At 45.4% G+C, this 121,497-nt stretch overlaps 1 protein-coding gene across 1 annotated transcript; it reads right to left on the reverse strand.

The window, feature by feature from the left end:
- Positions 1-507: 507 nt before the first annotated feature.
- Positions 508-117,815, reverse strand: LOC145361790 (serine/threonine-protein phosphatase 6 regulatory subunit 3-like). Its single transcript, XM_080217768.1, has 23 exons — positions 117,366-117,815; positions 90,777-91,009; positions 73,664-73,850; positions 67,181-67,318; positions 65,183-65,248; positions 59,052-59,164; positions 56,058-56,171; positions 53,542-53,707; positions 47,316-47,468; positions 46,430-46,597; positions 44,974-45,038; positions 41,635-41,750; positions 40,464-40,549; positions 39,022-39,111; positions 37,700-37,797; positions 35,712-35,769; positions 33,409-33,542; positions 32,097-32,215; positions 27,228-27,393; positions 19,458-19,567; positions 15,644-15,809; positions 12,797-12,919; positions 508-744 (listed from the first exon to the last, which is right to left on the reverse strand). Exons 2-23 carry the CDS (start codon positions 91,001-91,003, stop codon positions 741-743), a joined length of 2,667 nt encoding a protein of 888 aa, XP_080073894.1. The 5' UTR covers positions 91,004-91,009; positions 117,366-117,815; the 3' UTR covers positions 508-740.
- Between the last annotated feature and the right edge of the window lie 3,682 nt (positions 117,816-121,497).

A 121,497-nucleotide genomic window follows, 5' to 3' on the forward strand; every position in this document is an offset into this window, starting at 1 on the left:
AGTTTGCAGAAGAAATGCCCGTTACTGCACTCACCCCCCCTCCCGCCATGAGTCTGGTTCCAACGTGGATCTGAAAGGAAGGTGCAGCGAGTGTCATTTGATTCTCAGCATAGTTCATTTAGCTAATTTGTGTGCGTGTGCTTGTGCGTGTGGGGGCGGGGGTGTGGAGAGAAGGAGCAGCAGGTGGGGCATGAATGTGTTGAGAACTTGAAAGATCTCTAGATCGAGAGCTCACCTCTGCTGTGCAAGATTAAATTCAGAAGAAAAAAATATTTAATTACACTGCCCACCCATCTCCCATACAAATCCATCAATACCCTCTTCTCGAACTCGTCTTTCCCACGATAGGTGTAGCACATTGCTTCCTTCTGCGCACACTTTTGTTATAAAGAAACATTTCCTTAGATTCCATGAGCTGAGATATACATATTGTATTGCTGGTTTATAATAACCCTCATCCCTCCCTCCCTCACCACGCCACACCACCCACCCACCCTCCCCCTCCCACCACCCCCTCCCCAAATCTCTGTACAATCAGTGCAGCCGAGAGGTTGCCTCTGGGAAGATGAAGTCTTGATGGCTTTCGCAGCAATGCTCCGCCGATTAGCAGAGAGCAAAAGAGATCAGCTCCCAAACCCGAGTGGGGACAGTCCGGGAGGTAGGGGGTGGCAGGAGGGGGAGGGGGAGGCTTCCATTCAGGGATGCACCGAGAAGCACCTTCCTCGTCGCTCTCCGCGATGTTACCTAGGCACAAGAAACAAAAGGTAACCAACTTGAACAGAGACGCACAAGCCCGAACGCAGCTGAATTTCCTGCTAGCCTCTTCTTGATGCACCGACTCTTGCTGGGTTAGGGATTCAGAATGACCCTCTGGTATCCTGACTAAAATTGGAGGGGATACAGAGAATCTGAAAATCATTTCAGTGCGGAAGAGGCCCTTCGGCCCATCTAGTCTGCATTGATATGCAAGAAACCCCTGACATCTCACAAGGATGTCGCCTGGGATGGAGCAGTTGAGCTATAAAGGAAAGACTGGTTAGGCATGGAACGTTTTCTTTGGAGCACAGAAGGCCAAGGGGGTATACAATTGCGAGGGAGTATGGACATGGTGAGTTGGGAGCATAGTTTGTGGGTGAGGGGCTTCAGAGGACATTTGTGAAAAAACTTTTTCAGAGGGTGGGAATCTGGAATGCACTGCCTGGGAAAGTAATGTGGGCCAAAATTATAAGAACATAGAACTAGGAGCAGGAGTAGGCCATGTGGCCCCTCGAGTCTGCTCTGCCATTCAATAAGATCATGGCTGACTCTTCGTGGACTCAGCTCCACTTACCCACCCACTGACCATAACCATAATTCCTTTACTGTTCAAAAATTTATCTATCCTTGCCTTAAAAACATTCAATGAGGTGGCCTCAACTGCTTCACTAAGCAGGGAATTCCACAGATTCACAACCCTTTGGTGAAGAAGTTCCTCCTCAACTCGGTCCTAAATCTGCTCCTCCTTATTTTGAGGCCATACCCCTATTTCTAGTTTCACCTGCCAATGGAAACAACTTCCCTGCTTCTATTTTATCCAATCCCTTCATAATTCATATGTTTCTATAAGGTCCTCCCTCACACCCCCCCGAATTCCAATGAGTATAGCCCCAGTCTACTCAGTCTCTCCTCATAAGCCAACCTTCTCAACTCTGGAATCAACCTATATAAATCTCTGGATGAGCACTTGAAATATAATATTCAAGCACATGTATAAGTGCAGGAAAATGGGATTAGCATGACTTTAGCAGTAGATATTGTTGGTGCAGACTCGATGGGATGAAAGGTCTTTCTTGTACGGTATGAGTCTATGCTTCAACATGGAATCTAGGCCAAGGCAGTCCACGCCAGCCAGGTTGCGCAGGGGCTAACGTTAGGTGACATTTCTTCACTCAGCGGGCAACAAAACCTTGAACTCTCTCTGAACCCAAGCTGCTCAGGCCGAAGGTCAACAGAAACTTTTGTAACCCAGTGTGGCAGATTTTTACAAAGTGAAATAGTGGGTGCAGGAAATCTAAGTTAAAAATGGAGACTGCTGGAAAGACCCTGTGGCGAGAGAAACAGAGCAAATGTTTTCTGGTCATTCGGACCCCCATTTTCTCACTGTACTGAGACTTTTTGCGCTATTTTTCTCTCTCCGGATGCTGCTGCATGTCGCTCACTCCAACCAGGAGATCTGCTGCCATGATCCATCACACTCATCTGCTCTCTGCTGTCCTCCCGCATCTAATGCAGCTCGTCTGCAACCACTTCAGATGCTGCCTGACCTCGATAGGTTGTCAGGCTAAGGTATTCGGGAAGGAAGGTGGATAAGATGGAATTAAGCTACGGATCAGCCAAGGCCTAAATGAATCGCAGGGCAGGTTCAAGGGGCTGAATGGCCTCCTTTTCCTATGACCGACAGTACCAACATGTCAGTCACAGCCTAGAAATATAGGAAACAGGAGTAGGCTGTTCAGCAGCTGATCATCAAATTCAATGTCCTGAGCTCCTCTTGCCCCCATATCCCTTGATCCCTTTAGCCCCAAGAGCTATACCTAATTTCTTCTTGAAATCACACAACATTTTGGCCTCAACTACTATCTGTGGGACTGAATTCCACAAATTCACCAACCTCTGGGTGAAGAAATTTCTTCTCCCCTCAGTTCTAAAACGTTTATCCCCTTATTCTCAAACTATGGACCCTAGCTCTGGACTCGCCCACCGTTGGGAACATTCTTTCTGAATCTACCCTGCCTAATCCTGTTAGAATTTTATACATTTCTATGATATCCCCTCTCTCTTGCAATGAATATAATCCTAACTGACTTGGTAGCTCCTTATGCCTCAGACCTGCCATCCCAGGAATCAGCCTGCACTCCCTCTATAACGAGGACATCCTCCCTCAGATAAGGGCATCAAAACTGCACACAATACACCAGGTGTGGCCTCACTAACACCCTATACAACTGCAGTAAAACAGCCCTATTCCGATACTCAAATCCTCTGATAAAAGGTCATCCAGACTTGAAACGTTGACTCTATTCTCTCTCCACAGATGTTGGCCTGCTGAAACTTTCCAGCATATTCCACAATATTTTGCTTTAATCACTTTCTCATAACTAAATTAATTGGCATGGTGGTATAGTGGTTAGCACTGCTGCCTCACAGCGGCAGGGAGCCGGGTTCAATTCTGGCCTCGGGTGACTGTGTGGAGTTTGCATACTTTCCCCCGTGTCTGCGTGGGTTTCATCCGAGTGCTCCGGTTTCCTCCCACAGCCCAAAGATGTGCAGATTAGGTTGCTTGGCCATGTTAAATTAACCCTAGTGTCAAGGGAATGAGCAAGGTAAATATGAGGGCTTATGGGAATAGGGCCTGGGTGGGATTGTGGTCGGCACAGACCTGATGGGCCGAATGGCTTCCTTCTGCACTGTAGGGATTCCATGATGTGCATTTTCCAGAATGAGGAACCGGGACTGGCTTCTTTCCCTGCCTTGGTACACAGGCAGCTCAGAGAACTGCAGCCTCTTTTCTATGCTCTTGGGTCAGAATGCAAACCATTCAAAAACAGAGGCTGTGATTCTGATCTGTGCAGCTCATTAAGGTGCAGTATTTATTAAATGAACCATTGGAGGGAGCTGTGAGGCCAACATTTTGTCAGATAATCCTTTTTTAAACCATCAACCCGCGAAGATAATTTCTTTGAGTTGCTAGAAACCAGCAGGAAGTGACGCAGAGGCATTCTCTCCTCACTCGCACCACTGCATCCTACACTGATTCATCAAGCCAATGAATTGAGCAGTTTTACAAAATGATTGTTGGATATGAAGGCTGTCTCATGAGGAAGGTTGAACAGGCTAGGCTTATTTCCGTTTTTTAAAATTCTTTCATGGGATATGTGCACCACTGGCTGGGCCAGCATTTGTTGCCCGTCCCCAATTAGTCAGAGGTTTACAACATGGAAACAGAGGCCCAACTTGTCCATGCCACCCTTTTTTTTTAAACCACGAAGCTAGTACCAATTGCCTGCGCTTGGCCCATATCCCTCAAGACTCACCTTACCCATGTAACTGTCTGAATGCTTTTTACATGTACCCGTCTCTACTACCACCTCTGGAAGTGCGTTCCAGTCACTCTCCACCCTGAGAGAGAAAAAATTGTCCCTCTGGACCTTTCTGTATCTCTCCCTTCTCACCTTACATCTATGCCCTCTAGCTTTAGACTCCCCTATCTTTGGGAAAAGATATTGACTATCTAGCTGATCTACGCCCCTCGTTATTTTAAAATGACCCATGAAGTCAGTGTCTCACTCGGCCATTTCAGAGGACGGTTAAGAGTCAACCACATTGCTGTGGCTCTGGAGTCACATGTAGGCCAGACCAGCAAAGATGGCAAATTTCCTTCCCTAAAGGGACGCTGATAAACCAGACGGGTTTTTCCGACAACTGACAATGGTTTCATGGTCATCAGTAGATCTTTACTCCCAGATTTTTATTCAGCTCACCACCTGTGGTGGTGGGATTCAAACCCAAATCCTCAGAGCATTGCTCTGTATCTCTGGATTACTAGTTCAGCGACAATACCACTATGCCAATGCCTCCCCTAGACTGTTGGGAGTCTAGAAGCTGGAAATCAAACCTGGCGCTGTGAGGCAGCAGTGCTAACCACTGTGCCGCCCCGCTGATGATATCTAAAGGAGCTCTCTGATTGGGGTGGAGTTCTCCCTTTGCAAAAGGTAATTCAGGGCCAGAGTAATCTTCTGGACTTGTTCCAATTGCTGAATTGGGTCAGAGATGAATTTCCCTAGTGTTTTCCAAACCCCCTAAATTGGCTTGGATTAACTAGCCTTCCACTAAACGCAGGATATCTGAGAATTGCGCAAAGATGAAGAGCGTATATATAGAGACACCATTTATTACTGTTGCTTGCGAGAGACAGGGTGTACCAGAGGATTTTTATCTGTCTTTCATTGTTACAATGTCCCATTAGAGAAAGATGCAGTCAAGAGATTAGCAGGCTGAGATATTCTGAGTGAGAACAGACTGATATCTATGGTCAATACTGCTCCTTTGTCAAAGCAACAGAAGGTCTATAATCACAACCAACATCTTGCTCAAGGGGCCACTTCCCAGAAATGCTGAAACATACAGCACAAGACCATGCTTGACTGGCTGGCTGATTGATGTTAAAGATGAAGTGGATCTGTTTATGGTTACCCACACAGCTCTTGACACTGACCCTGACCATGGGCTCAGTGCAAACCCTGACAAAATACAGCCATGTTCAATTCTTCTACTTCAAGGGAATCCATCAATTGGCACATGGAATTGAACGCTTGCTGAGGGCTGGCAGAGGGTATGTAGAGGTGAGCGAAGCAGCCAAAGAGAGTCTGGGACGGGGCTAGATCGTAACAACTTACGGGAGCTTACAGGAAACTAAGTTCTGTTAACACAGATTAAAACCAGAGCACCCGGCAATATGATTCCAGTGTCTAAAATACAAGGGGACTCTCAACACCTGCAACAGGATTTCAGCACATGGGCTGGTCAGAGTTCTGCTTTACAGAAAGGTCACCTCCCTCCACAGACTGGGAGAGGTACCGGCAGCTTTGTTGTACTGGAGGGGTTTGCAGTGTCCCCCTGCTCTGCAGCAGAGGTGGGGGGGCAGGGGGTCGCAGAACTCCTTGCCCTGCAGCAGAGGGGTGGGGTTGCAGAACCCCTCACCCTGCAGTGGATGGGGTATACAATACCACCAGACACTGTTTCAGTTACAGCTGTCTCATGCAGGATTCAAGGTTGAACTAACTAACTTACATTGAGCCTTTCAAAAATTTAGAATTCATATTAAAAGGGTCTTGCAACGAACTGGTGTGTTGTACAGTAGGAAACACAGCAATCAACTTGCAGACAGCAAGTTCATAACTGTGAAAATACCAGATAATTTATTTGAAGAAATGTTGCTTTTGAGATAAGTTTGCCAGGGAAAGAACTTACCCATGCTGCTCTGAAATAGAGGAATGGCGGCTTTTACAACTCAGTTTAATATCCTATCTGAGGGCGATACCTCCACCAGTGCAGTGCTCCCTCAGTGCTGCAGCGAAGTGTCAGCTTGGATATTGTGCTCAAGTGCTCTGAAGAGTGACTTGAACCCATCGAGACAGGAATGCTACCAGCGAGACAAAGCTGACGAGCGAGGGAAAGGCATCTATTCCGGCTCACGGAGGAAAAGTCGCTCTTTCTCCTCCACTATAGGAAAGATGTAGAAGCTATTGAAAGGGTGCAGAGGAGATTTACAAGGATGTTGCCTGGACTGGGAGGCATGCCTTATGAAGTTAGGTTGAGGGAGCTGGGACTCTTTTCCCTGGAGAGACGAAGGTTGAGAGGCGACCTGATAGAAGTTTACAAAATGTTGAGAGGAATAGATAGGGTGGACTCTCAGAGGCTATTTCCCCGGTTTGAAATGGTCGCTACGAGAGGACACAGATTTAAGGTGCGGGGAGGGAGGTTCAGAAGTGATGTTAGGGGTAAGTTTTTCACTCAGAGGGTGGTGAGTGAATGGAATCGGCTGCCGTCAGTGGTGGTGGAGGCGAACTCGCTGGGGTCTTTTAAAAGACTTCTGGATGAGTATATGGGGTTTAATGAGATTGAGGGTTATAGATAGGTCTGTAGGTTGGTAGGTGATGTGGTCGGCGCAACTTGTGGGCCGAAGGGCCTGTTTGTGCTGTAGTGTTCTATGTTCTATGTTTACAGTCAGCAACCAGAAACTGGCAGCCGCTCTTGTCCCATGAGGGAAACAGGGCTATGAAAGGGTGGGCTGGGGAGCAGATGGATAGAACGCTTACTGCACAACATTAATCTAGTGGCGAAATAGCTCATTCTTTCACACACACTCAGCCTCGTTGAAGTGTGAAGGGCAGTGATACACCACAAGGAAAAAGGATGAGGCTAACTGATAAAGACTGCACAGGCAGAAACCTCTGACAACTAAGTGAAAACGTGGAGATGCCGGCGTTGGACTGGGGTAAACACAGTAAGAAGTCTCACAACACCAGTTAAAGTCCAACAAGTTTATTTGTAGCAAACACCACTAACTTTCCGAATTGACTGTTCCTTCGTCAGGTGGGTGGGAGTTCTGATCACAAACAGGGCATACAAAGGCGTAAACTCAATTTACATGAATAATGATTGGAATGTGAGTCTCTACAGCTAATCAAGTCTTAAAAGGTAGTGACAACGTGAGTGAAGAGAGCATTAAAAGATGTGTATTGTTTCCAGACAGAAAAGTTAGTGAGATTTTACAAGTCCAGACAAGTTGTGGGAATTACAGATAGTGTGACATGAACCCAAGATCCCGGTTGAGGCTGTCCTCATGTGTGCGGAACTCGCCTATCAATCTCTGCTCAGTGACTCTGCACTGTTGCGTGTCGTGAAGGCCGCCCTGAAGAACGCTTACCCGAAGATCAGAGGCCGAATGCCCGTGACCGCTGAAGTGTTCCCCAACAAGAAGAGAACAGTCTTGGCTGGTGATTGTCAAGCGGTGTTCATTCATCTGTTGTCATTCCAATCATTATTCATGTAAATTGAGTTTGCCTTTGTATGCCCTGTTTATGATCAGAACTCCCACCCACCTGACGAAGGAACAGCCAGTTCCGAAAGCTAGTGGTGTTTGCTACAAATAAACCTGTTGGACTTTAATCTGGTGTTGTGAGACAGCTAAGTGAAGGAGCGGACAACTTCGTGGAGACAGAACGACGAGTCGGGCAGACAAAGCAGGCCAGGGAAGGGGGTTCACTCACCCGAAAGGTGGTCACATGATTCATGTTTCTAATCATCCTCCCCCCTGCCCTCGACAGTTTTATAAAATTGGAACTATATTCCTCAGAAGAATGAGGAGCGATCTGCTTGAAATATCAATGTTTCGGGAGGGACTTGGCAAAGCAGAGGTTGCTTTCCCTGACTGGGGAATCTAGAACATAGGGAACAGTCTCAGGATAGGAAGACAATCATTTAAAGTTTATTCATTAGTTACAAGTTGGCTTATATTAACACTGCAATGAAGTTATTGTGAAATTCCCTGAGTTGCCACATTCCGGTGCCTGTTCAGGGACACTGAGGGAGAATTTATCCTGGCCAATGCACCTAACCAGCACGTTTTTCAGACTGGGAGGAAACCAGAGCATCGAAGGAAACCCACACAGAATGTTCAAGCTTCACACAGTGACCCAAGCCGGAAGTCGAACCCAGGTCCCCTGGCGCTGTGAGGTAGCAGTGTTAACCACCATGCCGTCCCATTCTTTCCCTTACAAAGGAGGTTTTGGCCTCAGTTCCATTAACAGCCCTCCCCTCCCCAGTTTGAAGCAGCTCAGACTGGAAGTCCTCAGCATCAATCTGGGCAGATATCCCAGCAACACCGTGGGTTGGTGTGGCAATGCACTGTGTCTCATTCTGAATCAATCATTTCCCCTCTCAGTCCACCAGCAGCAAACAGCCCCCGTAGTTAGCACAGGAAAAACCAGCTAGACGTTAGCAGAAACATGAAAAATTAACATCCAGAAGGTTCAACCTGGTAGGTAATTCCAAGCAGAGAAAACTCAACCAATTAAAATCAGGTTTGGTTGTAATGTGGTCTGGAATATTTTATAAGATTTATAATGGAGGTCAAACATCTAACTGCCCAACTTGGTCTTTAGTAATCATAGGATCCCTTCAATTCAGGAGGCCACCATTTGGCCCATTGAGTCTGCAAAGACCTTCTGAAGAGCATCAGATCCAGACACCCCCCTGCAACCGAACACATGCAAAATCGCTAATCCACCCAAACTGCACAGTAGGGCCAAGCCACCTACCCCATCTTGCCCCACTACCTAGCTCGTGCTCACTGACACCTGCTCACTGATCAAATGACCATGCAGAGGGAGGGAACCTTACAACATCATAACCTTAATCACAGGGTCCCTGTAGTGCAGAAGGAAGCCATTTGGCCCATCGAGTCTGCACTGCCTCCCCTGATCTGCCAGGTAGGGTAGGAAACAGGTGCAGGACTGTTCTGGTGAGATACCATCTCCTTTCTTAGTGGTGAAAGGGAGTTACAATGTGGAGATGCCAGCATTAGACTGCGGTGACACAGGTCAAAATCCAACAGTTTTATAGGAATGATAGATTTTGGAGTGTTCCTCCTTCATCAGGCAAGAGGGCGTTACAGTGTGGACTGGGGTGGGCACAGTGAGACATCTTATAATACCAGGTTAAAGTCCAACAGGTTTACTTGGAATGATAGATTTTGGAGTGTTGCTCCTTCATCAGACAAGAGGGAGTTACGATGTAGAGATGCCGGTGTTGGGCTGGGGTGGGCACAGTGAGAAGTCTCAACGCCAGGTTGAAGTCCAACAAGTTTATTTGGAATCACAAGCTTTTGGAGCACTGCTCCTTCATCAGGCGAGAGGGAAACCCACACAGACATGGGGAGAATGTTCAAGCTTCACGCAGACTGACCCAAGCCGGGAATCGAATCCAGGTCCCCCTGGCGCTGTGAGGTAGCAGTGTTAACCACCATGCCGTCCCATTCTTTCCCTTACAAAGAAGGCCCTGACGTCTCGAACTGGCTTCGACATAAGCTGGAATCTCAGGAATGCGATTCCCTCCCAGATCAAAGCACAAAAAAAATCCCATAATCCAGGTTTATGAAAGCAGAATGCCACTTATCCAGCTGCCAATGAACCAGTGCTTGCATTATCAATGGGCGCAATGCAATCCTTAAAACCCAGGTAAAGAGCCTCAAATCCCATGTAATAAAAAGGGAATTTAGCTTATTCAGTCACAGTAAGCCACAAGCTCCACTCCTGCGTCTTGGTGGTGCTTTGAAGATCGATGAATCATCACCAGCACGTGTTCATTCTGCGCAGAATAGCTTTGCTTAGGATCCATGACATCTCTCAGTGGGGGCAATCTTCACGGCCTGCCTCTCTCTGCACTAAGATGAATCAAGCTCCCAGAGTTCAAACAACAAAATTTTAACCTAAATAAATATCTGAAGTGAAGATAAGGGACAAAGTTCATAACTTAAATGGGGGCAAACATTATATAAACATGTTGGGAATAGTAGAGGTAATACAGGAAGCCACAGGAAAAAAAAAGTGGCAGCAATAACGTTTATGGAGCTGACATAACACTGTACAGAGCAAACCGTATGGGGAAAGAAACATCGGAAATAAGAGGCCATTCAGCCCCTCTAATTTACTCTGCCATTCAATTAGATCATAGCCCATTGTCTAACTTAACACCATTCTCCCCAACCTATCCCTTGACGATTTCACAATCTAGAAATCTATCAACCGCTGTCTTGAACAGACTTAATGGCTGAGTTACCACAGCTCCCTGAGGTAGATAATTCCAAAGATTTACCACCACGAGTGAAATGAATTCCTCCTCATCTCCACTGGACAGCACAGTGGTGAGCACTGCTGCCTCAGTGCCAGGCACCTGGGTTCGATTCCTGGCTTGGGTCACTGTCTGTGCAGGGTATGCATGTTCTCCCCACTTCTCTGTGGGTTTGCTCCTGTTTCCTCCCACAGACAGAAAAACATGCAGGTTAGGTTGGATCGGCCATGCTAAATTCTCCGTCAGTGTACCCAAACAGGCGCCAGAGTGTGGTGACGAGGAGAGTTTCACATTAACTTCATTCCAGTGTTAATGTAAGCCTACATGTGATACTAATAAATAAACTTTAAAGATGGAGGGGAACCTATAGATGTAGTGTATTTAGATTTCCAAAAAGTATTTGACAAGATGGCACATTCCACGCTGGTGCACAATGTAAAAGCCCATGGAACTGGTGTTAGCATGGATTGATACTGGCAGCCTGAGGTAACAATGGCATGAATGATGGTTTTAGCAGTAGATAAGCTCAGACAGAGGTGAAGTCTGACAATGTTATGGAGGTGGAAATAGGCAGTGTTAGGGATGGCACACACGAGGCAACGGAAACTTGGCAGCACAACAGCCCAGATTCCCCTTTTTTTGTGGTCTTTGTCTATTCGGTGCAGGGTATTTACAATACGGTCATGTACAAAAATTACACATTCACTCCCTCCAATTCTGGCAAATAATTTATATTTCCTCCCCTTCTCAAAATGCTGAGTAGCAAAGGTGGAGTAAGACCCCCGAGCGCCCCAGACAATGGCCCGCTCCCCGAGCGCCCCAGACAATGGCCATTCCTCAAGCATTGACAACGATCATTCCTAAGAACATACACAGGAGTACGGTCACATGGCTCCTACAAGCCTGGTGTACTATTCAATCATGGCTGCTCAGTGCTTTAACTTCAACATTCTGCCTCACCCTCAGGTCTCCATGTTTCAGGCCAGTTAAATATTCACAGCCTATTTAACTGTGAATGGAACCATAGGTAGCTTCACCCTACCTACATCAGTGGTGGCAAACAAAATTTTTATTAAGGTTCTTGTGCAAATTTAAACTTCAATAAACGTGGGGGTACACTTAATAGAAACAAACTACAAATGCCATTCGATAGCACGATTCAAAAAGTCTTTGAAATGTTAATGCCACTGTTAATGTTCATTGCTCTGAAGCCTCCAGCAGCAACTGGAGAACGTTTGCAATGGGTTGGAAAATCAGATTCAATGACGCATCACCAGACATGATTATGTTGAAGCTCAGAAGTGTGAATTTCATTGCCATAAAGCTTCATGAATCATGCTTCAAGTGGAAAGTATTAAAATTTCATGTCGCACACGGACTTTTACAAACTCCTCACACTGACCCCGATAACATTTATTCCCAAGCCTTCTCCTGTGCAAGGGGAGGTGATGGCCTAGTGGTATTAGCACTAGACTATTAACCCAGAAACTCAACTAATGTTCTGGATTCAAATCTCTCCAAGGCAGATGGTGAAATTTGAATTTTTTTAAAAATCTGCAATTGAGAACCTAATGATACCATTGTCGATTGGGTGGCAAAGCAGTTAGCACTGCTGCCTCTCAACCTTTAGGGAAGGAAATCTGCCATCTTTAACTGATCTGGTCTACATGCGATTCCAGATCCAGAGCAACGTGGTTGACCCTCAAGTACCTTTGAACAAGGGTAACTTGGTATGGGCAATAAACGCTGGCCAGTCAGCGATGTATTTATTTGATAATACATTCACTAGCTTTTGGGGTTAGTCCCTTCGTCAGGTGAATGTATTCAAGAGGTGGGTGGATATAGCACTTGGGGCAAATGGGATCGAAGGTTATGGAGAGAAAGCAGGATTAAGCTATTGAGTTGGATCAGCCATGATTGCCATTCACCTGATGAAGGGACTAACCCCGAAAGCTAGTGAGTGTACTATCAAATAAATCGGTTGGACTTAAACCTGGTGTTTACCCCAGTCCAACGCCGGCATATCCACAACAGTCAGCGATGCCCATGTCCCACAAATGAATTAAAAAAGGAAACATTTCTGTTAATTGTTTTCTTCTCATCAACCAATTTTCTAGCTGCGCTGATAGCAATTCTTTTCAGCGATGTGTTTGAAATTTTCTAGCAAGAGAGATCTTATCAAACACCATCTTCAAATCTATATGTATACACTTACTACAATGTCCTCATCTATCAATCACTTCCTCAGAAAAGCTAGTACATCAGATTAACGTGACTGGCCTTTAACACATGTGGCAACTGTCCTTGGTTAACCAATGCATTTCGAAACATATCTTAACTATACCTGGAATTGTGGAATCAAACAGCCTACCCACAACTTTTCCCTTACTCAGCAAGGCCGTACCTCTGTTCTTGCCGTACAGATTCTGAAGTTTGGGGAACCGGGCTGGCTTTCGATGCCTCAGAACCGTCCTGTACATTTCCTGTTGTAGGTCCAACTTCGGAGGTAGTTAAGGGTTCTTCCTCGCTGTCCAAGAAAGTTAAGACAGTGCAGCTTCATTAGCAAGAGTATGTGCCCCTCCTTGAGCCTTTGTAGAAACTATTTGCTTAATAAAACTCATTAAAAGTTAACCATATCAATATTTTTAAAAATATATTAGGATAGCACAGCAGGCTGTTCAGAACAAAGTGCAAAAAAATCTACTGTTCCAAAAGCTAATGTTCCACAGCCACTCATCTCGCCTGTTTGGATAGATGTAAAGGATCCCATGGTGCTATTTCGAAGAGGAGGGGTGTCATCTGCTGTGTCCTGGCCAATATCCATTCCTCAATCAGCACCCCAAAAGCAGACATCTGGCCACAGTCACATTACAGTTTGATAGAGTTTGCTGTGTGCAGATTAGCTGCCGCGTTTCTTAAGATTACAATAGTGGCTACAGTTGAAAGAAGTATTTCATCGGGTGTAAAGTGCTTTGAGAGGTATGGTGGGCCGTGAAAAGTGCAATATAGAACATAGAAGTTAGGAGCAACAGGAGGCCATTTGGCCCTTCTAGCCTGCTCTGCCATTCATTACAGTCATGGCTGATCCAACTCAATAGCTTAATCCTGCTTTCTCTCCATAACCTTTGATCCCATTTGCCCCAAGTGCTACATCCACCCACCTCTTGAATACATTCAATGTTCTGGCATCAACTACTTCCTGTGGTAATGAATTCCACAGGCTCACCACTCTTTGGGTAAAGAAATGTATCCTCACCTCTGACTTAAATGTATATAAATCCAAGTCTTGCTCTCTGTTATTTTCCCCATTGGGGTTAAAGACCTTTCCTCAGCTAGAGTATTTCCCTTTCAAACACTGTCAGAACTGCTGCAGCTGTTTTATTTCTGCTTTTGATTATCAGCTTTTGCAAATCCTTTTACATTCACTGAAGCAGCTTAGTGAATTCCGACTGCATGGTCAGAGGCTGGTTTGAACCAACTTTTGAGTGGCTTTTGAATGAGGGTGAGTGTTCTCACAGCAATTTCTTTGTTTTAATTACTCGGATCCCTGTACCCGGTCCCACTCCTGGCTAGGGGCCGCACCACTGGTCTCTGAACCTTTATGCTACAGTGAGGCTCATGGATCATATAGTCATCCGGCCAATTCCCAATTACGTGACCACGGCCACAATGGATAATTCACGTCTTTGTGCCAGCTATCCAAAGACAAAATAGGACCAAAACAAGCTGTGTGAATCTGCTGCAGATGTGAAACAAATTTAAGAACATTCCAGGTTTTCATTATGAAGTCTTTTTCACTTGTTGGTTTTCTGGAAGTCTGAATTAAAAAGGAACAGACTTCACAATGACATTAAAGAGCAACAAAAAAACATTTCAGCACAGGAACAGGCCCTTTGGCCCACCAATCATGTTGTCCCATCCAGACAAACTGCCTTTATCCCTCTATATCCCGCCTGTTCATGTGCCTATCCAGATTAAGTCAGATGCTTCTACAGCTACCTGAAGAGCAAAAATTAGCCAACAGCATAATTAAAGACTCCACGCACCTCTTCCACCTTCTTCCGTTGGGAAAAAGATACAAAAGTCTGAGGTCACATATCAACTCAAGAACAGCTTCTTCCCTGCTGCCAAACTTTTGAATGGACCTACCTTGCATTAAGTTGATCTTTCTCGACACCCTAGCTATGACTGTAACACTTATTCTGCACTCTCGTTTCTTTCTCTATGAACAGTATGCTTTGTCTGTATATCGCGCAACGATTCTTTTCACTGTATACTAATACATGTGACAATAATAAATCAAATATCAAATCAAAAGAATGACTCTGCTAAGATTTGGGACATGTTGTACAGAACCTTAGTTAGGCCTCATTTAGAATATTGTGTACAATTCTGGTCACCACACTACCAGAAGGAAGTGGATGTTTTGGAAAGGGTACAGAAGAGGTTTACAGGATGTTGCCTGGTGTGGAGAGTATTAGCTATGAAGACAGGTTGGAGAAACTTAGTTTGTTCTCACTGGAATGGTAGAGATTGAGGGGTGGCCTGATACAAGATTATGAGTGGCATGGACAGAGTGGATAGTCAGATGTTCTTTCCTAGGGTAGATACGTCAAATACGTAGGTTTAAGGTGCATGGGGAAAAGTTTAAAGATGTGCAAGGCAAGTTTTTTTTATACAGAGGGTGCTGAATGTCGAACGCGCTGCCAGGGAGGTGATAGGAGCAGGTACGATAGCATCATTTAAGGGGCAAATAGCTGAATACATGAACAGGATAGGAGGATACAGGCTCCGTAAGTGCGTTCAGTTTTAGTTCAGGCAGCCATCATGATTGGTACAGACCTGGGGGGGGGCCGAAGGGCCTGTTCCTGTGCTGTACCTCTCTTTGTAACCTTTCCCTCCTAGCACAGGCTCTGAGATCCCCACAGTATCCCTGTGACTTTGGGTAGCTGAACTTACACTCCATCACTCTGGAGTTCAGCATATTGCACACCCAAACTCCTCTTGGCCTCCTCAAATTACAGCTTCCATTTATAACTCCACTCATCGCCTACGTCCCAAAGAGTTTCAACATAACTTCTGCAACAGCTCAGAGATGCAAATCCATCTTGCTCTGAATAGTTTCAGTTCACCATTCTACTTTTCAGCTTTGCTTAACTGCAAACAAAGACCACCTGGTGACCTGTGGATAACAATCAAGCCCGATTTCTTGCGACACAACCATTCAAGACACAATGATTAAAATACGTACCTTGTGCGCGTTTTAGCTTCTGGACTTTTCACCTCAGAAGGACAGAGGGCTTCTGGCACGGAACCATTGAGAACCGTCACATTTTCCACCTGGGGTGGCGTACCCGTCTTCGTGTTGGCTTCTGATATCTTTTCACGCTCTTCACTGCTGGGTGCGACTGAAGCCTCTGCACAGCCATTGGAGAAATGTTTTTTTTAAACTAATGCTGGACATACTTCAGGCAATTATCTTTTCCCTTCACCTCAAGTAGTAATGACATGCCAGGCTCATGTCCTGGAAGCAATGGCTGCTCCCCCAGTAACATTCCCATTCAGCCATCTTTATCCGAGAGTATAAACAGCACATACTGACAGTGCTATTTGACCACAGAGTGCGTTACAGCTGAACCCAGTCTCATCTCCACTGGATCCAAAGACACACATGCACAAAGACACAGTTAGCAGATACTGATCAAGAACAGGGATTTTTCTTTTAATTCATTCGTGGGACATGAGCATCGCTGGCTGGGCCAGTATTTATTGCCCATCCCGAGTCACCCTTGAACTGAGTGGCTTGCTCGGCCATTTTTAAAGTTTATTTATTAGTGTCACAAGTAGGCTTACGTTAACACTGCAATGAAGTTACTGTGAAAATTCTCTAGTCGCCACACTCCGGTGTCGGGTACACTAAGGGAGAATTTAGCATGGCCAACGCACCCTAACCAGCACGCCTTTCGGACTGTGGGAGGAAACTGGAGCACCCGGAGAAAACCCACGCAGACAGGGGGAAAACATGCAGACTCCTCACAGACACTGACCAAGCCGGGAATCAAACCTGGGCGCCTGAAGCTGTGAGACAGCAGCGCTAACCATTGTGCCACCTAGCTCCATAATAAGAACAAGAACATGAACGGCATAGCAGCACAGAGGCTAGCAATGCTGTCGAACAGCACAAAGGACCCGGGTTCAATTCCGGCTTCAAATCACTGTCTGCGTGGAGTCTGCATGTTCTCCGTGTCTGTGTGGGTTTCCTCCAGTTTCCTCCCATACTCCAAAGACGTGAGGGTTAGGTGGATCGGCCAAGCTAAATTGCTCCTTAGTGTCAGAGAGATTAACAGGGGAGATACCATAGAGTTACAGGTAGCAACTGGGTGGGACTGATGTCGGTGCAGGCTTAAATGGGCCAAATGGCCTATTTCTGACCTGTAGGGATTCTATGATGTAAACAATAGGAGGTGGTCCGAGTGTGGCTCCACTCTTCAAACCCATTTCCACTCCCCCACAAACAGATGCCAAAGGTTTGAGAGACCGTGAAGGAAGGAAGGAACTGACAATAACTTGACTTTCAAAGCCTGAAAGTTCTGCAAAGAGTGAAATTCAGGGCGAAATAAAACCCATTCAAGGCACAAGGAGCAAAATAAATTGACCAGGTGGCAGTCTTTTGCTCTCAGTTTGAACCAATACCCAGAGGCTAATGGTCTGCAAACTGGTCCCATCCTTTAGAAATTCATTTTCTCTTTAGTTCCAAAAGCAGCAGAAGAAAAATTACCGCGAGTGCTAAACGGTTTGCAAAGCCGCCACCACCTCAGCTTGCTTCGCCCACAAGCACAGCTTTCCTCAACTGAAATGGCTGTGGGGAGGCAGGCTTGGCCAGTGCTGAGAGTTGCAAGGTAAATCAGTTCAGTGTTTTGAATGGATTTCCACAGTGAACTAATTAAACTACTGTGGAAGAAGCCAGGCGTGTGATAAGCTCAAATCACAATTGTTACATTACTTTTGTGTCTTAATTTTACCACCTCGAGAGCCTAGAAAATTGCACCGCAACTTGCTGTCTTGCAGTAACATATTACTGCAAATAGCTGCGTAGCTGGTGCCCAAATATCACTGTAGGATTTGGGTGCTTTATTATCCCTGGCTGTGTCATTTATTTATATACATATATTTATATCCCAGTGCTGTGCGCAAGATTTGGATTCAGGTCCAAGAAGATTTCTCACGAACAGGGCGGCACCGTGTTAGCCAAGTCCACGGTAAAGTTTATTTATTTGTGTCACAAGCAGGCTTACATTAACACTGAAACAAAGTCATTGTGAAAATTGCCACATTCCGGCACCTGTTTGGGTACGCAATGGGCAATTTAGCATATCCAGTCCACCTAACTTGCACATCTTTGGACACTGAGGAGCAATTGAGCAAGGCCAATCTATCTGGAGACACGGGGAGAATGTGCAAACTCCACACAGTCACCCAAAGTTGGGATTGAACTTGGTCCCTGATGTTGTGAGGCATCAGTGCTAACTACCGTGCCAACCCAATGATGAGATTATTTATAGTGGTACCTTATGCAAAACAATCAATGGCACATTGTTACAGCTTTTGCCTTTAGGTTTAAAAAAATTAAGACACCATCAAAGTTTAAAGTTAATTGCATTTTTGCCACACTGACTCTCTGCAGTGCTGCTGACAACTTACAGCACTCATTAAAATGGACATTAAATCTCATTCCTGACTTGAGGCACAGGAATACACTGACTTGCAGCCAAGGACAATTAATAGCTCAGAGGAGTGAACGTTTGGCAACAGACTTGGTCGCACAAACATGTTTGCATAAGACAAAAGAAAACTCCACAAACTGGGCTGAGGGGGTTAAATTAGGGCAGGTTGCGTAAGCCAACTCCATCTCAAGGGCAATTAGGGATGGGCAACAAACGCAGGCCTTACTGCTGACATCCACATCCTAAAGAGGAAAACAAAATTATTCCATTAAGTGCTAGAAAAAAAGTAGGGTGCGATCTTACCAGTCGTTGGCGCCATGGGCCCAGCCAAATCTCCATTCACTGTGACGGGATAGGAAAATCCCACCGGTGTGAACAGTGATAACATTCCTGCCTTAATTTATTTGCAATGTACAAAATTATTCTAGGAATTGATGGGAATCGACGGAGGGAAACTATTTCCTTTGGTGGGAAATGCCATTACAAGGGCTAGGGATAACCTAGAGCTAAGCTTTCCAGGACAACGTTCAGAAGTGCTTCTGCGCACAAAAGCGAGAGGAACTCTCGGCTTCACAACTATCTGGCCGCGCTGAGGGATCAATCAAAAATTTCTGAAATGATTTTTTATTCAAGGGATGTGGGTAGTTCCAGCATTTATTGCCCATCCCTAATTGTCCCTGAACTGAGTAGCTTGCTAGGCCACCAGAGGACATTTGAATCAACCACATTGCTGTGGTTCTGGAGTCACATCGGTCACACTGGCTAAGGACGGCAGATCTCCTTCCCTAAAAGATGTTAGTGAACCAGATAAGTTTTTTTTTACAACAATTGACAATGGTTTCATGGTCATCATTAGACTCTTAACTCCAGATTTTTTAAAAATTGAATTCAAATTTCATCATCTGCCATGGTGGGATTCAAACCTGGGTCCCCAGGGTTACCCACGGTCTTTGGAATATGAGCCAATACCACTATGCCATGACCTGCCCCGAAATTTAGACTGTTAGGCAAGAGAATTAAATGTGTGGAACCAAGACAGATAAATAAAGATTACGGATCACCCATAATCTAAATTAATAGAGGAAGGCTTGAAGGGGCTGAATGGCCTCTTCATGTTCCAATGCAACTTTTTACATGTTCCAAAGGAAGAACTTGCACCCTCCTCCATCCCATATGGAGGACAGCCAGACAGGAATATGTGCAATCCACTGGAATCCTGCACACAATCGACTGGAACTGTATTCTGAAGATGAGGAAAAGATCCAATCTGGTTTACTGGAATTCCAGGTTAGTCTGCCATCTTGAACCACGCAATATTGAAGGTAGCCGCATAACACTCACTTGTTTCTATTGTTTTGCTGTGTCCATCGCCACTACTCTGGAGCTCATCCACAGGAGCAGAATTTGTTTCCATAGATACAGGAGAGTTTGTTCGCAAGCGTCCAGAGGGGCTGAAAGAAATTATATCCCAATTAACTGAAGCTTGGCTGGACACAGCTGCTGGCATTTCTCCTCAAAATCCATTTTGGGGTTCCCATTGCTATTTACTTGACTGCTGCTCCTCCTTCAGGATGTGGGGATGGCACAGATATTCTGGTTGACCCTGGGCTATCGCAGTAATGCCACAATTAGCTCAAATTCGGCACAAACTCAGGCCCAGATTAAACGTCCACGCGGACATACTTACTTAGTTTGATCATCATACCAATGCCCCATTTATTTTCTTCCCTTCATCACCAACTCCTCCACTCCTAACCCAATGCCAAGCTTGTACTGGGCAACAGGTAACCTCATCATACCACGTATGCAAATCCAAGACCCTAGGAACGGCATCCAACTGCTGACAGCATTACAGCAGACCCAATCCCACTCTCAACCATCAGCACAGAAGCAGACCCTCCAAGTGAGGCTAGTGACCAGTAATCATGATTGAACAAGCTGGTGGATTATTCTCTTTCCTACTCTGGAGTAGAGATGTTTGCAACTTTACCACTGACCTTTCTCCTCCAGACAGTTGTAGATTCTTATCAGGTGTAGAATTCCATGGGCTATTCACCACTGACCCACTTCCAAAATCCACCTTCTCCAATTACATATAACATCTGCTGATTATTCATTTTATTTGTGTATGCAGCTGTACAGACGCCAATGAAGCTGTTTTTAGGTTGTGTTGTTTTGCCAATAGCACTTGGATTGCTTGCAAGGTGCATAAGTGAGTCAGGATTGATCTACCCTAAGTGCTTGATGTAGACTCAGTGAAAGTTTTATTAACAATGTTAACATAACGTCAGTACCTCTCCAGTTTCCCCTCTACCTCAACAACAGTCTGTTCAAGGCTGAATACATGCCCCATTAAAAACATGCACTTATAAAACACGCTGAATATTGAGAGATGACACTCAATGCTTCAATGGAGTTTAATCAAACAAAAAAGCTGACACTTAAAAGCTTATTTATTAGTGTCACAGTAGGCTTACATTAATACTGCATGAAGTTACTGCAAAAATCCCTTAGTTACCACACTTTGGTGCCTGTTTGGGTGCACTGAGGGAGAATTTAGCACGGCCAACGTACCTAACCAGCATGTCTTTTGGACTATGGGAGGAAACTGGAGCAGCCAGAGGAAAGCCACGCAGACACGGGGAGAATGTGCAGACTCCACACAAACAGTGACCCAAATCTGGAATTGAACCCTAGTCCCTGGCACCATGAGGCAGCAGTGCTGACCATTGTGCACTGAACCAGTGGAGGAGATATTAGGGCCAAACGCTTGTCAAAAGAGGGAGGTTTTAATCAGTCTTGAAAGAGGAGGGAAAGGTGGAAGAGGGAAGAAAAGTTTAGAGTTGGGAATCCAGAGTTTAAAATCCAGGCGGTCCATAAGGTGTGGCAGCCAGTGATGTAGCAGCAAAAGAAGGAATGCGCAAGGAGCCAGGGCTGGGAGAATGTTGAGTTCTCAGTGGGATGTGGTGCTTCAGGGGGTAGCACAGTCAGGAGAGGCAAGGTGATGGAAGGATTTAAATAGGAGGAGAATTTTTAAAATAGAAATGTTGGTGAACCAGGAACCAAGGAGGGTCAGTAAACACAGGAGTGGTGAGTATTTGGACATGGGGAGCAATGTTTTGGGCGAGCTGAGGTTTATGGAGGGTGAAAGATAGGTGGTCATCCTGGAAAAAGTTGCAGTATTTGGATTTGGAGGCAGTAAAGCACGAGCGAGGGGTTTACTCGGATGGAAATGGGTGATGTTATAGCTCGAAGTCGGCACTCTTGGCGGTGGAGAAGATCAAAAATTTCAGCTCGGCTACCCTGCAATGCACTGTGCGCCACTTCACCGTTCATTAAGAACATGTTGCTTCTTAGAAGCTCAAGCAAAGGCCACAACCTGGAGTATAGTGTGCAGTTTTGGTGTCCCTGAGGAAAGTTGTCCTTGCTACAGAGGGGGCGGATCAAAGGTTTACTAGGCTGATTCCTGACATGGCAGGTTTATCGTATGAGGAGAGACCAAGTCAGTTAAGATTATATTGACTGGAGTTTAGAAAAGAGGGGATCTCATCAAAACTTATAAAATTCTAACAGGATTAGACAGGGTAGATTCGGAAAGAATGTTCCTGGTGGTCAGGAATAAGGAGTAAACTTTTTAGAACCGAAGTGAGGAGAAATTTTTTCACCCAGAAGGTGGTGAATGTGTGGAATTCACTACCACAGAAAGTAGTTGAGGCCAAAACTGTTTAAAGCATTTACTTATTGTATTTACTGCTTTAAGAATTGTGAGGGAGTGATTATCAGGCAGTTGTGGCCCATCAGCTTTAATTATCAAGTGTCCACACGGTGAAGCCTTACATTGTTTGCTGGAGCAGACGAGGAAGGAGCATCAGAGAGAAAGCTAAGACTTTACCTGTTAAAAACCTGTTTAAAATAAGTTTAAAGCACTTTGTTCTTTGTAGAACTGTTTAAAGCATTTACTTATTGTATTTACTGCTTTAAGAATTGTGAGGGAGTGATTATCAGGCAGTTGTGGCCCATCAGCTTTAATTATCAAGTGTCCACACGGTGAAGCCTTACATTGTTTGCTGGAGCAGACGAGGAAGGAGCATCAGAGAGAAAGCTAAGACTTTACCTGTTAAAAACCTGTTTAAAATAAGTTTAAAGCACTTTGTTCTTTGTAGAACTGTTTAAAGCATTTACTTATTGTATTTACTGCTTTAAGAATTGTGAGGGAGTGATTATCAGGCAGTTGTGGCCCATCAGCTTTAAATCAGCGCCAAGTTTAAAAGGAGGCCTGGTGTAGATAGCGGGCAGCGTCGGAGCGGGCAGCGGAGTGAGAGGGAAGCAGAGTGAGCTATTAGGGCTTAATATCAAAAAGGGCTGGAAGGTAAAAAGGCCAGGTGGAAAGAACAAGGAAAAAAAAAATTTTTTTTTCAAAACTACTACAGCAAAAAACAAGGAAAATATTTTTTTCCCACAACAAATTATATTGAATAATGGAGGGGCATGTGATGTGCGGTTTCTGTATGATGTGGGAACTGGTGGACCCCAGGGTCCTTCCCAGTGACCATGTCTGCAGTAAGTGCAGGTTGCTGGAGGAGCTCCAGCTCAAGGTGGATGAGCTGGCCTCTGAGCTACAGACACTGAGGCTCATCAGGGGGAGAGAGGGTGTCATTGTCAATGGGGTGCAAGTGACATCCACCCCCCCTAGACTGTCTAAATCTAAGGGTCAGGAACAAAAGGGGGCTGCTGGGAGGAGGAAGGGGGGTGAGGAGCGGAGGCCTCAGCCTCTTAATCTGCATAACAGGCTTGAGGTTCTTGCTTCCAGTCTGGAAGAGGACGAGGCAGGTGAGGTTGGTGAGCAAACTGCACACGGTACAGTGATGCAGCAGGACATAGGCAAAGAGAAGGGGAAAAGGAACGTAGTAGTGATTGGAGATAGTGGGGTGAAGGGTATTGACACTGTCCTTTGTCACAATGACAAAGTGCACAGAAGGGTGTGTTGTCTGCCTGGTGCTCGGGTACAGGATGTCGCAGCTGGGCTGCAGAGGAATCTGGAGTGGGAGGGTGAGAACCCAGTTGTGGTGGTACATGTGGGTGCCAGCGACGTAGGCAAAGTGCGGACTGAGGATCTGGGGAGGGAGTATGAGAAGCTGGGAATGGAATTAAAAAGTAGAACCGACAAGGTGGTCTTCTCTGGGCTACTGCCTGAACCGAGTGCAGACGGGCGTAGGGTTGACAGGATAAAGGAAGTGAATGGGTGGCTCAGAGATTGGTGTGGGAGGAATGGGATCGAATTTATGGGGCATTGGCACCAGTATTGGGGTAGGTGGGACTTGTTCGGGCGGGATGGGGTTGGTCTGAATCGTGCTGGGACCAGAGTGCTGGCGAATCGAGTAAAGAGAACTGTAGACAGGGCTTTAAACTAATTAGGGGGGGGGGAGGGTGCGAGGGTAGGTGATGTTAGGAGGTCGACAGTTAAGGATAGGGTACAGGTAAGGGAAGAGGCTGAGGATGTCCCAAGTGGTGGCGTTACGGCAAATAGGGTCCAGAAGAAGGCTGGGATGAAAGCGCTTTATCTGAATGCACGAAGCATTCGGAATAAAGTGGATGAGCTGGTGGCGCAGATCGACACAAATGGATACGATCTGGTGGCCATTACAGAGACGTGGCTGCAAGGTGACAGGGACTGGGAGATGAATGTACAGGGCTATCAAGTGTTTAGGAAGGATAGGCAGGAGGAAAGAGGGGGTGGCGTAGCTCTGCTGATTAAGGACAGCATCAAGGTGGTAGCAAGGGATGATATCGGAGCCAAAGAGCAGAAAGTGGAATCGTTGTGGGTGGAGATTAGGAACAGCAAAGGGAGGAAGACGCTGGTGGGTGTCGTCTATAGGCCCCCGAATAATGATCTGGAGGTGGGGCGGGCTGTTAACGCGCAAATAAGTGCGGCGTGCAGGAATGGGACGGCAGTAGTTATGGGGGATTTCAATCTGCATATTGATTGGTCGACCCATGTTGGACGAGGTGGGCTCGAGGAGGAGTTCTTGGAATGCTGCCGGGATAGTTTCCTGGAACAGTGTGTGTTGGAGCCGACGAGGGAGCGAGCTATCTTGGATCTGGTGCTATGTAATGAGGCGGGTAGAATTAGGGACCTTGAGGTGAAGGATCCTCTTGGAGAGAGTGATCATTGTATGGTGGAGTTTCTGTTGCAGATGGAGGAGGAGAAAGTGGGTTCCCGGACACGTGTCCTTTGTTTGAATAGAGGGGAGTATGGTAGGATGAGAGAAGAATTGGCGAATGTGGACTGGGGGAGCGCGTTGGAAGGTAGGTCTGCTGAGGAGCAGTGGAGGATCTTTAAGGAGATCTTTCTTGGTGCTCAGCAGAAATTTATTCCGATGGTTAAAAAGGACAGTAGGAAGAGAGGTAATAAGCCGTGGATAACGAAGGAGGTGAAGGAAAGTGTTAAATTAAAAGCGGAGGAATTTAGAGTAGCTAAGAGCAGTGGGCGAGAAGAGGATTGGGAAAGGTTTAAATGTCAACAAAGATTGACAAAAAAGTTGATAAAGGAGGGTAGAAGAAGCTATGAAGCTGGGCTAGCACTTAATATAAAAAAGGATAGCAAGAGTTTTTATAAATATATAAAAAGGAAGAGGCTGGCTAGGGTGAACGTTGGTCCCTTAGCGGATGAGAAAGGGGACCTAGTGGTAGGGGATGGGGATATGGCTAAGGTCTTGAATAACTTTTTTGTTTCTGTCTTCACGGAGGAGGACGTGAATAATTTGCCGGGTGTTAGCGATGGAAAGGTGGTAGGACTGGAGGGTCTTAATGACATTACTGTTACTAGAGAGGTGGTGCGCGACAGACTGGAGGGGCTGATTGTGGACAAGTCCCCAGGACCGGATGGAATGCATCCGAGGGTTCTGAAAGAAATGGCGGAGGTGATAGTGGATGCCTTGGTGGTTATTTTCCAGACGTCGCTGGATTCCGGGGAAGTGCCGGAGGATTGGAAAACGGCTAATGTTACGCCGTTGTTTAAGAAGGGTGCCAGGCAAAAGGCGGGGAATTACAGGCCGGTTAGTTTAACGTCTGTGGTAGGTAAAATGTTAGAATCCGTCATTAAGGAGGAAATTGCGAGGCATCTTGAAGGGAATTGCTTGATAGGGCAGACGCAACACGGTTTCATTAAAGGGAAGTCGTGTCTGACCAATTTACTGGAGTTCTATGAGGATGTGTCTAGGGCGGTGGATAGAGGAGAGCCGGTGGATGTGGTCTTTCTGGATTTTCAGAAGGCGTTTGATAAGGTACCTCACAAGAGGTTACTGCAGAAGGTCAGAGGACATGGAGTTGGGGGTAGGGTGTTAGCGTGGATAGAGGATTGGTTGTCAAATAGGAGGCAGAGAGTGGGGGTCAATGGGTGCTATTCGGATTGGCGGTTGGTGACTAGTGGGGTGCCCCAGGGGTCGGTGCTGGGGCCTCAGCTATTTACCATTTATATAGATGATCTGGAGGAGGGAACCGAGTGTAGGGTGTCGAAATTTGCTGATGACACCAAGATTGGGGGAAAGGCAAATTGTGCGGAGGGTGTGGAGAGTCTGCAGAAGGATCTAGATAGGCTGGGCGAATGGGCCAGGAAATGGCAAATGGAATTTAATGTTGGCAAGTGTGAGGTGGTCCACTTTGGTAGGAAGAATGGTAGGAAGGACTATTACTTACGTGGCGAAAAACTGCAGCAGGCGACGGTGCAGAGGGACCTCGGGGTCCTTGTGCATGAGTCGCAAAAACCCAGCCTGCAGGTGCAGCAGGTGGTCAGGAAGGCGAATGGGATGCTGGCCTTCATAGCGAGGGGGATTGAATATAAAAGTAGGGAGGTCTTGCTGCAGCTGTATAGGGCATTGGTGAGGCCGCAGCTGGAGTACTGTGTGCAGTTTTGGGCGCCGCACCTGCGCAAGGATATTTTGGCCTTGGAGGGAGTGCAGAGGAGGTTTACTAGGCTGATACCGGAGTTGAGGGGGTTGAGCTATGAGGAGAGGCTGAATAAACTAGGCTTGTACTCGTTAGAGTTTAGAAGAATGAGGGGAGATCTCATTGAGACGTATAAGATGATGAATGGGATGGATAGGATAGAGGTGGAAAGACTCTTCCCGCTCAAAAAAGACAGTAGGACTAGGGGGCACAGCCTCAAGATAAAGGGGGGGCAGTTCAGAACGGAGTTGAGGAGGAACTTCTTCACTCAAAGGGTGGTGAATCTCTGGAATTCTCTGCCCGTTGAAGTGGTGGAGGCTGCCTCGCTAAGTATTTTTAAGAAGCGGGTTGATGGGTTTTTGATAAGAGAGGGGATTAAGGGTTATGGGGAGAGGGCGGGAAAGTGGAACTGAGCCACGACAGATCAGCCATGATCTTATTGAATGGCGGGGCAGGCTCGAAGGGCCAGATGGCCTACTCCTGCTCCTATTTCTTATGTTCTTATGTTCTTAAAACGTTGTGTGATTTCAAGGAGGAATTAGGTACAGTTCTTGGGGCGAAAGGGATGGGGTGGAGATCAGGATATTGAATTTGATGATCAGCCATAATCAAAATGAATGGCAGAGCAGACTCGAAGGGCCAAATGACCTACCCCTGCTTTTAGTTTTGATGTAAAGCATAAGGACATTGACTGGGTTTAGCTCTTAGCTCTGGGTTAGACTGCCAATCCATGTCGAGTGTGCTGAGCTTTACAGTTGTGGGTTGAAAGGAAAAAGCTAACTGATACTTTCAAGTCTTTACCCAGTTAGAAAATGCATGACTAGACATTTAGGTGGTCAGAATCTGGTACTGCTCTAATGTCCACCGCAGTCAGTCAACTATATGACCTAGGTTCATGCTTAAAGAATTACTGAAACATAGAAAGTAAAAGCAGCAGTAGACCTTTCAGCCCATTGAGTCTGCCCTATTATAGCTAATCCTCTATCACAACGGCAGTTTCACATACCCTCTTGATGCCTTTAGTGTCCAGAAAGCAATCTATTTCTCTACAAAAATGGGCACTGAAAGGTTGTCAGTACAAGGGTTACTGTACCGTAGCATGACTGAGTCCCCTGGAGAAGGGGAAACAATTGAAACACAAAGTGCTTCTTGTAGTTAGTTACTTACCCGGCCTGGGAGGCAAAGGTGGCAAATACTGCCCACCCCTCTATGGGGGGTGGTGACGTAGTGGGCTCTGTGTTGTCCCATGCGCTAAATCCAGCATCTGCAATATTCTGGCTGGCACTCGCATTTGTTGTAGGCATGGCATCAAAGTTCGCCGTCCAACCCGCTTCTGAAAACCAAATTAAAACTTCGATAAGGAAGAGTTACATCTCTGTAGTGCTTTTCATGGCCACTGTATGTTTCAGCAGGCAACAAAGTACTTCTGAAGTATTGTCAATGCCACAGTGGAGCAAACTGGAACAATCCACAGACACAAATTAAAAGCAGAGTCTAACAAAGCACAATTTCTCTTGTTCAATTCTTCATCCTGTGGGTAGATCCGAGCACAACGGCCTATAAATTATATATCTGTCTGTATAAAGCTTCACGAAATACATTAACAATTGCACCTTAAGGCATTCATTCTTTCCCAAGATATTAAAGTACATGTTTGCACGCATGTGTACACACATGTAAAAAAAATCTCACATCAGAGATATAATCCACCCTTATTACATGTGGCCAGATAGGAAAATGATATTTGTTCAGCACATACACCATTCTCAAGGACCCCACGTACCCCGGACATTCTCTCTTCCATCAGCTTCCGTTCGGAAAAAGGATACAAAAGTCTGTACTAACCAACTCAAGAACAGCTTCTTCTCTCTTGCCATCAGACTTTTGACTGGACCTACGTTACATTAAACTGATTTTTCTCTACGCCCTGGCTATGACTGTAACACTACACTCGGCACCCTCTCCTTTCCTTCTCTATGAACGGGATGCTGTGCCTGTATAGTGTGCAACAAACAACACTTTTCACTACATCCCAACACATGAGACAATAATAAATCAAACATGCCGCATTCAGTATGCTGTCTTTTCAGATACATCTGGGTGCTCTGGTTGCCTCCAATGGTCCGAAAGACGAGCTGGTTAGGTGCATTGGCCATGCTAAATTCTCCCTCAGTGTACCCGAACAGGCGTCAGAGAGTGGCGATTGGGGGCAACTTCACTGCAGTGTTAACGTAAGCTTACTTGTGACGCTAATAAATAAACTTTAGGAATGCTAGAGGATTGGTAGTTGTATGAAGTTGAAAAGTTATGCTCGCAGTAGATTGAAGCTTGGATGGATCATACTTGACACACTGTCTTTAAAGATGATTTTTGAACATAAGAACATAAGAAAATAGGAGCAGGCGTAGGCCAACTAGCCCTTCGAGCCTGCCCCGCCATTCAATAAGATCATGGCTGATCTGTCGTGGCTCAGTTCCACATTCCCGCCCTCTCCCCATAACCCTTAATCCCCTCTCTTATCAAAAACCCATCAACCCGCGTCTTAAAAATATTTAGCGAGGTAGCCTCCACCACTTCAACGGGCAGAGAATTCCAGAGATTCACCACCCTTTGAGTGAAGAAGTTCCTCCTCAACTCTGTTCTAAACCGCCCCCCCTTTATCTTGAGGCTGTGCCCCCTACTCCTGCTATCCTTTCTGAGCGGGAAGAGTCTCTCCACCTCTATCCTATCCATCCCATTCATCATCTTATACGTCTCAATGAGATCTCCCCTCATTCTTCTAAACTCTAACGAGTACAAGCCTAATTTATTCAGGGCCAAAATATCCTTGCGTAAGTACGGTGCCCAAAACTGCACACAGTACTCCAGCTGCGGCCTCACCAATGCCCTATACAGCCGCAGCAAGACCTCCCTACTTTTATATTCAATCCCCCTCGCGATGAAGGCCAGCATCCCATTCGCCTTCCTGACCACCTGCTGCACCTGCAAGCTGGGTATTTGCGACTCATGCACAAGGACCCCGAGGTCCCTCTGCACCGTCGCCTGCTGCAGTTTTTCTCCACGTAAGTAATAATCCTTCCTACCATTATTCCTACCAAAGTGGACCACCTCGCACTTGCCAACATTAAATTCCATTTGCCATTTCCTGGCCCATTCGCCCAGCCTATCTAGATCCTTCTGTAGACTCTCCACACCCTCCGCACAATTTGCCTTTCCACCAATTTTGGTGTCATCAGCAAATTTCGACACCCTACACTCGGTTCCCTCCTCCAGATCATCTATATAAATGGTAAATAGCTGAGGCCCCAGCACCGACCCCTGGGGCACTCCACTAGTCACTATCCGCCAATCTGAATAGCACCCATTGACCCCCACTCTCTGCCTCCTATTTGACAACCAGTCCTCTATCCACGCTAACACCCTACCCCCAACTCCATGCCCCCTGGCCTTCTGCAATAACCTCGTGAGGTACCTTGTCAAACGCCTTCTGAAAATCAAGAAAGACCATATCCACCGGCTCTCCTCTATCCACCGCCCTAGACACATCCTCATAGAACTCCAGTAAATTTGTCAGACACGACTTCTCTTTAACGAAACCGTGCTGCGTCTGCTCTATCAAGCAGTTCCCCTCAAGATGCCTCGCTATTTCCTCCTTGATGACGGATTCTAACATTTTACCTACAACAGACGTTAAACTAACAGGCCTATAATTCCCTGCCTTTTGCCTGGCACCCTTCTTAAACAACGGCGTAACATTAGCCGTTTTCCAATCTTCCGGCACTTCCCCGGAATCCAGCGACGTCTGGAAAATAACCACCAAGACATCCACTATCACCTCCGCCATTTCTTTCAGGACCCTCGGATGCATTCCATCCGGTCCTGGGGACTTGTCCACAATCAGCCCCTCCAGTCTGTCGAGCACCACCTCTAGTAACAGTAATGTCATCGAGACCCTCCAGTCCTACCACCTTTCCATCTCTAACATCCGGCAAATTATTCACGTCCTCCTCCGTGAAGACCGAAACAAAAACGTTATTCAAGACCTCAGCCATATCCCCATCCCCTACCACTAAATCCCCCTTCTCATCCGCTAAGGGACCAACGTTCACCCTAGCCAGCCTCTTCCTTTTTATATATTTATAAAAACTCTTGCTATCCTTTTTTATATTAAGCGCTAGCCCAGCTTCATAGTTTCTCCTACCCTTCTTTATCAACTTCTTTGTCAATCTTTGTTGACATTTAAACCTCTCCCAATCCTCTTCTCGCCCACTACTCTTAGCTACTCTAAATGCCTCCACTTTTAATTTAACACTTTCCTTCACCTCCTTCGTTATCCACAACTTATTACCTCTCCTCCTACGGTCCTTTTTGACCATCGGAATAAATTTCTGCTGAGCACCAAGAAAGATCTCCTTAAAGATCCTCCACTGCTCCTCAGCAGACCTACCTTCCAACGCGCTCCCCCAGTCCACATTCGCCAATTCTTCTCTCATCCTACTGTACTCCCCTCTGTTCAAACAAAGGACGCGCATCCGGGAACCCACTTTCTCCTCCTCCATCTGCACCAGAAACTCCACCATACAATGATTCTACCAAGACATTTTTTTGAAGAAATAAATAGCAATGAGTCCATAACGGGCAGCACAGTGGTTAGCGCTGCTGCTTCACAGTACCAGGGGCCCAGGTTTGATTCCCGGTTCGGGTCACTGTGCTGAGTTTGCACGTTCTCCCCATGTCTGCATGGGATTCCTCCGGGTGCTCCAGTTTCCCGTCTCAGTCTGAAAGACGTAATGGTTAGATGCATTGGCCACGCTAAATTCTCCTCAGTGCATCCGAACAGGCACCAGGGTGTGGCAACTAGGGGATTTTCACCATAATTTCATTGCAATAGTAAGTGTAAATTATTTTGTTCTAATTCTACAAGCTGCCCGATTAAAATGTTTTCACATCCTAACCGGCCCTCACTATTTTTCCAGTTAATACCATTGGCTTAGACAATATACTTGAAATTAGTGTCTGACCCTTGGTGTGCCACTGACTGAGCCAAGCCAGTACAGCAGAGGATCTTTCATTCTGTATCTCGATATTTTAAAGTTTTTTTATTAGTCACAAGTAAGGCTTACATTAATAATGCAATGAAGTTACTGTGAAATTCCCCGAGTTGCCACACTCCGATACCTGCTTGGGTCAATGCTCCTAACCAGCATGTCTTTTTGGACTGTGGCTGGGAACAGGAGTGCACGAGGAAACCCACACAGACAGTGACCCAAGCCAGGAATCGAACCTGGGTCCCCGGCACTGAGAGGCAGCAGCGCTAACCACTCTGCCAACGTGCTACCCCAGCTACCCAGCTCGGAACTTTCTGACACAGACGCCAGACCCCTTGAAATGAAAGCATACCCTTTACTCGCACAAACAGTCCTCATCTTGATGGGTGCAAAGGCATAAAACAAAATTATGAACTTTCTTGCAGACCGAGGACACATAGTGTTTAGTGAGGATGAGTTCAAATTAAAGTTTATTTATAGGTGTCACAAGTAGGCTTACATTAACATTGCAATGAATTTACTGTGAAATTCCTCTAGTCGCCACACTGGCACTTTGTTTATCTACACTGAGGGCGAATTTAGCATGGCCAATGCACCCAATCAGCACGGCTTTTGGACTGTGGGAGGACACCCGGGCAGGCACAGGGAGAATGTGCAGACTCCACACAGTGACCCAAGCCAGGAATCGAATCCAGGTCCCTGGTGCTGTGAGACTGCAGTGCTAACCACTGCGTGACCATGCCACCATCCTTCTGTAGGACTTTCCCAACTGAAATCGAATTGCGGTTTCTCTCACTCACTTCTTTACATAACTAGTCAGAAGAGAAGGTTCACCACAATGAGTACTGATTAACAATTGTCAGTGGGTTCCTCGCACTGGCTGTACCTGCAACAAAGGCTCCAGTCAAAAGGGGCAGATGAGGAGTTGCCACCAGTTTGGTCACCTCTAATTTAAAGGGAGCGAAAATCTCACTGTTTATTCGCTCACCTTTGTGTGGATCTAACTCCGCTTTCTCATCCGTGGGCTTTATGGTGCTCGGTCCCCCTTCATCATCATCGTCTTCTTCAGAGTCCCTGCTTCCTTCGCTGTCTGTGCTGCCAGAGCTTCTACAAGACGCACACAGGAAATTAAAATATTGTGTTAGTGTATGAGAGTTTCAGGCTGTATTAACGGAGTATTAACAAATGATAACTTGGTCATTTCTGCTCTTCAGGAGATTTAAACAGACGATAAATGTGTAGAATGGAGTAAATAACCTGGAAAATCCCGAAGGTGAATGCACCAGTATTGAGTTGGGTGATCTCAGCTCAGCCATGCTGGGGGGGTGGGGAATTAACTCCCTATCACTTATCAATGCCCAGTGATTGTGCTAGGAAGGGACTTGGTGAGGACAGGGTTGGGTTTGGCCAACACTCATAGTCACTGCAATACAACTTTTTTTTTAATAATCCCTTCATGGGATGGGGGCATCACTGCCAAGATCACCAGTCATTCCCCATCCTAATTGGCCCTGAACTGAGGACTTGTCAAGCCATTCCAAGGTGGCACAGTGGTTGGGCAGCATGGTGGCATAGTGGTTAGCACTACTGCCTCAGTGCCAGGGATCTGGGTTCAATTCTGACCTCAGATTATTGTCTGTGTAGAGTTTGCACGTTCTCCCTGTGCTTGTGTGGCTTTCCTTCAGGTGCTCCGATTTCCTCCTACTGTCCAAAGATGTGCGGGTTAGGTGGATTGGGCCATGCTAAATTGCCTGAGCGTCAAAGGGGTCAGTAGGGTAAACGCATGGAGTAGTGGGAATAGAGTCTGAGTGGGTTTGTGGTCGGTACAGACTCGATGGGCTGAATAGATTCCTGCTGTAATGTAGGAATTCTATAAGCAGTTAAGAATCAACCACTTGTACGAGCAGTTAAGAATCTCTGGAGTCATATGTCAGCCAGACCAGATAAGGACGGCTGATTACCTTCCCTTAAGGACATTAGGGAACTGGATTGATTTTTACAATCAAGAGATTCACGGCACTGACATTTAAATCCAGAGATATTTTTATTAATCCATTGAATTTCTCAATTAATTGAATGCAAATTGGGATGGTGGGATTCAAGCCTGTGCTATTAGCCGGGGCCTCTGGATGTCTAGTCCGGTGACATTAGCACTACACTACTATTTCTCTGCTTGCGACCTCAGTTCATAACGGGCGCTCCATGAGCTGATGGAACCCAGCTTGTAGAACTGTACCACTCTGTGCTCAGCAGTGAGGGTCCGGAATCTGTTTCTGACAAAGCCCAGCCCGTACTCATACCTTGGCGCGCGCGGTGCATCAGTTGCGAAATGCACATCCTTTTCTTGCCACACGTCATCTTCATCCGAGCCTTCGTCATCATTGAACTGTCGTATTCGCTCCTTCCAACACTCCTCAAACAGGTTGGTGTTTGGCTGAGAAACAAAAAGGGTAAAAAAAAATCAAGCTTGCACCCGAGTTCTGAAATCAGCCCTGCCGCATAAATATTTAAACTAAGAGACAAGCAGCTGGCTTCGATCTCAAAGTTTAAAAATAGAAATCAGTTCACCCACCAGCTTTCCTCTCAAACCTTTCTTTAGAATAGGGGGGTTCACTGTTAATTGAAATAGTGCAATGCTTTGTAAGAGTCACAACTTCAGTGCTGGCCAGAGATCAAAGTTTCTGACTTGCTCCACTGATGAATCCATACGTAAAGACACACACCCATGACTAGCTGCACAGACCAAGGCGGCTCCCCTATTCTAACCCATGCCAGAACTTGTCTGAAGGCTACTCAGATGATGAGGGCAGGACAGACGTCACCTCAGGTTCGGGCTCTGGATTGCCACCCCGCTACTGTTGGAGGGAAAAGACACAATCTGAATATTTGGCTTGGTATGATGCTTTTGTGGTTGAATGGCCGCAATGACACCCAGGACTTGTATGCAATCAGTGCTCGTTCACCTCAGTTGCACAAGGGTTACTCGCACCTTTGGAACTGTATCCCAGCAGGTCCGTGAGAGATGTTAGAAAAGGTGGGAAAAAACTGGAGAGGTTTGCCATGTTAAAACTATGGGAAGTATAAACATTAGACGAGTAAAGTTAAGGGCCAGGAGCCAATCAATGTACAATCAGGGTTCATTAAAGCCAAATCGCATCACAAATTCTCTCATCACAAACACTCGCCTTTATCAATCAGGGTATAGATTACAAAAACAGAGAGGTCATGAGGGAGTTGTATCGAATTTTGATGAGGGCACAGCTGGAGTAGTGTGTGCAGTTCTGGTCACCACATTATAGGAAGGACATGATCGCATTGGAAGGGGTGCAGAGGCGATTCACCAGGGTGCTGCCTGGAATAGAACATTTAAGGGTGGATAGGGAGCAGCTGTTCCCCTTAGTTGAAGGGTTGGTTACGAGGGACATAAGTTAAAAGTGAGACTTGGGAGGTTTAGGGGGGATTTGAGGAAAAGCTTCTTTTACCCAGAGGGTGGTGGGGGTCTGGAATGCGCTGCCTGGGAGGGTGGTGGAAGCGGGATGCCTCACATCCTTTAAAAAGTATCTGGATGAGTACTTGGCACGTCATGCAGGCGACGGTGCAGAGGGACTCGGGGTCCTTGTGCATGAGTCGCAAAAACCCAGCTTGCAGGTGCAGCAGGTGGTCAGGAAAGCGAATGGGATGCTGGCCTTCATTGCGAGGGGGATTGAATATAAAAGTAGGGAGGTCTTGCTGCAGCTGTATAGGGCATTGGTGAGGCCGCAGCTGGAGTACTGTGTGCAGTTTTGGGCGCCGCACCTGCGCAAAGATATTTTGGCCTTGGAGGGAGTGCAGAGGAGGTTTACTAGGCTGATACTGGAGTTGAGGGGGTTGAGCTATGAGGAGAGGCTGAATAAACTAGGCTTGTACTCGTTAGAGTTTAGAAGAACGAGGGGAGATCTCATTGAGACGTATAAGATGATGAATGGGATGGATAGGATAGAAGTGGAGAGACTCTTCCCGCTCAAAAAAGACAGTAGGACTAGGGGGCACAGCCTCAAGATAAAGGGGGGGCGGTTTAGAACGGAGTTGAGGAGGAACTTCTTCACTCAAAGGGTGGTGAATCTCTGGAATTCTCTGCCCGTTGAAGTGGTGGAGGCTGCCTCGCTAAATATTTTTAAGACGCGGGTTGATGGGTTTTTGATAAGAGAGGGGATTAAGGGTTATGGGGAGAGGGCGGGAAAGTGGAACTGAGCCACGACAGATCAGCCATGATCTTATTGAATGGCGGGGCAGGCTCAAAGGGCTAGATGGCCTACTCCTGCTCCTATTTCTTATGTTCTTATAACATTCAAAGCTATGGGCCAAGTGCTGGTAAGTGGAATTAGGTGGGCAGATCAGGGCCTTTCAGGTGTCGGTGCAGACTCGATGGGCCATCGGGTCTCTTCTGCACTGTAGCATTCTGTAAGTCTCTCAATTTCCCATGTCAGCAGAGTGATTAAAAAGCCCGATTTTCTCTCTCGAAATCCAAATTCACCGGGGTCTGAATGCAAATCTGCGCCAAAGAAATGTGCACATTATGTTAGCAGTGCCATCGTTAATGCATTGAGACAGGAACTATACTCACACTATCACTGTTGGCATCGAACACAAAGCTGATGTTTGCTGCTCTCTCAAATGGAGAACTGTAAACGAAACAGGAAACAAATTATAAATATTCACCTTTTCAAAAGGGGGAAGTGGACTTTGCCAGCACTGCACAAGAGAAATTACTTCAGGTAAAAAAAAACTTCTTAAACCTTTCAATTCAAGATTTCTATAAAAAACCTTGCAATTGCTGGCAATTCCTATATGGTGACTTCACATTTAAATATGCACCATTGGAAAGTCACACAACTTCCAAAATCTTACAGTAGAGGAGGAGACCATGTGTCCGTGAGGTCAGAGGTTATGGGTTTATCGCCCTGCCTTTTCTTACATTTTTCTTTTTCAGAATATTTACCCGCTTCTGGCTGATTGTTAAATATCTGAAAGGAGTTGGACGTGGCCACAGGGGCCTTATTCTTAGACTGTGACCCCTAGTTATGGACGCATGATGGCACAGTGGTTAGCGCTGCTGCCTTACAGCGCCAGGGACCCGAGTTCAATTCTGGCCTTAGGTCACTACCTGTGTGGAATCTGCACGGTTCTCCCCGCATCCGCGTGGGTTTCCTCTGGACGCTCCGGTTTCCTCCCACAGTCCAAAAGACATGCGAGTTAGGTAGATTAGCCATGCTAAATTCTCTCTCAGTGTATCCAAACAGGCGCCAGAGTGTGGCAACTAGAGAATTTTCACAGTAACTTCATTACAGTGTTAACTAATAAATAAACTTTAAAACCTTTTCATGAACATTCTTCCAGCATCTCGCCTGTCCAATCCCAACAGGATTTTATGTTTTTATGAGATCACCTCTCATTCTTCTAAATTCCAGTGACAGCAAGCCCATTCAATCCGGTCTCTCTTTATACATCAGTCCAGGAATCAGTCTGTTATTTAACCTCACACTTCCAGGTAGAAGTAACCTCTAAACGACCTCTGCAATTGGCTGTTGGATATCACCTTACTTGCCTTCCTTTGTTACCTGGCCATTCGAAAATCTAGCTTTCCAATCTGCTTAGTTGAATAATTTGCTGCATGCGAGTGCCTGCATTAAATCTTTCCCTGCTGTAATTAGGTGAGAAACCAACTGGAGCCGTTTCGGCTGTTGGTTTCACAGTGTGACGTGTGTGGCCACACTTGGCTCACGGACTCTGCACTCACTGAGAACATTAGAGCCCCAAGAAACCCTTTGCAATTCGTGTAATCCTTACATATCTGTGTACATCTGCAAGTGGCATAGTGGTTAGCACTGCATTATGCAGGGACCTGGGTTCAATTCCCGGCTTGATCCGCAGGATGTGCAGAGTCTGAATGGGCAGGTGAGGGTGGATTGGCCATGCTAAATTGCCCCTTCATGTCCCGAGATGTGTAGGTTAGGGGGATTAGCTATGCTAAATTGCCCTTAATATCCAAAGATGAGTAGGTTAGGGGGATTGGCCACGCTAAATTGCCCTTTGGCATCCCAAGGTATGCAAGTTAGGTGGATTGCCCATGCTAAATTGTCCCTTAGTATCAGGGGAACTAGCTAGGGTAAATACATGGATTATGGGAATAGGTCCTGGTTGCTGCAGATTCGATGGGCTGAATGGCCTCCTTCTGCATTGCAGGTTTCTTTGGATTCTATGATTATAGGTGGGATGAAGGGGTAGAATATTATAGTTAAATTTTAAGTTTAAGTTTATTTATCAGTGTCACAAGTAGGCTTACATTAACACTGCAATGACGTTACTGTGAAAATCCCCTGGTTGCCACACTCCAGCGCCTGTTCGGGTACACTGAGGGAGAATTTAGCACGGCCAATGCACCCTAACCAAAATGTCTTTTGGACTGCAAGAGGAAACCCAAGCAGACATGGTAACAACGTGCAGACGGTGACCCAAGGCAGGAATCGAACCCGGTTCTCTGGCGCTGTGAGGCAGCAGTGCTAACCGCTGTGCTGCCACAAGATGGTTACGTCACCAGTGAACAGAACTCACTTCACACTTTCCTCCTGCTCAGCAAACTCCTCATCGTTAAAGCCAAACTGGTCAATGAAGGTGGAGGTCATCTGTTGAATCTGATAGTCGGAGAAAGCCTGAACGGGAAAAAGTAAAGCAACAGTGATACAACCATCAGTCAGAACAATGAGCAAGAGGCAGGTCATAGGCAACAATCAGAGCTCAAAAATGTAGACACGCCAAAGTAAACAACAGCAGCGACAAGCAATGGTAATCCTGTGGTTTAAGTCATTTCATATGGAAATTGAGGGACCAACTCCTAATTCAGTTAAGGCAGCAGGTGCTGGAAAAACTCAGCAAGTCCGGCAGCAATTTTCCAGCATCCTGTTCTTGCTTCAGATTCCAGCGTCTGCATTATTTTGCTTATCCTAGTTGTGGCATTGGTCCCACCGCCTGCCCCGTCTCCACAGAGTGTAAAGCTCAGTAGTGACACTGCCCAGTCCCATCATTAGTGGAACAACCATGGAGACTGAAGAGAACGTGAGAGCACAGGTTTGAGGTGCGAGGGGCAAGGTTTAAAGGAGATGTACGAGGCACAGAGGGTGGTGGGTGCCTGGAACTCATTGCCAGAGTAGGTAGTGGAAGCATGAGTTTTAAGGGGTGTCTTGACAAGTACATGAGTAGGATGAGAATAGAGGGATACGGACCCCAGAAGGGTAGGTGGTTTTAGTTCAGTCAAGCAGTATGGTTGGTGCAGGCTTGGAGGGCCAAAGGGCCTGTTCCTGTGCTGTAATCTTCTTTGTTCTTTGAAATCTGTTCAGCCAACAGCTGATGATAATTTGCCCAGCACCCTATCATTTCCTTCTCTCCTTTTTTTTATTCACTTGTGGGACATGGGCGTGGCTGGCTAGGCCAGCATTCATTGCCCGTGGCTGGCTAGGCCAGCATTCATTGCCCATCCCTAGTCACCTTTGAGAAGGCAGTGGTGAGCTGCCTTCTTGAATCGCCATGTGCTGTGGGTTGGCCAGCATAGACTCTATGAACGGTATGCTTTGTCTGTATAGTGCGTAAGAAACAACACTTTTCACTGTATCCCAATAAGATAATAAATCCAATCAAAATGCTATTCATACGACAATTTCTACCCCCCTTTGTTTAGGCTGCTGACCTGTTAACCCCTTCCGTGCCCTAGAAGAAAGATTTAAGAATGAGTGGGCAAGAAGGAGTAAAACGCCATGGGGAGAGAGAGGGGGAGGGAGGGAGAGAGAGAGAGAGAGAGAGAGAGAGAGAGAGAGAGAGAGAGAGAGAGAGAGAGAGAGAATGCAAGCTTTTCAGTGTTTTGTGCTGCGCCCAGTTCATACCTGCTGTAGGACAGCCTCCTGTGGGAAGCTGAACTCTTTCAGGTCGTTCTCATCGTCATCACTTGAGGAGTGCAGGTTCCGCATGTTTACCTGAGCCACAAACGTCAAACATGACTTATTGCAAAACAAATACAGCGAAGCTTTCAGTGCAGTATCAAAATATCTCCCAAAAATATTAGCTTATTAGACAGCCAATCGTTCTAAAAACACAAGACTGTCATGACTCACAGTAGTAGGTTTCCAAAAGGCAGCGAATGCCTGAGCAACTGCCAATGTCAGAAAAAAGGACACTTTAACCATGGGAAACAAGAATCATAGAATCCTACAGTGCAGGAAGCCATTCGGCCCATCGAGTCTACACCGACCACGATTTCATCCAGGCCCTTTCCCCATAGCCCTATACATTTACTCTGCTAGTCCTCCTGACACTAAGGAGCAATTTAGCACGGTCAATCAACCTAGCTCGCAGATCTTTGGACTGTGGGAGGAAACCAGAGCACCTGGAGGAAACCCATGCAGACACGGGGAGAACATGCAAACTCCATACACTGACCGAAGCCGTGGATCGAGCCCGGGTCCCTGGCGCTGTGAGGCAGCAGTGCTAACCACTGGGCCACCGTGTCGAATTAGAAGGAAATGCTAACAATCTTGGAAGGGAAGTTACCACCTCCTAACCAGGCGATCAAAGGCGGACTGAAAAAAAAATATAGGCACGGAAACCTGTTGACGCATTGCCAATGTCAGAGGGAAAGATACTTTTAACCACGGGAAGCAAGAATCATAGCATCCCGACAGTGCAGAAGGAGGCCATTTAGTGGCTAGCGCACACACCTCCACCGGCTAAGATTTCACTGTCAGTTCCCTCACTCTTCCCACTTCCAGAACTTTCCTCAGGCCTGCTAGCCCACCTTCCTCCTCATGAAACCAGTGAGCAGGCTCTAAACACCTACTTGGCACCTGCAGCTAACTGGCTAGATGGTGCCCGAGCTCTAATTTCAGCTGAGCGTCAGCTGTATGTTTGCTGTTTCAGCCCCAGAAACAGGTCAAAACTAATTCCATCCGTTTATTACGGGTGCACAATTTATTTTTGGCCAGTGAGAACTCTAAAATTGGAACTAGGCAGAATTCCTGCTCCTGGATACAATCCAGTCAGTGATCTGGCTGGAAGGTGCACATCTGTGCACACAACTGGGGCCGGTCTGCAACTCTCTCCCGCCGTGGGAGAGACTTGGTCTGGCTTCACACATTAATGTGGGTATGGGGTAGTAGAGGAATGCCAAGCACCTGTGGCATTGCATCCTAGCAAGGTGGGCAGAGAGCTGACAACTCCTGTGGGATATTGAGGTGTTTCGAGTGAAGCTGAAACTGGAGACGATCTTCAGCCAAAAGTGGCTGCAATGCTTGGACACTGGTCAGTGGCCCCGCTCGCAATGCTAACTTACCAAGTCAACTGTGTTTTTCTTGTTCATTTCAGACAGTGATCCCAACACAAACTTGTCCCATCGCTCCCTCTCTTCATCTGGTAGTTCTGAAACAAGGCAAAGTCAATTATGCAAATTCTGACACAAGAATCTTCAGGGTCAGGGCAACACACCAAGTTCCATTCCCCTTAGACGCCTCTCTTTTTAGAAAATCATCAACATTTCGTAGGTACTTTGTGCTCGCGATCATAATTAATGGGTTAAATCTGCATGTTGGTCACCCTAGGACGGCACAGTGGCACACTGGTTAGCACTGCTGCCTTACAGTACCAGGGACCCAGGTACGATTCTGGCCTCAGGTGACTGGCTGTGGAGTTTGCAGGTTCTCCCCTTTGGGATCGGTTCTAGGGGAGGCAAGATCTGTACAAACTAGATAGATTACACCTGGGCAGGGCTGGGACTGATGTTCTAGAGGGAACCGCTTGCTACACTGGTTGGGGAGGGTTTAAACTAATACGCCAGGGGATGGGAATCTATGATAGCCCAAAGATGTGCAGTTAGGTTGACTGGCCATGCTGAATTGCCCCTTGGTGTCTGAAGATGTGCAGGTTAGGGGGATTAATACACAGGGATGGAGCCTGGGTGGGTTGCTCTGTCAGACAGTCAGTGCAGATTTGGTGTGCCAAATGGCCTCCTTCTGCACTGTAGGGATGCTACTTTATGCTCTATGAATGAAGGAAATTTATCCCAAAATGCTCTTCTTATTCCAGACATCATTGTTGCATAACCTGATATTTAACCTCTCGATCACCGCAAGCAATTTGCGATTTGTGTGTGCTTCCAAGATTGCAGCTATTCACAATGCCAGCACCAGTCAGGTGGGCACTCAATGCTCAGACATGCAGTTAATTCTAGTCACTGCCAGTTACTGGTCTTGCCATGCACTACCTGACAGCAAAATATCCATCCAGTGAAACTGACACTTTCCCAGGAGGTGTAAGTTAATGGGATGGACAACAGGAATGGTTTTCAATCCTAACTGATCCCAATTTTAGAAAGAAAACAGCCAGTTCCATGCTAATCCATCAGCACAACTGATACAAGAAATGGAGCACAGAGCAGCTCTGAATTCACTGTGGTGAATCGCAGTTGAATATTAATGGCGAGTTCTTCTGGCTGACTGACAAATTACCTTTGATCATCTGTGCTATCGAAGTATGGTTTGGACCATTTTCTGAATTTTGTGCCATGGCGTTTGCTATCCTTGTTAAATGACCCATGTAGCCTTTCCGCTTGCCACCTTCCGACCTAAGAGGAAACAGAACAACATCGAAATAAGCCACACTCTCAGGAGTTACAAACACTTACAGCTTTATAGCAGTTTACAGATGACCATTCAGCACTAACCCCATTTCCCAGCGCTTGTTCCACAGCCCTGGAGGCTACAACAGCGCAATTGAATATTTAAATGTTAGGAGTGTTTCTGACTCAATCACCCATTCAGGCATTGAGTTCCAGACTCCCAACACCCTCAGTGAAAAAGCTTCTTCTCAACTCCCCTCTTAGCCTTCTCTATGACCTTAAATCTATGCTCCCTGATTATTGACCCCTCTGCTAATGGAAAAAATGTCTTCCTGTCCAGTCTTGTATTAAGCAACTCAGTTGATCCCATGGCATAAGAGCAAGGCAATTGGTGTAGCATCAAACCATACAGAGTAGAAACTCCCAGATTCCAATCTGTGCCAGGTAGTTGACCTCAGCATGGCCATACCTGGGAGTGCTCTAATTGCTCTCACCACCCCTGGACTACAGAAGAGTAAGACCAAGACTTCATTCCTGATCTCTACCTGGTGACGTTCGTCACTGGTGTCCTAAAAGACAGGGTGATCTGAAGTGCCCTGCCTGCAAGGGCAGTAGTAGGCCTCCTCTGATGTTGTACGATTGCATAGAGAATTTGTGGACAGCACGGTGGCTTGTGACAAGCTGCTGCCTCACTGCTCCAGGGATCCGGGTTCAATTCCAGCCTAAAATCACTGTGTGGAATTCACACGTTCTCCCAGTGTCTGCGTGGGTTTCCTCTCTCAGTCCAAAGACGTACAGGTAAGATCAATTGGCCATAGTAAATTGCCCCTTAGTATTGCAAGATATGTAGATTAGGTTAGTCAAGGGACATGTATCGGAGGGGGAGGGTTCTGGGTAAGATAATAATGTCACAATCTGTACAGACTAGATGGCCTCTTCTGCACTGTAGGGATTCCATGGAATCATAGAATCCTACAATGCAGAAGGAGGTCATTCAGCCCATCGAGCCTGCACCGACCACAATCCCACCCATAACCACACGCATTTTACCCTAACTAGCCCCCCTTCCCCTGAAACTATGGGGCAATTTAGCATGGCCAATCCACCTAACCCACAAATCTTTGGAGTGTGGGAGGAAACCAGAGCACCATAAGGAAATTCATACAGACACAGGGAAAACATGCAGACTCTGGACAGAAAGTGACCCAATCCGGGAATCAAACTTGGGTCCCTGGCACTGCGAGGCAGCAGTGCTAACCACTATGCCGCCCTAATTAAAGAATCCTGAATGGACAGACAGATTGTGGAAATTCAGATTCGAGCTGCTTATCCATCTGTTGCAGGGCTCAAAATAACAGTTACTGCTTTGCGATCCACCCAATGAAATAGAGCCACATGGTCTGTTCTAGACCTACATCGTTTAAGTATGCTTCCATCTGCACATTAAGGTGGGACTGACTGCAATGGGTGATGTTTCTGAGGCTTTATATTTAGCTTTCCTCACAAAACAGGTGCAAAAGCAATTAATTATTCCTTTGGAGAATTTGCATCTTCGCTCATGGTTTTACTGGATTTAACATATTTCGATAATAAGTCATTAATCTGATAGCTTTTCCACTCTTTTGATCTCCCCTCTAGCACCCTAAGGCTGAGGGGATGGCGATGCACCCATCTTGCCCTATAACCGGAAGCTTGGGAACAAGTCGGAGCAATTTCTCTTCCTGGCAGATGAACAGGCACACGGGGTATACCAAATCATGAGTTGTAGACTCGAGTATTATAGTAATATTACAAGGGACATTGGAGAGAACTTAAAGGACAGGAGTGAGGTGCTTGGTCAATGAGCTAGATGGTAAGGACACTGGATTGATTCTGGGATGAAAGGGTTGAAGTATGAGGAGAGATTAAACAGCTTGGGCTTCTACTCACTGGAGTTTAGAAGGACAAAAGGGGATCTGATCGAAGTCTATAAAACTTTAAAAGGGTTTGATAAACTAACTGTAGACCAGATGTTTCTCCTTGTGGGATAATCTGGAACAAGAGGTCACAGGTGCTGGTTGAGAGACGGTAGATTTAAAACTGAGATGAGGAGGAACTACTTCTGGCAGAGGACGGTGAACTTGTGGAACTCGCTGCCCCATAGCACGGTGGAGTCTGAATCATTGAATGGTTAAGGAGATAAGATATATTTCTAGTAAAAAAAGGGATAAGGGGATATGGGGAACAGGTGGGGAGGTGGACTTGGGATCAGGGAGAGATCAGCCCTGACCTCATTGAAGGGTGGAGCAGGCTCAAAGGGCTGAATTTGCCTCCTTCTGCTCCCAATTCCTATGGTCCTACAACATCGCCTCATATAGCATTGGAAAATGAAAGCACAGGCTTCTGGGGAGGCAATGGCCTAGTGGTATTGGTGCTAGACTATTAATCCAGAAACTCATCTAATGTTCTGGGGATGGTGAAATTTGAATTCAATAAATTAAGAATCTACTGATGACCATGAAAGCATTGTTGGAAAAACCCATCTGGTTCACTAACGTCCATTAGGGAAGGAAATCTGCCATCCTTGCCTGGTCTGGCTTACATGTGACTCCAGAGCCACAGCAATGTGGTTGACTCTCAACTGCCTTCAGGCAACAAATGCTGGCCCAGCCAGCGACACCCATGTCCCATGAATGAATAAAAAAACGATTCAATCCACAGTCTATACCAAGTTAATTGACTGCAGCCAAGTCTTTCACTATCAAACCACATACACAGGGTGAAACAGTGACAAGGTGGAAAGTGCAAAAACTTGTTCTGTTCAGGATAGAGGATATATCCTCCTTTATAAACAAAGGAATCACTCCCTGGGCTTGCCACAGGGAGGCAATCAAGAGGATGCGAGTAGGATTGAGAGTCCAGTAACAGATGACTTTTCTGGACAAGGCTTCTCAAAGTACCTGAGCTAAGGAGGGATGCGGAGAGCTGGTTAGTTCAGTTAGCTAGACAGCGCACACGTGGCTCAAGGTAACACCAAAAATGTTACCAATAATCCCTATTCCGGCTGCAGCACAGCAGTGTTCTGAAAAGTAAATGTTTAGCTGAGGAATCAGGGAGTGTGGCAAGCTTGGCTTTGAGTCAAGGGTTCCTCCTCCAACTGCTGGTGCTGATCCTCTCATCTCAATTGACATATTTGCTGTTTCCTTCTCTGGCTATTGCCTGCACACCCCTCCATTTCCTGAATACTTACTGCACTTTTTCATTCTCTTCCCAGGCCGACACGACTCTGTGCAGCAACCGGCATTTCTGGAACAGCTGATAGGAAAAAGAACACAAGAACATTTTGGGTTCCACACGTAAGCCAGCTGTTCCAACTATTCCATCCCTCTCCCTGGTCACTGACTTATCGCAATCTCTGTGTTCTACTGGACCCACAGGTGGTCTAGTGACCCATATTCTCACTGTCACAACTTCACTTTCACCTTCAAGACACCAGCTGTCTCAGTCCCTCACTTGGTTCACCTGCAACTGAAACATCCATTTATGCACTTACCACATCCAGGCTCTCTCAATGACCTTCTGGCTAGTCCCCCATTCTCTGACACCCCACTCCAATCTCCTCCCCTCCCCCAACCACCCTCTTCCCTTTCCCTCCACTTCATCCTCCCCCCCCACCCCCCTATTCTCCACCCACCTCCCGTTCCCCAGGCTTTCCTGGTCCAGTAACATTTCAATATTAAAATTCTCCCCATATATTCAAATTCCTCACCATACCCCATATCTACCACCAGCTCCAAATCCTACAACACACCACATTCCTGACTCTAGCCTCATGCCTTCAGGACGTGGAGCACGGCAGTTCAAGGCAGTGGCTCACTGCCACTTCCTCAGGGCAATTTGGAATAGGCAATAAACACTAGCCTTGCCACCAATGACCACATCCATACAAATGAATCAAAAGGAGAATGGTGCAAAATGCTGATTAATTTGCACATTGCTGTTTTGCGTTCTATTTATAAGCCTCATTAGGTTCAACTGATAACTCAAACATTTCACATTAGGATGCAGGATGAAAAGAAAGCTTTCAAACCAGTCTGAGCTGGATTTGAATACAAGGCTAAGCGGTAAAATAACTTGGATATTAATGGTTTTGGTGCATGTGAAAGAACTTTGGCCTGCTCCAAATGTCACCTAACCTGTGAAGAATCTGTCTACAAGCAATTGGATAGCATTACTGAGGAAGAAATGGATATGTTGGACTTGGCCTACGATCTCACAGACATCTTGTTTGGGTTGCCAGATCCGCCTTAAGAAATAGATGGATGGGATGACTGTGGAAGTACCAAATAGTGTTGCTGATGCTAGAAAAACCAAGGACTTTGACTCAGGCTCCTGAAGGAATCAATCTAAATTACAAAATCTACATGGCTTTAAAAAAAGGTTCAATTTGCTTTAAAGTATGACTTACTGTTTTAAAAAATAAAATCTTCAGTATAACTGGGTTACTTAATATTGAACGTATCAATAAGCTCTCGTTGTTTTAATTTCTTGGTGGAGATAAGCCATCAACATCACTAATTCAGAAAAGTACACTGATAAACTGCTTAACTATTGTATGCAATATACATAATATAAAGAAAAAGGGGTAGAACGTGAGTGTCTAACCCACTGGACCGCGATCCCTGAAAGAACCAGGTTTTACATACGTGTTTGATGAGTGGATTTTCTCGGGTGGTCTCTGTGCTGTTTTCACTGTGATTTTCTACATTGGCTTCAGTGCAATCTTCTGCTGGAGGGTTCCCCAGAGCCGTGCTAATACACAGCTCCACTTGTAAGTGGAGGAAGTTATTCCACACGTACTTGAAGTAGAGATCCTGGTGAAGCAGATCCATGAAGAGCGAGCATTAGTGTGGAACACACCCTTGGCAGGATTGAGACAACAGAACAATCTGTGGACAAAATCTCAACCATGATCAGCTGCTATTATGCAAGGGTCAAAATGGGCAGCATGGTGGCACAATGGTTAGCACTGCTGCCTCACAGTGCCAGGGATCCAGGTTCAATTCCAGCCTCGGGTGACTGCCTGTGTGAAGTCCGCATGTTCGCCCCGTGTCTGTGTGGGTTTTTCACCCAGATGTTCCAGTTTCTTCCCACACTCAAGGATGTGTAGGTTGGGTGGATTGGCCATGCTAAATTACCCTCAAGTGTCCCAAGATGTCTAGGCTAGATGGATTAGTCATGGTAAGTCTGTGGAGTTACGGGGATAGAGTCTGGGCAAGTTATTTTTATCAGAGAGCGGGTGCAGACTTGATGGGTGGAATGGCCACCTTCTGCACTGTAAGGATTCTACGAAAAAGGTTTACAACAAAGCATATGCACAGCATGCACTCCTCGGACATTTCCTGTTAGTTCAGATATGATTACGGTTCCTTTTCTCATTCTTGGGAAGACAATGTCTTTAATGGGACGTGGTTCCACTTTCACTGGTGGCCATCCTTCTCAAACCAGTCTAGGCAAACTATTCAGATACGATACTGTTTTTCACCTTCCCTGGTCGGTACAGGACAGCCCTCTCCCAAACCCAACACTCACCAGAAGAACGTCCAGTGTGTTCAACTCCATCAACTCCTGATTCACGTCGCTATTGTTCACTTGTAAGACGCTAGTGATGAGTTTGACCACATGAACCCGAGTGTTCCCCAGTGGCGGGTCCAGGATGCCCCAGGTAGTCACCATTTTACTTTTCTACAGAAAGAGAAAGAAGAAAACTGGAGGGGTAAGAGGCAAAGTCTCAAAATACAATGCGCATTATCTTGAACTGTAGCTAATTTGTAGAGCGATTGAAATGCTTGTTAGTGAAACCCTCTGATTGGGATGCAAGCATGAGAAGCAGTAGGTGGCATTCTGGCCCCTCAAACCTGCTCGCTATTCAACAGTTCATAGCTTTGTTTCTAAATTAACTCCACTTCCCCTCCCCTATTCCCCCCATGCCGACAACATAGTTAAGAAAGATCACCAACGCCTCTACTTTCTCAAGAGCTGAAGGAAATTCAGCATGTCTGTACTGACTCTCCAACTCACACAGATGCACCATAGAAAGCATCCTTTCCCGATGTATCACAGCTTGGTATGGTTCCTGCTCTGCCCAAGACTGCAAGAAACTACAAGGGTTGTGAACGTAGCCCACTCCATTACATAAACCAGCCTCCTGTCCACTGAGCTGCCTACACTTCCCGCTTCCTTGGAAAAATAGCCAGCATAATTGAGGACCCATCCAGGAATAGATCATAAAACATAGGAGCAGAATTAGGCCACTCGGCCCATCGAGTCTGCTCTGTCATTCAATCTTGACTGATTTTTTTTTCTCACTCCCATTTGCCTGCCTTTTCCCCATAACCCCTGACACCCTCATTAATCAAAAACCTATCTAACTCTGTCTTAAAGACACTCAATGACCTGGCCTCCACAGCCTTCTGCGGCAAAGAAAATCACAGATTCACCACCCTCTGGCAGAAGAAATTCCTCCTCATCTGTTTTAAAGGATCATCCCTTTAGCTTGAGGTTATGCGCTCTGGTTCTAGTTTTTCCTCCTAGTGGAAACATCCTCTCCATGTCCACTCTATCCAAGCCTTGCAGTATCCTGTAAGTTTCAATAAGATCCCCCCCCCATCCTTCTAAACTCCGATGAGTATAGATCCAGAGTACTCAACTATTCCTCATACGACAGGCTCTTCATTCCAGGGATCATTCTTGTGAACCTCCTCTGGACCCTTTCCAAGGCCAGCACATCCTTCATTAAATACGGACATAATTGAGAACACAATCACACCAATAGTCACACACAATAAGATGTAACCTAAAGCAGAACATTAAAACTAGATTAGAAGCAGCTGGCACCAGCCTATAGTCAACACTATCACATCTACAGGTGATAACAAGTGAGAGGAAGTACTAGGAGGCAGTCACACCAGAATAGGGGTCTTCTGATTTTTTTCAGTGGTCAGGGACAGGAGGGTGTGACAGCAAGCAAGGCAGGTATGGGGACCCAGAGGGTAGGGGGAGAGAAGCCTCAGACTTTGCAATTGTCCAACAGGTTTGAAGTTTTTGCAGTCTATAAGGATGAAAGTGGCTGAGTAAACTGAACATGGAACACAAAGCCATTCAAGCAGGGGGAGTTAAAGGCATGCAGTGGTAGTTGGGACCAGTGTAGTCAGTGAGATAGACACAGTTCTCTGCAGCCAAGCACGGGAATCTAGACAGCCATGTTGCCTGTTCAGTGCCAGTGTTCACGACACCTGCTCTGGATTGGAGAGGAACTAGCAATGGGTCAAGAAGAAGATCCAACGGATCCAGTCCACATCAGTACCAACAACATACACAGAACTAGGAAAGAGTTTCTTGTTGACCGACTATGAACATCTAAATGAAAAGCGGAACTTCAAAGGTGATAATCTTGATTTCTACCTCAGCCATGAACAAATTTATTTATTGTTGTCACAAGTAGGCTTACAGTGCAATGAAGTTAGTGTGAAAATCCCCAAGGTCGCCACACTCCAGCGCCTGTTCAGGTACATTGAGGGAGAATTTAGCACGGCCAATGCACCCAACCAGCAGATCTTTGGAGTGTGGGAAGAAATCTGAGGAAACTCATGCAGACACGGGGAGAACATGCAGACTTTGCACTAGACAGTGACCCGAGCCTGGAACTGAACCCGGATCCCTGGCACTGTTGAGAGGTAGCAGTGCCAACCACTGTGCAGGCATGGGGTAAATCAGATTAGACACTTAAATGCATGGATTAAAGATTGGCGTGGGAGAAATGCGTTGTGATTCGTGAGGCACTAGCCCCAGTACTTGGCTAAGTGGAAAGTATACTGTTAGGATGGCCTTCAATTGAACCTTGCTGGGAAGGTGTTCTAGCAAATTGTATAAATAGGATGGTAGACAGAGGGCTTTAAACTAAATAGTGGTGGTGTGGGGTTAAGCTTGGGAAGATGTAATAAACTGAAGAGAGGAATCAGAAGACAATAAAGGCAAGAATAAGGGAAATGGTGATCCAAGTGCAGCAGGAAGGGACAGAGTGTACAAAACTATTACTGCATCAGAGGTTATAAAAATAACAGAGGCAGAACAAAGGGCTCTGAATCTGAATGCATGCAGCATTCATAATAAAACAGATGGACAGACAGCATACAAATAAATAAATATGAGCTGACCGCGATTACAGTCATAGCTGCCGGATGACAAGGGTTTGGATCTGAATAGTTAAGGATCCATGACATTTGAGAAACACAGGCAGTTAGGAGAAGGACATTTGGGAAAGACAGGGAGCTGAGAAAAGATGGAGGACTAGCTCTGTTAGATAAGGTTGGCATTGGTATAATAGAGATCTGGAGATCCAACTGTTTAGGTGGAAATGAGAAACAGCAGAGGCTAAGAATTCACTTGTGGCAGTGGTTTGCAGTCCCCCCGAACAGTCATCACACTGGAGGGTAGGACATACAGGAACAAATAATGTGGACTTGTGAGAAGGTACTGGGAAAATCATGGGTGATTTTCATCCACACATGCATTGGGCAAATTAAATTGGCAAAGGTAGCCCGATGATGAGTTCCTGGAGTGTTTTCAGGACATTTTCTCTGAACAGCATGTTCTAATACCAGAGGGTGGACTATACTCGATCTGATCATGTGCGATGAGACAGAATGAATTAATAACTCAGTGAAGGTGCCCAGAGGTAGCAATGATCATATTATGCTGGAATTTCATATACAGTTTGAGGGGGGAATGGACCCAAGACTAGTATTTTAAAGTTTATTTATTACTCACAAATAGGCTTACATTAACACTGCAATGAAGTTACTGTGAAAATTCCCTAGTCACCACACTCCAACGCCTGTTCGGGTACACTGAGGAAGAATGTAGCATGGCCAATGCACCTTAATCAGCACATCTTTCGGACTGTGGGAAGAAACCCATGCAGATATGGGGAAAACATGAGACTCCGCACAGTGACACAAGCTGGAAATCAAACCTGGTGATGTGAGGTGTCAGTCTAAGCATCATGGGTACACTTAGGGAGAATGTAGCACGGCCTATGCACCTAACCAGCACATCTTTTGGACGGTGGGGGAAATGGGAGGAAACCACACAAACAGGGGGAAAGCATACGATTAAATAGGGGCAATTATGAGGGCAGGAAAACAGAGATGGCCAAGTGAATTGGGAAATTAGGTTAAGGGATAGATTAGTAGAGATGTAAAGGCATTTAAAAGGAGATATTTTCATAATGTTCACAAAAGTTACATTCCAGTAAGAGACTCTGAGGGTAGAATACATCATTTGTGGCTAACTAAGGAAGTTAAGGATAGTATCAAAGAAAGTGTATAATGCCACAAATGAGTGCGACAGGTGAGGAGATAGAACAGAATGTTAAAAACAAAGAATGATTAACAAAGAGGGAGAAATTAGAATATGAGGAATAACTAGCTAAAATATAAACAGGTATTTAAAAAGGAAACAAGTAAGGTGAGCGTTGGTCCTTGAGAGGATGTGAATGAGGAGAATGGAAAATAGGGAAACGGTGGATGAACTGAAGATATTTTGCATTCATCTTCTTGCCGAGGATACAAATAACACCTCAGAAGTGAAAGGGGGGTTGAAAGGAAGGGAGGAACTTAAAGCATTCTAGCTAAAAGCTGGCCAAGACGCCAGGTCCTGGTGAATTTCGTCCCAGAGTCTTAAGGGAAGTGGCTGCAGACAGTAAATGAATACAGTTTTTAAATTTTCTAAAACGTTCCATCAGATTGAAAAACAGCGAATGTGCCTCTTCTTTTCAAGAGAGGAGGGAGACAGAAAGCAGGAAGCTCCAGGCCAGTTAGCTTTGCATATGTCGCAAAGAAATTGCTGGAATCCATTATTGAAATGGCTATGGTTCAGCATTTAGAAAATCTCATTGCAATTAGGCAGTCAATATGGTTTTGTGAAAGGGAAACCATGACTAATTTATTGGAGTTCTTTGAGAATATTACAAGCAACACGGATAATGGGGACATACTGGATGCAAAGTACATGGATTTCCGGAAGGCATTTGACAAGGTGCCATATCAAAGGTTACTATGCAAAATAAGAGCTCATACTATAATGAGTAATGACCACATAACAGGAAACAAAAGTTGCATAAATGAGTCATTTTCAGGCTGGCAAAATGTGACGAGTGCAGCGGCCTCAACTATTCACAGTTTACATCAATGACTTGGATGAAGGGCCCAAACGTATGGTTGCTAAATTTGCTGCTGACACTAAGGTAGGTAGGAAAGTAGGTTATGAAGAGAACGTAGTGGCACAGTGGATCAGTGGTTAGCACTACTACTTCACAGCGCCAGGGACCAGGGTTTGATTCCCGGCTTTGGTCACTGTCTCTGTGGAGACTGCCCCTTCTCCCCTTGTCTGCGTGGGTTTCCTCTGGGTGCTCCAGTTTCCTCCCACAGTCCAAAAGATGAGCTGGTTAGGGTGCATTGGCCGTGCTAAATTCTCTCTCAGTGTACCCAAACAAGCGGTTGACTGTGGCAACTAGGGGATTTTCACAGTAACTTCATTGCAGTGTTAATGCAAGGCTAATAAATAGACCTAAAATTTAAAACATAAGGAGCCTGAAAATGCTTCTTATTTGTACGAGCAACATTTTGGGCAGATAGAATATAATGCAGGCAAACGCAAACTTCTCCATTTTGGCAGAAAGAATAAAGCAGCAGCTTAATATTCAAATAAAGAGACATTGCAGAAAGGTACAGAGGGAACTGGGCGTCATGGTACATGAACCACGAAATGTTAATATGCAGGTGCAGCAAGTGATTAGGGGTACAAATGAAATTTTTTTTTAAACAAGGGGAATGGAATATAAAAGTCGGGATATTTCATTACAGTTGTACTGGATGTTGTGGAGCCCAGATTATTTTGAATACTATGTACAGTTTTCACCTCCGTATTTAAGAAAGGATATAAATGTATTAGAGGCCATTCCAAACGGGGGGTGTGCGTGCACGTGAGTGAGAGAATCTTTGGTACTCTTTTCCTCAGAAAGCAGTGGAGGAAGGGTGATTGAATTTAAAAATAAATTCATTCATTTTTGGGACACGGGCGTCACTGGCTGCGCCAGCATTTATTGCCCATCCCTAGTTGCTCTTGTTCAGACGGTAGTTGAGAGTCAACCATATTGCTGTGGTTCTGGAGTCACATGTAGTCCAGACTGGGTAAGGACGCCAGATTTTGCAGCATAGTGGCACTGCTGCCTCACAACGCCACGGACCCAGGTTCAATTCTGGCCTCGGTTCACTGTGTGTGTGGAGCTTTCACGTTCTCCCCGTGTCTGTGTGGGTTTCCTCCAGGTGCTCCGGTTTCCTCCCACAGTCCAAAGATCTGTGGGTTAGGCTGAACGGCCATGCTAAATTGACCCAAGTATTGGGGAATTGCAGGGTAAAGATGTGGTTACGGGAATGGGGCCTGGGTGGGATTGTGACTGGCGTTGACTCGACGGGTCGAATGGCCTCTTTCTGCAGTGGAGGATTCTATGATTTCCTTGCCTAAAGGACATCAGGGAACCAGATGTTCAATGGAAGTACGGTCACCATCAATAGCCTTTAGTTCCAGATTTCATTTTAATGGAATTTAAATTCCAACAGATTTTATGGTGGGGCTGGAATGTCGTTCCCCGTGGTATTTAAGCCTGAGCTTCTGGGTTATAAGTGATTTTATTATTGTGCCTCAGGCCTTCCCCAATCTCTGCAGGTAATAAAAGTAACTTCACGTCAATACTTACCTTTGGTGGGTCGAGGAGGAGCTGGTGGAAATCCCGCAGTCTTAATTTGATGCCGAGTAGCGTCCCTGCACTGACCTGGCTGCCAGCGTGATCCATTCCTGGCGGGCATAGGTCCAGCTGCCCATCGATGTTACAGAAAAGTCCACCCATGCCACCCAGGTCAGACCTGTGCAGAAAGAAAACAGGAGGAGAAATCCCAGTAAACAGAGCAGCATACATGATCTGTAACAATCTGCCGAGCAGGATTATGGGTCGGGTCTTCAAAAGCTGAGAATGCTAATGAAATCCTGTGAGGATTTAACTTCAGACAATTGTTAACAGACACAAGTGAAATCTGTGTGGACACGATGACAATTGGGGCAGCACTTACCCGGTTTTGAACCGAACCCAGTGATTATGATGACCAGACATAATAATTTTGAAACACCACAGACATCAGTTAGTTTTCAACAGCGAATAAATCGAAAAATCAATAGATTTTTACTCGGTAAGAGCTTTAAGGGATACGGTATCAAGGCACGTCAATAGGCTGCAGATCAGAATGGCAGGATAGACTAGAGGGGCTTAGTAGTCCCTAATGGCAGCATTACTGGGAAAGCCCATGCTGCTTCAAGTTCACATTGGGCAAGTGAGACACTATGGTGGCACAGTGGTTAGCACTGCTGTCTCAGCGCCAGTGACTCGGGTTTGATCCCTGGCTTGGAGGTGTGGAGTCTGCACATTCTGGGTCTGTGTGGGTTTCCACCCAGAGTCCGAAAGATGCGCTGGTTAGATGCACTGGCCACATAAATACTCCCCCAGCGTAACTGAATAGGTGCTGGAGTTTGGCAAGTAGGAGATTTTCATGGTAACTTCATTGCAGTGTTAATGTAAGCCTACTTGTGAACAAAATAAACTGACTTGAGCCTTACACTTCCCTGAGCCAACCTGTTCCCAATTCTTCTCCCACTATTCCATTAGTAAGTGGGACAGCCCTCCTCATCCAGATTTCCTAGGGAATACCCAATATTCCTACAGTAGCAACACAAGACCCATTATGTGGCACAAAGAAACCTACAGAAGCTAACTCTTTGCACTGGTACTTCTGTGATGTGTCAATCAAAACCTTTACAGCAGGATGACTGAAGCCAACTAAACTTGCACGTCAACTTGCCTTTAAGTTTATTTATTCATGTCACAAGTAAGCATACATTAACACCACAATAAAGTTATTCTGAAAATCCAGCATTTGCTTGGGTACATTGAAGGAGAATTTAGCATGGCCAATGCACCTAATCAGCACGTCTTTCAGATTGCGGGAGGAAACCCACGCAGACATGGGGGGGAACATGCAAATTCTGCACAGACAGTCATCCAAGCCAGGAATCGAACCCAGGTCCCTGGCGCTGTGAGGCGACAGTGCCAACCACTGTGTCGCCGTGCTGCCCCTTAAGATGTGGATTCTGGTAAATTGCTAGAGCAAGAGTAATTTCAATGTCTCACTACAGGTCATTACCTTCCTTATTGGGATAGATAAGCAGAAACTCATTCAAATTCTATTTCTTTTGGACATAATTACATGGCACTAATGGAGAAACAGACATTTGGTTTATTGACATAACAATTGTCACTTCACTTTGACAAGTAGCTCACTGAATGTGAAATCCTTGGAGATTTTTTTAAAATCACAAAACAGGGTTCTCTACATGCAAGTATTGCAAACTTGAGCAAAACCTTTTGAACTCATTGTAAGATAAGACGGGGGCGGCGCGGTAGCACAGTGGTTAGCACTGATGCCTCACAACACCAGGGTACAAATTTGGCACTAGGGAACTGCGTGGTGTTTGCACATTCTCCATGTCTGCATTGTTGTCCTCCAGGAGCTCTGGTTTCCTCCTGCGCTCTAATGGTGTGCAGGTTAGGTTAACTGGCCATGCTGAATTGCTTGTTAGTGTCAGGGGATTAGTAGGATAAATATGTAGGGTTACGGGGCTGAGGCTTGGGTTGGATTTTTGTCAATGCAAACTTGATGGGCTGAATGGCCTCTTTCTGCCCTGTAAGAATTTTACGATTCTAGAAAGTCCTGCAAAAAAATCAAAGACTGCCTGTAAATCTATAGCCATACAAACCAAGTGGACCTACATCTGATTTAGAATCTCTGCCTAGTTAATCAGTTACCAGAATATTGAACTTGATGATCAGCCTTGGCTTGAAGGGCTGAACGGCCTACTCTTGCTCCCTTTTCTAAGGCAACGTAGGAGTGTAAACAGTTTCTATTCTCCATCCAGTTTAGGCAGAGAAGAATTCAACCAGAACTCTTTCGCCTGACTGCATATAAGCGTAGAAAAAATAAACAAAACATAAATCTGCTGCGGTCAAATCCTATAACTTTGCGCTTAAGGGTATCTTTAGGTCAATGATTTAGTGCGCGGCAGCATTCCACACATTTTTGCATGCAACACAATTTGCTGTCCACCAAAAACCCTGGAGGCAGTGAAAATACTGGTTTCAGAGCAACAGGTTTTCCACACACTTACCGGGGCCTGCGTGTTTCCAACAGTGTCAGCAGTACCTGGATCCCGTTAACAATCACCGACTCATCCTTCTCGACCTCAAACATGTTATTAAGAAGCTGCTCGATGGTTTCCTGTCTGGAAGTGAATCAAATGGAGATTGTGATCATAAAACAAAAATCCTTGGCCATAAACAAGTTGCATTCCGAAAAGAACCGCTTTGAATTGTCGGTACGTCCTCAAGCACCCAGTTCTCAATCTCAATGGGTGCCAAGGGTGGCAAAATTTTGGGACTCATTCCATGAACAGCAACTGATGCTAGATTGACTGCTCATTTTTAAAATGGAGACTGATAGATTACTAGCTAAAGTATCAAAGGAAACTTCAGTTAGGCTACATTTGGAGCACTGCCTGCAGTTCTGGTCGTCAAACTACCAGGAGGATGTGGATGCTCTGGAGGGGGTACAAAGAAGGCTTACCAGGATATGGCCTGGACTGAAGAGCTTTAGGTATGAGGAGAGGTTGGATAAAATCGGATTAGAAAGATGGAGGCTGAGGAAGTGACCTGATAGAAGCCACAAAATTACGAGGTTCATAGATAGGACGGATAGTAGAGGCTTTTTCCCAGGGTGGAAGGGTTGTATACAAGAGGGCACAGGTTTAACGTGAGAGGTGGTAAGTTTAGGGGAGATATGCAGGTAAAGGTTTTTACACAGAGGCTGGTGGGCACTGCCAGTGGATGTAGTGGAAGCAGGACATTAGCAACGCTCAAGGTATAGCTTGATACACACACGAACGGGAGGAGAGCAGGGGGACAGAAACTGCATTTCGGTGCAGGTTTGGTGGGCTGAAGGGCCTGTTCCTGTGCTGTAATGGGGCGAGGGCATGCAAATGCTCCTTTCCCTGCCCCCTTTCTTTCATGAGATGTGGGTGTCGCTGGCAAAGGCCAGCATTTGTTGCTCATCTCTAGGTGGTTTTGAATTGAGTGGCTTGCCAGGCCATTTCAGAGGGGCAGCTGAGAGTCAACCACATTGTTGTGGGTCTGGAGTCACATGTAGGCCAGACTGGGTAAGGACAGCAGATTTTCCTCCCTGAAGGACATTAGTGAACCAGGTGGGTATGCACGACAACCGCTAATCAAACTAGGTGCTATGATGGGATTTGAACCTGTCTCTCCTGGATTACTTGTCTAGTGAAATTACCACTATGCCACCAGCTCCCCCTGAAATTATATGGAGTTAAGTCACAAAGCAACAATCTCATTGAATGCCGGAAAAGTGTTCAAGAGGCTAAACAGCCACATCAAGTTCCTCTGGAAATTCCATTTCCACTCTAACTTGCCTGCATGTTTCAACCGCATTATCTCATGAGAACTAAATCTCCTCTGAACCAACTGTTCCATGATAGAGATGCCAGACAGAAGCAGTTAAAGAAATACATGGGTCAAAACATTCATGTGCCTCCAAAATGGCGAGCTGGCTTCAATGCTAAAGTAGCTTTTTCTTGTAAAATAAAATACAGCATCACACTAGGATGAAGTAAAATTACTAACTCTCAGGTGGTGCAAAATCAAAATTCTTTAACTCAAAAACAGCACAATGGCCTCATGGAAGAGGAGGATGCAGAGAGAGAGACGAACATTGAATAAGAGGAGAATTAACAAGGACAGGCAGCAGAGGAAACAAGACTTAAGTTTAGAAAGCTCAACATCCTGCCTCTCCACTGGAACTATCCTTTCACAGACTACTGTTTCCCACATCTAGAGTTTGGCTCATATACTACAGCTACTGAGGAAAAATCAAAAACACTGCTGGAAGTGGTCAGTGCATGTAATCCAAGCAACATTCCTGAGTTACGTAAATAAAAGCAAATTATTGCAGATGCTGGAATCTGAAACCAAAAGAGAAAATTTCAGCAGGTCTGGCAGCATCTGTAAGGAGAGAAAAGAGCCGACATTTCAAGTCCAGACGACCCAGGGTCAAAGTTGAGTCATAAGACAGTTGTGTAATTTATTATAAAATTCAATACATTTTTCAATGGGCCTACATACAGAACTGTGGTGCAACAATTATGTGCCAAGATTTGGGGCAATATGGTGGCTAGCATTGATGCCGCACAGCACTAGGGACACGGGTTCAATTCCAGCCTTGGGTGACTGCCTGTGTGGGGTCTGCACAGTCTCCCCATATCTTCCTGGGTTTCCTCTGGGTGTTCTTGTTTCTTCCCAGTCCAAAGACATGCAGGCTAGGTGGATTGGCCATGCTAAATTGCTCCTTAACATCCAGAGATGTGCAGGTTAGGTGGGTTGGCCATGCTAAATTGCCCCTTCGTGTCCAAAGATGTGCAGGTTAGCTGGACTAACCGTGGGAAATGCATGAGGTTATGGGGATAGGGCAAGGGAGAGAGCCTGGTAAGATACTTTGTCAGAGTCAATGCAGATTTGATGGGCTGAATGGCCTCTCCTACACTTTAGGGAGTCTATGATTTTCCAACAAAGAAGTCGGAGCTCTAGCATCAGGGTGTAGGGCAGGTGGAAGTCAGGTATTAGTCCTGTTGGTGGGGAGGCTAAAGAGAAAATTGCAGACAAGGGAATGCAATGTGATTAGAAGCTTGGGGGCAGGCTGCTCTCTCAGGTATAGATAGCGATTAAAACACCTAGCGAGGAAGTGGAAGGGGAAGAGGGAGATACCTTGATGGCTCGAGGGGTTAAAACGTGTCACCAGGTGCGAGCAGAGCAGGAACATCACAGATTGGATCTTTAGTATTTGCAAGCTGATGGCTCGAACATTAAAAATGACCACTTATGCTAGGCAGTAGAGCAGCTGCAGACATGCATTGAACTGCAGCTTGGCACTGCATCAGCACATTCAGGGAGGTGCAGCAACAGGCACTGCTAATTAATCAATCTCTGAAATTCAGCCACCCACACTCTGGAATTCTGTCAAGGGACAGAAATTCCCGAGAAGAAAAATCAAATATCCCATCCACACATTCAAAGTCAGAAATGCCGAAACTTACTTCTCGAGCGTGGCCAGCAGCTGGTCTGGTTCGGGACTGTCCTGGATCTGAATCATCTGTTCTCTGCTTAGCCGAATAATATCACAGAGAGACTGAGACGCATTAGAGTGTTGCTGAGAGTGAGGAAAGTGAAGGAAAGAAAAACACTATTAGGACCTTAAATTTTATGGCACTGCTGAGTATGGTTATCAAGGTCACAGTTATGCACCGCCCTCAGGGCTTCTCAAATAACTTCACAACCAGCGGGATAATTCAAAGTGAAGTCATTATTGTAGTTAAGCGCAGCCACCAATTTTCAGACAAGGTGAATGGCTCAAATAATTTTTTTTTAAAAATTGCCTGATAAGGGAGTAATTCTGGGCCAAGACAATGGGAGAAGTGTCTGCTCTTCTTGATTCCACTCCCAGAAGCGTAATGGGATTGTTCACAGGGCGACACAGTGGTTAGCACTGCTACCTCACAGCACCAGGGACCCAGATTCGATTCCCGGCTTGGGTTCACTGTCTGTGCACGGTCTGCACATTCTCCCTGTGTCTGCATGGGTTTCCTCCCACAGTCCGAAAGACATGCTGGTTAGGTGCATTGGCCGTGCTAAATTCTCCCTCAGGGTACCCGAACAGGCCCCAGAGTGTGGTGACTGGAGGATTTTCACAGTAACTTCACTGCATCATTAATGTAAGCCTACTTGTGGCACTAAAATAAATAAAATCTGAACAGTGCAGGAGGCGCCTATTCGATCCATCGAGCTTACACTGACAACAATCCCACCCATCCTCTTCCCCGTAACCACATGTATTTACCCTGCTAATCCCCCTGACTCTAAAGGGCAATTTAGCACAGCCAATCCACCTAACTCATGCAATTTTGGAGTATGGGAGGAAACAGGAGAACCCGGAGGAAACCCACGTAGACGCGGGGAGAACGTGCAAGCTCCACACAGGCAGTGACCCGAGGACAGAATTGAACCGGGTCCCTGGTATTGAGAGGCAGCAGTGCTAACAACTGTGCCACCATCTTTTAGCACTCACCAGAAAAGGCAGATCAGACTTTGGGGCTTCAGTTGAATATCTAATCCGACAGATGGCACACCTCTGACGGTGCAACATTCTCGCAGCACTGCACTGAAGCGTCAGACTTGATTATGTAGTTGGCCTTGAGCCTGTGACCATCTGACTCAGTGTTAGGAGCGTTCCCAATTCAGACATTTAATCCTATATCGCTCAAGGGACTGCTCCAGTGGGCACTGGACTCTGGGCATTACAAGCTCAAAGTTTTCTCCAGTCAGCCCCAGGCTGACTTCCCCCCACAGCTGAATGTTGAAAATATTAACATTATTATACTTGAAGGAAATCAAGTTAAAACTAATCTGGAGGCACTAGTTATAGTAATGCGATGTCATTTTCCCAAAACCAAAATGGGCAAATTTTAGAATACAGATGCAAGCTTCTGTCAAGATGAAGCCAAAAGGTCATAAGACATAGGAGCAGAATTAGGCCACTCGGCCTGAGTCTGCTCCGCCATTCAATCATGGCTAATATTTTTCTCATCCCCATAACCCCTGATCCCCTTATCAAGAACCTATCTATTTCTGTCTTAAAGACACTCAATGACCTGAGCTTCATAGCCTTCTGCAGCAAAGAGTTCCACAAATTCACCACTCTGGCTGAAGAAATTCCTCCTCATCTCTGCTTTAAAGGATCGTCCCTTTAGCCTGAGGTTGTGCTCTCCGGTTCTAGCTTTTCTTACAAGTAGAAACATCCTTTCTACATCCATTCCATCCAGGTCTCGCAGTATCCTGTAAGTTTCAATAAGTCCTCCCCTTCGTCCTTCTAAACACCAACCAGTACAGACCCAGAGTCCTTAACCGTTCCTCATACAACAAGCTCTTCATTCCAGGGATCATTCTTGGGACCCTTTCCAAGGCCAGCACATAATATCACACAAAGCGTCTGGATCAATCCTTTTGAGTCCCAGATAGCAGGCCTCTGATTTCAGAACAAAACACCCATATCCCATAATCATTTTCACCCAGGCAGCTCCCCAGGTGGACTTCACTGATCTGTAACTCTGAGGCAGTGGCGAGAAACAAGCGGTAGATCTGCAGTGAACCGTGATATGTCTGACCGAGGCATTTAGAGGCTGAGATTACGATATCCCACACCAACTCTCAAGCTGTATTACTAGGCGATGGCTGGGTGGTATTATTGCTAGACTATTAATCCAAAAACTCAGCTAATGTTCTGGGAACCCTGTTCAAATCCCATGGTAGATGGTGGAGTTTGAATTCAATAACATTTGGAATTAAAAAGCTACTGACAATTATGAAACCATTGTCAGAAAAACACATCTCGTTCACCAATGTCCTTTAGGGAAGGAAATCTGCTGTCCTTACCCACTCTGGCCTACAGGTGACTCCAAGGCCACAGCAATATGATTGACACTCAACTGCCCTTCAAGGGCAACTGGGGATGGTCAATAAATGCTGGCCCAGCCAGCGAAGCCTATATCTCACAAATGAATAAAAAAAAACTGTTACCACAAAGGAAATGATAATTCCAGACAGATGACTGAACACAGATCACCAAAACCTGTGTAAAAAGTTTCTTTGTTCACATATTTTACAACAAATGTGTCTCCAGATAAATAAAGCCCATACTTGATTCCTGGTCTGACTTATCTGATTTCAGGTGAAAGGACATCATTTGCGTTTAAAAAGTGTCTTTCACACCAGAATGTCTGAAAGCGCCACATAAATGGTTAATCACTGTTGTAATGTAGGAAACATGGGAACAAATTCTCACAAAGCAAAATTCCACAAACTGCAATGTGATAATTGCCAGATAATCTGCTTCGAGTGATGCTGATCGAGGGATATACACTGGCCATGATTCAGCTGACACTCCAGCACAGTACGGACTACTCTCAGAGGCATCACCTTTCAGACAAGATATAATTCAATGCCCAGTCCATCCCCTCAGGTGGGCATAACAGATCCCATGGAAAATGACCATAAATTACATAGGGTTTGGAAAAAATTCATTAGAGGTTCATGGTTAACAGTTAGTGAATCTTGTAAGAGGCCAGAAGGCCAGCTTACAGAGTGGCTCGGATGCTGAGGCAGGGCTGCCGCAGTGCTAACTTTTTCAGTTACAACAGACTTGGGAGTTTAAATTCCTGCTCCCATTAACCTGCATGCATCTCAGGTTGCTGATGACAACAGGTCTCAATGTTTAATGAAGAACTACCATTTTCCAGGCTGGCCAAACTAGCAGATACGAAACAGTGCACAGGGTCTCATGTGGTCCTAGTACTACAAATTGGACAACCCTTACTCTGGGGGAACGATGGCCTAATGGTATTATCACTAGACTATTAATCTAAAATCTCAGCTAATGTTCTGGGGACCTGGGTTTGAGTCCCACCATGGCAAATAGTGGAATTTGAATTCAATAAAAAAAATCTGAAACTAAGAATCTACTGATGACCATGAAACCACTGTCGATTGTCAGAAAAACCCATCTGGTTCACTGATGTCCTTTTGGGAAGGAAATCTGCTGACCTTACCTGGTCTGACCTACATGTGACTTCAGAACAATGTGCTTGACTCTCAACTGCCCTGGGGCAACTAGGGATGAGCAATAAATTCTGGCTCAGCCAGTGACACCTATGTTCCATGAATAAATCATAGGATCCCTTCACACAGAAAGCAGCCATCTGGCCCATCAAGTCTGCACTGATCACAATCCAAACAAGGCCGTATCTCCATACCCCCACTCATGCACCCTGCTAACATTAAGGGGCAATTTAGCACGGCCAATCAACCTAAACCACACATCTCTGAACTGTGGGAGGAAACTGGAGCACCTAGAGGAAACCCACGCAGACACGGGGAGAACGTGAAAACTCCACACAGACAGTGACCCAAGCCGGGAATCAAACCCTGGCTCCTGGCACTGTGAGGCAGCAGTACTAACCACTATGCCACCCATGTGAATGAAGAAAAAAAAACAGCCTTGCATTTGTCAGAGCTTCAGAGTGCCTTTGAGGGACTGAAGAAGGGTAGCATTTTAAGTGGCAGGTTCATCATTCTAAATGAATGGCTATTGTTACCATAATAGAACTTCCCACACAATTAAGGTTACGGTAAATAAACTCACCCGATGAAGGGGCAGGGCTCCAAAACCTCATGCTACCGAATAAACCTCTTGGGCTTTAAGCTGCTGCTGTGAGACTTCTTATTACAAATAAATTAATGGGAGAGTGCCATGGTGCTGCTTTGAGTAACACCAAACAGAATTGGGGTTCAGCAACAAATCTGTTCTGACTTGGCAACCTCAGATAAGCACAGGAAATAATGCACCTGCCTACTGTTCAGGGGGAAAAGAGGCAGCTCGAATTCCTGATCAGAGAGTCTGGGCCCAGAATGAAGGGTAGCCTCCTCATAAAGGAAGGCTAGTAGTGCTTGTCTGAACTACACACGGACAAAAATCATGCCTTGGGAAGAGGAGGGTGGCTGAGAAAGAGAGAACCTGAAACTGAGCGAAACTGATCACCACTCCCAAGAATGGACACCTGCTCCTTTGCCCTTCCTGTGACCCCTGACAGCATTCAATTCCTGCTGGGCCTCAAATCAAATGGCAATTTGTCATCAGAGAGCCTTGATATCATTCAATCCTTGGGGGCATCATAGTGAAATTCACCCATGTCCTAATTTGGCAGCAATACATATGCATACTTGTAAGATGAACAGTAAACCTGACAGAACAGCTAACTCGAAACAGACCAGGAATCTAACATGGGCTTTCTTGCTGTTTATCGGCTGAGCAGTGAGAACAGCTCGAGCTGTAGAAAATTCCGCAGAAACTTTTAAAATTAAACAGGATCCTTATTTTTAAGTAACGGTTCTTAACGCAGCTGGAAACCACCCAGAACTACTACTGGTAAATGGGATGGATAAGTTTTTGAATTTATTCTTTTCGTTAAAAAGGCTTTGACATCTTTATGGGAGATTTTGTGTTGGTATCATTCGCAGTGTTTTAAAATTTATTTATTAGTCACAAGTAGGCTTACATTAACATGGCAATGAAGTTGCTGTGAAAACCCCCAGTCGGCACATTCCGGCACCTGTTCGGGTATGCAGCAGGAGAATACAGCAAGGCCAATGCACCAAACCAGCACATCTTTCGGACTTCGAAGGAAACCCACACAGACACGGGGAGAATGTGCAAACTCCACATAGAGTGACCCAGGCCGGGAATTGAACCCTAGTCCCTGGCATTGTGAGGGAGCAGTGCCAATCACTGTGACATCGCGGCGCCCAAGTTCAAAGTGGAGAATGAATCTATTCCTTTGAATAAATAGGCTTTGCCGTTTTTGAGGTAGATTTCCTGTTGGCATCATCAGCACCTTTTGGGGGATTCCGAGTAATATTTTTACCTTTGATTTGTCTGATTAGTGTGGTCAGTTTATTATTGGACTTGTAAAAGAAAACAGGGCAGCACAGCGCCAGGGTCCCAGGTTTGATTCCCAGCTTGGGTCACTGTCTGTGCGGAGTCTGCACATCCTCCCTGTGCCTGCGTGGGTTTCCTCCGGGTGCTCCGGTTTCTTCCCACATTCTGTAAGACATGCTGGTTAGGGTGCATCGACCCTAGTTGCCACACTCAGGTGCAGGCACCTGAGTGAGGCGACTAGGGGAATTTCACAGTAACTTCACTGCAATGTGAATGTAAGCCTTACTTGTGACATTAATAAACTCTAAAAAAAAATGAATGGAGACGTTTAGCTTTCGTTCAGTGTTAGGCAGCCGGGTTACAAATAGGAAGTCACATCTGCAGAATTTCCTGAGACAGAGCCAAGTGCAACTTCCTTCAAACTCAGTGGATGGGCAATCTTCTGAGACAGGCAGCACTCTAACGATCAACTCCCGGTCAGACAGGGAAGTATCATTTCTAAAATGTGGGGCATTCCACCACAGGCAATGCACTTCACAAATATTAACAACATAATGGGTTTAGCAGTAAAGTGACTGTGTGCAAATTAGCAGTAAGCCAAATGCGAGCCAAATCAATCGATGAATTAGCTGGTCAGCCTTTTCCACCTTTCCCTGCCCTTTACGGGATGCTTGCACTTACATCCTCATCTTTGGAACGATGGATCATCTCGATGAGTCTCTGGATGATTTTCTCCTCGTTCAGCCACTGTTGGAACACAGAAGGAGGTTAGCGAGGAATAGTGAGCCCGGCCCTCTGTGCAGGACGAGCAAAAAATTCACCCCGACAGGCGTCCCAGGGAGGAATAAGAACAGAAAACTCTGGAAAAGCTCAGCAGGTCTGGCAGCACCCATGGTGAGAGAAACAGAGTTAACATTTCGGAGCAACACGAGGAAGATGAATGAAGTTGATGCTGTTAAGAGGGGGTGGCATTGGTGGAACCAAAAGGTGAAGTTAAGGACAGGTGGGAACTAGGAGAGGGTTGAGTACGATCTGAGCACACTTGCGTCCATCCTATCGTCATATCTCTCCTTGTTCCCACCTGCCCCTGACCTTCTATTTTGTTCCACCTACTCTTCTTCTTCTTCTCTTTAGCTCTGAAGAATCATGCCAACCTGGAACATTTACTATGTGTTTTTCTCTCTCCACAAACACTGCCAGACCTGCTGAGCATCTGTAGTATTTTGCAAGGAGAAATATGCCACAGAACGCCGGATTCACACCCACACATTCTTCACACAAGCACAGAATCAGACATTGCAATTCGGCCCATTGTGCTAGCTTTTTAGAGAAACCAAACAAATCCCGGTGTCGAAGTTCTTTCCCAGTGTCAGTGCACTCTCCCCAATTTTGTCTTTTAAAAAGCATTCAGACAATTACATGGTTAAGATGGGTACAGCAGGATATGCGCCAAATGTGGACAATTGGGTTTAGCTTAGTGGTTTGAAAAATAGGAAGGCATGAACATGTTGTGCCAAAGGGCCTGTATCCATGATGTAAACCACTATGACGCCGACTCTTTCCTCAACAACTTTGTGAATCTGATTCCACCACTTTTTTTCCCAGATTGCAAACTAGATCTTCTCTCATGAAAGTGTGAGTAATCCTGGGCTGATGTATGCTTATTTAACTTCTTTATTTCTCAATTAGAATACATAATCCGGATGCTCATTTATCCGAATTGCCACACTGCAGTAAATCAGCAGAAAAATGACAAGTACGTGCAGTCAAATTAGTACATATATTCAATTCCATAACCTGGCTCACCAATGTCATTGCACCCCTTCCTGTCCTGTCCCCTACTTTCCATTACTCTCCTCCATCGTGCTTAATCTGAAAGTGCGCTTAATGAAATTATGATGAAATTCAACAGGTTATCAAATATGACATCAATATGAATATGAAATTAATACGAAAGCAAACTTTTTACAAATGCACCATCGAAAGCATTCTTTCTGGTTGTATCATAGCTTGGGATGGTTCCTGCTCTGTCCAAGACCGCAAGAAACTAGAAAAGTCATGAATAGAGCCCAATACATCATGCAAACCAGCCTCCCAGCCACTGACTCTGTCTACACTTGCCACTCAGAAAAGCAGCCAGCATAATTAAGGAACCTATGCACCCCAAACATTCTCTCTTCCACCTTCTTCCTTCAGGAAAAAGATACAAAAGTCTGAAGTCACATACCAACCGACTCAAGAACAGCTTCTTCCCCGCTGCTGTCAGACATCTGAATGGACTTACCTTGCATTAAGTTAATCTTTCTCTACACCATAGCTATGACTGTAACACTACATTCTGCACTCTCTCGTTTCCTTCTCTACGAACGGTATGTTTTGTCTGTATAGTGCGCAAGAACAATACTTTTCACTGTATGTTAATACATGTGACAATAATAAATCAAAAATATGAAGTGCCTCATTATCTCCCTACAATTTTTTCAGCCCCTCTCTCAAAAATATATTTTCATATTACAGATATCTCAGTCCTATCTTTCTATGAAGTGTCTGTGCATTAATTCTGATCTCTCAGTCCCTCCCTCAGGGAGATCATTTGGACTCCGCTCTCTCCTTTGTACAATGGTACTTAAAAATTACTCTACATTCCAAAAACTGAACAGGAATACCCAAGGCACTTACGTTCAGCACGTCCTGCCTCAGTTGGGGCTGCTCCACGCATGTAAGAAGTCGGAGAAGGAGATCCATAATGGCCGAGGTTCCTATATGTTTCAGCAATAAGCTTACAAAATCATCCTTCTTTCGTAGAAAATCCACTATCTGCAAACAAAAAAGAGAAAACTTTGTGAGAAATAGTATTTTAATGCCATCTAGCAAGTATAGTATCATTTTAGTTAGGGCTGTAACTTAGTTTCTGCAATCTTATCACAATTCAAATCCAGTTTCTATTTCCCTCCCATTTTCAATATTTGGGTCAAATTTGGAGCTTTTTTCTTTATACTGCAGTTGGAAAATTTACACTTCTTTTACATCAATGCTGGTGGTAGCCCTGACGTCTCAATGGATTGTGCTGTGGTGGACATCACCGGCCCCAGTCACAAGCCCAGTGATGGGCATCAGTTCGATGTCTTGAAGTAATTGTTAACTGATTATGACAGCCTCTCCTTATCATGGTGTGGTTTGAGAACCCTACTCTGGCATGACAGCCTCTCACACAATTGTGGCAGAGGAGGATGCACAATTCATTGGCCTTTCTTTTTTTTTTTACATGCCTCCTTCTCGACCAGCCAAACTTTTCATTGCTGCTCACCTCTTCCAGTCAGCCTGCAGAGGCCACAACCATCAGCAACAATGTCTGCCATCTTCACATCTCGCGTGGTGCACTTGAAGTGGAGGAAAAATGTGCAAGAGAGATTATAACCCAGTGGCTAGTTCACTGTACAGAAGGTCTTCAGGCATACAGCTGTCATCTATTCGATGAACATGGCTCAGCCAGCTCAGATGTTGGCTTGGGAATGAGTGCATGCTGACAGAATTAACATGTTCCAGGGCCTCCAAGTTGGTGATCTTGTTCCACCAAGAGATGCTGAAGACAGTAAAAGGTGGAAACTGCTCAGTCTTCTCTCCTATCCAGCATATGTTGTCCAGGTTACACCAATGAAGCAGAGTTCACAGAGAACAAAGGCTTTCAGTTTGGTATCGTTATGGTTCAGGTCAGAAACTACGGTGTTTTATGAAGCCCACCTGGATCCTAAGTTTTGCACTTTGAATTTGGCTAGGATAAACATGACATGGCTCATCTCAGGTATGATTCAAATGACCCACAAGGGAGCTTTTATCAAACAAAGTTGATTTAATAATATAGTTACATGTATAGAAAGAAAATTAGCGATAACTTGTCAATTACAGTTAAAAAAACTATAATACCTAACCCTTAACAAATATATCCAAGATGTTTTAATCAAAAACTTCCCATAAACAAAACTCCTCCACAGGTTTAACAGAGCAAAAACTAATGCTCACCTGATACTGGAACTGAGTCCTTTGGATGAATAATGCAGTTCTCTTGGTACACTCAGAACAGCTTCCCAGAACACCCAGGAGAACTCTAGTCAAGGCACCAACAGCAGATTTTGCAGTGTATGCAGACAAGAAGCCTTGCTTTCAGCTAACCAGCAGAACTTCCAAAACCCCGGGGTGGAAAAAGAGAGAGAGAGAGAGAGAGACTGCTTTCAGTCTGATGCCCACTCCCTCCTAAACTAAAACACTGATGACAGCCAAAAACAGAAGATGAAACCCTGAATTCCCTGGGAAGGAAAAATAAACTGACCAGAACCCATGATCCTCCTCCTAACAATGCAGGGCCATAAAACAACCCAGAGTAAAAATAAACAAACCCCCATTTAAACCACTGAAGGAGCAATAAAACAACTCCTATAGGCAACTCGGCAGCAATGAGAACGAAGCACTACGAAAAGGTACACTAACGTCACAGTGTCCTAAGTCGAGTTGCTGTTTTCACACACTCGCTTACTCAGCTTGGACGGCACAGTGACAGCTTTTGCGATATGCGTTGATTTCAGCATAAAATGACAGATTGCTGGTGACTGTACAGCCAAGGCAAGTGAAGCTATCGGCAAGCTCCAGGGTCAGCGTCAATACGAGATGGCGGCATAGCATGGCAAGGCAACGTCATGGATCCAACATTTGTCTTCCTGATGCTCACTGTCAAACCAAACTCTTTACAGGTGTGAGAGTATGTCCATTTACTGGTTTTCCTCAGTTTAGAAACTGATTGCGGTTTTGTCAGCACAGCATCTCTCTAAAGAGTTGGCACACCTTTGCCTTGGATCTCAGACGAGCAAGCTTGAACAGCTTTCCACTGGTTCTGCTATGCAAGTAGACAAGCTCTGTAGATGTAGAAGGCCAATGACAACAGTAAAGAGAAGAATATGCCCTGTTTGACTCTATCGTGGATCTCAAAGGATTTCAGTGTTGCCCTGTCATCACTGACCTTACTCACCATGCTGCCATTGAAAGAGATCACCCAGTTTTCTCCAGCAGCTTAAATAGATTACCTCTGCTCACATGGTCGATTACCTTGGTGAGATTGAAGGTGGCAATGTATAGCGGTCTCCTTTCTTCTTGGTGTTTCTCTTGTCACTGCTGAACTGAGAGGATCAAGTCAATTATAGACCGTCCAGTTCTAAAACCACACTGGGATTTGAGATAGATGCATTCAAGCCGGGATCTGCAGTCCGACGAGGGCAGCATGAGCAGATACGTCCCCCATGGTGCTTATTTGGAGATACCTGGATATGTTGCAATCCCTGTGTCTTGCGTCACATGGAAACAAAGAAGATAGGAGGCCAGTTGGCCCTTTGAGCCTGCTCCGCCATTCATTATGATCATGGCTGATCATCCAACTCACATTTCTCTTGGGGCTTTGCCTCCTGCCTCCAGCAGAGCCAGAGAATTTTGTGTAGATGCTGCAGGAATGCCGTTTTCCTGTGTATGATGAGTTCAGGCAGCACAGCAGCTGCACCTGGAGCCTACCCGCATGGCAAGCAGATCAAGTTCCTCCATCATGGTTTCAATGTTCAGCTCTGCCATGGGTGGCAGCAGTTAGCACTGCTGCCTCACAGTGTCAGGGACCCGTGTTCAATTCTGTGTCACTGTGGTGCGAAGTGTGCACATTCTCCCAGCGTCTGTGTGGGCTTCCTCTGGTTTCGTCCCAAAGATATGTGGGTTAGGTTGATTGACCATGCTAAATTGCCCCGTGGGGAGTTACAGGGATAGCTGAGATTGTGGTCAGTACAGGCTTGATGTGCCGAATGGCCTCCTTCTGCACTATATGGATTCTACGATGACAGGTAGGCTCTCCATGGTTCCAGAGCTTCCTCAATTGCAATGTTCTCCCCAGAATACAACTCAAATCAGTATTCCACCCATTTCTCCAACTATGCAGTTGATGACGATCTCCCCGCCTTTGCTTTCAATGTTGTGGCTTTCTTTGCTAACAGACCTGTTGTCTTTTTTGATCCCTTTATACGTTTCCTTACATCATCTTCAGCAGTCAATTCTGAAAATATTGGTACTGACAGGGTTCAAGAGTTACAATGGCCTAAAACAATAAAATTATGCTGATATGGACTCGTTCTGTAGCCACATTTATTCAAATATTCAGATGTGTAACAATTTACAAATAATTCTCAGTCACCGAAAAATGGTAAAATCTGCAGCAAGCTAGAAAAATCTCTCAAAATGAGAAAGGAATTTTAATTGCATTTAATTGTGGTCAGTACAGTCCCTACATTTTATACATGCCTTCTGATGTTTATTTCATTCAAGCCAGAGTGCCCAATTGGAAGCATTATATCGCCCTGATGCAGTATTATGACAACACGCATCTTGTGGGCACAAGGCACTCTTCAGGAAACACAGAAGTAAACAGAAGGTAGCAATTTTCCTTCATGTCTGGACACTCGCTGCACTGGTATCATCCTGTCAGTTCAGGTTAAAGACACGTTCACCCCGATTGGAGAAGAAATGAGAATACTGTCCACATTGACGCCTTTAATGGCAGATTTACATTCACCACAGCTGTTGCCAGGGAAAAACTCTGCAGAAACCAGAAAGCAAACACGAAGCAGCACAACTGAAATGCTGCTTTCACAGACCCTCAATTTGGATGAACTAGCAGACAAGATTTGTGGTGCAATTAGTATTTGTGCTGCAACAGTATTTCTTCCAACCTCCACCCTGTCATTCCATCTCTCCCGTGCCACATGAATCTCATTCCTTTCTTCCCTCTCATATCATCCCTTGCTCATCCTTCCAGGGCTGTTACATATATCCAATGCATTTCATCTCCCACCTCTTCCATCAGGAGCCCACCCCACCCATGCCTTTCCTCTTGTGGAATGCTTTTTATCTGGTGATGTTGTTCTGCACATATGGGATGATGGTTGGTTAATTCCATGTTGTAAAATGGTATTCCAGTATTTGAGTATGAAGGTATACCCAGGACACCACCCCGCCGCCGCCACCGCCACCAAATACACCTACTAGAAACACTCACTGTCTAAATCATGGCACAGTGGTTAGCACTGCTGCCTCACAGCGCCAGGGACCCAGGGTCGATTCTCAGTTTGGGTTACTTTCTGTGGAGTCTGCACATTCTTGCCGTGTCTGCATGGGTTTCCTCCGGGTGCTCCGGTTTCTTCCCACAGTCCAAAAGACGTGCTGGTTAGGGTGCACCGACCATGCTAAATTCTCCCTCAGTGTACCCAACAGGAGTGTGGCAATTAGGGGATTTTCGGAGCAACTTCATTACTTGTGACATTAAGAAATAAACTTTAAATTTAAACTTTACTCTTTTGGATGCTCCTCTGCCATAATCTGCCAGCTGCAATCCTGATTTCCTTCAGCTCACAGATTACTAAAAATCCTCAGCTGAGATGTTGTGTTACCACCACACTGCACAGCAAAATGAATGGGCTGGGCTTTGTGCACACTGTTTCTGATTTTAATTGGGCATTGCGAGTGGGATACAGAATTGTAAATGCAGCTGTTGGACAACAAAAGAAACAGACTTAGCGCTAACATCTTGGTTGGTTAATAGTTGGGGAACTGCACTTCAGCATTAATAATAATCTTTAGGAGAAAGGGAGCAAGACGACGAGCAGAAGAAATGTTAACGGGCTTTCGGCTTGAGCCTTTTACATTTGCTTTGGCAGCTTAGTGAATGATGCACCATCTCCAGCCAAGACTGTGGGTAGACAACCTACTCCATACATCCACCGATCAATCTGGGAATGCAAACTACACAGCTTTCCCTCACCATAGACAACATCAGCAACCGAACACGTGGGGGCACCTCTCTTTTTGATAATAGTTGTTCTAACCAAGAGCATGGAATGGATTTCATTTCAGGCACTCAGTATCAGCAATTGCGGGTCAGGGATTATAGATTTGGATATATTTATTTTCTACTCAATATCTCTCACTCACAACTTCAGATGAGATAATGGGGCATGACCATTTTTCAATTTCTTATATCTCCCATCCTTTGTGCCTGTCAACTTGGCTAAACGTGGCACCATTTGGTTTTATGGGCTTCTGTCTGTTTGGAACTTTGGTCGAGACCAAACACATTTCGCACAGTGCCTTTGGTCAGCAGGCTTGCATTTCATCAATCCAACTGGAGCTTAATCCAGGTCCCAGTAGTGTCTGCCTGCTTCATGCTCCTTCCCCCAGAAATTCCCTCCTCTACAGGGAGACTTTAGAAGGAAACAGTCCATACAACACACTTCAAATGGCTTAAATTTACACTGCTCTTTCCAATCTTCTGTTGCTGACCTTCTACTCTCCATTTGCTTGCTGCCTGTATTTGAAAGGCAGCACAGTGATTAGAATGGCTGCCTCAGTGCCAGGGATCCAGGTTCAATTTCTACTTGGGCCATGGTCTGTGTGAAGTCTGCACGCTCTCCCCGTGTCTACGTGGGTTTCCTCCGACAGTCTGAAAGACATACTGGTTAGGTGCACTGACCACACCAAATTCTCCTTCGGTGTACCTGAACAAGCGTGGGAGCGGTGGCAACTAGGGGACTTTCACAGTAACTTCATTGAGGTGTTAATGTAAGCCTACTAGTGACACTAGTAAGTAAACTTTAAACTTAAATTAAACTGTCCATTTCCTCAATGCCCACACTTTGAAATCTAACAAGACTTCAAGGTTACAATACTTTCAGTTTAAAATTCTCATCCGGTGTTCAAATTCCCAATCATTGCAACTTATTCATGGTACAACACGCTGAAAACTCTGCTTCCCTCCAGCTCTGAATTCCTGTGCATTGTCTTTGTTATATAATTACCTCCAGCGCAAACTCTAGAATTTCACCCCCACCCTGCCCAACCTCAGCTTGCTGTTTAACTCCACCTGTCTAACCAAACCTTTGAGCACTTGTTTTCCTCAATGTTCATTCACATTCAGTTGCATTCCTAGGAAACAGCATGCCATGTTTTCCAAATGCTATACGAATGCAAATATTTGTTGTTGGTCTGGGCACAATGTAACCAAGCATTCTCAAACCCCGCAGCTCCCAGTAAAACAAACAGGTGGAACGCAGAGCTCAAGCTGAATGAGCAAATCCAGTGACGTACCTGTTCGCTCTTCCTGTTGATGAGGATGCCCATTACTTTGCTGAAGAAGCTTGCCAACAAAGGGTTAAGTACATTGTCGTTTTGCAGGAAGGCGTAGAGGCGGCTCAGCAGCGATTCGTCCTCACCCAGTGCATCGTTAACCTGTGTCACGTCAGCTGTCAGGATCTCACAGGATATATTAGGGTACCTGCAACAAGACACTTTAACTTGTAGGTGAAACATTTCCAGTGGAAGCCATTTGCTGCATTGTAAAGAGGCCTTTGCAGGGAAATGAGTCAATTTGCATTACTGGGATTTCAGTCCATGACAGGGTGTAGGAAATTTTCATATCGAACACACCCAGCAGCTCAATTACATGTTACATCCTTTCAAATTAGGGTTATGTCTGCAGGGAACATTTTGAGCTATGTAACATTTGGGCAAAATTCTGGTGATTATAACTGTGTAAGTGGTCATGGCAGTTAGTCAGAATCCAACACAGCAAAGGGTCAGACAAGGGCGTTACAAAAAAAAAACCAAAGTGTACCAGTTAAGTGTCATTTTCCCCAATCACCCGCCCAAGCAAATATTGGTAATAATATGATGGATAAGCTGGCAACAACACTAATGGGTTCCAATAAATCCAACGTTTCACAAAGGGTCTCAATACCCTACCTGCTAATATCACAGAAATGATAGACCAGAAAGAGGCTATTCGGCCCACTTATCCATGCCAACCCAGAGACAACCAGGTGCAGTTTAAGGTCTCCACATTGACCATTAACTCAGGCAGTGAATTTCAGACACCCATTACCATGTGTAAAAGCCTTTTCTCACATCTCCTCCAATTCTACTGCTGCTGATCTATGACCCTTGGGTTTTTGAACAATCTGCCAAAGAAAACAATTTCCTCCTGTCTATTCTCTCTCTACCCCTCTCAATTTTGCATACCTCAATCGTGTCACCCCTCAGTCTTTTCTATTCCAAGGAAAACCACCCCAACCTCTCCTTGTAGCTACAATTCTCCAGCGCTGGCAACATTCTAGTACATATTCTCTGCACTCTCTCCACAGCGACTATACCATCCCTGTAACATGTACACAATACTCCAATTGTAGCTTCACCAGTGTCTTATACAGTTCCATTATTATATCCCTACTCTTGCAAAGGACAAAGAACACAGCACGGGAAACAGACCCTTTGGCCCAACGAGCCCATGCCGCCATTTCAACATTGAGAGTCCCCTCTCCACCCATGACCCTTGTCTACGCTTATGACACTCCACATTGGAAACCAGATTGAGGGGAGCCTAATTTAGGGACAATCTGTTACACCAATCAGCCTAAGAGCACATCTTTGGGATACCTCTGCCACTGAAGGACAGCAACCCATTTGCCTTCTTTACAACTTTATCTACCTGTTCTGCTACCTTTAGGGACCTTGGCATCTGCACAGCTATCCTCTACACTATCCACCACACAGCCAATTTTTGTGTTGTTTGCAAATTTCCCAATCATGTTCCCCACATTCAAATCCAAACCATTTATAAAACAAACAGCAGGAATCTCAACACCAAGCCCTGCGAAATGACACCTGAAAACAGCTTTCCATTCGCAAGGGTAGCCATCGACCATCACTCTTAACTGCCTGTTGCTAAGCCAACTTTGGGTCCAATTCACAACACTATCCTGTATTCCATGGTCTTTTACTTTTTTGACCAATGTGCCACGTGGGACCTTCTCAAATGCCTTGCTAAATTCCTGATGTAGAGATGCCAATGTTGGACTGGGGTGGGCACAGCAAGAAGTGTCACAACACCAGATTAAAGTCCAACAGGTTTATTTGGAATCACGAGCTTTCGGAGCACTGCTCCTTCATCTGATGGTCTTACGACACTTGTTACTGTTGTTAAATTCCATGTAGACAACATCCACTGCACTACCCTCATCGATCCTCCTTGTCACTTCCTCAAAGAATTCAATTTGTAAGACATGACCTTCCCTTAACAAGGCTATGCTGACCATCACTGATTAGTCCATGCCTTTCTAAGTGACAGTTCATCCGATCTCTCAGAATTGATTCTAACAATTTTCCCACCACCTAGCCGGCCTATAATAGGCTGGCATTTTCTTCATTTTCTTTTTAAACAATGGAACCACATTTGCATTCTTCCAGTCCTTCGGCACCTCACCTGTGTCTAGTGAAGACTGGATCATTAGAGTACATGCTGTTACCTCCCTGACCTCCTTTAACATCCTGGGGGACAATCCATTGGCCCTGGCAACTTATCCACTTTCAAAGATTTCAACTCCTCTCACTTCCTCTCATTATGATTATTTTATATTTACATATTTAATTAACACTGCTCCACTTGGTTACTATATCCAAATCATCCTTTTTCTTTGTGAATACAGAGACAAAAAAATGCATTTAAAGCTCGTCACATATCACCTGCTATCCAGATCCCATCCTATCCTTAACTATTCTTTTGCTCTTTATATACCGGTAAAACATCTTTGGGTATTTCTTAACCTTGCTTGCTAATATTTGTTCATGGCCTCTCCTTGATTGCCTTTTTATTTGATCCCTATACTTTCCACACTCTGTGCTATCTGCAGTGTTGAGTTTTTTGAGACTATCATGAACTGTCTTTTGCTGTTTAATCCTCCCCTGCATTTTTCTAGACAACCATGGGGCTCTAGATTTGGCAGTATCATTTTTGGAGGGGGCAGGTGTGCTTTGTGCCCTAAGGATCTCGGTCATTAGTACTTCAAACTGGTTTACCACTAATTTATCCTTTAGCAGTTCTGTCCAGTCCATCTCAGCCAAATCACCTCAGTTTTGTAAAATCTGCCTTCCCCCAATTAGAACTTCTACTCCTGATTTATCTCTGTCCTTTTCCGTAATATTAAATCTAGTTGAAATGCAGTCACTATCCCCGATATGGTCGCTCACTGTCACTTCACCCATTTGCCCACCTTCGTTTCCCAAAACTAAATCCAGTTTTGTCTCTCATTTCGTTGGGCTTGTCACATTGTTTTTTTTAAGTAATTCCTGGATACAGTACATTAATTTTTCACCCTCATATTATTGTTATATTGTCACACCCTTCTATTGTTTGAAACCTAGTTGATTTAGGGATAAAGTCTCCTATTACTGCCTTCTTTTTCTATAGGCAGAAATTTGTTCACATATATGTTCCTCTGTCACCCTCTCACTATTCAGGGGTCTGTAGTATACTACTGCCCCCTTTTTTATTCCTAAGCTCAATCAACAAAGCCTCATTTGTTAACCTGTTCAGTACATCATCCCTTCACATAACTGCAATTGATTCTTTAACCAATAAAGCTATGCCCCCTCCCTTTTTGTCACCCACTCTATCCTGCCTGAAAACTCTATAACCAGGAATATTGAGATGCCAATTTTGTCCCTCCTTTAGCCATGTTTCCACTGTAGCAGCGACATAGTGCTGCCATGTGTCTGTGTCCTTGGTTCATCTGCCTTGTTTGTAATACTCCTTGCACTGAAGTATAAGAGCTCAACCACGTCAATTTCTTCTGCTGGACACTTTTTAACCCTAGTTTCTTGTGTCTTTCTGAATTGCTGACTACATCACTAATGTTCTACCTCATTTCCTGATCTAAGCCTAGTCTTTGGTTCCCATCCCCCTGCCATTCTAGTTTGTCCACCGCTGAAGTCAGATGAATACTTAGGACTCCAAACGCAATCAATGTAACAGTTGAGCGGAAGAACATGTTTTTTCTCTTAAGCAGTGCTAGCAAGACAGAAAGAAAGTGAGGCAGCTAGACTGTAAGAGCCTGTCTTTTAAAAATCACTAATAATTAAATTATTGTGCTTCTGAGCAATGCTTCCCACTTGAAGTGCCTACATCAAATTGAGAAAGTGATATTACATGGAACCCAAAGCGCTCTTTGTACTGCTTCAGTGAGCACTCCCAGATCAACGACAATGAACGCAGAGTAAACTGCGCTCTCTTTCTCCATGGATGTCCGGTGTATGCAAAAGCTTCCTCACTATTCTAGTAGCTTGTTTCACCCACAGCAGTGCCTGTTGCAGCAATGCCAGACTGCAGCCTGGCTGAAACAAGTGTTTTTTCCACCCTTTTTGATTTTAGCTGGTTTCAAAAAAAAAGCAGAAATTTTTTTTCATGAGATCAGATTAAACTGAACTTCGAAGTCAGAGCGAAATTTCCTCCCACAAGCTCCCTGATGGTTTAGTGGTAAAAGTTTCACTCAGAACAGGAAGATCCAGGGTTCAATTGTTCCTCTCTGCTGATTACTTGCACATCAGAGAAAGATCCTAATGATGAGAGAAACGGTGGACAATGAATTTATAAAGGCTGAGGGCGAACAATTCAGCCTGTAGTTGCCCCTTTCCCTTGTCATAAGAACACAGGGATAGTGGCAGGAAGTAGATCATATGGTCTGCTCCACCACTCAATATGATCATGGCTGATCTTGGGCTCCATTTGCCACCCATTACCTGGATCCCTCAATTCTGAGGCACCAAAAGTCTGTCTATCCCACTTTAACCATGGTGAGGAGATGCTGGCATTGGACTAGGGTGGGCATAATAAGAAGTCTCACAACACCAAGCACTGCTCCTTCATCCTTCACTCACCTGATGAAGGAGCAGCGCTCCGAGAGTTCGTGATTCCAAATAAACCTGTTGGACTTTAACCTGGTGTTGCAAAATTTCTTACTGCGCTCACCTTACCTATATTCAACGAGGAAGCATCTACAGTCTTCTGGAGGAGAGAGCTCCAAAGATTTACAACCCTGACAGAATTTCTCCCCATCGCAGGGACCAATCTCGTGAACCTTTGCTAGACTGCCTCCAATGCAAGCATATCCTTCCTAAAATCTGGAGACTAAAACAGCACAAACACTCCAGACATGTTCTCACCAAAGCCCCACATAACTGGAGCAAGACTTCTTTATCCCTGTACTCAAATCCCCTTGCAAATAATGCCAACATGCCCCCATTTGCCTTCCCAACTTTCAGCATTCCTTATATGAGCACAAAATAATATCTCTGATCATCAACATTTACATGTTTACACCTTTAAAAAGAGGTATGCTCTTCTATTCTGATAACTAAAGCGGATAATTTTGCTCAGTGGTCTCTTCTACACTGGCAAGACTAAATGCAGGCTGGTGACCTTTAGTTGAATACATGACCCAGACCTCCTGATGGTTTGCCGTTTCAATTTACCATCTTGCTCTCATGCTCACCTTTCCGTCTCCAGCCTGCTACAATGTTCCCGTGAAGGCCAAGACAAGCCAGAGGAACAGCACCCTATCTTCCGAGGAAGTATTTCACAGCCTCTGGGCTCTACATTGTGATCAACAACTTCAGACCATGTACCACGTCCTCCATTTAACTTTATTTCACTACGCCAGTCTGTACCTTGTTCTCATGTTTTTGCTTTCAGACAGCACCGACCTTTACTTTGCTATTCACAGCTACTCTGGACCAATCCTTTGTTTCTCTAATGCCATCGTTGCCACTCGCTTTGGTTCCATGACACCTTTGTCATTTAATCTACCCTGCCCTCCAACCTATTTTTGACCTCTTTTGCTCCAGCTGCCCCTCCCCTCCGTTTCAACAGCTTGAAGCCAATCATTGTTACCTCACTTCGGTTCCGAAGAGAAGTCGTATTGGATTTGAAACATTAACTATTGCTCTTTGCACAGAAGTTGCCAAAACGCTAAGTTTTTCAGGCACCTTTTTTCTTAAGATTTCCAGCGTCACCTGATGAAAGAGCAGCGCTCCAAAAGCTTGTGCTACCAAATAAATCTGTTGGACTTTAACTTGGTGTTATGAGACTTCTTACAATTAAGCATTAGTTTGGATCCTTATCGAATGCAATTTGGAAATCCATACATCTACCGGTTCCCTTTTATCTACCCTATGCTTACATCCTCAAAAAGCCCTAAACAAGCAAGATTTTCCTTTTGTAAATCCATGTTGAGTGGTTTCATACCATACTTTTCTAAGTGCATTAAGACTTCTTTATACCAACATTTCCCAGCAAATGATGTTAAGCTAACAGACCTGCCCCTTGCTGTTTTCTCTCTTCCGCATTTATTGAAAAGCGATGTAACATTTGCCAAATTCCAATCTGACAGGATTGTTCCTGAATCTAGGGAATTTTGAAAAATTATAGCTAAAACGCCCACTATCTCGGCAGTTAGCTCTTTTGGAATAGTAGGATGTGGGCCATCTGGTCCTGGGAATAAGTCGATTTTAGTCCCTTATGTTCCTCCAATTTTTTTCTCTACTGACATTAATTATCTTTATTTCCTTATTCTTTCTGGCCCCTGGGTAACCATCTATTTCTGGTATAAAACTTGTATCTCCCATAGCGAATACAGACATGATTCATAAAAACCCTGCCAGAAAATCTAGTCAAGCGAATGCCAACCTGTACTAATATTGTCCCATTGCGCTTGTGCCAACTCTGAAAGACCATTCAATTAGTCCCACTCCCCCACCTCTTTGCCCAAAGCCCTTCATTTTCATATCTCAATCCAAATTTCTTTTGGCAGTTTTCCACTTTCCTTTCGGCCAGTATATTCTTGATCTATCATGACTCACACGAGGACTGACGACCTTGGGGCAAGAAGCAAAAGGCAGAAACTGAACAAGTAGTGTTCCTTTCTCCAGTCACATGCACCAGCTATCTACTTGTTCTCCTTGCCATGCAGAAACTAATATCTACCACGATAGCAAACACGAAAACAGAAAATGCTGCCATTGTTCAGAAAATCTTTTCTCAGAAACCTGGAAGAGGTTAAGAAAGCTGTGGGAATTAGCTCAAATGGTAGAACGTTGCTTTGATTTATTATTGTCGCAGGTATTAAGATACAGTGAAAAGTATTGTTTCTTGCATGCTATACAGAGAAAGCATACCATTCATAGGGAGAAGGAAAGGACAGAGGGCAGGATGTAGCGTTACCGTCATAGCTAGGGTGTAGAGAAAGATCAACTCAGTGCGAGGTAGGTTCATTCAAAAGTCTGATGGCAGCAGAGAAGAAGCTGTTCTCAAATTAGCTGGCACTTGATCTCAAACTTTTATACCTTTTTCCCCAATGGGAGGTGGAAGAGAGAATGTCAGGGGTGTTTGGGGGTCCTTCATTATGCTGGCTGCTTTTCCACGTTGCACGTGAGAGGTCATGGGATCAATGGCCACATTCACCACTTTAGGCGGCAGTGGTTAGCACTGCTGCCTCAGTGCCAGGAATCTGGGTCCAATTCTGGCCTTGGTTGGAATGTGCACAGGTGGAGTTTACATGTTCTCCTCACGTCTGCATGGGTTTCCACAGGATGCTCCGGTTTCCACCCACACTCCAAAGATAGATTAATTGGACGTGCTAAATCGCCACAATGTCAGGGGAAATTAACAAGGTCAATAATATGGGGTTACAGGGATAGGGCCTGGGTGGGAGAAGAAATTGTTGTCAATGCCGGCTTGATGGGCCGCAGTCTGTTCACCATTCAAAGAGATCACGACTGATCCGATATGATAATCTTCAACTTCATTTTCCTGCTTTATTCCCATAACCCTTGATTTCCTTACTGATTAAAAATCTGTCTAGCTTGAACCATACTGAGTGACCCGGCCTCTACAGCCTTCTGTGATGAAGAATTCCACAGATTCACTATTCTCAGAGAAGAAATTCCTCCTCAGCTCAGTATTAAATGGGTGACCCTTTACTCTGAGATTATGTCCTCTGGTCCTACACACTCTCCTACAAGGGGAAACACCACTCAGCATCTACCCAGCCCAGCCCTCTGCGAATTCTATGTTCCGATAAGGTCATCTCTCATTCTTCTAAACTTCAATGAGTACAGGCCCAACCCATTCAACCTCTCCTCATAAGAAAATCCCTCCATGCCCGGGATCAGCCTAGTGAACATTCACTAGACTGACTTCGATGCCAGGATATCTGTTTCCTGCCACATTCTCAAAAACATGCTGGTTAGGTGCACTGACCCGAACAGGTGCTGGGACTGTGGCGACGAGGGGAATTTCACAGTAACTTCATTGCAGCATTAACTTAAGCCTTACTTGTGACTAATAAATAAATTTTATTTTGGATAAGGGGAGCAAAACTGTTCACAGTATCTCAGGTGTGGTGTAACTAGTGCCTTGTATAGTTTTAGCAGGACTTCCCTATTTTTATAGGCCATTCACTTTAAAATAAAGGCCAACTTTCCATTTGCTTGTTATTTAATATCCCCTGCTTTTCTGCCTATCTCAGTCTTCTTTCCTCTCCCTGCCTTCAGGCTTGCTTAAAACTTATATCACATCTAATTTTTCAGTTCTGGCAAAAGCTCAACAACCTAGGTTAACTTTCACTCTCTCCATAAACACTGCCTGATCTGCTGAGTGCTTCCAGCAGTGGTTGCTTCAGATTTGCAGCTTCTGCAGCATTTTGCTTCTGCCTCAATACAGCTGCCAAACTTTCATTACATCAGGTGGCAGCTATGAACAATTCCTTTGCAACCACTGGAACATTTTGTGACCTGTGAGCCACTCAGTAATGAGTGGACCGACCTCCCGCTGCCCCTTTTAATCCGGCGCTGCCTTTCATTGATGCGCCGCCACGTTTCCAGCAGTGATGTAACAAATAGAGAGGGTCAATTGTTGTGCGATTGAGTTGAGTTGGTTAGGATTGTATTAGCTGGAGTTCATAAGTGTGTGTGTGTGTGTGTGTGTGTGGTGGGGGGGGGGGGGGGGGGGGGGGTGTGTGTGTGTGTGTGTGTGAAATCACATTGAAACCTATAAAATTCGAACAGCACTAGGCAGAGTGGATGCCAGAAGGATGTTTTCGATGGTGGAGGGTGTCCAGAACCAGGGGTCACAGCCTGCAGATACAAGGCAGACTGTTTAGGACTGAGATGAGGAGAAAATGTCTTCATCCAGAAAGTGGTCAATCTGTGGAATTTGCTACCACAGAAACCAGCTGAGGCCAAAGCAGCGAATGTTTTCAAGAAGCAGTTAGATACAGTACTTGGGAGTGGCTACGATCATGTTGAATAGCAAAGCAGGCTCAAAGGGCTGAATGGCCTTCTTCTGCTCCTATTTTCTACGTTTCTTGTGCTGGAAATACTCAGCCGATTGGCAGAGACTGCGGAGAGAGCAGTGTTAACATTTAAAAGTCCAATATTGCTTTCATTTTTATGTCATTGTGAAACAGTTCTTTGCACAATATCATTAGTCATGCAGCATTTCATTGTGCCACTGTTGCAAGGGTCTCTGAATTTTGTAGAATACAACCAGGATCTGGGGATCAGATCAGAAGGGTTTATCAGCCTAAGGATACAACAGTTGGGTATGTTTTTGGAGGATATGAAACTTCTCCATTTTTTACCCAAGTTAATACATTCTTCCTTTCTGCACGCCTGCCTCCCTCCCCCCCCGTGTCACATTTAAGGGAAGCAAGTGACTTTCTCAATATCCTCACAGCGAGGTACGGAAGGCAACTTTTCTTAATCACCTTGTTCTCATTTATTCTTTCATGAGATGTGGGCATCACTGGCAAGGCCAGAACTTGTTGCCTGTCCCTGATTGCCTTTGAACTGAGGCAGTTAAGAGTCAACCACATTGTTGTGGATCTAGAGTCACATGTAGGCCAGACGAGGCAAGGACAGCAGATTTCCTTCCCTCAAGGCGGATTAGTGAACCAGACAGGATTTTAAAACAATCAATGATTGTTGTCACCTCATTGAGGCTAGTTTTATGTTCTAGCTCCACCAGACACTAAGATGTTCTGTTGCAGAGTTGGTACAGACTCCATGGGCCAATTGGCCTTCTTCTGCACTGTAGGGATTCTAAGGACACAGGACCTCCATCCGCACAGTGCTGTCATATGCAATAACCTCTTCTTGATTCAGGGGAGGAGACACACACACCCTTCAGGTTTTACGTTTCATCTGATGTAATTATTAAACAATCCGGCTTCTCCCTCAGCACAGTTTTAGAATATCTATCTAAATTAGCAGCTGAGGAAAGCTCTTGCGCTGCACAAATTCATAATCTTCTGACCCAGTTGCAATTTTCTGCCCATTGACACACATTACAAATTTCATCAGAAGTAACATTCTTATATAACTTCAATTGATGCATACATAAACCAAAACTTGCTGTGTGCATATGTGGGGGATTGGGGATTGGGGGGGGTGGGGGGTAAGCAAAGGGAGGGAACAAAGAGAATTAAATGTAAATTTAGGACCAATATCTTCAAATCACCAGGAGGATTGCTGCTTTAGTATGACCGAATAACTAAAATTACATTTTTATTGCAGGACTTTTACCAGTGTTTTGGGATCCCATTCCATAATTCTGCCCATTTATAATTAGATTCCAGCAGTTTATGGTATTTGCATAAGTAAATTCAGTTTTTACTGCCAGGGATTTAGTACCTTTAATGGCGCTTTGAGTACCCTAATCGGCAGTTCATTCCCTTCTTGCAGAAAGTGCAAATTAGCAGAGTTGATCATGTGAGGTAACTTAATGGATACAGTGGAGGCTGTGGAAATACTCAGGCCATCAATAATATTTAGCCTAAAGCATTTTTCATCTTCCCACTGCTGGGTAAATGTTAAAGGCGCACTATCGCAGGTAATGAAGGAACCTGGCTAGGATGGAGGGGGGGGGGGGGGGGGGGGGCAGCTCATCATTAACAGAACAGTGTCGTTTCACCTCGACTTGTTGCAGGGCGGCTGCTGCGAGAAAGGCACACATACCATGCTTGCTGCCCAGAAAAGGGATTCTCCAAGGGTAGGGCTGGGGCAGAACAGAGGGACAGCAGCTTTACTCGACATCTGATCTTAGAATGCTTAATGGTGACACTGGCTATCTGAATTGGCAAGGAGTCCATTGTCTTAATAATCGCTCAATAGAATGTGCATTGAAGGCAATTTAAAATAAAGTGAGGATATTGCAAGGGAAGCAATGGCTGTGCCAAGAGCTTTCAGGCATCTTTAAAGGCTCATTTTCAACACATCATGTTTAGAGCTTAAAAGCTAGATAAATGACTGAATATCCTGGAGGTCGTTCACCCTTTTGTTACCTCTAGACCTCTATTCCTAGGGTCCTGCGACCAGACTCTGTAAGCTTTAGGAAAACTCTGCCTGTATCGTAACCCAGTTTCCCTTCAACCTTGTGCTCACTGGCCTACATAAGCTGCTGGTCTAGCAATGTCTCCATTTTAAACTTCACATCCTTGTGACCAAATCCCTCCAAGGCTTCACTTCGCTGTTGCTTTTGGTCATGGAGTGGTGTGGTGGCAGTGGTTAGCACTGCTGCCTCACAGCACCAGGTACGATTCTGGTCTCAGGTTACTGTCTGTATGGAGTTTACACATTCTCCCTGTGTCTGCGCGGATCTCCTCCGGATGCTTCTGTTTCCTGTCAAGATGTGCGGGTTAGGTTGACTGGCCATGCTAAATTGCCCCTTAGTGTCAGGTGGATTAGCAGGGTAAATACTTGGTTATGTGGACTGACCTACATGGGATTGTTGTAATTGCAGGCTCGCTGGACCAAACAGTCTCTTTCTGCACTGTACAGATTCTGAGTCATCTGTCCCAACTTCTCTTTAACATGGCCTGCCCGCAAGTGTCTTTTACGCTAAAGTAACTGCAAGTCGTTGATGGAGGTTTTTCTGAGGGAGTGATCACAATAGATTTGAGAACGAGGTCGATTGCATCACGATATAAGCCAGCATAGGATCAGGAAGGGAAACTGAGTGGTGAGCAATTTAGGGGAAAGAGGGCTAAGAAAGCTAAAGAAAGTAAGAAGTCCCACAACACCAGGGTAAAGTCCAACAGGTTTATTTGGTAGCAAAAGCCATAGCTTTCACAGCACTGCTCCTTCATCAGGTGAGTCAACTGGAGACTTCATCAAGAGACTAACCTGATGAAGAAGCAGCATTCCAAATGCTAGTGGCTTGTGCTACCAAATAACCTGTTGGACTTTAACCTCGTGTTGTGAGACTCCTTACCATGTTAATCCCAGTCCAATGCTGGCATCTCCACACCAGACTAAAGAAAGGCAGGTCTCATGGGCAAGATGGGCTTGGAGAGACCCATGTGGGGAGACAGGGTAGAAAGAGAAAAACGCAAGGCAAAGGCAAGGGAAGGATGAAGCAAAAGGAGCTGAACGGATGGTCTCAATCTTAGTGACAAAGCTGTCCATGACTTCATATGACAAGTTTAATATTTCATGGTTTAGGTGTTTGGAAAACATAGTGAAGAGGCAATGTTATAGAACTACAACCAAACTGGTTCCATTAGCGGCACTTTGGCCTCTGAGTCATTGGTGACTCAATGCCACAACTAGGCATTGGCAGCTAATGCAGTAATAAAAGAGTACTGCGCTGTTGGAGATATGTTTTATGGAAGTGATGTTAAAACAGGGCAACATCTACCTGCTCAGGTAAAGGATTCTAGATTGTGGAGCAGCACCCAATAACGTGCCACCAATGTTCCTCGCTTAGTGAACCAACATCAAGAAAGAGGTTATCTTGGTATCCACGTATTTGCTGACTGGTGTGCTTGACTATATTACAAAACTTCAGAAAGTAATCCGTTGTCTGTGGAAGCTTTGAAGACGGTGCAAAGAAGGTTCATCAGGACGTCGCCTGGTGTTGAGGGTGTTGGCTATGAGGAGAGATTGAATAAACTAGGATTTTTTGACTGGAAAGATGGAGGCAGAGGGGAGACCTGATAGAGGTTAACAAAAATATGAAAGGCATAGATAGGGGTGGATGGTCAGAGGCCTTTTCCCAGGGCGGGAGTGTCAATTACAAGGGAGCGCAAATTCAAGGAGAGAGGGGGAAATTTTAAGGGAGATGTGCAGGGGAAGTTTTTCACACAGAGTGGTGGGTGCCTGGAACATGCTGCCAGAGGTGGTGGAAGCAGGTACATTAGCAACATTAAAGAAGCAGCTGGCTGGATACATGTACGGAGGGATACGGACCAAGTAAGGGCAGAAGGTTTTTTTTAGTTTTAAAAGGGCAGCATGGTTGGTGCAAGCTTGGAGGGCCGAAGGGCCTGTTCATGTGCTGTACTTTTCTTTGTTCCATCTCTGATATTTCTGCTCTTGGGCAAGATGATTAAATGCTCCACATCAGCAGATGAATGTTAGTATTTATTGCAAAGAGGCTGGAGTATAAAAGCAGAGAAGTGTTGTTGCAACTGTATAGGGCATTGGTAAGACCACATCTGGAGTATTGTGTCCAGTTTTGGTTTCTTTATTTGAGGAAGGATGTGGTGGCTTTGGAGGCAGTTCAGAGGAACTTCACCAGATTGATTCAGGGGATAAAGGGTTGATGTATGAGGAGAGATGAAACAGTTTGGCCTTGTACTCACTGGAGTTTGGGTGGACGGGGGGTGGAAAGAGAGATAGAGAGTCTGATTGAGGTAAATAAAATACTAAAGGGGGTAAGGTCAATGTAGACCAAATACTTCCTCTTGTGGGGAAATCTCCAACAAGAAGTTACAGGGAAAGTTGAGAGGTGGTAGATTTAAAACTGAGATGAGGAGGAACTACTTCTCGCAGAGGGTGGTGAATCTGTGGAACATGCTGCCCCATAGTGAAGTCAGAATCATTAAATGGTTTTAAGGAGGAGACAGATGTATTTCTGATTAAAAAAACAAGTAAAAAGGATATGGGCAATAGGTAGGGAGGTGAATTTGAGACAAGGGAGAGATCAGTCATGATCTGATTAAAGGGCAGAGCAGACTTGAAAGGCTGAATGGCCTGCTTCTGCTCCTAATTCCTAAGTTCCTAGGACCATGTCAGCCTTGACTGGCACGCTCTCCAATTGAAGAGGGGAGCGACACTTGCCTTTCCAGTGCTATTTAGATGTGCACATCCACTGAATAAATACTGACGGAATTAATCATATCTTTGCTTAGAAATATTAAGCAAATAGCAGCCAAGGAAAATAAAGTCATATCTTATAATGCATTTCAGGATGACAAAAAGAATCTTTCTTCATATTTTCCTTTCTCTTTGGCAGCTGGAGCAGAAACCAAAGTGAGTGAATGAATTGATGTCTCATTCAAGGAGGGGCAATCCACTGTACATGGAGTTACATAAATGTTGCTCATGGCTCTGGTCCATGCTGTGTCAGTGGTGTGGGTGGGTGGAAGCAGATTACAGGGATTTAAATGGCACTGTGGAAAAGACGGGCATTGATCCGGAAGTGAAAAAAAAACATTGATGGACCTGAAAGGGAAGGTGGAGATTAAGAAGGAAAGGGATAAAGGGCAGATTTTATTTTTGGGGATGGGGGGAGGAAATTAAAGGATGGTGGCTGAGGAGCAGAAACTAGTAACAATGTCACTAATGGATCAGCAATTGATGGTTTTCTGCTTGACACTGTGGGTGGGGAAGGATTGGGCTTGGCCTAAGGCATGGTGGCACAGTGGTTAGCGCTGCTGCCTCACAGCACCAGGGACCTGGGTTTGATTCCCGACTTGGGTCACCGGTGTGGAGTTTGCACATTCTCCCCGTTCTGCATGTGTTTCCTCTGGGTGCTCCAGTTTCCTTCCACAATCTGAAAGGCGTGCTGGTTAGGTGCACTGGCCATGCTAAATTCTTCCTCAGTGTACCCGAACAGGTGCCAGAGTTTGCTAACTGGAGAAATTTCAGATCAACGTCATTGCAGTGTAAAGTAAGCATTACCTGTGACTAATAAACAAACTTTTAACTTGAACTATGGTGGCTTTTTAGATTGAAACTGTAGTGTTGCTGACAGCCCAGAGTTACATATATAGCAGGCAGCATGTGGAAGCAACGAGTGTACATTTGCTGCCTGCGAAGTCTTGCTTAGCAACAACCAGTCACCACAGGAGAAAATGGGATTAAAATGAAGAAAAATATATTAAAATTGCTCAGATAGTCTCAAATCATAAAGATTTATTCAGTGTGACAATTCAAGCTGTTTTACTGTCTGCAATCTTTGCCAGTCAGTGGGTTTTGGAGTTTCCTTTCAAAACAATTGCAGATATCTTTTGATACGGTTGGTATCACAAGGTAGAGCTCGCAGGATACTGGTTTATTTTAAGATTCTGAATTCACCGCCCACCATACAACCCAATAATGTAACCTTTTGTTTTAAATGAAAGAGGCATGACTAACCATGGAGAGTCAATTTTGGCATGACTATTACCGAATTTCATGCTGCCTCACAACTGGCCATGTCATAGAGGTTTACAGCATGGAAACTGGTCCTTCTGCCCAACTTGTCCATGCCGTCATTTTTTTTTCAAAACCCCAAAGCTAGTCCCAATTGCCTGCATTTGCTCCATATCCGTCTATACCCATGTAACTGTCCAAAATAGAGAAAATCCAAAGCGAGAATCATGTGTTCCTGAGTGCTGTAGCTGATAACCTAATATTTGCATTTGCACAGGCCTTGGGCTTTTTTATTGAGATTCAAGAGCATGGCGCCTGGATCCAATTTGTAAGGCATATGCTAGGTTCAGAACTAAGGTCCCAATTAAAGCCAGGCAAGCTCAATGGAAGATTTTTTAAAAATTACTAATTCGTAGGATATTGGCATTGCTAGCTGGCCAGCATTTACTGATATGGAGATACTGGCGTAAGCACAGTAAGAAGTCTCACAACATCAGGTTAATATCCAACAGGTTTATTTGTAGTACAAGCTTTCAAAGTGTTCGTCCTTCTTCAGGTGAGTGACTCATTTCACTCACCTGAAGGAGTGACACTCTGAAAGCTCGTACTACAAATAAACCTGCTGGACTTTAACCTGATGTTGTGAGACTTCTTACTATAGCATTTACTGCCCATCCTTCGTTCCCGAGGGCAGTTGAGAATCAGCACTCTCCTGATTTTGGGGTGGGGGGGAATGAGAGAGAGAGAGACACACACAGTGAAAGAGAGAGACAGAGAGAGAGAGAGACACACAGTGAAAGAGAGAGAGAGAGAGAGAGAGAGAGAGAGAGAGAGAGAGTGAGTGTGTGTGTGTGTGTGTGTGTGTGTGTGTGTGTCAGGGTAGAGAATTGGCAAAAGGTAGGAAACTACACAACTGAGGTCTTATGAATGAAGACAGAGATAGTACTTGGTGTCGACTCCCCACAAACTAGACCGCATATTAAGACTGCTTTTCTTAAAGTAAAGATTCATGCATAGAAATCAACGCACATCAATGATTCCCAAAGCTCTCACTCTCTAACGCTGGGAGGAAAGATAATTGTTCTCTTCACCTTTTCACTCAGTCCATTAGTAAATGCACTGCCCAGCAGGGATTAGAGACACAAGGCCCAAAATCTGAACCCCTCGCTGAAAATGGATCAGCTGACTCTGCACACAAGCAATGCTATCACTGTGGGATGGGAGAAAGAAAACAAGCTTAAAAGGTTTCTACATCCTGATGACTACCTCTCAATAGCTGCCAGAAATCCACGAGTGTGCACACTGGATGAGGGAGTTTCAGTTCAGTCACAATGCAGTCACACAACCTCACATCATGACTGGTAATAAATGAAAAGTGATTGTGCCAATGAGGGACTGGAGGATTACCAGGATTTATGGAATGAGGAAGGTAGCCAAGGATAACTGGAGGAGGCAGCACACTGCTGCCCTCACAGCACCACGGACCCAGGTTTAATTCCGGCCTCGGGTCACTTTGTGTGGAGTGTGCACATTCTCCCCATATCTTCATGGGTTTTCTCTAGTTTCCTCTCGCAGTCCAAAGATGTGCGGGTTAAGTGGATTGGCTATGTTAAATTGCCTCTTAGTGTCAGGGGGACTAGCTAGGGTAAATATATGGGGTTATGGGAATAGGGCCTGGGTGGGATTATGGCCTGTGAGAACTCAATGGGCCAAGTGGCCTCCTACAGCAGAAGGAGCCCATTCGGCCCATTGAGTCCTCACTGACCACAATCCCACCCAGGCCTTATTCCCTTAACCCCATATATGTAGGGATTCTATGATACTTATACAATGCATTCCACAGATCTTAATATCTTCAGTAAAGCGAAGGAAGATTAATATAGGAAATTTTACAAAAACATTGACCCTTTATCAATCATCTCTCTCTTTGAGGATCAAGCGCTGTGGGACAACCCCTTACTTGTAGCGAACTTTCTCGTCCATATCTTCAGATGGCTCCATAGTGATGCAGGTGACGAGTGCCTCCATGCTGCTTGGCCGGGTCAGAAACTCCACCAGCTTGCGATTGTTGGCCTTGCACTCTTGTAGGACGTCCTCCTCGTCCATAAGCTCAAAGAGAGTGACATCCTCGCGTTCCAGGAGCGTGTCAATGTGCGATGTCGTATGAAGATCAAACTTCCAAAACATGATGTGCTGCAGGAACAGAAGATACCATCATGAAACATCAGCAAACTCTAAATGCACTTGCAATTAGGGCAGGCGGTGGCCTTGTGGTATTAGCACTAGGCTATTAATCCAGGAACCCGGGTTCAAATCCCCACTATGCAAATGGTGGAATTTGAATTCAATTAAAAATAAATCTGGTATTAAGAATCTACTGATGGCCATGAAACCAGTGCCGATTGTTGGAAAAACCCATCTGATTCACTAATGTCTTTTAGGGAAGGAAATCCGCTTTCCCTTTCTGGTCTGGCCTACGTGTGGCTCCAGAACCACAGTAATCAACTGCCTTCAAACGGCCTAGCAAGCCACTCAGTTCAAGGGTGACTAGGGATGGGCAACAAATAGACAGCCAGCGACGCCCACGTCCCACGAATGAAAGAAACTAAGCCTCTCCCACCTGGAATGCTTGGGGTGGAGTCGCTTTTGGATTTCAGAATTCTCTAGGTGATGTTACAATGTCCAAACCAGCAAATACAGTTAATATAAATATTTACTTGAAAGATAAAAGTGATAAAACACTATCAAGCAGCAATTGCAATAAAAATGATTTTATTTATCCAAATACTGTATCTTACACGTTTCTCCTCCCCAAAAACTGCGCTAAAATGAAATGGAGCTGATTGGGTCTGTTCAAAATGTTTTCAGACAATTGGTGTTTCTAAGCAATAGATGTCTGGACAGGAGAGGTTACATTCAGCTACAAAACATACATAACAAACCACGTACATTGTTGGACTTCAGTCACAATGGCACATCCCAGGAGTGTTCAACAGCACCTTCCAAACTCACCACCTTGGAGAACAGGGGCAGTGGGTCCATGGGAACACCGCCACCCCCAAGTCAAAGTCCTAGAACTTGCTATGTAATGATGTGGAAGTACTCTCATCACGTGGCCTACAGCGGTTTTGAATGGCAACTGGGGACACGCAAGAAAAATTCTGGCCATGCTAACCAAAACCCACGTCCCAGGAATGGAGGAATAAGAGGGAGGAAATATAGATTAAGATTGCAGCAGCTGTAGGGATGAAAGAGCATGGGGTTAGGGACAGAAAACTGGCAGAGGGGAAATCCTCGGAGGGAGGAAGTTGCTTGGAAAATGGCAGCGCTTTTCTGTTGTCTCTATTGGTGAATCAAGCTCATGAGAGCCATGCTGATCCACCCCTGGGGTAAGAGAGGACAATCTGCCCTTTTATTTGTATGCGTGCACAGAGTAGACAAGGCAGGAATGGGCTTGGTTATTCAACCAAGTCCTTGAGCCAACTATCCCAAATGATACACAGCCAACAGCTGCCAAAGTCTTTGCCATCTGTGGAAGCACCCAAAGGTTTCCAGCAAAGAGTGAAGTGCAGCAGGAAAACAAAATGCAGGGAAAAGGAACAAACAGCAGCAGAGGTGGTGGCAAGGAGTCACACTGCATGAAGAGACTGTTACATCATTGGGAAAATGAATGAACAAGTAACAATTGCTGGGAAGAAAGAGGAGCCAGAATGAAATCAAGTGGCCTTGTCTGGCAGGCACCATCATCAGCAATAAACACAGGATGGCCATTGAATACAGACGGGTGATATATATAATTGTAGATGTTTATTCAGCAGAGTGAGTGTTAATACCAAGCTTACCATTATTACACAATGCACTGTTCTTTATTCCCGTTTCTGCTCCTGCACCATTGCACTGCCTGAGTGAAAAGGCAGGAATACTGTGCACAAAAGAACACCCTTAAAAAAGAGAACCCACCCGATGTTCTATCCATTCGCTGAAAGAGACAGAAAGCCAGCCAGACTGTCTTTGTGGACGTACATTCCTCCCCACCTGTTTTTCCAGTACTTAAAACAGTAAAATCTGCCCTTAAATGTTTGCGGTATAACAACTAAATCCTTGTAATCATTTCACAGCATTGGTCACGAGTAATGTCAAAGAAATACATAAAAGCGCTCCAGAAATTTCTTGCAGAAAGTCTTCTCAATAATTTGTCAGAAGGCACACACGACACATTTTTTCACCTTGTTTGGAAGTGGTAGTGTTAAGAAAGGCAATGTGACCATTCTCTTTCTCTCGGCATATCCAGAAGGACCAGGTTCAAACACAAAATAACCAGTTGCGCCAGAGCTGAGTTTTCATTGTGCTTACTGCCTCTGGCTCAAGTGCAGGCCCAGCTACAATTCGAGCCATTGGCTGGCCAGCTTCTCAATGTGGAAATATATTGCATGAGCCAGGAGGTTCAAGGTTGCCATTGCAAAACCGCATGGAATTGGGATATATAATTTCACACAGCAGTGTAGGGCATGGGCAGCGCGGTGGCACGGTGGTTAGCACTGCTGCTTCACAGCACCAGTGATCCGGGTTTGATTCCCTGCCTGGGTCACTGTCTGGGTGGGGTTTGCACATTTTACTCATGATACCGGGTTTGATTCCCAGCTTGGGTTACTGTCTGTGTGGAGTTTGCACCTTCTCCCTGTGTCTGCGTGGGTTTCCTCCAGTTTCCTCCCAAACTCAAGATGAGCGGGTTACATGGATTGGCTATGCTAGATTGACCTGAGTGTCAGGAGGATTAACAGGATAAATATGTAGGGTTATGGGAGCAGGGCTTGGGTGGGATTGTGGCCAGTGCAGCCTCAATGGGCCGAATGGCCTCCTGCACTGTAGGGATTTATGATTTCTAAACATGGCAGCTAATTTGTGCACAGCGACGGAAATGTACTCTGGGATGAGTCACTTGCTTCAGCAAATAAATAACACAAGAAAAAAATACAACCAGACATCACTCCCACAGTGAGATTATAACTGGGTAATTTGTTGTGATGTAGGTTAAAGAACTAATTTTTGCTTGGTCACTGTGGGGGAACTTCCTTGCATTTCTCTGAAGTAGCACACAGTGGATTCATCCACTTAACAACGCAAAAAAGGGCTTTGATTTAACTTCTCGTCGAACATTGGCACCTCGGCAGTGCAGCACTTCCTCAGTACTACGTTAGGGTCCAACCTGGACTGCGTGCTAAAGTCTCTAGGAGTTGGACTTAAACCCATTGCAACTTGGGAGTGACCAGTGACATCAGCTTTGCCTGATTACCTTCTGCATTTCTGACGCAGTGGTTCGGAGGCTAATTCTAACAACCACAAAGTTTAAAGTTTATTTATTAGAACATAAGAAATAGGAGCAGGAGTAGGCCATCTAGCCCTTCGAGCCTGCCCCGCCATTCAATAAGATCATGGCTGATCTGTCGTGGCTCAGTTCCACTTTCCCGCCCTCTCCCCATAACCCTTAATCCCCTCTCTTATCAAGAACCCATCAACCCGCTTCTTAAAAATATTTAGCGAGGCAGCCTCCACCACTTCAACGGGCAGAGAATTCCAGAGATTCACCACCCTTTGAGTGAAGAAGTTCCTCCTCAACTCCGTTCTAAACCGCCCCCCCTTTATCTTGAGGCTGTGCCCCCTAGTCCTACTGTCTTTTTTGAGCGGGAAGAGTCTCTCCACCTCTATCCTATCCATCCCATTCATCATCTGATACGTCTCAATGAGATCTCCCCTCATTCTTCTAAACTCTAACGAGTACAAGCCTAGTTTATTCAGCCTCTCCTCATAGCTCAATCCCCTCAACTCCGGTATCAGCCTAGTAAACCTCCTCTGCACTCCCTCCAGGGCCAAAATATCCTTGCGCAGGTGCGGCGCCCAAAACTGCACACAGTACTCCAGCTGCGGCCTCACCAATGCCCTATACAGCTGCAGCAAGACCTCCCTACTTTTATATTCAATCCCCTTCGCTATGAAGGCCAGCATCCCATTCGCCTTCCTGACCACCTGCTGCACCTGCAAGCTGGGTTTTTGCGACTCTTGCACAAGGACCCCGAGGTCCCTCTGCACCGTCGCCTGCTGCAGTTTTTCGCCCCGTAAGTAATAGTCCTTCCTACCATTCTTCCTACCAAAGTGGACCACCTCACACTTGCCAACATTAAATTCCATTTGCCATTTCCTGGCCCATTCGCCCAGCCTATCTAGATCCTTCTGCAGACTCTCCACACCCTCCGCACAATTTGCCTTTCCCCCAATCTTGGTGTCATCAGCAAATTTCGACACCCTGCACTCGGTTCCCTCCTCCAGATCATCTATATAAATGGTAAATAGCTGAGGCCCCAGCACCGACCCCTGGGGCACCCCACTAGTCACCAACCGCCAATCCGAATAGCACCCATTGACCCCCACTCTCTGCCTCCTATTTGACAACCAATCCTCTATCCACGCTAACACCCTACCCCCAACTCCATGTCCCCTGACCTTCTGCAATAACCTCTTGTGAGGTACCTTGTCAAACGCCTTCTGAAAATCCAGAAAGACCACATCCACCGGCTCTCCTCTATCCACTGCCCTAGACACATCCTCATAGAACTCCAGTAAATTTGTCAGACACGACTTCCCTTTAATGAAACCGTGTTGCGTCCGCCCTATCAAGCAATTCCCTTCAAGATGCCTCGCAATTTCCTCCTTAATGACGGATTCTAACATTTTACCTACCACAGACGTTAAACTAACCGGCCTATAATTCCCCGCCTTTTGCCTGGCACCCTTCTTAAACAACGGCGTAACATTAGCCGTTTTCCAATCTTCCGGCACTTCCCCGGAATCCAGCGACGTCTGGAAAATAACCACCAAGGCATCCACTATCACCTCCGCCATTTCTTTCAGAACCCTCGGATGCATTCCATCCGGTCCTGGGGACTTGTCCACAATCAGCCCCTCCAGTCTGTCGAGCACCACCTCTCTAGTAACAGTAATGTCATTAAGACCCTCCATTCCTACCACCTTTCCATCTCTAACACCCGGCAAATTATTCACGTCCTCCTCCGTGAAGACAGAAACAAAAAAGTTATTCAAGACCTTAGCCATATCCCCATCCCCTACCACTAGCTCCCCTTTCTCATCCTCTAAAGGACCAACGTTCACCCTAGCCAGCCTCTTCCTTTTTATATATTTATAAAAACTCTTGCTATCCTTTTTTATATTAAGTGCTAGCCCAGCCTCATAGCTTCTCCTACCCTCCTTTATCAACTTCTTTGTCAATCTTTGTTGACATTTAAACCTTTCCCAATCCTCTTCTCGCCCACTGCTCTTAGCTACTCTAAATTCCTCCGCTTTTAATTTAACACTTTCCTTCACCTCCTTCGTTATCCACGGCTTATTACCTCTCTTCCTACTGTCCTTTTTAACCATCTGAATAAATTTCTGCTGAGCACCAAGAAAGATCTCCTTAAAGATCCTCCACTGCTCCTCAGCAGACCTACCTTCCAACGCACTCCCCCAGTCCACATTTGCCAATTCTTCTCTCATCCTACCATACTCCCCTCTATTCAAACAAAGGACGCGTGTCCGGGAACCCACTTTCTCCTCCTCCATCTGCACCAGAAACTCCACCATACAATGATCACTCTCTCCAAGAGGATCCTTCACCGCAAGGTCCCTAATTCTACCCGCCTCATTACATAGCACCAGATCCAAGATAGCTCGCTCCCTCGTCGGCTCCGACACACACTGTTCAAGGAAATTATCCCGGCAGCATTCCAAGAACTCCTCCTCGAGCCCACCTCGTCCAACATGGGTCGACCAATCAATATGCAGATTGAAATCTCCCATAACTACTGCCGTCCCATTCCTGCACGCCGCACTTATTTGCGTGTTAACAGCCCGCCCCACCTCCAGATCATTATTCGGGGGCCTATAGACGACACCCACCAGCGTCTTCCTCCCTTTGCTGTTCCTAATCTCCACCCACAACGATTCCACGTTCTGCTCTTTGGCTCCGATATCATCCCTTGCTACCACCTTGATACTATCCTTCATCAGCAGAGCTATGCCACCCCCTCTTTCCTCCTGCCTATCCTTCCTAAACACTTGATAGCCCTGTACATTCATCTCCCAGTCCCTGTCACCTTGCAGCCACGTCTCTGTAATGGCCACCAGATCGTATCCATTTGTGTCGATCTGCGCCACCAGCTCATCCACTTTATTCCGAATGCTTCGTGCATTCAGATAAAGCGCTTTCATCCCAGCCTTCACCTGGACCCTATTTGCCGTAACGCCACCAATTGGGACATCCTTGGCCTCTTCCCTTACCTGTACCCTATCCTTAACTTTAGACCTCGTAGCGTCACCTACCCTCGCACCCTCCCCCCCCCTAATTAGTTTAAAGCCCTGTCTACAGTCCTCTTTACTCGATTCGCCAACACTCTGGTCCCAGCACGATTCAGACCAACCCCATCCCGCCCGAACAAGTCCCACCTACCCCAATACTGGTGCCAATGCCCCATAAATTCGAACCCATTCCTCCCACACCAATCCCTGAGCCACCTATTCACTTCCTTTATCCTGTCAACCCTACGCCCGTCTGCACTCAGTTCAGGCAGTAGCCCAGAGATGACCACCTTGTCGGTTCTACTTTTTAATTCCATTCCCAGCTTCTCATACTCCCTCCCCAGATCCTCAGTCCGCACTTTGCCTACGTCGCCGGCACCCACATGTACTACAACGACCGGGTTCTCACCCTCCCACTCCAGGTTCCTCTGCAGCCCAGCTGCAACATCCTGTACCCGAGCACCAGGCAGACAACACACCCTTCTGTGCACTTTGTCACTGTGACAAAGGACAGTGTCAATACTCTTCACCCCACTATCTCCAATCACTACTACGTTCCTTTTCCCCTTCTCTTTGCCTATGTCCTGCTGCATCACTGTACCGTGTGCAGTTTGCTCACCAACCTCACCTGCCTCGTCCTCTTCCAGGCTGGAAGCAAGAACCTCAAACCTGTTATGCAGATTAAGAGGCTGAGGCCTCCGCTCCTCACCCCCCTTCCTCCTCCTCCCAGCAGCCCCCTTTTGTCCCTGACCCTTAGATTTAGCCAGTCTAGGGGCACCCTCTCTCCCCCTGATGAGCCTCAGTGTCTGTAGCTCAGAGGCCAGCTCATCCACCTTGAGCTGGAGCTCCTCCAGCAACCTGCACTTACTGCAGACATGGTCACTGGGAAGGGCCCTGGGGTCCGCCAGTTCCCACATCATACAGAAACCACACATCACATGCCCCTCCATTATTCACTGTAATTTTTTATGGGGAAAAAATTTTTTTCCTTGTTTCTTGCTGTAGTAGTTTTGAAAAAATTTTTTTTTCCTTGTTTTTTTTTCAAACAAACTCACCTGGCCTTTTTCCTTCAAGCCCTTTTTGATATTAAGCCCTATTAACTCACTCTGCTTCCCACTCACTCCGCTGCCCGCTCAGACGCTGCCCGCTGTCTACACCAGGCCTCCTTTTAAACCTGGCGCTGATTTAAAGCAGGCTGGTCCACAAATGCCTTTTCACCACACCCTCAGAATTCTTAAAGCAGTAAATACAATAAATAAATGCTTTAAACAGTTCTACAAAGAGTAAAGTGCTTTAAACTTATTTTAAACAGGTTTTTAACAGGTAAAATCTTAGCTCTCTCTCTCTCAGCTCCAGCAAACAATGGAAGGCTTCCGCAAGTGGACTTGCATTAACACTGCATTGAAGTTACAGTGAAAATTCCCAAGTCACCACACTCTGGTGCCTGTTCAGGTACACCAGGGAGAACTTAGCAAGGCCAATGCACCTAACCAGTACATGATTGGAACTGTGGGAAGAAACCGGAGCGCCCGGAGGTAACACATGCAGACATGGGGAGAACATGCAGACTCTGCACAGATTCCTAAGCCGCGAATCAAACTCAAGATTCCTGGCGCTGTGAGGCGGCAGTGCTAACCACTGTGCCGGCCCCCTTGGAAAATATCCAAAGGGTGCATATAAAGACAAATCTGTTTTTCCTGCTGCAAAATTTACTGGAGTTCTATGAGGATGTGTCTAGGGCAGTGGATAGAGGAGAGCCGGTGGATGTGGTCTTTCTAGATTTTCAGAAAGCATTTGACAAAGTGCCTCACAAGAGGTTATTGCAGAAGGTCGAGGGACATGGAGTTGGGGGTAAGGTGTTAGCGTGGATAGAAGATTGGTTGTCAAATAGGAGGCAGAGAGTGGGGGTCAACGGGTGCTATTCGGATTGGCGGATGGTGACTAGTGGAGTGCCCCAGGGGTCGGTGCTGGGGCCTCAGCTTTTTACCATTTATATAGATGATCTGGAGGAGGGAACCGAGTGTAGAGTGTCGAAATTTGCTGATGACACCAAGATTGGGGGAACGGCAAATTGTGCGGAGGGTGTGGAGAGTCTGCAGAAGGATCTAGATAGGCTGGGTGAATGGGCCAGGAAATGGCAAATGGAATTTAATGTTGGCAAGTGTGAGGTGGTCCACTTTGGTAGGAAAAATGGTAGGAAGGACTATTACTTATGAGGCGAAAAACTGCAGCAGGCGACGGTGCAGAGGGACCTCGGGGTCCTTGTGCATGAGTCGCAAAAACCCAGCTTGCAGGTGCAGCAGGTGGTCAGGAAGGCGAATGGGATGCTGGCCTTCATAGCGAAGGGGATTGAATATAAAAGTAGGGAGGTCTTGCTGCAGCTGTATAGGGCATTGGTGAGGCCGCAACTGGAGTACTGTGTGCATTTTTGGGCGCCGCACCTGCGCAAAGATATTTTGGCCTTGGAGGGAGTGCAGAGGAGGTTGCTCCTATTTCTTATGTTCTAAAGTACTCATCTGGCTATTGGGCAAAGCCCGAATTAAGTTCAGATGTAATTTCCGACCAACCAGCGATCAATGGACTGCCAGTATTCACTGCCTATGTCACGTAATAGGAATAGACAATCAAGATAGGTAGTTAAGTGCTAAGGGAGTGGCAGAACTGAACCCCAGATGAGTCACCGGCTTCAGAAAAAGAAATAACAAGCACAAATACAACTCCAGGAATTAAACTGCTAGGTCAAAGAAGGGAAACAAAGTGCAACAGTGAATGGGCGGCATGGTGGCACACAGGATAGTACTGTTGCCTCACAGCGCCAGGGACCTGGGATCAATTCCAGCCTCGGGTGACTGTGTGGAGTTTGCACATTCTCCCCATGTTTGTGTGGGTTTCCTCCAGGTGCTCTGGTTTCCTCCCACACTTTAAAGATTGGCCATGCTAAATTGTCCCTTAGTGTCAGGGGGATTTGTAGGGTAAATGGGGTTACAGGGATTGGGCCTGTTTGGGACTGTGGTCAGCGCAGACTCGATAGGCCGGATGGCCTCCTTCTGAACTGTAGGATTCTACGATGCTACAAATATACACACAAACGATGAAAACATAATGAAGTTGGATTTCAAGCAAACTCATTCGCACTGCCTCATCGACAAAGAAAGTTGCGAGCTACCGGTTATTGGCAATGACCATGTATAGTACAGTAGTAGGTGCGCCTGAGAGAGTAGAGGTGGAGGAGGCAAGAGGCAAGTTGCAAGGCAGCAGACTGCCCGGGTGGCTCAAGATAAATTCTACCATTTGTAATCAGTGCTATATAAAGGAAAAATCATAACAGACAGCTCTGTAATTCATCTGAAAATAATGTTGGTTTTGAAATGAGTAGCTGCACCACAGCGTGCGTGAAGATTGAGTCAAGTCAGGAATGGATTTGGACGAGTTTATAAAGATGATGCTCTCCAGTTTCACAGCAGATGTAGTAAACAGTGTGGCCCATTGGAAAAGGTCAGCAATTCAAAACTAAAAATTGCACCGCAGTGCATCCATTTTGAGAGCTGTCACCTTTCCAAATTGCATTTCATTTGCTGCAATTTCTCAAACCAATATAGGCAGGATTTTAATTCAAGCGTTCCATTTACTTAGCAACTGTCTTCTTCCCTTTCCATGCTAACACCTTTCGTCTTCTGAAGGTTCCACGCTGCCCTGGCATACATCACAATGGATTTGAGCCGTTGACACAAAGGCTATCCGACCAAGGGGAGCATCATCACACAGCTCAAACTTGATCCTCTCCCCTGGGGGTCCACTTTGTAGTGAGGTTTGCCGGAAACCAAGGGCACACTTGAACATTCTCCTCCTTGACAATCACTGCTACCTACCTACCCCCCACCCAGCTGACACAGTTCAGACTGGCGACTGATCCAGGAGCTGTCATGACTCAGACACTCAGCCACTGAAGGCACGTCTCACATTCTAACCTAGCCTCTGCAACACCTTTTTGTGCACTGTGCCTGGGCCTTGGCCCTGAACCTCAGCTCCACTCCAGTGAAATTAAAAGGCACATTCTCTGCTCACTCTCAACATCTCAGATAACAAGCCAGCAGACTCCCATTAGACCCATGAATGATTAGAAGGTATGTAGATGAAGCCATTTCCTCCTTTTGTGACTTAAAAATGCTCCAAGCCTTAGCATTACCTGCTTCACAGATTTACACAAAGCACTCAGGGAAAGCCCACACAAGTTACATGCAAGCCTTCCTCTTATTGACAACCAATGTGACAAAACAAACTTTTTTATTATTTCATTCGACGCGTGCTATTATGCTTATTGGAAGAGCAAAGCCAGACACTTCCTGCACTCATTCTCAAATTACTACAGCACTTTCATGACCTCAGCCATCTCCAGCCACCCGCATTTGGGCCGCCCACACACACACACACACACACACACACACACACACACACACACACACACACACACACACACACACACACACTAATCAACGAGTGACGCCCAGTTTGCCGACCAGCCCCAAGAGCAAACACATTCAACAGATTTGTACTGAGATGTTTGGGGGGGGGGGGGGGGGGGGGGGGCGGCGGTGCGGTGAAGAGAGAGAGAGAGAGAGAGAGAGGAGGAGGAGAGAGAGAGAGAGAGAGAGAGAGCAGAACAACGTTTGAGACAACATATATATTAACGTTAATCACAGTTCAGGCTGCCATTCCTGATATTCCTTCCCAAAAGCTGACCTCCCCCCGCCACCACTCTACCATCCGCAGGATTTTATGTGAGCTAAAAATACCCTTGAGATCCAATCCAAGTTTGGAAGCAGAGAAATCTATAAACAAATCACACCACTGGATACAGTTATGCTTTATGGGTAAACTGGACAGAGAAATGTCACATGAGCATTAATGCACTTTCAAAGCTAGTGATCCTTTGACGACGCTGTGATAGATGGTATCCTGTCCGTGCTTTACATGTTCCATTTGCCACCATCTGGCACATCTAAAACCAGCGAGCAGAATCAAGGCTGAACTGAGATCTGCTATTCTGGCAAATATAGCATTTCATAAAAAAACCCCTTGTGCCCTTGGCAATTCCCTCACACTGTCAGATGGTGGTAAATGGAGATTTAAAAAAAACCGCCAGATACTTACCCTTCAGAAATCTCTTGCAAGGATGAGATGAATGACCACCCCATGCAGTTGCAGACTGGTACACCTATGTACAAAGTCTTTGCTGGAGGAGTTTTTTTTTAAATTGCTTTATTTGAAGAGGCAGGTACTGAAGGGGGAGGGCTGGGGGATTCACAGCTTTGGCATTTAGAGCATTCTCTAGAGTTTTTTAAAGATGGATTTTAGTTGGTCTTATTAAATTAGAAAATGATTGCAATCCCACAAGGATCACCTCTTTTGATGGGCAAATTAAAACAAGCTTCTGTTCCACCTGCCATTTTGAACCCCCTGCACTTTTATTTTTCTATTCCCTCACTTTTCCTGCTCTGTCCCTGCCATCTGAACAGCACAGTGGTTAGCACTGCTGCCTCACAGCGCCAAGAACCCAGGTTCAATTCCAGCCTTGGATCACTGACTTGTGAGCAGTTTGCACATTTTCCCCGAGTCTGCGTGGGTTTCCTCTGGGTGCTCTGGTTTCCTCCCACAGACTAAAAGATGTGCTGATTAGGATGCATTGGCCATGCTAAATTGCACCTTAGTGTCCAAAGATGTGCACGTTACATGGAGAGGCCATGCTAAATTGACCCGGAGTGTCAGGGGGATTTGCAGGATAAATATGTGGGGTTATGGGGATAGGGCCTGGACGGGATTGTTGTCAGTGCAGGCTTGATGGGCTGGATGGCCACATTCTGCACTGTAGCTATTGCATGTTGGTAATGACTGCTTGCTGGGGCATTGTTTGCAAGTGGAAATGGCTCACAAAAATCAAAACATGGAGTGTAGACAGGGCTGGCATTCCCAAGCCCTAACCATCCTCCATTTGGGTGCCCACCAGTGTGTTTCTGCCGGTATCAAAGAGTTACAAACCCTCACTTGAGTGAGTTAAACCCTCCCAGAAACAAAGTCCACTGTTCAATCACCCACTTTGATAAGGGGCCATTCTATGCGCTACATCAGACCTGCTACAGCAGGACTTAAATATGAAGCAAAGCTCCCCTGACGGTGTGATACTGAGTTATGCAGGTCACAAGGTCCAAAATTTGGCTTATGATCTGTGCTGATTTAAGATAATCCAGCTTGGTTAGCAGTTAGATCACAGAGGCTAGGGGATGGATGAAAGGAAATCATCCAGCTTTCCAACCACTTTTCTACTGCCTATGGAAAATGAGGGTGTTGTTGTGATGCCCATTACGGTTGAATAGCCAGCCAGCATTTACTGCTCTTGCTTTCACGATGAGGATGGTAAGTAGAGACAAGGCAGCCTGCTAAGCATCAGCCAGAAGTCAGCCCTCCCTGGTGTTTGTGGATGAACTGGGTAGAAAATGGGCTTTTTCTTCCTCCTCTTAAAAGTGAAATAAGTGCCATTCACAGACCAGTGGACCTCCTATGGCATTGCTGACAGATTTACATTGATCTGACTCTCACCTCTCCTTGTGGATGCTGGTGGGAGGTATTCTGGCGTAATCCAATGGTCCCCACTCATGCCCACCCCTCCATGACAAAATCTTGCTCAATAGTGCCATTTATAATTCCTTGCCTGCACTTTACTGCTGCTGCACTAAGGGACTAGCTGCACCCTTGCATCCTACTGGCTGCTATCCACTTTTGCTTCTGTTTTTCTTTTCCTGAACCAAGTACCTCAAGAAACAATTAAAAGGAGCCAAATTCAACCTGATTATTTGTTTTGTGAACTTTTAACTTCAATTTATTTGTTCAAAGTCAAAGGCAAGATGGCAACTTGGGAATTCAAAAAGGCTCACCACAATCATTACTTTCAGACAAGATTTCATCCATGGAATCTCAAACCACTGAAGCATTAATTTGAATAAAGAATATAGACATAAATATCCAATCCAATATATACTGTACACCGGTCTCCAAGCATGATACAAACATTCCAGAAAGATTCAAACTACATTCTTGCACTTCCACAGATCAGAAAATTAAAAGTTGCTTTGACCTACTCTAACTCAATGTACCATCTTCAGGGTTGAGTTGCTTTACGTTCCCTGAAAGCTAGAAGTTTGATTGGGAGGCACATGTAATATTTTCAGATTTTCTTCTGACCCTCCAGGAGGTTTTGTGATGCAGTGGGTAAGGCCCCTGCCTCTGACACAGTGGGTTTGAGTTCCAGCCTGGGACTTCCTGGCAAGGAAGATGCATTCGTAGCATGACCCATGGCTTACTACCAATTTGCAAATCCTCCCAGTATGTCTACGGCAGACAGAGAGAGCAAGAGCGTGTCTCCTGCTCAGTCATGCTTGATGCAGGGTGACCCACCTCAAGCTACAGCCTCTGGCGACAGGATAGCCAGCTGTTCCAGGGAAAACTAGTTGTGGAAACACAGTCACAAGTATCTGCTTCCTCTTGGGGGGGCATAGTTTTAGGCACATTGCGATAGAGGCAGCTGAACTCTTCGGCTAAGCCCATCTAATTATCAATCAGCAAGCCTTCACGATGAATTCCAAAGGGGGGAGGAGAAAGAGGGAAAGCAGGGGTGGGTTCACAACAGTATTAGGCCAGCTTTTAAAGACAGAACCACAAATTACAAAAAAAAGCATCCAGCAAAGTAAAAATGGGTTAGTGCTGCAGACAACAGATGTACATCATCTCTTATTTGCCTCCATCAAACACAAGGGGAAACCTTTGCAATCTTATCTTGTGTCAAAATCAATTGTACGCATGCATTTCACCCAAGCTGAAAATCAGCAAACCACTCCAAACTGTAAATGCTACGTCAACATGACAACAATGTCCCTTCCCCTCTGTCGCCTGGTTCAAAACCTTCACTTTTCATTTCAAGTGCCTCCTCCCATGTCAGCCTTCAAACATGGGCATTGAGCTTTAGGCTTGGGGAAAATCCAAGCACTAAAGGACATGATAGCACTAGCAGTGGTACAGAGGAGTCTCACCATGATGTTGCCTGGGATGGAGCACTTGAGTTATAAGGACAGACTGGATAGACTTGGGACTGCTTTCTCTAGAACAGATAAGGCTAAGAAAGGGACATGATTCAGGTATATAATATGAGGGGTAAGGACAGGGGGAGTAGGGAGCAGCTGTTCCCCTTTGGTTGAGGGGATCAATCACGAGGGGGCATAGTTTTAGGGAGATTCATAGGGGATTTGTGAAAAAGTGGTGGGAATCTGGAATGCACTGCCTGGGAAGGTGGCGGAGGCTGGAAACCTTACAATCTTTAAAAAGTAGATTTGGATGGGCTCTTGAAATATCATAACATTCAAAAATATAGGACAAGTGCAGGAAAATGGGATAAGTACGCCTTTAGTGATAGTTGTCAGTGTAGACTCGATCGGCTAAAGGGTATTTTTCTGCACTGCGTAACTATGATTAGTATCCTGGCCCACCCACTTTAATTAACACCTAGTTCATCCATTCCAATCCCCTTTCAGTCCAATCATTTCATTGGCAAAAATCTGTTAACCTATTAACAGTACAGAACTTTGCAAACATTCAAACACTCGAATTGACTTGTAACTCTTGTTGCTCTCTGTCCAGAAAAATTTCCAAAATTGGAACACAGCTCCCAAACTGCTTCATTCTTCAGGTGCCATATTGCATCAGCAATCACAGCTTTCCAACTTCCATGGTCCATGACAGCGCTGTTCTCAAATCTTGTCCCTGTTTGGTTTCTAAAGTCATCGGTGCACTTTCTCCTTTGCCTCCCTCTTGCTCTGCTGCCCTCAATTGTCCCCAGTCACCATCAGATGCTTTAGTTTCTCTCTCAAGTTCCTGCCCAAAGAATTGAGTTGCCTCTTGGTAATCACTTGGAGGTTCTTCCCGTGCGCCTACTTTCCTCAAACTCGTCATTAGATGTGTGTCGTCCTTGACATACATCTTGGAAACACTTTACAACATCTTAACTCAGCTCAGGCCCTTTCTGACACAAGAACACAAGTAAGGACTTGAGTGGAATATATTTGGCAGGCACTTGAAACAGAGACAAGGGTTTTGAAAGTAATAGAAAATGACAGGAAGCCAGACAGAAAGCTGGGTGATGGCAATGCATGGGGTTAAATGGAGAATAAGGGAGTCTGAATGTATTCTAATGAGCCGATGTGATTTCAAAAGTAGAGCTTCAGTTTTGCCAGAAACGTTGACTCAAAGAACTGGAACAGAGACTCGAGCAAGTCTTGGCATCAAGAGGTGGCAGAATGGTAAAACAATCTGCCATCAACATGTATCTGAAGCCTGATCTTTTGACTTGCTAAGTCTTGTCAGAGGGCATTCTAAGAGTCAACCACATTACTGTGGCTCCGGAGTCACATATAGGTCAGACCGGATAAGGATGGTAGATTTCCTTCCCTAAAAGACATTAGTGAACCAGTTGGGTTTTTCCAACAATGGTTTCATGGTCATCATCTTTCTTTAGACTTTCAATTCCAGATTTTTGTTGAATATAAGCTTCACCATCAGCCGAGGTGGGATTTAAACCCAGGTCCCCAGAACATAACCTTGGGTGTTTTGATTACTAGTCCAGTGACAATACCATCATCTCTCCTTCAGAATACTGAAAATGTTCTTGGGCACATGAAAGTTTATTTATTTGTCACAGGTAGGTTTACATTAACACTGCAACAAAGTTACTGTGAAACTCCGCTAGTCACTACACTCTGGTGCCGGTTCAGGTACGTTGAGGAAGAATTTAGCACAGCCAATGCACCTAGCCAGCACGCCTTTTGAACTATGGGAGGAAAGTCATGCAGACACAGGGAGAATATGCAGACTCCGCACATACAGCGATCCACGCCAGGAGTCAAATCTGGGTCCTTGGCGCTGTGAGGCACCACTGTGCCACCCCAGATCTTTTAGGAGAATCCATCAAAAGCTATTTATTGTGGCCTTCGGTATAAGTATGAATGGACCCAATGGAGAGTAATCTCACATAGACAACTCTGTGGAGGCCAGAATCATCAGGAGTGCCAAAGCAACATAGACATCAAGGAGAAGGGGATTAAAGATAATCATGATGATAAGATCACCAATAACTTTAACCAGAGCAGTCTATGTGTGGTGAGACAATGCTGTAGAATGCCGAACAGGGAACACTTGGAAGGTTGGGTATATATCGCAAGGCACAAGTGCACGTTGAATACTTTGGAAAGCAAGGAAATATTTTAGATAGGAGGAACTGGAGACGATGGTTTTGAAATTGGTTTAAAATTAGTTTTGATGGAAGCAGGGATGTTGCTAAATTTAGGTTAATAACATCACCACAGTAACAGGGAGAGCAAGTCTGGAAAGCTAGACTGTAATCAGTAAAAATGGATAAATGAGAGCAACAGGAGAGGGGCCAAGAAAAGGAGAAGAGTTTTAAAGTTTATTCATTAGTGCTACAAACAGCCTTACATTAACACCATAGTGAAGTTACTGTGAAAATTCCCTAGTCGCCACACTCCAGCATCTGTTCGGGTACACTGAATTCAGCACGGCCAGCGCACCTAATCAGCACATCTTTCGGACTATGGAAGCAAACTGGAGCACCCGAAGGAAACCCATGCAGACATGGGGAAACCAGCAGACTCCACACAGTGATCCAAGCCAGGAATTGAACCCAGGTCCCTGGCACTGTGAGGCAGCAGTGCTAACCGCTGTGCCATCGTGCAACCTAGGGTGCAAGGAGGAAGAGAGCTAGATTCTGGGAATGGAGGTAGATATACGTGGCACAGCGGTTAGCACTGCTGCTTCAGCACCAGGGACCCAGGTTTAATTCCTGTCTTGGGTCACCATCTGTGCAGAGTCTGCACGTTCTCCATGTCTGCTCCAGGTCCTCTTGGTGCTCTGGTTTCCACCCACAGTCCAAAGACGTGCTGGTTAGGTGCATTGGCCATGCTAAATTCTCCCCCCATGTACCCAAACAGGCGCTGGAGTGTGGCGAATAGGGTATTTTCACAATAACTTCATTGTAGTGTTAATGTTGTAACACTAATTAATAAACTTAAAAATGACTGTCCTTGATTTTGAAAACAAATAATGCTACAAGTTTCCCATTTAGAAGAGTGAAAAAAAGATAGCAAGATCATGGAGACAGTAAGTGGAGAATCTAAGCTTAAAACTGTTAATGCCACATGAAACTGGGCAGGGACAAGGATAGATTCTGGGCAGGGACAAGGAATAACTAAGAATTTAAGTCTCTGCAATACTGTTCAAATCCCTGTTCCTTCAGAGATGCTGCAATGATAGAGGGCATAACTAGCTAAGAAAGCACTCAGTTTAAGGAAAATGTGAAAGGAAGGTGTGGCAATTTTTATGTCTGAGGGGAGGAATACCGTGGAAGGAGACATCAGGGATACCAATTACGAATAATAAGTAAAACCAACATTGCTTCTTCATTAAACCACTCAGTTGTTGGTGAAAGCTGAACGGAAGTCTGTACGTGTCAACTCAGCCACAATTCAATGTGACTTGAGTGACAGGTTGCTCCACAGGTAAAAACCTATTTCATCCAAGTTCTATTAATAGGAAGCTGCATCATGCCTTTCAAGAAATTTGACCAGACCAATCCATAGCAAATATCACTTGCTCACAAACACTGCGCAGATGTCAAATACATGAGCGACCAAAACGTTTAGCTACTCAGGCGATTCTTTTCTGAGCTCTGGGAGGTTTCTATAATCGAGCGTGAAAGCCCAGACAGGAACGCAGCCACATACATGCTCCCAGGCCTCCGCTCAAGACAATTTCCTGCAGCTGGTGAAAATAAGTCAGGTTTCATTCAATCCTCTGATGCTGTACACTGAATATATGAATCCCCCTATTCTGCTTGTGAATAGGAGCTAGATTATTCCAAACATTTATCGCTGGGGAGACATTTTTCTGTTAACTCCTTGGAAATTTAACTCCCTAATTTCGACAGATTGCCTTCATGGCATTCATACAATTCCCAGTACTGCAGGTGGCCATTTGGCCCATTGGGCCTGCACAAACAACAATTCTACCCAGGCCCTGTCCCCACAACCCCATGTATTTACCCTGCTAATCCCCCTGACACAAAGGGGCAATTTGGCATGGCCATTCAACCGAATCCAGACATTTTTTGCAGCATGGAAGGAAACTGGAGACTAGGAGAAAACCCACGCAGACATGGGGAGACGTGCATTGAAATATATCCGGCTCTACATCATTGCAGTCTTTTTTTAGATACATCGATGGGTCTGCTTTGTTGACTTTGCTCTCGATTGTACTGTTTAAGGCTGGCTGAACTTAACTTGACACTCAGCACTTTTCTACCTGAGATCTGTATTGTTGTTTTTCCTCTATCTTTTTAAACTTTATGCTGTTGCCACTGACCTACATGCCAAGCATGTTGGCCAATTTACTATCTAACTGCTATCTCATCTGACCACATCATGACAGTTCTTGAAGCTTTTCAAATCTGCTTATCACATTTTACAGGATTATAGAATTTCTTGGCCCAGCAGGTCTGCACTAACTCTCAGATAGTTACTCTGACCCATGCCCTAACCCTGCACACACTTACCATGGCTAGTCCACTAAACCTACACATCTTTGGACACTAAGGGACAATTTAGCATGGCCAACCCACCTAACCTGCATATCTATGGAAACTAAGGGGCAATTTAGCACAGCCAATCTATCCAACCTACACATCTATCAAAACTAAGGGGTAATTTAGCATGGCCAATCCACTTAACTTGCATATCTTTGGAGTCTGGGGGGAAATTGGAACGTGGAGGAAATCCATGCAGGCACGGAGAAATATGCAAACTCCACATAGTCACCTGAGGTCGGAATTGAACCCGGGCCCCTGGTGCTGTGAGGCAGCAGTGCTAATCCCTGTGCCACCATGCTGTGTCTTGATATTGAAGATGCTCTGTCCATAGTAACTCCCAGCCTCCTTTTTTACTCTACATGCCAATCCCATGTCATACATTTGTCATCTTGTGCCTCAAGCTCTTAGCTATGTCTATCACTTCGAGTAGTTTGCCCAGTTCAATAAGCAATTGAAATTTGTTTGCGAACATTCAGCTGCATTCTCAAGTCACTCCTCTAACATTGCATCATCAGTAAACTTAACCAGCTCAGCAATGTTAACAGAAGCAACCCCTCCCATTCTGCCCTCTCCAGAGAAAAGGTGCCTAACTTCAGTTCAACACCTCCACCACCAGGTCTGCTGAGACAACACTCAGTGTGTGGGGGTGAACTGCAAACTCAAACAGCTAGGCAGCTCAGGAAGCACATGTACTTTAATATAGTTACCAATTCTGGCAACTTGCCTTACAACAGGAGTGCACCGTGCCAAGAATGTTCTACTTTAGATACAGTGGATATTGCAAGTGCGTGGTTATATATTGTTACCAGGGTGATCTTTTTGTAACATTTCATAAACAAAACGAAGGTGGGGGTGGGGGATGTTGAAGTTCTTCTGTGCCCGAGGGACCAATGGCCAGACTGTGAAGCAGGTAAGGCAAGTTTTATTTAGGATTGCTTTCTCCCTTGCTCTCCTGCGACTGTCGACACTCGCCAGCGTGTCGGCACCCTCCAGTATCTCACCCAAGTCTTTATGCATAGCAGGTTATTCAACCACATCGCGTCACAAGTTCACCCAATGTGCGCACCCTTTCACTAACAATCACTGGACAGCAGGAAGGCTGAAAGCACGCAGCTCGACCTTCCCCTCACTTGCCAGAGCTGCCCTGATGCTAGTAACGCCATTTAGGCTGCTACACGTTCAGAGATCAGATAACTCAGCATGGGCAGAGTCAAACCTGCAATCTTGAATTAAGTTAAAAGGTGGTATAACTAAGCCACTGGGAGACAGTGTGGCAGCAGGACTACATACACCAATCACCCTGCAAAGCCCATATCTAAACATCCCTTACACAACTCTCTTATAGCATTGGCTAAGAATAGAGGATTTGATGAACATTTATTTATTAGAGTCACAAGTAGACTTACAACTAACATTGCAATGAGGTTACTGTGAAAATCCCCTAGTCACCACACTCCGGTGCCTGTTTGGGTACACTGAGGGAGAATGTAGCATGGCCAACGTACCTAACCAGCACGTGTCTCGGACTGTGGGAGGGAACCGAAGCACCTGGAGGAAACCCACGCAGACACAGGAAGAACATGCAAACTCCACATAGACACTGACCCAAGCGCAGGAATCGAACCTGAGTCCCTGGTGCTGTGAGGCAGCACACCAACAAACTCTGCCATGGGGCATTTGGGCTCCCATTCACAGCCACAGCTCCTCAGGCATGTTGAGTTTCCAATCTTGGCTTAGTTTCCAGTGAAAGCAGAAGGAAAATGTTTGGGGGGTGGGGGACTTATTTTCATGTACTCAAAACATGAGTGTTGTGAATAAATTACCAAAGAAATGCCCTGAAATGGTATAAACAGATTTGGGACCAGGGATTAAATGGTACATTCGAAGGACAGTAAGTGGGCTCACATTTTCCCAAATGGGGTGGATTATGTAGGCTTTTTCTTCCTATGAGTTCATATAAGTTTAAGTAACAGGGCTGGGCAGTCATTTTCCTAAGGTCCACAGGGAAGGAGAACAAAGAACATAAAAATTAGGCCAATCGGCCCTTCGAGCCTTCTCCACCATTCATTTTGATTATGGCTGATCACCAAATCCAATATCCTGATTCTTCCCCCCTACCCCCATATCCCTTTAGCACCAGGATCTATATCTAATTTCTTCTCAATCACACAATTTTTTGGCCTCAACTACTTTCTGTGGGAGTGAATTCCACATATTCACCACCCACTGGGAGAAGAAATTTCTCCGCACCTCAGTCCTTATTCTCAAACTATGACCCATAGTTCTGGACTTTCCCCACCATCGGAAATATCAGGAGGGGGGCTGGAAGAAGCAGTTGCAATTTAGGTAACACACCAGTTATAATTCAGATTACCACCCGGCTATTTTTAGTTCCGCCCTGTAAGATTTCAGGCCAAAGCAGTTCCTTCTTCAGCCTGTTGCAGCAGGTATAACCAGGTCACTGTAAAATGGCAGACTTTTATTTGAACCGCTTCTCTATAGATTAAAAGGAATCGTGGTACGAGACGAATGAAGGGATGGTAATCCCTGAGACAGACATGGAGAGAGAACGGGGTGGGGCTAATGTTCCACAGTTCTTCAGTACCTCAGCCAATTGGTTACCCTTTGTACGTTTACAAATGTTCAGCACGCTATCCGACTGTACCAGACATCACAGCCAAACTCAAATTGGGTCCTTCCAACATCCAGATGTGCACTTTCCACAATGATCAGCAGGGGAATCTGTTTTAAATTCTGAGAACAGTGCTAAATAATGCTGCAATCAGCAGATAGCTAGCACCCTGTATTGTACCTGTTACCTAGCCAATCAGTCTGGTGCAAGAATCCGAGTTGTGCAACGGGATCATTAGTCACTCGATACGGCTTTCGAGAGCAGGAGGAAGCTACTCAACTCACCAATAATTATAAATAATCCACCGTACAAAATCAAATTAGCCACACTGGAAAAAAACTTTCCTTTTTGAATCAGACCAATCCAATTTAGGATACCGAACACTGAACGAATTGTATAACATTTTCCAAATTAACAGTCTGACATTAAAATCAGAGTAAGGGCCCAATTAAGGGAACTTCCCCATTTAATTCTCTGAAACGGAGGTTTCTGGGCATTGGGAACAAGTGGAATGTCTTCAACGCTGCAAAGGTAAGGTTCAGAAGATACACCCAGGCCAAACCGTGCTTTAAACTGGTCAGCTTTCCTCATTATCACTGTCCACAAATCAAACCTTTGCCCCACCACATCCCCATCTCCCTCCCCCAACCCCGATCAATGTAGATAGGCACACAGTTGCCTTGCCCACATCAAGAGAATACCACATCTTAGTCATTGACATTTTACAATTCACACTTCCTGGTTAAATATATTCAGCATCACATTACAAGCACGCACCTTTGTGACTCTGAGAATGGTGACTCTGAGAATGTCAACTCAATTGAACTATAATTGTCAAACAATAGATGGAATATTTACAACCTGATGACTCAGCTAACTGATAAGGACTCTATCTTCCTCGTCCCAAGTCAACAAATACACCACAAATCACCACTCATCGTACGTACCATCATCAAAACTGTACCAGCACAAATAAAGACAACGGACGTTTATACAGCTCAGATCAAATCTCTCCAAGCTCATGCAATGTCCACACGTGTAGACTAACTTGGTAGACATTCTGTGGCAGCAACATGCCACCAGCAACCAGTTAATATGCTTACTGTGATGATGATTAAATAGGAATACTCCCTATCTGCTTGCTCAGACATTGCTATGGAATTAACATTGATTGGGCTAAGCAGATAGGACACTGGTTTGAATTTTTAAGTGTCTCAGACAATACAGTACTATGTCATCCACCTGCATCAGGGACGTCCAAATGTCTCTGTGGACTCATACCGTGAAGTCTTATAGGCCACAAATGAAGTTAAAAGAAATCCCCCCATTAATGAGCATTTGGCTTCCAATACTAAATGCTCTTGACATTCATTTTGCAGCATACACGATGATGGAGAGACAGAAAACAATACTGAAATGCTTCAAAATAACCTGTCACACTATATCACTCAAGTTCAAACTACCTGTCTTACTGCAAAGTTTCAATGCTGTGAGAAACAGCACAATTCAGTATGGGAACGTGATTTCTCCCCTTTTTCCTCAGTAATTTCCTCTCGAGATACTCAATCCTTGCAAGGAGGCATTTGCATGGACCTTAACTGCCCTCCAGTCACATTGCCAAGTAACTAGTTACTTGTGTGCCTAAGTGAGGCCAGTGGATGAAGACACAGGGAATCTCAGATTGAGTTATAACGAGAGGCTGGATAGACTGGGACTTTTTTCCTCTGGAGTGTAGGGGACTGAGGGGTGATCTTGTAGAGGTCTATAAAATAATGAGGGGCACAGATCAGCTAGATAGTCAATATCTTTTCCCAAAGGTAAGGGAGTCTAAAACAAAAGGGCATAGGTTTAAGGTGAGAGGGGAGAGATACAAAAGGGTCCAGAGGTGCAATTTTTTCACACAGAAGGTGGTGAGTATCTGGAACAAGCTGCCAGAGGTAGTAGTAGAGGCGGGTACAATTTTATATTTTAAAATGCATTCAGATAGTTAGATGGGTATAGAGGGACATGGGCCAAATGGGATTAGCTTACAGGTTTACAAAAAAGAAAGGGTGGCATGGACAAGTTGGGTCAAAAGGCCTGTTTCCATAGAGTAAACCTCTATGAACTTCCACATTCGGCTACACAGGAGCCCTCGTCTCCTGCATGTGACCTGGAGATGTCTTGATGTTGCAATCACTTCTCTGCTAACCTTTCCATGAGGGGGGAAGGGGGGCACAGCATTACTATTCCCACATATAAACACAGTTTCCAACAGCAACCACCTCACTACCAACACGTGAAATAAACCAGATTCCATTCCATTGGAAAAGAAACATGACCAGCAGTAAAAGAGAATGACACTTTAAAGGCAACATCTTTTAAATGGCAATAGTTAGAAAGAGGCTATGAAGTGCCTCCTCAGGGTGACATATCACAGAAAAGTTTACAACGTAGAAGGAAGGTCTTTCTTACCCATTAATAAAACATTTGGAATAATCTGCTGGATACAGATAAAACTAATCTGCTAATTTAAGGTCCAACTAGATTTCAGGAAGGAAGATCTCACCTACTAGAAAGGTAAGTTTGATGGACTGAGTAACCTTCCCTGATTTGTTAACTTTCCGCATGTTCTCTCTTCTCATTATCCTCGAATGGATGCAACACAAGAGGCCATTCAGCCCATTGCCTCAGCTTGCCCCACTCCACCTCTCCCTCCCCATCAATGCAAACTTTCCCTCTTCATGCAATTACCCAACTCCGTTTTGAAAGGCAAGATTGAAATGGTCTCATCCACACACTGCCGGGGTTAGTGTGGATTCTAACCACTCATTGAATGATCTTCCTCATGTCGCCTTCGTGTCCCCTGATTCTTGACCCTTCCATCCAGGGGAAGTTTCTCCTCCTGGCAAAAACTGTCATGAGTCTGAACGTCACGATCAAATCTCCTCGCAAACTTCTCTTCTCCAAGAACTGCCCCAGTTTTTCCATCTATCCACCTACCTCATCCTTGCAATCGTTATATATCCTTTCCACATCCTCTTTGGGAAGAATGTGAAGGCATCAAAGTGCGGTGCCCAGAAAAGGCCACAACATTCAAATTGAGGCCCATTTTCTGAACAGACTAACCTCTATTCAGGTGGAATTCCAGGCCCCAGTCACGCGCCAGTATCTCATCCAACTGTTCATTCTGTGTATAAATCTAGACAAAACCTGTTGGCAAGCTATTTAACAATGAGTGGCATCACACCCAGCCTGACATCCACACAGCCAACTTTCTTCAATTAAAGAAAGGATAGGTTCACTAGATAGCCATCTATTTCAGGATCCCAGATATACTGAGGTCAATCTGTGGAATTCCTGCCATTGCCTTCAGGGATTGAGCAAACAATAAGAAATTTTAAGGCACAATAGGAGGCCATTCAACCCACTGTGACTCTACCAGCTGAAAGAGTGCTATCCAGTCTAATCTTAATTCCCTGTGGGTTACAGGACTTTATGTGCATAAATAAGTATTCTTTTTAATGTGATGAGGGTTTCTGCCTCAGGAAGTGAATTCCAGATCCCTAGCCACCCTTGGGTAAAGAAAAGCCAACCCCTGCAATTTAAATTTATGTCCCTGTCAAGGAAAAACGATGCACCCAATTCACTCTTTAAAGGCCCCTAACTTCATACGACTCAGTTAAATCTTCTAACTGAATTTCCACAGGCACTTATTCCTTTTTGGGTGCAATAACTTGCGATCTGTTTTCTTTATTTTTTTATGGGACATTGGAGTTGCCAGCAAGACCACCATTTGCTGCCCATCCATAACTTCCCTTGAACTGAATGCACCGCTAGGCCATTTCAATGAGCACTGACTCAGGTCTGGAGTCACATGGAGGCCAGGCTGGTTCAGACCGACAGATTTCCTTCCCCGAAGGACATTTGTGAACCAGTTGGGTTTTGTTTTAAATGATTTATGATCACCACTGCTGAGACTGGCCACCAATTGCAGATATTAGTCAAAGTTAAACTCCAGCAGCTGTCACAGTGGGACGTGAACCCAAGTCCCTAGATCCTGAACCTCTGGATTATTCATTCACCTCATATACTGTCATCTCCCTGGCAAAACTCAGCAATACATAGCATAGAAACAGGCCCTTCAGCCCACCACATCAATGTCGAGCATCAAATACCAATCTATACTAACCCATTTACCAACTCTTGGGCCACTGCTACTATTCCTCAGCAACTTAAATCCAGATGTGGATCATACACTGATTTTTACATTGAAAATGCTTCCCCTGCACATCCAGTTAATACTGCGAAAGAAATAAACACGGACGCGCGGGGGAAGCAGGTTTGGGGAGGTGATGGCAGGGGGCGGGGTGAGTTGGGTTGGCGGGGGGTGAGGGTGGGGTGGGTTGGCGGGGGGTGAGGGTGGGGTGGGTTGGCGGGGGGTGAGGGTGGGGTGGGTTGGCGGGGGGTGAGGGTGGGGTAGGGTGGGGGGGTGGAGGAGATGAGGGTGGGGGGATGGAGGAGATGAGGGTGGGGGGATGGAGGAGATGAGGGTGGGGGGATGGAGGAGATGAGGGTGGGGGGGTGGAGGAGATGAGGGTGGGGGGGTGGAGGAGATGAGGGTGGGGGGGTGGAGGAGATGAGGGTGGGGGGGTGGAGGAGATGAGGGTGGGGGGGTGGAGGAGATGAGGGTGGGGGGGTGGAGGAGATGAGGGTGGGGGGGTGGAGGAGATGAGGGTGGGGGGGGTGGAGGAGATGAGGGTGGGGGGGTGGAGGAGATGAGGGTGGGGGGGGTGGAGGAGATGAGGGTGGGGGGGGGAAAGGATGAGTGGTTAAGGGGGGGGGGGAAAGGATGAGTGGTTAAGGGGGGGGGGGGGGGAGTGACTTACTTTCAGTGCAGGCTGAGCGGGTGAGATCCCACCGCCAGACGGTAATGGAGGCGCTGCCGGTCGGATGGAGATGGCGAGATGCGGAGCAAGTGACCGCCGAGAAGCTGCATTGGGCACCCGTCTGATGCCACCTTCCGTTTCCCGCTCCGAACCCCGGTCTCAGCCCCCACCTTTAACCCGACTTCCCCCTCACCTGGGCCGGCCCCGCTGCTCAGGAAAGCCCGGGGCTTGACCTATTTCCGCTAGGCCGCGGCGGAGCAACTTTGATTCTGGGCGGCTGAGAGGGAGGAAGGAAAGTTGAGACGAATGGGAGAAAATAATGTAAAAAGGGGATTACGGGGGTAAACGTCTGCTCTAATTTTATTCTTTAAATCCCCCCCCCAAGTCTGCTCCCCTCCCCCGGGTCGCCGCCCGTTGCTATTTACACTCGGCGCTCTCTTCTCCGGCTCTCTCTTCTCCGGCTCTCTCCTCACAACATGTCCGCCCGGCCCTGCTCCTCCAACATCCCACCCTACACCGCGCGGCCCGGCCCCGCTCCTCCAACATCCCGCCCTACATCGCGCAGCCCTGCCCCCCACTCCTCCAGCATCCCGCCCTGCAGCGCGCGGCCCTGCCGCCGACTCCTCCAGCATCCCGCCCTGCAGCGCGCGGCCCCGTATCGGCAGGCGGGCTGATACCTGACCATCTTACCCTCCTCAGCAACAGCTTGCCTCTATGAGTTGTCAACTCCTCCAGGAATCCTCCCCTTCGCCTTTATTCCTTGAAATGTTTCTCATATCAGCAACACCCACATTTATTTACTGTCTCTCATGAGACTAATGTTTCTTCTTTTAGCACAGGAGTTAATTTGGAAGAGTTTAAACTTTAAAACTATGCTATTATTTATTAGTGTTACAAAATAGGCTTACATTAACACTGCAATGAAGTTACTGTGAAAGTTTCCTAGTGCCTGTTTGGATACGCTACGGAGAATTTAGCACAGCCAATGTACTGTACTATATATACTATAATGCACAGCCAACATGTTTTTCAGACTGTGGGAGGAAACCCACACAGACATGGGGAGAACATGCAAACTCCACAGACAGTGACGGAAGCTGGGAATCAAACCCTTTTGGTACGTCCTGGGGTCCCGCACTCAGTAAAATAAATCTGGAATTAAGAATAGATTGTTCCATCATTCCTAAGCTGGTGATGACTTAGTGGTATTATCACTGGATTATTAATTCAGAAACTCAGCTAATGTTCTGGGGACCTGGGTTTGAACACCGCCACAGCAACTTGTGGAATTTGAATTCCATAAAAATAATCTGGAATTAAGAATCTATTGATGACCATGAAACCATTACCAATTGTCGAAAAAACCTATCTTGTTCACAAATGTCCTTGAAAGAAGGAAATCTGTCATCCTTACCTGGTCTGGTCTACATGTGACTCCAGAGCCACAGCAATGTGGTTGACTCTGAAATGGCCTAGCGAGCCCCTCAGTTCAAGGGCAATTAGGGATGGGCAATAAATGCTGGCCAGCCAGTTACACCCATAACCCATTAAAAATCTTTAGGAAGTAGTGACCATAAAATGATACAATTTTACACTACATTTGAAACTGAAATATTTCATTCTGAAACTAGACTACTTAAGCCTGAACAAAGGAAATTTTGAGGGACAAGTTGACTATGGTGGACTGGGAAAGTACACAAAAAAAATCACAGTAGACAAGAAATGGCTAGTATTTAAAGTAGTACATAGTCTACAATAAATATACAATTTTTCTCAGACACAAAACCAACATGAAAGATATTCAACCTGTCATGTGAGTGTATCTTTAAGGTTTTCTGTAAAAATTACGCAGTTTACAGCTTTTGAGATGTCATTGGGGATGAAGCTAAGTTGTAGCAGTCAGGTGATAGTCTTTTTTTCCCACAGAAAACTACAGTGCACAAGAGGCCCATCAAGTCTGCACCAACACATGAAACGTCCCAACCTGCCTGCCCAATCCCACTTGCCAGCACTTAGCCAATAGCCTTGAACATTATGGTGTGCCAAGTGCTCATCCAAGTACGTTTTAAAAGATGTGAGGCATCCCACCTCCGCCACCTTCCCAGGCAGCGCATTCCAGACTGTCACCATCCTCTGGGTAAAAACGTTTCGCCTCAGACCTCACCTAAATCCCCCACCCCCTCACTTTTAACTTGTGTCCCCTCGTAACTGACCCTTCAACTAAGGGGAACACCTGCTCCCTATCCACTCTGTCCATGCCTCTCGTAATCTTGAACACCTTAATCAGGTCACCGCTTTGAGCTTTCAGTTTCATTTTCAGAAGCAGGTTAGCAGCAAGTTAAGAAGGAGTCTCTCTCCCTCTGTTCTCTTTAAAAAGCTGTGTTTTGCGATACAGATTAGACTACAATCTCTTCTGAGTTTCTTCACAAGGAATTTTTAGCACTGAACCCAGGAGACTGTATTCCTGTAACAAGTGGGTGTTAACCTATGCCGTATTGTGTTTATTTGGAGAGTTTTGTGTATTGGATATGGCTTTGGTTGGAACATATTAGAGATGTTTCCTTGAATTATACATTATTGTGGTTGTTGTGTTTCTTGTTTGTAATTGTTAGAAGTTCTTGCTAAGTGTTTTACTATCCATGTCAACAATATTCTTAATTTGCTCTACCCCACCTCAACCTCTGTTTTCATTCTATTTTAGTTTTTTTTACTGTTCTGTACCTGTTATTTCTTTATTGTCTTCATTCTTATTCCCCCACCCTCCACTCTTTCCTACTTTATCCCCCTTCCCTTACTTTTCCTAAATTTTACCGCTATCCCATACATTCCCCCCTCCCTCCCCGCTACATCTTCATTTGAGCTTCTCTGCCGTTTGGCCATTCTCACCCTTTATTCTCCCTATGGACTGCCATTAGCAGCCTTTTTCCCTGGTTTCTGTGGTTATCTTTCATTCCCTCACCCTGCAGTGTAAATATCTCCCACTTTCTCTGACTTTCAGCTTTGACAAAGGGCCATCTAGACTCGAAACATCGGCTCTTTTCTCTCCTTACAGATACTGCCAGACCTGCTGAGATTTTCCAGCATTCTCTCTGTTGGTTTTATATTCTTAATTAAACTTTGTTTTTGATAAAAGCTCCTCGTGGTCCAGGTCGATCACAGCTGAAGTGAAACCTCTCACGCTCGTCCTAGCCAAATTCAGTGTAAAGCTTTACAGGTCAGGTGAGCTTCATAGAACTTGAAGTATCCAACCTGACCTGAACACAACCGTAGCTAAAACGTTAACAATCTCATTAGATCAAGAGAAGTGACCAATAAGGTTGCCGGAAAAAATGGTAAGCCCAAGGACTGGGAAGTAATTTAGAATCCAACAGAGGAGCAGCAAGAAACTGACAAAAAGGGAGAAGGGAATATGAATGCAAACTAATGAGAAACATAAAGGTGGACTGTAAAAGCTTTGTTCTGCGTATGACAAGAACGAACGTGGGTTAATTCCAGGCAGAGACAGGAGAATTTATAATGGGAAATAACAACAGCTAAACAATTACTTTGTGTTTGCAGAGAAAGACACAGAAAATCTCCTAGAAACACAAGGAAACTAAGGGGCTTGTGGAAACGAGGAACAAATAGAAATTAATATTAATATAGAGGTAGAACTCAAAAAAGTAATTTGATTGAAGATTGACAAATCCCCAGACCATATGATCATAGAATCCTTGTAGTGTAGAAGGAAGCCATTTGGTGCATTGAATCTTCACTGACAACAATCCCACTCAGACCCTATCCCCATAACACCTGTATTTACCCTGCGAGTCCCCCTGACACTAAGGGGCAATTTAGCATGGCCATTCCCCCTAACCTGCACATTTTGGGACACTAAGGAGCAACTTAGCATGGCCAATCCACACATCTTTGGACACCTAGGGGCAATTTAGCATGACCAATCCACTTAACTCGCACATCTTTGGACTGGGCAAGGAAACCTGAGCACCCCAACGAAACCTACACAGACACGGGAAGAACATGCAAACTCCACCCAGACAGTGAGCCGAGGCCAGAATTGAACCCAGGTCTCTGCAGCTGTGAGGCAGCAGTGCTAACCACTGTGCCACCCGGAGTGTTAAAGGAGATGGCT

The sequence above is a fragment of the Carcharhinus amblyrhynchos genome, chromosome 35 (genome assembly GCF_965287045.1).
Source record: "Carcharhinus amblyrhynchos chromosome 35, sCarAmb.v2.hapA, whole genome shotgun sequence".
NCBI lineage: Eukaryota > Metazoa > Chordata > Chondrichthyes > Carcharhiniformes > Carcharhinidae > Carcharhinus > Carcharhinus amblyrhynchos.

Excerpts from the sequence above, each read along its gene's own strand:
- LOC145361790 (XM_080217768.1), bottom strand. The coding sequence starts at position 91,003 with ATGTTTTGGAAGTTTGATCTTCATACGACATCGCACATTGACACGCTC. Across the intron at positions 73,851-90,776 it reads GACGAGAAAGTTCGCTACAA|GTACCCTAATATATCCTGTG; the intron begins GTAAGGGGTTGT and ends GTCTTGTTGCAG. Across the intron at positions 67,319-73,663 it reads TCAACAGGAAGAGCGAACAG|ATAGTGGATTTTCTACGAAA; the intron begins GTACGTCACTGG and ends TTTTGTTTGCAG.